The following is a 144,179-nucleotide window of genomic DNA, read 5'->3' on the forward strand; positions in this document are numbered from 1 at the left end:
TTTCCAAAGTGGTGTTGAGCGAGTTTCACAGATATCTCTTTTTCACAGGACATTTCTTCTGCAGTAGAATGCCAGAATGAGGGAAAGACTTAGAAGCTCCTGGGTAACCAATCTTGAACCCTCGGTCTGTTTACCATGCAGCCTGGTCCATTCTTTTTCTCAGTCTCTTTCCTTCATCCCTTACTAAACAACCTCAGTATGCTCTTCCATGGATGGCCCCTTACTGGGCCCCCACTGGGCATGTACAGCTCACTGGGATCAGTGGGTGCCCCAAAGGGGCTGCCTCAGTAGGTAAATGTGGTGTTTGTGTTCAACTGTCCGTGGGGTCACATGTGACATCTTGGCTTTTATGCCATTTTAATCTAACTATTGTCCTCACATTTTGTTCTTTTATTTGGGTAAAAAAGAACCACATACAAGTTGAAATATAAACCACTGTCATTAATCCTTGCAAGACTTGGATTTTGAAAGCTGCAAACAGCTTCTGTTTTCCAAAGGATAAGAAAAAACAAGCAAACAGAGTTGCTTCATTATTTAGTAGAATGGGTATGCAGTATTGACACACAGATTAAATTTTTAAAGAACCACAGATTTAAGAACCATGACCTAATTTATACCCACAGCTCTTGCAGTGAAAACATGTGAATCTGTTCTCTTTCTTCTTGGGAGCACTGTCTTCTTGCTCAGGGCATAACCATCTAGTTAATCTGGTCAATAATTCAAATGATTTTTTTTTTTTTATGAGAGGGCTGATTTATCTTTGATTTTTTTTTTAAACGCTTGTCAAATTAGCTGGATAATCACATAAATGATACTTTTCACTTCATGAGACCCAACTTGAGTGCAGAACAAATTAAAAAATGATTTCCCCTGCCAATTTAGAAAATAAAAACAGTTCTCACTCATATATTGCTAGATCCATCATCGTCTATAAGCAGTGATGGAGAAAACAGTTTTGGGTGGGGGGTAAGCAAACCCATTGTGAAAGTTCTACTGTCTTTACATTGGATATAAGATCATCTCCATTGAGACAGAGTGGTCTGTTTGACTCAACTACTATTAAAATTCCTTTAAAAAGTAATGATGAATACCCTCCAATGTCTATTTACACAGATTTCTGACTGAACTGAAAAGACATGGGAAACAAATTTTTTAAACTCGCAAGAGAAACCTCTTCCCCCCTTAAAGTCAAGCAAATCTGAGTTGACTTCTCTCATAAATTCAAGAACAAAAAGTTATAAATTGAACATATGAAGGACGTTGCTTTTTTTTTTAAAGTGATGTTTCCTTGCCTTAATGGATTTAGCTGTGGCAGAGAGTCAGAGTAAAGCTGTCTTAACTAAATCTTTGACTGATTATGCATTTTTTTCCTTATTCATACAAGATAGATTCATCATCCCAATTTGTCAAGCTGGCGAGGTTCCAATTAATTACACCCGGCAAACCTCAGCTTGTGCCCTGCTGGTGTCAGGCCTAATCTAGTGCCTCATTTGCTGGCGGCCCAATGAAGAGGCATCAGAGGTGTTGCTCCTTGGTACTTACCGTGATGGATGCCCCTGGCGGCACGGCCCGTGGAGGAGGCGGAGCTGCGAACGCCTCTCTCCTCCAGCCGGGGACTCGCAGCTCCTGCACTAATTTGAGGGCTCATCTGTATAGTGGATGTTGTCGGAGAGTCTATCCTTCACGGCCAGGCTGAAGGCTCTCCCTGACGCTTGGGCTGTTTAAATATCTATGCAGGTTCTACATTTCTGTCAGATTTGTCCTTGCAAAATGAAAAAAAAAAAAAAAAAGAAGGCGGCGTGTCCTCGAGCTGAGTTTTTGAGCTCTAAAACTTAGCGGCCTGTGTGTGTTGCAGGAGACAGAGGCACTGGAGAGGTGCACCGAGGTGCTCAGGAGGGTATCTGTTTGTGCTCGTGGGTCTCCAGGCCACGTATAGGCAACGTCAGACTCTTGTGATTATGGTGACTTTATTTCATGCTCTTAGTTTATCAGACAATGTTGTTTAGATACTAAATCGTGTCCGACTCTCTTGCAACACCATGGACTGTAGCCCACCAGGCTCCTCTGGCCATGGGATTCTCCAGGCAAGGATACTGCACTGGGTTGCCATTTCCTGCTCCAGAGGATCTTCCTGACCCAGGTACTGAACCCATGTCTCCTATGTCTCCTGCATTGGCAGAGGGATTCTTTACCACTGAGTCACCTGGGAAGCCCATCAGGCAATGACCTGATAACAGTTATCATTTATTAAGCAACGTGAGGTCCACAGGATTTTGATATGCATTCTCTAGCATAGTGTGCAGGAACTCACTTTTGATGGGTGACTAGAGCCATCTGCTATGTCGAGATCTATACCGGCATAAAATCTCTTTAGACCAATTGTTTCTATCCTTGTTTAAGAATGGGAAAGCTTAACTCAGAGAGCTAAGTGATTTGCACACAGTTACACAACTATTAAGTGCGGAGTTGGGATTTGAACCAAAGTTTATCTGATAATAAGATCTGAGCTCTTCCCAGGATGTGAGGTCATTTCTCTTAAGCACCTGCTTCTTCCTCTTCCTCCCTTCACGCTCTGCCTTGGCCTCTGACCCTTGCCTTTCTCATAGGCAAACCTTAGGGGGAAGCTGCAGCCTCTGTGCCTTGAGGGGTGCGTAATGGCTCTGCTCCTGGAGCTGTGTCTCCTCCACTGGACCCATGGAGACAGCAGGCACAGGGTGCAATGGGGCTAGAGTGTGGGCATGTTCCCAGATTGCCTTGATGGCTTCCTTCCTCTCCAAGTCACCCCCTCATCTCAGGCGCTCCTCCGTTCTCAGATCGGATGATCACTTCAAAGTTATTTGAACTGTGGTGCTGGAGAAGACTCTTGAGAGTCCCTTGGACTGCAAGGAAATCCAACTAGTCCATCCTAAAGGAGATCAGTCCTGAATGGTCGTTGGAAGGACTGATGTTGAAGCTGAAACTTCAATACTTTGGCCAACTGATGCAAAGAACTGACTCATTAGAAAAGATCCTGATGCTGGGAAAGATTGAAGGCAGGAGAAGTGGTGACAGAGGATGAGATGGTTGGATGGCATCACCGACTCAATGGACATGAGTTTGAGCAAGTTCTGGGAGTTGGTGATGGACAGGGAAGCCTGGAGTGCTGCAGTCCATGGGATTGCGGAGTCGAACATGACTTGAGTGACTAACAACTCAAAGTCATGAGGGCTGGATCCCAGAGCGGCCACTAGAGGGCCTCATGGTGCAGCCCACATGGGACAAGCCTTGACCCAGGGCAAGGGGAGATGGAAAGGAGCCAAGCTGATATCGACCCTCTCCTTTGTGCTTTCCTGGACCACCCAGGGAGCATGTCTGCTGAGTTATGGGCTGTGTTTCTGAGGCTCACAGTGAGTCAGCGGCTGGCCAGTAACACACTGCCCTGCTTGCGTTGTGTCTCGGCCTCATTTCTTCTTCTTTTAACCCAACTCAATTTTAAAACAAAGTGTTGGCGTCTTGATCCTTACCTCCAGACCCAAGACAGGGTTCCAGCAGCACGAGAAGCAGATCTGACTCTCCCTGTGCAGCCTCTGCGGACGAGACCCTGAGAGGGATTCTTATGTTTTGGGAAGAATCAAGTCACATCCAAGACCAACTTTTAATTTAAATAAGACCTCAAGTGCATTAATATTCAGCATTTACATTCCTTCTCGGTTCTTAAATATAATGTGTTTTACAGTTATCAAAAACATATGCTCCTTTTCCACAGCATTTTATATACAACTTGTTCAACAGAAGGTGCCGGCATCCCAATATGTTTTGCTTAGTTTTGGCTTTAACTATTGTGATGAAAGAATTCAAGTGCAGGAGAGTCATCTTTATGGAACTGTTGCCAAAGAGTGCCTCATGCATCCAGAAAAAAAAAGGGAATTATTTATTATTTGTTTCACTGAATTGATTTTTTATGATGTTTCTAATATGAGGAAGGCTTGGTACCAAGCCATGTGAACTACATGGATGAATCAACCTCAGGTCTTATTTTCAAGGAACTCTCAGTCTAATAAAATACCGTCCCGGAGAAGTTGGCAATGGCATTCTTCTTATTAAAGGAGTTAGAGCTGATCTATAGCTTCTGTACATGTGGAGTCATATTAATTGGCAAAATATTGAAATACTTTCATGCCTGTGTTTCAATGTGCATTCTCCTAACCCCTCCCACACTTGGCATAGTTGGTTCCTCTCCTTTGGTCCAGCGACTGAAGCAATAAACGCTTGGGAAGGCAGGGGATTCCGAGACTTTCCTCCAGAACTATGGCCAGTGTCTGTTCTGATGGCTCAGAACCCACGCCTCATTTGTTAAATTATTGTGATGTCCTTCGCAAAAAAAGAGATGTGGTGACAATTATATTCATGTGATCTTCACCCTGATTGTTACAGTCTCTAATAAGGATCGTGGATATGTCTCTGCCTCCTTTTAGATCTGTCAGTTTTTGCTTCCTGTATTTTGAGACTTTGTTATGAGATGCATATTCACTCAGAGTTGTTATACCTTCCCGATGAGCGGACTCATTTATCACCATGGAACGTCCCCCTTTAACTCCTTATCTTGAGGTTTATTTTCCCTGGTATAGTCAAATCACAGACCCTGAGTTTGCATAGTTTTTTCCCATCCTTTTATTTTTAACCATGTCTGTATCTTTATATTAAAAGTTCTTCTCTTATAGATGGCATGCAGGTGAGTCTTGGGTTTTTGTTGCTGCTGTTGTTTGTTTATTTTTCAATCCAGTATAACAATCTTTGCCTTTTAGTAAGAACTGTATGTCTGTTTACATTTAATGGATTTTGGGGTATGGCTGGGTCTAGCTGGCATTTTGTTGTTTGTTTCCTTCCTGTATATTGGTTTTTTGTTCCTCCTTTCTTGACTTCTTTAGGTGATCGAATCTATCTTTATTATTTCATTTTCATTTCTCTAAGGGACCTTACCTACTCCTCATAGTGTGTTTTTAGTTATTGTTCTAGGAATTATTTTGTATGAGATGCAGAGTGAAAGTACAGAGTTCTGACCACTGGACCAATCATAATAAGCATAATAATATGATTTTACATTCTGGAATTATTTTTCCTTTTTTTTTCTACTTTTCCATCAATTGATATGGCCATCTACTTTTATTGCAGCCTAGTATCCCATATCTGTTTGCCATATTTTTTTACACATTCATAATTTATAAGAACACTGACAGTGGCCTGGCTGCTTCCCTGATGGTTCAGTGGTAAAGAACCTGTCTGCCAATGCAGGAGACAGGGGTTTGATCCCTGGGTCGGGAAGATCCTCTGAACAAGGAAATGGTAAATCCCTCCAGCATTCTTGCCTGGAGAATCCCATGGACAGAGGAGTCTGGCAGGCTATAGTCCATGGGGTTGCAAAAGAGTCAGGCATAACTCAGTAACCAAACAACAACTATATATATATATATATTTCTTGTATTTCTGGTGACAAGTCATTTCTAAATGGCTGGCTCTTCTGCCAATGCACTGGGAACAAGATTATAAAACTGGGTGTCTCTAACTGGCTGTGTCTGCAGACAGACTTTACTGACCTGAACAGGGTTTAATGTATTTTAAACTTACTTTTAGATTTGGAAGATTTTACATAAAATTTGTAGATTTCTCACTTTTCCTGAATATAAAAAGTCCCATAAGTTTAAGCCCTAAATTCTGTCATTCCATTTGGCCCCATCAACCAAGGCAAATAGTATTCCTGCCCCAGCAAAACTTGTGCTTTTTAGTTTGCCCTAGTTTTCCACCCCAGTTCACGCACCAACATTGTCCTGCTGGTCCTCAGGTTCAAGAATAAGAATTAGAATTTCTTCATGCACCATCCAGGCTGTATCCTGGGATGATCTAGAAAGTGATTTGAGATAATTCACTGATTCACATCAGTTAAGAGATTAGGTAGGAAGCTTGGGCTTGTGCCTCGTTAAGACCAAATGAAATCTACAAAGGGAATGTGACTTTGGGGAACTCACCATGGCAAAAAGAAAAAAAAAAACCCTCGAATTTTTCAATGAGGACTCCAAGCCTGAATACATAGCACTAAATTTCTCTGGCTGGGTGAGTTGACGCATACTGGATAAAGGACTTCCACTTCTAAATCATAAAGGAGTCCACATTTTCTGAATGCATTTCACCTCTGAAAGTAAACCTTAATCATAAAAATTGGCTCAAGATTACAATCTTTTCAGAGGTGACAATGCTCCAGATTGTGCTGGGAAAGATACAGGTGACATGAAAAATAATCTCACTGCAACAGTGATTAAATGCACTGGGAAACACTTTTGTCTCTTTGCTCTCTTAGAATCATTTTTCCCCTCTTTTTTTTTCATTTTTATACTATTTCTATATATTTTAATTAATTAATTTAAATTGGTGGCTAATTACTTTACAATATTGTAGTGGGTTTTGCCATACATTGACATGACTCAGCCATGGATGTACATGTGTCCCCCGTCCTGAAATCTCTCCCACCTCCCTCCCCACCCCATCCCTCTGGGTTGTCCCCGTGCACCAGCTTTGAGTGCCCTGTTTCATGCATTGAACTTGGACTGGTGATCTATTTCACATATGGTAATATACATGTTTCAATGCTATTCTCCCAAATCATCCCACCCTCGCCTTCTCCCACAGAGTCCAAAAGTCTGTTCTTTATATCTGTGTCTTTTGCTGTCTCACATATAGGGTCATTGTTACCATCTTTCTAAATTCCATATATATGCATTAATATACTGTATTGGTGTTTTTCTTTCTGACTGACTTCACTCTGTGTAATAGGCTCCAGTTTCATCCACCTCATTAGAACTGATTCAAATGAATTCTTTTAAATAGCTGAGTAATATTCCATTGTGTATATGTACCACAGCTTTCTTATCCGTTTGTCTGCCAGTAACTTCAGATTTAGACACTTTGCTTCTGCAAGCTGCATTCCATAGTCCTGTCCAGGAGCCAGTGCTGTGGGGCTAAGCAAAAGGGTAGGAACCAAAGAGAACAAAGAAGAAGGTATCCTAAACAAGGAGCATGTTGGTGGTCATCAGCGAAGAGTGATATTCATGACCTAGTATGAGATGAGGTCGGAGAAGGCAATGGCACCCCACTCCAGTACTCTTGCCTGGAGAATCCCATGGATGGAGAAGCCTGGTAGGCTGCAGTCCATGGGGTCGCTGAGGGTCAGACACGACTGAGCGACTTCACTTTCACGTGTCACTTTCATGCATTGGAGAAGGAAATGGCAACCCACTCTAGTGCTCTTGCCTGGAGAATCCCAGGGACGGGGGAGCCTGGTGGGCTGCCATCTATGGGGTCACACAGAGTCGGACACGACTGAAGCGACTTAGCAGCAGCATGAGATGAGGTTAAGTCTGTGCTGTGCACTTGGCAATAAAAAAACTTCAAAGCCAGTTGGAGTGGTTTTGAAATTTCAAATAGCCATCTGTCAGTGTGGACAGGGAGACAAGCACTCTTCAGCCATTTTATCCTCTTTGGAGTTTCATAGAGGGGAAAAAGAAAACTTTCTCTGATGATAGAAAATTAGAAAAGACAAGAAGAATGGAATCTCTGCCCCAAATCCATCCTTTTAGATTAATGCTCACTAATGGATATTAAAACATGGTAGATTAATGAGAGCCTGATAGACCATGCAGCTGAAAAAACACATTTTATTTTGACAGCCAGGCAATCAAGAGCTACCCAGGGATTAAAGAGCAATTCAGATTAAATTACCCTCTCCATTAGGACATCCTTTCCTTGGTAAATCCTGAGCTGGAGGAGAGGGGCAAAGAGACACTGTGGCCACCAGAGGCATTTCTTCAACCTGAGGTTTGCAGGCACAGACTTAAAGGGCATACTTAGGTTTTATGCCCTGGTGGGTTAACCAAACACAGGCCAACAGGAGAAAGAGTGCTGGAATTTTGGATCAGCAGGGGTTGGAAGTCATGAGGAGCTTGGATGGCGGGGAGTGAAGGGGCCGCTGCGTGATCCAGTGGCCAGTATAGCAGTGAAGTGTATTTTCATCGTTGCGTTGTTATTTATTCTCTGGGGTAGTTATGTACTGCGTGAATTTAACTCAGCTGGGGCTACACTTCCCAGGTTCCCTTTTCTATCTGATTCCTGGTTGCAGGAGAAGTTTGTGAGAGATTTGGAAGGTGAACATGAAGCAGCAGCCAACTTGATGCTCTGAGGGTGGAAAGAACATAGTGGAGGCCGGCATGCACTGCCCCTCACGTGCCGTCTCACCTTCCAGGCTCAGCAAGACCCTGGACCGCCGGCTCCGCTGACTCCCATCGAGTCTCCCCCATGGGCACCTCTGTGGCAGAGGATGCCAGCTCTTCCTTCATGCCGCAGTGAATTTTCGGTGGTCATAGACAGATGTGGGAGGTCCAGGGTGTGTCTGTGGGTTCCAGCTTATGTGTGTGGGGTCCAGCCTTTCACTGTCCTCTCCCACATTGCACACGCTTCCCTGGAAGACCACCCGCCTGCTGACTTGATAGTGGTGACTTCAGGGACAACACCAGAGGGAATCACCCTGTATAGACTCTCCTCTAACCTCCAGGTCTAATTTTATCAACACTTATACTATTCTAAATGCCTCATAGTGGTCCTGCTTCTTGGGTCAGATTCCCAGTGACATCCAGATGATGTGCAGTAGATTAACGTCTGGGGCTGTTACCAAAGCAAACCTGGGTCTGTTTGCCTACATGCAGTAAAGCCAGTCTGCTGCTGCTGCTGCTGCTGCTAAGTCGCTTCAGTCGTGTCTGACTCTGTGCGACCCCATAGATGGCAGCCCACCAGGCTCCCCCGTCCCTGGGATTCTCCAGGCCAGAACACTGGATTGGGTTGCCATTTCCTTCTCCAAGGCATGAAAGTGAAAAGTGAGAGTGAAATAGCTCAGTCGTGTCCGACTCTTCTCGACCCCCGCCATGGACTGCAGCCCACCAGGCTTCTCCGTCCATGGGATTTTCCAGGCAAAAGTACTGGAGTGGGGTGCCATCGCCTTCTCTGAAAGCCAGTGTATTGACTCTGAATTGCGGTGAAGAAAACTGTGGTGTTCATTGGAGGGCACCAAGCTCAAAACCTTTCAAAAAAGAAAGGTTTTTTAAAAGACAGGATAAGGGAGAAGGTTACAGGGTATATGATCAACTCATGGACTTTCTTTTGATTGGTTGGTGGTGAGGTAGCTGGGAATCAATATCGTCAACCTTCTCGTTCGCACCTGTCTGGGTTCCCACCTGCTTGTGGTCAACATACAGTTAACTTCTTCCACCTTGTGGGGGAGTTTTAGTATCTTCAAAATAGCTCACAGGATATGGCTCAGGATATTTTATATATCCCTTGAGGATAAACTATAAGCCCTTGATTTTGTTTAATGTCTAAACTAGTATTATTTTGTCTCACTTGACTGTTTTCTTTTAATTATACATGTTATCACTTCTCTGATTAAATCTATTCTTTGGAACTAAGAGAGGCTAAAGTTTTTCTGCAAACAAGAGACAGGTGGAGGACATGGGAAATTTGTCCTAAGAAGGCTGCATAGAGTCCTGCTCTGTGACAGGGGGATTATTGCAAAGTTGTTGGGAGAGTCTCTGTCCTCATAAGTCTCCTTGTTAGCTTTAGGCTCTAGGGCAATCTAAGTTAAACTGTGATGAGCTATTTGTACATTCTGTACAGTGATGAAGGCTGCTGAGATGGAAAGATTTTTGCAAAATTATGCTGTATTGATGGGATACAGCCTGTCTGTCGTTTCTCCCTGTCACTGCCTTTGACATGCATCCTCCAGGGTAAATGCAATCACTGCATTTTGGCTCCCATTATAATTGAAAGTTGGGAGGTTGATCCATGTTTTTTGTCCTCTGCCTTTAAGAGTTAGCAGTGTAGTCACCTTCCCAATCAGAAAAACAGGGATTACTTTTAGTTTTATGGAGTTGTCATGTTCAACTCTTTGTGACCCCATAGACTACAGCATGCCAGGCTTCTCTGTCCTCCACTATCTCCCAGAGATTGCTGAAATTCGTGTCCATCAAGTTGGTGATGCTATCTAACCATCTTATCCTCTGCCACCCCCTTCCTCCTTTGGCTTTCCGTCTTTCCCAGCAGCAGAATCTTTTCCAGTGAGTTGGCTCTTTGCATCAGGCAGCCAAAGTATTGGAGCTTCAGCATCAGTCCTTCCAATGAATATTCAGGGTTGATTTCCTTTAGGATTGACTGGTTTGATCTCCTTGCTGTCCATGGGACTCTCAAGAGTCTTCTCCAGCACCACAATTTGAAAGTTCCTTCAGCACTCAGTCTTCTTTATGGTCCAGCTCTCCCATCCATACATGACTACAGGAAAAACCATAGCTTTGACTAGATGGACCTTTGTTGGCCACATAGAGATGTCTCCACTTTTTACTCCACTGTCCAGGTTTTATGAAGATTTAGCTATCATTCCTGGGTTGGAAACTCAGTGAGTGCAAGGCTTGAGGTGATTTTTTAATAAGCTACTTTAAATTGTGGGGCTGAGAGCCGCAGATCATTGCATCTGAGATCTTATGAGTGGAAGGAGAGGAAATAGCCTTTGCTGCCTTCTTGCTTTGTCCTCTGAGTTTCACATGCATATTCTGTGTTATCTCATCTAATCCTCATATTATGCAAGGAAATGGGTGTTAGTATTCCTACCTCACAGGTGAGAACATGGCATCTTGAAGAGGTTTAATTACTTGGCTAGGTTTTGTTAGTATGTGGGTAGTTGGTTTTGAATCTAGAGTTTTCTAGTTCAAAAGCTCTCGAATCTGCTTTATGTCACTTCACTTTTATGAAAGTCTACATTAATACTTGTGTATGCTAACCGAAAGGAATCTGAAGAAGATTTTCATTTTTACAGAAAGAGAGGTAGAAGGTGAAAATAGGGTTCAGCGCTTGTTTTGCGGCAGCAATTATAGAGGCATCGTATACCGCAAGCAGTAAGAGCAACCCCATCAGCCTCCTTCCCTGAGAACCACAGTTGGCAGCTCAGCATTAAGCCCCAAGGCTTTGAACTGTGTCTCCGACCATCTGGGCTGGCTCTCAATTCATTTTGTGCATCCTTTAGCAAGCTGAGATCTAAGGTACTTGCTTCTTTGCTTTACGTCATTGAGGCTTGCAAAAGGTTTCAAGGAACACTCTGCCTTCGAATAACAGGGGAGCCTGTGACGGCTAATTGGGAGTTTCAGTTTGTTTATTTCGTCCACAAATCCTTGTCCAGCAAATAATGTAAACTTTCCCCTGAAGTGTGAATGTATGCAACTCAAGTAGGACTAGTGACAGGAGGGAACTTCCACTGAAAATATCACTTCACCCCTCCCCTCCCCTTGTCAGGGACTTCCTTTCAGTCTATTTGCTCTCTCCAAGCTCCATCGTGTCATGAGGCTTTCCGTGGTTCTGTTGTATAAGCACCATCCTTTTGGCAATGTGCAGGGTCAGGGGCCACTACTCTGCAGTCATTTTTTCAGAACTGCGTGTTATCTACATTCACTTACCACTAACTTTGGAAGGAACTTGACTTGCTTATTTCACACTCTTAAGTATCTGCATGCCATAAACAATTCTGTTCAAAGATAAAGTTGTCTCATCATTCTTGTCTCACTGGGCTTGATAAGAGCTCCTTTTTACTAATTTGCATAAGGAAGAGTTATGTTGAATTAGAAATCCAGAATCTTGGGACTTTTTCCATAGTAAGTCAGCTATTCAATATCCTTCCTAAATGCAATGTTATTAGGGTATCTTTTCAATCCACATTCAACTCAATTTTCCTTGTTCTCACCATTATCACCCTCACTGTCACCACAAAAACTACCTCTTGAGTGTCTGTGTGTTGTGATGCTTGTCAAAGTGATATGAGCATTTAAGGTGAGACACTGCTGCTGCTAAGTCACTTCAGTCGTGTCCGACTCTGTGCAACCCCATAGACGGCAGCCCACCAGGCTCCGCCATCCCTGGGATTCTCCAGGCGAGAATACTGGAGTGGGTTGCCATTTCCTTCTCCAATGCATGAAAGTGAAAAGTGAAAGTGAAGTCGCTCAGTCGTGTCTGACTCTAGCGACCCCATGGACTGCAGCCTAACAGGCTCCTCCGTCCATGGGATTTTCCAGGCAAGAGTACTGGAGTGGGGTGCCATTGCCTTCTCAGGTGAGACATTAGTGCAGAGGAAAGAGGAAAGGGGCTGGGACATCAAGTTCTTATTCCAGTTTTCCAACTGAGCCAGTTCTGAGTCTTGGAGTACTCATAAAATGAGAACATGGATACCTTCTTTCATCTTTTCTTATCTCAAAAGATAAATGAAAATAAATTTTGTAATTCGTGGAAACCACTTTGGACAACTAGGAAAGAAAGAAAACACTAATCAAATCAAAGCTTAATTTTTATTGGGTTTCTTTATTTGTATGAGCTGTACATAGTTTATCTTAGGATGATGGCTTTTGAGCTGTGTGTGCCAGTGTGTGGTGTTGGCACCCTGGTGCTGGTGGAAGGACTCAGTTCCATTCTCATCAGAAAAACTCAATTTTTACCCTTTTTAATAATGATATTTTAAAAAATTAAGATTATTTTAAGAGCAGTTGAAGATTCACAGCAAAGTTGAGAGGTTACAAAGATTTCCCATACACCCTCTGTCCCCCTGAACACTTAGCTCCCCTCATAATCAACATCCCTCACCAGAGTAGCACATTGATACAACCGATGAACCTACACTGATACATCCCAGTCACCCAAATCCATAATTTACTTTAGAGTTTGCTCTTAGTGCAGTTCATTCCATGGGTTTGGACAAGTGTAAAGTGATATGTATCCATCATTACAGTGTCATAGTACAGAGTATTTTCACTGCCCTGAGAATCCTGTTCTCTGCCTATTCATCCCTCACCTCACTCCTCATAATGAGATTTGATATTCGAATAATGAATAAGTTTGATTAGAAGTAGAAAAGTAAGAACAAACTTCTGGTACTCAAGTTTGAAAGGCACTGGTGCTGGGTAAAATTCTTGATGACTTCATGTCTTTTCTACATGAGTTGAAAAGGAAAATATCTGTGTTGTGTCCAAAAGTTGATAAATCTGGAGTGGAAGGCAAGTCTAGGTGTATAATTAGGGTATACATTAGGGAAAGTAATTATGGAGAGTCCAGATTCAGTTCTGATTTTGTGTTTGGCAGGGGATGTATGCAGTTCTTCTCTGACTTTAGGAGGAGAGGCTAGCAGTGGCTCAGCTAACTAGGAATCAAAATGCTTAGTGACATAGGTCCAGGAAGAAACAGCAGTTGGGAAGACAGGAGACACAGGCCTGGTACAGCAATTGCATGCATATGTGGTAATTAGCAAATCACTTCCCTGCGCAGATGCTCATTTGAGCATTCACATAGATTAAGTGTCTTTTTTGTGTGCAGGTACTGAAGTCAAAGTAATGATATCGAGAGTCTCTAAAAATATTCTAATATTTTATGCTCAGTTGCTGCTGTTTATGTGGTGTGCAGATGAGCAGAGGAAGTGCGGAGTATTGTTCAGGGGGTGGGGAAGAAAAGAGTGAAGGAGGTGTGAAGTTGGGAAAGGGAACATTGCCTGATTTTTCCTCTCTTTTCATTGCTCTCTGCTCTCCCCTCACCCCTTCCCCAGGTATTCAGACAGATGATGGGGTTTTGGTGAAGTCCATTGCCGGAGAGTATTTGCTAATTCCATGCTCTAAACGTCCACAGGGGGCCATCCTTCACTTGAGTGATTCCAGCAGCCAAAAGAAGCCGTCTAGAGAACCCAGTCCTTCTACAGAGGTGACCCTTTTTGGAGGAGGAAAATTGGAACCCATCAAGCTGACCTTTGGTTTTGCCAACAAAGTGCGTCAGTACTGGCCAGCTCATTCTCAGACAGTCGTTTTGGGCAGCAGTCTTGAAGACAGCAGTGGTGGAGAGCTTTTTACGAGGATGCAGAGCATCCAAAGCCATAAAAGGCAAAAGAAACGCTTGTTAGTTATGGGGAAGGTGAACAGCTTAGAAAACTGATTAGCGTAGCAGTGTGGTCAGATGGAAATGAAAGCTCAGAAGCATAATCGTTAATTGGGTGCTTACCTACTAATTTGAGCTTGGATGTCAGCAGAACTGCAGTTCATTTCAAACTCAGGGTCAGACTTTAATGCTACATCATAAATTACATAAAGGCACAACACTAACAATTAGATAATTATGGAGACCCATGCTGTTGCAATTTAACTGGGCAAGTTCAGGGCAAACATGACAGATTACTGCTTAACCCTCAGACTGCTGGCAGGTTTTTCCCCAAAGAGACACATAAATATATAAGTTGATGTTGTTGGCTGGTTTTCAAAGCCTAGGGGTTAAATAATTTCTTTCCAGTAGCTAGATTCATCAGATGACCAAAGCAGACTCAGGAGAAATATTAGAGAAGTGTTAAATATTTCTTAGAAAAACCTCGTTCTTTAAATCCACACCAGTTAAAGCTTCTGGGTTGGGTTGGGTTCTAGCTGAATTTGAAGCTTAAGCTTAAAAGTCAAAGCTAGTTTTTACCATTTGAAGACTTTCTGTAGATTAAATGTGTGATCTTTCAATTCCAGGTCCTTCACATTACATGTGAATCAAAATAGAAGATTCAGGGTCCATATTTTATTCTCATTGCATTCTTGCTGGCAAACAAGTGGCTGACTCAACTGATGAAGATGTTTTCATGACCAGTGTGAGCTGACAAGGCTGTGGTGGTGCTTCTTTGATGTGCATCATTCATTCATTCATCTGCTGCTTTCTGACATCTTGAGCACCTCTGTATGCTGGGGGTGGGGGATATAGACATTGTTCAGTAGGCATTTAAACATCAGTGTGTTTTCCTGGTGGAGTCAGATGTGTGGAGGGTTGGCCCACATGCCAGCATTAAGGGTGTTTCTTAGACAGTTTTATTTTTACTGTCAGAATATGAGCTTGAGAAAGTCAATAGCCATACCTTGTTTTCCTTCCATTCCCACAGCCCCAGCACAAGGACCCAGGTACAGTCAGAGAAACAGGTTTAAGAGCTTTGCTGAAGGAATGAATAATTTTTATCTGGAAACGAAAAAGGAAAAAAATGGAGTTTCACCAAAGTTTAGGCTTTGGAAACTCAGGTTATTTGGCAGCTAAGACCATATTTTAACTTTTGAGAAGTTCAAATTGAATTCCATCATTAAATAACTTTGTTAAATACAGATCTGATATATTTGTTTCTTGTTCCAAAAAAGATACAATGTGATCCCCTCAGTGCATACAGTTGGGATGACAAAAGATCATAGAAACAGGACCATGGAATTTAAGGTTGTGGGATTCATGGGGAGTTGCATGTTGAGTGTCTTTTTAATGTGTAAGAAAATGAGTTTTTCTGAGCCTTGGCATGGGGGACCCTAGACTTTGATTCAGGGCTATGATGCGAAGATGGAGATGGGAAGGATCTGAGACTGGAAATCTCCCTTGCGCTCCCCAGCCTGGGGTTGAGGACATCCCAGGGGAACACTGCTATGTGTGTGTGTATGTGCATGCACACATATGTGCATATGTGTGTGTGTGTGTGTGTATCAACAACCGGCAGAGTAGTATAACTGAGTTTAAGAGTAGGGTGTGTTAGAACCAAGCCTGGAGAAGAGAGATGTCCTTTTCTATCCAATCTCTCCTCTTTCTGATGAGAGATGTTGCTTGGTGAGCTGTCCTCCACCTGCTCTCCTGGTTCATAGGGTGCATCGCAGAGTTCCGTGGCAGCACTCGGCAGGTCATCACCGAGCCTCCAGAGCGGACCAGAGTAGCGCTGACCAAAGAGAACGGGCCTCAGAGCTCTCATCTCTCTCATCAACAAGAGATGACTCAGAGCTCTCATCGTCTCTCATCTCATCTCATCATCAATGGGACTCAGAGCTCAGATTGTCAGAGTTCTCATCATCTCTCATCTCATCTCATCTCATCAACAGGACTCAGAGCTCAGATCGTCAGAGCTCTCTCTTCTGCAGGAATGTAGCTAGGACTAACCTTGCAAACCCAGAGGACACCCTGGATTTCTGAGATAAATCACAAGATAGTGAATACCGAGGAGGAGAGAAATATTCTCTTGTTCTAGGTAAGGCAGGATCTAGCACTCACCTTGTTTTTTGACCTCCATTTTATTTCCTCTCGGGTCTTTATTGTTTCCTTTCTTCTACTGACTTCAGGTTTTGTTTGTTCTCCATCTAATTCTTTTAGGTGGTAGGTTAGGTTGTTTGAGATGTTTCTTGTTTTTTAAGGAGGGCCTGTGCTACTATGAACTTCCCTCTCGGGGTTGCTTTTGCTGCATCCCAGAGATTAACATGGTTGTGTTTCATTGTCATTTGTCCCGAGGTATTTTCTGATTTCCTCTTTGATTTCATTGTTGACCCATTGGTTTTTTTTAGTAATGTGTTGTATGCTGCTGCTGCTGCTAAGTCGCTTCAGTCGTGTCCGACTCTGTGCAACCCCATAGACAGCCTCCTACCAGGCTCCCCTGTCCCTGGGATTCTCCAGGCAAGAACACTGGAGTGGGTTGCCATTTCCTTCTCCAATGCATGAAAGTGAAAAGTGAAAGTGAAGTCGCTCAGTTGTGTCCAACTCTTAGTGACCCCATGGACTACAGCCTACCAGGCTCCTCTGTCCATGGGATTTTCCAGGCAAGAGTACTGGAGTGGGGTGCCATTGCCTTCTCCGAATGTGTTGTATAGTCTCCATGTAATCATTTTTCATTTAAATTATACCTTAAGCTGCTTCCCAGGTGACGCTAGTGGTAAAGAACCCATCTGCCAATACAGGAGACTTAAGAGATGAGGGTTCAATCCCTGGGTTGGGAAAATCCCCCAGAGGAGGAAACCCTCCTCTGTAACCCACTACAGTACTCTCACCTGGAGAATCCCATGGACAGAGGAGCCTGGCAGGTTACAGTCCATGGGGTCGCAAAGAGTTGGACACAATTGAAGTGACTTAGTACACGTATCCCAAGATATTTAAGTGGGAATATTAGCTCCATATAGACAAGGAAACTGAGGGCCTGGTGATGATAAATAACAAAGCTGTTTCAGATTGTAGAAACTACAATTGAACCATCCCCTCAGCAAATGGTGGTCGTTTTTTGGTATGTGGTAGTGATACACCAAATGAGAAAGAACAGTTCTAAAACAATTCTTATGCAGGAAAAGAAAAGACACCGGTCAGAATGCCACCTCAGCACTTGCTTTGCTCAAAGTCTTTTTACCACCTTACCTTTTTGTCCTTCCACATTCTCCAATGGGAAAGCCTGAGTCATGATAAAAGTCATGATAAAAGTTCAATAAGCCTGACACATTTCATAAACTATCACTTTAGTTCAGTCATTCAGCCATGTCCGACTCTTTGTGACCCCATGGACTGCCGCACGCCAGGCTTCCCTGTCCATCACCAACTCCCAGAGCTTGCTCAAACTCATGTCCATTGAGTGATGCCATCCAACCATCTCTGTCGTCCTCTTCTCCTCCTGCCATAAACTATGTTCAGCCTCAAAGCCTGAAGTGTCTTCAGTGACCACCAATGCTGATAGATATGCTTTGTTCATAACAGATCTCTCCATAAAGGAACTCTTGGGAATTTTGCTAGTGATTGGGATTTGATACATTTTTTTCTCTTGTACACAAAGACATCTGATGGTCCAACTTTGAACATTAACGTATTTAAAGTTTAAGTGATGGCCCATTTTCTTCTTTTTTCTTTATTCTGGAAGTTTGTACCTTTTCACCACCTTCACCCATTTCCCCCACCTCCACCCTCTGCCTCTGGCAACAACCAATCTGTTCTGTTTCTATGAGTTTGATTTTGTTAGATTTCACATATTAGTGAGATTATACAGTATTTGTTTTTCCTCTGTATGACATTTCATTTAGCATAATGCCTTCAAAGTCAATCTATGTTCTTACAAATGGAAGCATTTCATTCTTTTTATGGTTATATATCATTTTATGTAAATATCTCACATTTTCTTTTTTAAAATTAATTTTTATTGGAGTATGAGATCAGTTCAGTTGCTCAGTTGTGTCCAACTCTTTGCGGCCCCATGGACTGCAGCACCCTAGGCCTCCCTGTCCATTGCCAGCTTCCGGAGTTTACTCAAACTCCTGTCCACTGAGTCAGTGATGCCATCCAGCATAGTTGCTTTACAGTGTTGGGTTAGTTTCTGCTGTATAACAAAACGAATCAGCCATAGGTGTATACATTCCCTCCCTTTTGGACTTCCTTCCATTTCAGGTCACCATGTGCATCAGGTTGAGTTCCTTATGCTATATAATATGTTCTCATTAGCCATCTATTTTATACATAGCACCAATGGTAAATATGTGTCAATCCCAACCTCATAATCCCTCCTACCACCTTCCTCCTTGGTGTGAGAGTGTATGCATGCTACGTTGCTTCAGTCACGTTTGACTCTTTGCGATCCTATGGATTGTAACCCTCCAGACTCCTCTATCCATGGGGATTCTCCAGGCAAGAATACTGGAGTGAGTTGCCATTCCTTTCTCTAGGGGATCTTCCTAACCCAGGAGTCAAACCTGTGTCTCTTATGTCTCCTGCATTCGCAGGCAGGTTCTTTTTACCTCTAGTGCCACCTGGGAACCCCATTCCTCCTTGGTATCTATACATTTGTTCTCTACATCTGTGTTTCTATTTCTGTTTTGCAAATAGTATCATTTATACCATTTTTTTCTGGATTTCACAAATACATGTTAATATACGATACTTAGGAGAAGGCAATGGCACCCCACTCCAGTACTCTTGCCTGGAAAATCCTATGAATGGAGGAGCCTGGTGGGCTGCAGTCCATGGGGTCGCTAAGAGTCGGACACGACTGAGCGACTTCACTTTCACTTTTCACTTTCATGCATTGGAGAAGGAAATGGCAACCCACTCCAGTGTTCTTGCCTGGGGAATCCCAGGGATGGCGGAGCCTGATGGGCTGCTGTCTATGGGGTCACACAGAGTCGGACACGACTGAAGTGACTTAGCATATACGATACTTGTTTTTCTCTTTCTGACTTATTTCACTCTGTATGACACCCTCTAGGTCCAGTCACGTGTCTACCGATGACCCAATTTCATTCCTTTTATGGCTGAGTAATATTCCTTTGTATATGTGTACCATATTTTCTTTATCACATTTTCTTTATCCATTCATTTGTCAATGGACACAGCTTTTTCCTTGTCTCAGATATGAAAATAATGGTGCAATGAGTATGGGGATACAGATATGTCTGCAAGTATATATGCATTTCCTTTGAATATATCAATTCTTGGGTCAGGAAGATCCCCTGGAGAAGGAAATGGCAATCCACTCCAGCACTCTTGCCTGGAAAATCCCATGGACGGAGAAGCCTGATAGGCTACAGTCCATGGGGTCGCAAAGAGTCAGCTACGACTGAGCGACTTCACTTGCATATATACTCAGAAGTAGAATTGCTGGATCATATGACTGTTCTATTTTTAATGTTTTGAGAAACATCCATACTGTTTCTCACAATGGCTTCACTGATTTAAATTCCTATCAACAATGCACAAGGGTTCAAAAGTAGATGTTTTTATGGAATTTCTTTGCTTTTTCTGTGATCCAATAGATGTTGACAATTTGATCTTTGGTTCCTCTGCCTCTTCTAAATCCAGCTTGTACATCTGGAAGTTCTCAGTTCCTGTACTGTTGAAGCCTAGCTTGAAGGATTTTGAGCATTATCTTGCTAGCATGTGAAATCAGTGCAGTTGTGTGGTAGTTTTACCCATCTGTATGCAGAGTTCCAAAGAATTATAAGAAGAGATAAGAAAGCCTTCTTAAGTGAACAATGGAAAGAACTAGAGGAAAACAACAGAATGGGAAAGACTAGAGGTCTCTTCAAGAAAATTAGAGATACCAACGGAACATTTCATGCAAAGATGGGCACAATAAAGGACAGAAATGGTATGGACCTAACAGAGGCAAAAGATATTAAGAAGAGGTGGCAGGAATACACAGGAGAGCTGCCCAATAAAGGTCTTAATGATCCAGATAACCATGATGGTGTGATTATTCACCTAGAGCCAGACATCCTGGAGTGTGAAGTCAAGTGGGCCTTAGGAAGCATTACTACAAACAAAGCTAGTGGAGGTGATGGAATTCCAGCTGAGTGATTTCAAATCCTAAAAGATGATGCTGTTAAAGTGCTGCACTCAATATGTCAGCAAATTTGGAAAACTTAGCAGCGGCCACAGGACTGGAAAATGTCAGTTTTCATTCCAATCCCAAAGAAAGGCAATGCCACAGATCAAAGGGCATGTGCATTTAAAATTTTGATGGATGTTACGACATTACTTTGCAAAGATTTGATGGTGATTTGGGATGCTGACAAGCTATGGGATGCTAACCAACTGTTCCAAAGGCATTTTTAGATAGAACTTGATCAAGTGAAATTTGTTCAGACAGTAAGAGAAACACTGAACTAGAGGCTATGGTAGCAGGAAGACTAGGGAAGGCTGATGGTCTTTCTATCAGGTATAAAGGGGAGGAGTTTGCCTTGTCCTGTAGGCCCCAAAGGCACTGAAACTCACAAGCGGATGAGACATACTAAGGCTTAATGTGAAGAAATAAATATTTTTAAATATTTAAAAACTTGTTAATGAATTATAGTTGAATTACAATGTTAATTACCACTGTAGAGTAAAGTGACTCATTTATACATACATTCCTTTTCAAATTATTTTCCATTATGGTTTATCACAAGATATTGAATGTAGTCCCCTGTCTCTGCAGTAGGATCCTGTTGTTTATCCATTCTATATATACCGATTTGCCTTTGCTAACCCCAAATTCCCAATCCATTTCTCTCCTACCTCCCACCCCAGCAATCATGTCTAATCTCTATGTCTGTGATTCAGTTTCTGATTTATAGATACGTTCATCCGTGTCATATCTGAGAGTCCACATATAAGTGGTATCAATGGTATTTGTCTTTCTCTTTCTGACAAAATTCACTTAGCATGATAATTTCTAGGTGCTTCCATGTTGCTGCAAATGGCATTATTTCATTTGTTTTTTTAGCTGAGTAGTATTCCATTGTACTGTTAGACCAAAATATTTGTTCATATTTTTCTATAACATCCCAAAACCCAAGTGAACTTTTTGGCCAATCTAATATGTATGTACCACATGTTCTTTATCCACTCATCTATGAATGGATATTTAGCTTGTTTCTCTGTTTCGGCTACTGTAAATAGTGCTGCTATGAACCTCGGGGTGCATGCACCTTTTTCAATTACAGTTTTGCCAGGATATGTGCCCAGGTATAGGAATGCTAGGTCATATGGCAGCTCTATTGTTAGTTTTCTGAGGAATCTCTCTACTGTTTTCCGTACTGGCTGCACTTAGATTTTCCATCAGTGATGGGCTTCCTTTTTTTCCACACCCTCTCCAATATTTATCTGTAGACTTTTTAATGATGGCCATTCTGACTGACATGGAGTGGTACCTCACTGTAGCTTTGATTTCATTTCTCTAATAATTAGCAATGTTGAGCATCTTTCCATGTGCCCATTGGCCATCTGTGAAGAAATACTTTCTAAGGGTGTTTTCAAATGTTAAACTGTCTCCAAGGAAGTCAGACTGCTCTTACTATATGTGTCCAAGTCAAGGCTGGTTGCCTCTGATCATGTGTGTATGTGAGTGTGCATGTGTGTTTGTGTGCACACAGGGCAGTTGTGTAGAGGGGGCATGGATATCAGATGAGAAGTTGCAGTGGATGAATTTAAAATCCTAAGTGTCTGAGACATTGATTTAATGAATGAGTCTAAGTATAGAAAGTTATTATTTACGCAAGATAGAAGTTTTTGTTTGGCTGAGTTGCTCCAGTCTAAATACCCAGAGACTAGTTTTACTGTAATATTATGCTATTTATTCATTATTTTCATGAGCATGTATTGAGTACCTTACTGAGAGGCAGAAAGAGGATAGAGTGGACAGTCAGACGAGGTCCGTGCCCACAGGGAGCATGCACAAGGCTGAATGACAACACACAGTCCAGGCAAAGGCTGGTAAAAATCTGTGTGTCTTGGGAGGGCACAGGTCATACTCTGTGTAGGATAGCGGGTGGGATTAAAATCTGAAGGCTGAGTACAGGAGAACTCCTTGGTGGGCATGGGCAGAAAATGCTGTCCAGAGACCCAGAAGTTCAGGGAAGTGAAAGACTCTGGTGTGGACATTTGAAGCGTGGCAGCTACAGGGAAGGTAGAGAAGAGTGTTTGCAGATGAGGCTGAGAAGGCTGGGGACAAAGGCTGAAGGACCTTGGGGACTTTGTTCTAGGAACAATGATATTTGAAGAGTTACATAGTAAGATTTATGTCTTATGACTCTGGCATCTTGGCAGGGAGATGTTTTAGGGCAGGTTTCTCAGTCTCACTGCTACTGACATTTTAGACTCCTTCTTTGCTGTGTGGGTTGTCCTGTGTGTTGTAATGATATTTAGCATCATCCTTGGCCTCTAACCATTGAATGTCAGTAGCATCATCCCAGCCTTCATCAGTGACAACCAGAAATGTCTCCAGACATTGCTAAATGTACCCTGGTGTGCATGTGTGTTGGGGGGAGGGGGGAGAAACATGAAATTGCTCCTGGCTGAGAACCTTTGTTGTAAAGACTAGATACCATGATGATCTGAATTGGAAGGAAGATCATGGCAGAAGTGTGGATCAGAAGGGAACAGGTAGCATCAGCAGATCTTGGGAATGGGTTGACACAGAGAAACAGGGAGAACTGAGAGATGAAGCCCAGGTTTGGGGATTTGGCAAATAAGTGATGGATGATGTGATTCCTGAGTTGTGGGACCCAAGACAAGTTTTCCAGAGAACATTATGAATCCTGTTTTGGAAATACTGTACTTAAAGTGCCCAGGGGACAGCCAAGTAGATAACTGATGGGGATGAGTCTATTTGGGGTTCAAGGGAGTCTTGCAAGGATTCTGAATTGGAGAAGACTTTTGAGAGCTGCTCTCCTATCGGTGGAGCTTCCCAGGTGGCGCTAGTGATAAAGAATCTGCCTGCCAATGCAGGAGATGTAAGTGACATGGGTTCCTCAGTTGGGTTGGGAAGATCCCCTGGAGGAGGGCTTGGCAACCCACTCCAGTATTCTTGCCTGGAGATTCTCATGGACAGAGGAGCCTGACAGGCTGCAGTTCATAGGGCCGCACAGAGTCAGGCACGATTGCAGCAGCTTAGCACACCTGCAAGTCCTATAGGGGGTGGTTGATATTTCATCATTACGCTCCTCCTGACTCCACTGATAACACTGTGCATGGTGCATGTTGGATGCCCAGGTGTTTGGGGTGCTTGCTGGGCCCTGTACGTAGGAGTGTGTGGCTAATTCCAGGTGCTCAGAGCTCCTGGCGATTCAGCAGGGCCACCCTGCAGGAAAGAGCTCCACATGACTTCCTGACTAAGGAGGGGCGGCCCTACCAGGTTGACCTTTCCCGCTCCAGGCAGCTGAAGTGCTTCTTAAGTGATGGCTGAACGGCTGAAGCTATTACTCTAACTGTAATTTGTAATGGCTCTCTAACGCTTTAGAGAAAGCTGGGTTTGTTGGGATGAAAGGTGACTTTTAAAAGTCAGTAATTATACTTCCAGTGAAAATGTGTCTTCGGCACGGTGCGTAACCATAGCATGCAGGGCAGCCAAGAATTCACTCCTGGACAGGGTTTATATTAATCATAGTTTCAATGCCCAGAGACCATGTTCTCAGTAGTTAACCATCCTCTTTCCCCCTCCTTTAGATGTGGGCCTTGTAATCAAAAGAAAGACACACCCTTAACTATAACAGGGCTGCTGTACTAAATAAAAAAAATTATAGTTATTATACAAGGACTTCATACTGAGCAGGGTCAAGTAATAACACATCTGGTAACCTCCATTAAAGAACTGAGTTATGTTCAGCTTGTGTTTTAATTAGCCTGTGATAAACAAAGAATCAAAGGCCATTCCGCTCTGGTGGTTTTTATATTTACAACTGACTTCACCTGCACTTAGATACAGGTTTATGAAGTATAAAAAAGCGAGGAGTTCCAGTCGCGCTGTCTAGACCATTTACTGTAATAGATCAGTTAGGAGGCTGTATTTCTGAACTAGCCAGATGTTTACAATGCCTGCAGAGCTGCTCAGCTGCTTGGTTTACAGAAACGTCTTGGACAAACATGGTGTCATCTCCCAAGAAAGGATTTGCTATCAATACTTTCAGATTCCTCAGAAGCCTTCTCAGTTTGTGAAAAGGTATCTGAACGATGGGGTTTAGGAAAAGAAGTTGTCATCTTATGAGCTGAGAACTAAGTCTTCCTCAAGACTGAGAAAGGTTAGAGGATCCAATGGAAAAACATTTTTATAGGGGTGGGGAGTTCAGCCAAAAAAGACAGCTGCCTGGCCCACCTTGCCAAGTTCCCAGCTGAGATAAATACTGAGATGGTTTACGGGGAAGGCTCTAAGAAAATTTGTTATAAGTTCTTCTTCTGAACTTTAATGATCTCCCTGGTATGTTCCAACTCTATAATTCTCATGTAAAAGATTAATACACGTGTTGTACTCTTCAGCTTATTTTACAGCTTCATGGGTTGCGCCTGTGAAATTGGCCTGAAATAAGCATCTGCAGTGACCCTGTTCCTCTCTGTCCCCTGGGAGAGCTCACCACCATCTTCCTGTCTGTTCCTGATGGGTATCTGGGTCAGCTCCCAGGACAAGGACTGCGATAGATTCAGCTCATAGATTCAGCTCAATGTCTGTTTTCTTCCTTTTAACCACTTAAAAAAAAAAAAACCAAAAAAAAAACAAAAATAGAAAACCCCTCTGTATTTTGAAGTATAATATACATGCAGAAAAGTGTGAAAAGGTCAGTAAGCATACTCTGCAGCTCCCACCTGGGTCAACAAGCAGAATATCAATAGTACCTCCAGAAACTCCCCTGAAGTGCCCTCACTTACTTTATTCCCCAGAGTAACTCTTCTGGCCTCCAAAAGAGATCTGTTCTGCCTCTCTTTGAAGTTGGTATAAACGGACTTTAACAGAACGTGCTCTTTCGTGTCTAACTTCTTTCACCAGCATTTGTGAGATTCATCAATGGTGTAGCATGTGGCTCTAGTTGTTCTTTTAAAAAAAATACTATATAATCTTTCTTTGCATGAATATATGCCTCAATATACTTATTCATTTTACTGTTGATGGACATTTGTCCAGTTTGGGATCATTAAGCATCAAAAAATGGGCATTTTGGTACATGTCATTTGGTGCTCACAGGCACACATTTCTCTTTTACCTTGTACCTGAGTCGACCTCTGACAAATCATTCACCTTCTTAAGATCTTTATCCTTCTCTTTGAAATAAGTTAGTGAAGTCAGCCTTGACAGACGCGCTCTGCCCCACTGTCTGCGGTATGTTTACAGGAAGCTTGTACTGTCCACAATCGCATCCTTCTTCCTGTTTCCTCCCTGTTGCATATGTGCGCAGTAGGCTCCCTGGAGTCAGGGGAGCCACATCAAGGTTGTTTCTTCAGGCCAGTAGTTCTCACGGTGCGGCCCCCGCCTCTGCAGCATCAGCATTACCAGGGAGCTTGTTATAGATGCGCATGCTCAGGCCTTTCGACCTACAGGATCAGAGGGTGGGTCTGGAGTCCAGCGCTCTGTGTGTTCACAAGCCCTCCAGGGAGTTCTGATGCCCACTCACATTTGACGACTGCTGTTTTAGTCAACTCTTCTTTCCCATTACCTTTTTACAGCTTTAACATAGTACAAAGCACTTGGTAGGAAATGCATTCATTTGCTATTCATTTATTTACTCAGTACTTGCTGGGGACCTGCTAAGTCCTGGGTAACACTGGGCTAAACACTGGAGTTGGGAAGGTGCATTCTAGACGGTCCTGGCTCTTAGGGAACCCAAGATCAGCCAGTGGATGTGATACTGTAGATAGATGCATGGAGATAAGAGAAAAAGGACTGATCAACTCTTCCGGGGAGGTCGAGGAACATTTCACTCAGGAGGTGAGACGTACACTCAGATAGGTGTAGAACTAAATCATTAAATGGCATGCCCTTAAGTGAGAACTAATTAATGCTGGCACACTGCTCAGTTCAGTTCAGTTCAGTTGCTCAGTCATGTCTGACTCTTTGTGACCCCATGAATCGCAGCACGCCAGGCCTCCCTGTCCATCACCAATTCCCAGAGTTCACTAAAACTCGCGTCCATCGAGTCGGTGATGCCATCCGGCCATCTCATCCTCTGTCATCCCCTTTTCCTCTTGCCCTCAATCCCTCCCAGCATCAGAGTCTTTTCCAATGAGTCAACTCTTCGCATGAGGTGGCCAAAGTACTGGAGTTTCAGCTTTAGCATCATTCCTTCCAAAGAACACCCAAGGCTGATCTCCTTCAGAATGGACTGCTTGGATCTCCTTGCAGTCCAAGGGACTCTCGAGTCTTCTCCAATACCACAGTTCAAAAGCATCAATTCTTCAGCGCTCAGCTTTCTTCACAGTCCAACTCTCACATCCATACATGACCACTGGAAAAACCATAGCCTTGACTAGACGGACCTTTGTTGGCAAAGTAATGTCTCTGCTTTTGAATATGCTATCTAGGTTGGTCATAACTTTCCTTCAAAGGAGTAAGCGTCTTTTAATTTCATGGCTGCAGTCACCATCTGCAGTGATTTTGGAGCCCAAAAAATAAAGCCAGCCACTGTTTCCACTGTTTCCCCATCTATTTCCCATGAAGTGATGGGACCAGATGCCATGATCTTCGTTTTCTGAATGTTGAGCTTTAAGCCAACTTTTTCACTCTCCACTTTCACCTTCATCAAGAGGCTTTTGAGTTCCTCTTCACTTTCTGCCATAAGGGTGGTGTCATCTGCATATCTGAGGTTATTGATATTTCTCCCGGCAATCTTGATTCCAGCTTGTGCTTCTTCCAGCCCAGCGTTTCTCATGATGTACTCTGCATATAAGTTAAATAAGCAGGGTGACAATATACAACCTTGATGTACTCCTTTTCCTATTTGGAACCAGTCTGTTGTTCCATGTCCAGTTCTAACTGTTGCTTCCTGACCTGCATACAGGTTTCTCAAGAGGCAGGTCAGGTGGTCTGGGATTCCCATCTCTTTCAGAATTTTCCACAGTTTATTGTGATCCACACAGTCAAAGGCTTTGGCATAGTCAAGAAAGCAGAAATAGATGTTTTTCTGGAACTCTCTTGCTTTTTCGATGATCCAGTGGATGTTGGCAATTTGATCTCTGGTTCCTCTGCCTTTTCTAAAACCAGCTTGAACATCTGGAAGTTCATGGTTCACGTATTGCTGAAGCCTGGCTTGGAGAATTTTGAGCATTACTTTACTAGCGTGTGAGATGAGTGCAATAGTGCAGTAGTTTGAGCATTCTTTGGCATTGCCTTTCTTTGGGATTGGAATGAAAACTGACCTTTTCCAGTCCTGTGGCCACTGCTAGCAGTCCCTTAGATATAGAAATGCAATGTCATCAGTTTTTAAACCCAGATGATTGGATCGTTTGTTGTTGTTCAGTTGCTCAGTTGTGTCTGACTCTTTGTGACCCTATGGACTGCAGCACTCCAGGCTTGTAGCCACCCATTAAATATGTGTTGGGTTTCTGAATGAACCGGTTATATTTGTCTATGCATTTTTGGTCCTGTGTTATATTCATTCAACATGCATTTATGGGGCACCTGCTGTATGATGGGAACTCTGCTGTATGCTGGATTAATGAGGTGAGTGGAAAGAGAGCTAATTAGCACAGCAGAAATAGACAGTCTTCATTTCCTGAGACCAGGAGTTGAGGCCATTAAGGTGAAGTGTTTGAACGGCGGGCAATGGTAGTGTTTACGCTGTGGTCTTGGCTGGTCCCAGAAAGCGAATTCAATGCATCTAAGTGGTCAGATCAGTCTAGATGGCTGTGGAGCTAGAAGAAGCCTGTGTTTAATCTTCTTGTATGAAAAAATGGATCTCCTTGGTCCTTCAGGCTGTTTTATAAAGTTTAAAAGTTCTTTTGATGGCATGACAGAACACATGGATGCTCACATAGATTCAGGGCACAACGCTTCATTATTTGTAGCTCAAGACAAGAGAAGGCTGCTAGTCAGGCCGTGCAGGGAGTTGGACCTGGGGGTGGGGTACGGCAAGGTGGGCTCTCGGGGCAGGCGTGGCGTGGCCAGTTGGGTGTGGTTAGCTTGGTTTCTCATGCTCCATGTAGACTAGCCAATTTGAATAATCTGTGGGCTCTGGGGTAGGGGGCTACTGCTAATCATCTGGTGCCTGAGTCTCCCCAGGGGAACAGGTGTACAGTGCCCTACTCAGCCAAAAAGGCCCAATCAGGGCAGTGATTGGTGTGTGCACTCAGCTGCTCACAAAAGGGATCCAACTGACTGGACTCTATCTAGCCAGGGTCTAAAAACTTAAAAGTCACAATAGATGTTAAAGAAAGAAATCAGGGGAAAGTTTGAGAATGACAAAATCCTATTTTACTGCAGCAGAACACTTGTTCAGCTTTGGGGTGGCTGTCCCCAGCATTTCCATCTGTCCTTGTCTATATAGTGGGGTTTTTTTTGGTTTGTTTTCATAAGGGAGTAGATTTGGGAATTCAGCATCAGGATGAGTGAGGCAACATTTTCACCTCCATGACAGGTAGTATGTCTAGCCTGGTGAGGGGAATGATGTGTTAACAATAAACCCTGCAGATCCTGTTTAGTTCTTCCAGTTGAAGTTACCAGTGATGGAAGATGGTTCTCAGAATAGGCGTGGCCAGACGCTCCTGACGTGTGTTGTCAGTAATCGGCACATTGCATAAGAAGTGTCTGTGATTATCTGATGGGACTCCTGCACAAAACTTGCAGGCCCTTTCTGGAGAATAGATTTATCAGAGGCGAGTAACCACTTAAGCTGTCTAAAAGATTCCAATTAATGTTACTGTGGCCTGTCAAGCAGTATGGTTTTTTTTTTTTCTGGAGTGAGCCAGAATAAAATCTAGTGAGGCCTAAGAGAGGAGTCAGGTCAGAGATGAACTTCTGCTATTTTGGAGCCCACTTTTTTCCCCCTGGAAGTCGTATGCATGGATTACAGCAGTGGGGGCTGGTCTCTGTTAGAAACCTGCGTTGTGAGCTCTGTCTTCAGAAGGCGACTTTTCGCTTGAGCTCTTTCTGAGCCAGGAGGATGTCTGAGTCTGCTGCTCTGAGTCTGAGTCTGAGCTGGCTGTGCGCAGGAGTGCACACAAACAAAGCTGGGCTGTTGGGCTAGACACCTGGGAAGAGCAATTAGGTCCATCCCAGCCTGCAGACAACCTCTTTTCCCAATAAAGCTTACATTCTGCCAGAGCTGTCCTGAGATGCAGACATGAAGTTCATTAAGAGAGACTGAAGAGCATCCATATTTAAAGCACTGGTTGTCCCAGGACGCACAGGTAAAGTGGTGGGCTGTTATTCTTGGCGGCTGTGCTATCTGAAACATCAAACAGTCCTTTCATATAATCTGGGCACAGTAATTCATTGTTTATTTTTTTTTAAAAATTCAACTTGCTTCTACATTAAAAAAAAAAAATACCACAACTACTGTGCTTATTTTAGCGAGCTTCTTTTTTAAAAAGACAAAAATCAATATTCTCCCTTGCACGGCTGATGTCCTGGGGGATGAACTACAGGAATCATTGTTAAATTGCTGCTAGTCAGTCTGTGTGAGAGAAAAGGTCAATATTTTTCTTTTCTAGAAAGAAAGCCCTCTGCTTTCCTCTTGGGGGACAAGAGAATGCAGCAGTGGTAAATTACTGGATTCTGTGCCCACATGATTGCTGGGGAGAATTCTACTCCTTGAATGAAAATACCCCTCCTCCGCTACGCGTCTTGCCTCTCCCTTCTCACGCTCTTAACCCAGAAAGCAGTCCCTTTGGCCCAGGTCACTTGCTTGTCCCTACAGAACTTCTCTGTGAGGACTTCCCCAGCCCCTCAACCGAATCCTGTAAGAGGTCAATTCTAGAGGTCGTCTCTGAAGAGTTCAGAACTAAAATGTCGTTGTGATCAGTAAGGATAGCCTGGGTTATGCGGAGGTAACAAAAAATCCAGTCTTGGTTACTTAAAACTGCTGAGTTTAATTCAATTTCTGCTCATACTCCTCATCCACTGCAGGCCAGCAAGCGCCTCTGCTCCTTGGAAGAGTTCAGAGATCCAAGTGGAAGGAGACCCTCTCCCAACACTGACCACCGAAGTGGTGGAGACGGAGCAGGATGAGCTGCATGCCAACCCTAACGCTTTGCCTTAAAAGACACACATCACATCTGGTTATGTTTCATCAGCCAAAACAAGGCATAAGGCACACCTACCTTCCAGATGCCCAAAAGGCAGAACAAACTTGAATGTCTGTGCAAAGCCTTGACGATCCCTGTGGTCACCAATCCAACACTCTGGAAAGTCGGAAAGGCTCTGAGAGGCCGTCTCCTCCAGATTTCCTCCTGAGGGAGACAGCTTTCCTGCAGTTCGTGGATTGCCCCCTGGTGCTCAGCCTCAGAGACTGCAGCGTCTCCGGAGAGGTGGACTCACAGCTGCTCTCACAGAGCCCATCATGCTCCGGGGGAGCCCTTGTCCAGCAAAAGCGGCTTAGAGCCTGAGCGTCTGGAGCTTGGTCTTGTTCTCTGGCCATGTTACCCTGCCTATGCAGCTCACCATGCTAAGTCTGTGTTTCTCCTTCTGTAAAATAGGAGTATTATTTTATTTAAATTTGAATTGACGATTCAATGAGATAAGTTCTATGAAGCCCCTCTATGGTTGTCACATAACCAAAGACAAAGGCTTGCTCCCTCCCTCTTGTTCCTGCTGTGGGATTGGATATATTAAAACTTCTCTGCTCATTGTAGATAGTTAAAAAAAAAAATTAACTTGACTCTAAGCACAATTAAAAAAATACCAATATTTGAGTAGAAGTGGCTGTGGAAAGTGTTTGAAGTCCAAGGGCGTAAATATTTATAAATTGTTCAATTACAACAGACATTTATTTATTTAAAAATAGATGGATTTTTACTTTTATCTTTTCTCTGCTTCCAATTTCTTGCCTGGAGTGTATCCATCTCCTTCTTTTACTCTGAATTGCTTTTCCTGTCTCCATCTCTCTTCAGTGTTCACGGACAAAAGTGGCCTGCATTTGCTCAGATTGTAGCATTTATCTGTGACATTGCAGACAATATGAGTGCCTGGGCATTGTGTTTGAAAACCACTGTGTCCGCCCTTGCTTTTTGGGATGAATGAGTGCATGGCATCTTCAAAGTGTCCATCAAGGTCTCTAGCACTTAGTAGGTCCTCAACGTATGGTCACTCTTCTCCCTTCCCCTTGGGTCACCTTGGAGGGCAGTTCTCATGGCTGGAGCTCAATATGCTAAATGAAATTCAGAAACAGGTTGCTTGTCAGTGCCCTTCATAAAATATTACCGTCATTTCGGACAAATGTCTCAGAGGACATCTGGCTATTCCCTGTGAGTTATGATGATCTAGCAAAGCAATGGCTATTTGAAGAATGGCTAAAGGCATTCAAGAACAGTGGGTAAGCAGAAACTACAACGGGGTTGAGAGAGTGCTAGGGAGGAAGGAGGCAAATAACTCTCTGACTTTAAAATACATAAGTTGATATAAATAGTACTTTCCTTCAGACATGCTTTGTTGAATGAATACAGTGTTTTACAACTTCACTACTTAATTGGACAGTGAATCTGGAGAGCTACTCTGAATTGCCACTTTAAAAAGAAACACGATACAATCTCACTTTGGTGAATTACCTTACACTCTATCTTCTGCACTGGGTGATACCTTTTGGTCTGAGTTCAGCCCTCTCATTTTCCAGTTGAGAAGGTGGGACCCCAGAGAAGACACAGAAATTCAAATTTGGAAATAGGCATCCACTCAGATTCTCTCTGTCCTTCCCTCTGAAGTCAGATGTAGACTCTGGGGCTGGCTGGGGAGTACACTGAACAGAGTTCCCACAGGTGAGACTTCCTTCCGTCTGGTTGTTGGGTCAGGATGGGAGGCTCCAAAATGCCTTTCCTGGGAAGATGGTGGGACAGAGATGAGACCTTCCTGAGATGACCTCCTGACCTTCCAGTTTTGCCCTTGGGATCTGCTTCAGCTCGGGGCGGCCTTGTTCCCTTCAGATGTATAAACATCCTAGATCTGAGATTTTGATCAAGAGGCAAAAGAGCATTGGATGTTTTTAATTCTTGGGCTGGTAGGTTTCAGGAGGAAGAAAAAAAACTCATGCTGAGTGTTCTTGTATGAAACTGAGGCCATAAAAATTGAATATGTTTGATGTTGAAACTCACATTCTGGATTGATATTCTTACTGTCAGAGACAAGGACGAATGTCTCTCGTTTGTTCCTCTGTTTTCCATTTGCTCCCCCTCCCCTCATCTTTTCTTTTTCTTTTTGGAAAAGGCGCTAGGATAGGACGCCTTCTGCTTATTGTAGGAATTTGCCTCGAACTTCAGGTGCAAACCTTCCTTGACTTCTTTCTCCGACCATATGGAAGGATAATGTCTCACTCTCAGCACTCAGAGGGCCTCGTATCAGTGTTTCCCTGTGAAAACCTGTCACCTTTAATTCTGCGTAATAGGTGAGGCTATTCAGGTAGCATTTCCCATTGTAGAATATGAACTCCTCCAAGGATGTGTCATCAACCGATTTATCCTTGAATCCCCCACAGTACAATGTGTCCCCTTAGCAGTAGCTTAAAAATGTGTTGAGAAGCATTTTGTCAGACACTATTTTTAGGTTGCCCCAGATTAACAGGTGGGCTGTGCTGAAGCCCATCCAAATCTCATCAGGTGGCCTTCACTCCAGGGAGATGAGGGTAACATGCTTTGGAGATAACAGACCTTTCTTCGGTGGTTCTGACCAATATGGCTGCTGTTCAGCAGAACAGTGTCCGGCACACGGCAAGACCTGCACTAAGTACCCGGCACATTTGGAAAAAATGTGCAGGAAACCAGTATCTCAAGGTGAACCTGGCTGAGGCATGGCAAGTTCGGACATCGGGAGGCCACATTAGAGACTGCCAGGGTGCAGGATGGTAAGTATTAATAGTAAGCTGCCTGTGGTGTGGAGGTGGCAGGGGGCCCTGATTTGTAGCATTTGCTGATTTCCACGGTGTGAGTGCTCTCACCGAGGCTGGCTTCAAGGTCAGTGGCTTCAGAGCTGAGAGGAGATGCAGGTAATATGAGTCTCCTCCAGCCCACCCCGGACTGACCTTATTCCTTTTCAGGCCCACAGACCCAGCAGGGTGGTGGGGCTGCCATGAAGTCAAGGCTGTGTGGGGTCTGGGGTTTCGGATGACCTCATTTTCTGTGGTTCCATCAGGCTATCCTTCTAGCAGGTAGAGCTAGTATTTCCAAGTTTATGATTTTCCCAGTCATGAGCCTTTCTTTGGACCATATTAATTCTGCTTGTTACTGATATGGTGCCTTGGATGTCAGAATTAACACCTAAACACTTGGAACTGAAAGCTGACTGCATTCTGAGCTCAAACAGCTGGTAGCAATGCAAAGAAAAAAAAATCAGTTGCATCATGGTTTTGATGTTATGTAGCTTTATAGAATTTGAATACTTCTAAAAGCCAAATTAAGTCCACCTGGTCTGGGTATGAGATGGCAATAATATGGGGATAGTTAAAACTGTGGAAATCCCCACCTAGAATGGTTGCTTATCTTCATTCACTTCCATGTACACTATCTGGATGAGCAAAACTGCTTGGGATTGTTAAATTAGAAATTAATCTCAGAGTATGAAATGTGGAGTCAGAGAGACCTAGATTCAAGATCTAGCATTGTGACCTTTGGCCTCTGTAAGCATTATTGTGCTTATCTACAAAGATGGGTATGATGATGATAACAATAATGATGATGATAATAAATTCTTAGAGCAATTATGAGGCTTACATAAGGGAACGCGTCCACGTTGTTCAGCACATACAGCGTCCTATATGTTGAACTGGTGATGACCGAGGAGCCTGAGATGCTTCAGTAACACCAGAAGCCTCGTGATACTTTCCTGGTTAGTACTGCTTTGGTGCTTTCTTTAATACAGATGTTCATCTTTGTGAAGCAAAGTATATTGTTTGAATTGATGCTTACAAAATCCTGAGATATAGACACTTACCTGATTTATTGCCGTCCACTAAACCAATGTGCTCACCGCGGGTTGTTTGAGTGTGAAGCTAGGATGTCCGCACAGTGTTCTTCACGCCCAGGACTGACCGCTGCTGCCCCAGAAGGTGGGAACTGTCACAGCACAGAGACCACTTGGCCCAAACTCTTCCAACCAAAGCAGCTGCTCTTCAGGGAAGGATTGTCATCTGAGGATGTTTGGGAGGTGAAAACTACAAGTTGACTCCGAGGGCGAATGAATAGTTATTATTGGTGATTGAGGGTGACTTAACGCTGCCTTATCCTTGAGCTGTATTTTTTCCTCCAGCTGTCCATCAGTGCCCACAGCATATAGTTGTGGGGTGTCTCTACAATTCTATTACTTTGATCACTGTGTTCTTTAATCGTATAAGGGGAAATTTGTACTGATATCTACTGATTGACAAGAAAATCAAATCAACCAAAAGCCAAATTAAAATGTAACTCATGTGGCACAGTGGCTTTTCTCCAAAGAGCACAGTGTAGAAACCTGATCCACATGACCTCAAGGTCAACATCAAGGTCAAGATGAACAATGATAAGTCATGTTGATAGTATATATCCTTGATATGATGTGATGAGAATGGCACTTTCCCGCTGTGATTTTCCTTCCAGAACACATAACTGTTCTCTAAACATGAGGAAAACAGCAGACATCACAATTTGGGTGTATTTTTAAAAAATATCTGGCCAGTATTTCTCAAAACTGACAAGGTCGTCAAAAACAAGGAGCGTCTGAAAAATTGTCCCAGGTAAGAGAAGCTTAAAGACACATAACGACTAAACGTAACATAAGATCCTGGATCAGAAAATGAGCATTAGGTAAAAAGTAAGGCAATTGGAAGGAATTTGGTTAATACTGTATATATTGGTTCATGAACTGTGACGAAATGTCACACTCATGGAAGATACTAGGAATAGGAGAAACTGGCTGAGGGAATATACAGACTCTAAACTTTGCAATTTTTATATGAATCTGAAGTTATTCTAAATTTTTAAAAAAATCCATTGAAAGTAGGCAGCTCAGCCTTGAGGCTTGTTTCACTTATTCACTTATTCATTTATCTATTTTTGAGAATAAAATTAAAAGTCATAATTGTGGCTATAAAGCTATTCAAAGAATTGGGAATTCTCTGATGGTCCAGTGGTTGAGACTCTCTGCTTTCACTGCCGAGGGACCAGGTTCAATCCCCGGCCAGGGAACTAAGATCCCGCAAGCCCCAGACAAAGAAACAAAAACTACTCAAAGAATAAAGAGGTGAAAATATAACTCTTGATCATATACTTTTGACCATCCAAGGGGAGAGATGAGAATGTGGAGGGTGAATGAAAATGCTGTGAAAGTGAAGAGATGTCTGGAGAGATGGCGGGAGTTGGGGCAGGAGATGGCCATAGACTGGAAATCTAGCCCGGTGCAGAGCAGAGGCTCAGGTACCAAATCCCACTTGAAAGAGAAACATAAAAAGCTACTGGGATAATGGAGACAGCAAGGTTTCCACCTTGCACCTAGTCTGTTCTGGCTGCTAAAGTAGAGACACATCCATTGCCTTTTTACAGCCATAGTCTATAGCTTTATTGGCTGTGGGACTGAGGACTGTTTGTCCCGGGGTCAGAAGTTCCACCTTGCTGCATCCCATAGGCTCTTTCAAAATAATACTTTATCAATATAATAATTTAAAAAATGACTTTGTGTAAATAAAACTTGCCACAACATTATGACAAAAATAATAATTGACTGGAAGTTCAGCTGTTGCCTAACAAAATTTACAGGAAGTGAGAAATGAGCATTTTAGTGCTTTCCAAATAGCCTACTTCAAACCCAAGCTTATGCACTTAGTAAATGAAGAGACCTTAGCCATAGATAATAATTAGTTTACATTCTTGATGGTGCTAGGAACATCTATGGGCCTGAGTTTTGCAATGCCTCTAAGCATCTTTCACCTTTCATTTGGGGACAAAATACCATATTGGTCATTGCCTGGCAGGACTTTAGCATGACAGCAAGAGCTGGTGAACAGACAAAAACGCCAGCAGAATTACACTTGAATTTGTGGCTCTGCTGCTGCTGCTGCTAAGTCGCTTCAGTCATGTCCAACTCTGTGTGACCCCATAGATGGCAGCCCACCAGGCTCCCCCGTCCCTGGGACTCTCCAGGCAAGAACGCTGGAGTGGGTTGCCATTTCCTTCTCCAATGCAGGAAAGTGAAAAATGAAAGTGAAGTCGCTCAGTCTAGGTCATGGTTTTGTGTGTTAGTCGCTGTACGTGACTTTTGCTTATCTATCATGAGTGCTTGCAAAATAATTTGTATCTGAGCACTTCCTTTCATGCATCATTTTTAGTTTACTGGAGTTTCTTGTTCTCTTTTCTCACTGAGAAAACAAACATATACCCTTTGTATCATGTTTCTTGACTTTCAGCTGCTGAATCATATTGTTGAATAAAATCACCTAAATTTTCTTACGTTTTTCCAAGCATGGTAGGACTTCCCTTGTCTTTGGATCAATTTCTAGCTTGTTACACAGCATGGATGCTAGGGGTTCATTTTGTTTCATCCAAAGTTAATTCCTCTGTTGTTTTAGATTCTAGTTTTCTTTCATCCTGCCTTTGTTTTCATTTTCCTGAAGTATCTCAAACAATTTTAAAAGATTTTATGTTTTTTTGGGTGGGGGGAGGTGTCTAAAAATTATTCATTTTATTACTCCTGATTGACAGTTTGGATAATATGGAATTCAAGTTTTGAAATAACTTCTTTTTATAACTCTTAAAGCATCTCTTCATTATCTCCTAGCAGTTAATTTTTCTGATGGTAAGTCTGATGCCAATCTGATTCTTATTCCTTTGCAAATAAACTATTTTTCCATCTCTCTAATAGTTTTTAAGACTTTTTTTTTAATCCTGGCATTCTGAGATTTGTTTACAATCTTTAATTCACTGCTTAGCATTCAATGGGATCTTTTAATCATAATCCTATTTCTTTGGTAATTTCTAATTGTTTTGATTAATTTTTTCTTCCCTATTTAAAAAAGTTGTATCTTTTGAACTTCCTGGGTTTACCTGTGTTGCTTTTTATTTTGCCTTAATTCCTCTTTTTGAATAATTTTATAGAGATGTCTTTGACTTTATATTTCAGTCCTTTTTTTCCTGTTTAAAATTCATGATATTTATAATTTCCAAAAACTCACTTAGTATTCCTACTTTTGTTTTTTGGATTTCATAATGGGACTTTTCCCTGGGATGCTAACAGCTCTCTTCTATTCCCTGACTTCTTCTTCCCCCTAAGGTTGAAAGTTATATTTCCTCATGTTGGTTTTTCTCATTCATGCTACTTTTTTTTCCCCCCTCAAATATCTACTGATGTTTGCTGTTCTCATTCATGCTACTTTTTTTCCCTTCAAATATCTACTGACTCTTGGCTGTTTACTCATATTTGTCAATGAAAAGGTATGTTGGTAAGTGTATCAGCTGGCTTGGCTTTCCTAGGTTGTTGATCACTTCTGTCTCTACACAAGGGCCAGGGTGACTACAACCCACCTTCCCGAGGGTAGGCAGGTTGACAGGCTGATGTCACCTTCTCTGTGCATCCCTCCATGCGACAACATGGGGGGCTTCAGTGTGGAGACACATCACCCACCAAAGAAGCCCTCATATTCTCCCGGCCAAGCCTTCATTTGCTTTAGAGTAGTCCCTAGGTTCATTCTGGAGGTAACAAACATTGCTTCCAATGGCCTAGAAATTGACCCGGAAAGTCACAGTGCTTAAGGGAGGGCTCCTATCCCCCAGACCTATTCTCCCATGCTCCCTTTTCCTCTTGTTCCCTAAGTTTCTTCCTCTCAGGAAAACTGGCTCTAACCTCTCCTCCAGTTGACTTTTGCACTTATTATGGCAGATGGGACCTTCTGAGATATATACACACACACACACACACACACGCACACGCACATATATAATCAATATCTAATTTTAACCAGCCTAATTTCTGTGTCTTAAAGTTTATGTTTTGGTGATTGCCTTACCTTTCAACCCTTAGTATCTTAACACAGTCCTGGATTTATTTCCTTTTTTCTACATCGGTTCTGTACTTTGAATGGGAGATTTTTGTGGAAGTGAATGTAAATGAGTGTGCTCTGTCTAAAATATGGAACCAGAAATCTTTTTAATTCATTTTTAATAGTACAGGTGGGACCAAAGCATCCAACTCTCCTTGGACTGTGAATAAGAAAATGGAAAGGGGCGTTCACTGAATACTTTAATCAAGAGAAAATTCTTATCATGCACGTGTGCTAAGTCACTTCAGTCCTGTCCAACTCTGCGACCCTATGGACTGTAGCCCCCCAGGCTCCCCTGCCCATGGGATTCCCCAGGCAAGAATACTGGAGTGGGTTACCATGCCCTCCTCCAGGGGACCTTCCCCACCCAGGAATTTGACCGACACCTCTTCTGTCTCTTGCATTGGCAGGTGGGTTCTTTACCACTAGCATCACCTGGAAAGCCCCCAATCCTTATACAGTGGTTAAATGAGGAAGTTTAATTCCAGGCCCACTACTCCCTAAGCTGAGGGCCTATGGGCTCATTTCTTAAAGGCTCCCTGACTCTCTTTCCTCATCCTTATAATCAGAGATAAAACCAGTATCTTACTTAAGGGATGGTATGAGGGTTGAGAAAAGGCCCCGTGCCTGACACGCAATGCACTATCAGCAAATGTGTACTCTATAATGTGTGCCTTCTCCGATGGCTGTCTGCAAAATTTTTGTTGAAAATGTGCAAGGTTAAGTCTGATATAGATATTGTTTGTATCTCCACTTCAACAAAGAATCGTACATATCTGGTCTGAAAAATGGCATCTTAAGTGACAAACCACAGGTTAACCATGAACAAGGCTGGAAGGGACTGTCAAGCCTAGCATATGCAATCAGCTGATTTCTCCAAAGAAGAAAACATGACCCAAGAAGTAGGAGTTGGTGACCATGTCTCAGAGCCCTCATCTGTATCTGTATCCAGGTCTCCCAGTTCTCCATGGAAAGGGGCAAAGGGCTCCTAGTTTTTGCCAGGCATTGCTCGAGTCTCCTTTAACCCTCCCAACCAAAAGCTACTTCTGCTATTTCTGTATTTTATTGAGAGAAAATTGAATGTAGTAGAGAAGCAGCTTATGTGGGGCTGAGTCTTAAAGTCAGCACGGAGAGTGAAAACTACATACTGTTGAGTCATCCTGAATCTCCTGCCGTGAATTGCTACAGTGGAGAACAATACATTAGACCACCCATAAATCCAGCAGATGTCCTCCATCCCACCTTGAATCAAACCACTATTTCTTCAACCAAACATCAGATAAAGCAGTGGACTTGCAGTTAACAAGGTGTGATGTATGGGGCAGAAAAGTGAACTTTATCACAGGAATCTCTTGGTTGGAAGAGCAGCCTGAGATCTCAGCTGAGGATGGCAGAGTTGTCTGGTCTGTGTTCCTGTTTCTCTGGGACAGTCACTTACTGAATGAAACAGTGGGCTTTTCATTAAACCTTTCATTAAAAGGGTTCTTACCTTTTAATTCTCTTTTTCATGGATTCCTGCAGTTGAACTGTGAATTTCAGCTAGTATAGGATGGAAGCCCCCCGCTATTTGAATAAGTTACACAGCTGGAGGACGGGAGGTTTGGGGATTTGTACTCGTCCTCCGAGGTCCAAGCTCTTTTCCTGGACTCCTCCCTATGGTCCCAACGGGGACTGCTGTTCTCTAGTTCACCATGCTGGGCTAATTTAGTTCAGTTTGACATTCAACACACATGGCTTCTGTTTTCTGCTATAAATCTCCAGACGTTTTATGGACCAATAATGTCCAATGTGTACATGGACTGTTCTGCTGCTTGGTAATTACCACTGACCTCTTTCCAAGACCCTTCTCCATAAAGAGGCCACCTCTTTGGGGCAGCTCTGCCATCCCCTTCTCTCCAAGGCTGTAGGTGGAACAACCAAGTTCTTAATTAGGCAGCCTGCACAGGGAAGCCTGGTGTCAGATTTCCAGGTCAGCCTTTGATAGAGGGGTAATCAGGGGAGGTGATGCATCGGCTTTGATTAAAGAGCTGTGATGAATCAAGATAAAATTGACATTTAATTTCTTTCGGACGAACTAATCTTGTAGACCAAACTTAAAGGTGAATTGTCTTCTGTTTTGGTCTGTGGGGCAGGGGCAGTTGCCCATGATGGAAAAGGTAACCCTGAAAAAAAATTGCTATAATTTCTTTCTTAAATCGCTGATATTTAATTGAACACGGGCTCATGGGGTGACTTAGTGGAGTTAGAATTCCTCCCAACATTTTTGTCCTAACAGAATTCCACCCAAATCTTTGTAGCACTCAAGAACAACTTAAGTGCGTGCCCCTGCTCTCCACTGGGGACCCTATCCATGAGGGACCCTCAGCACTTCTTGAGCATCTCATTTACTGCCATACACGCCTCACTCCTTAAGTCAGTGGGAAAATGATCTGTTGTAATTCAAAAGACAAAAACAAAACTAAATCAAACCAAAATAAAATCCTGGGTGTACAGCAGCACAGGTAGAGTAATGATGTGCTTTGAAAAAAACTACCACAAAATGTGATTTTTTTTCCTAATTGGACTGATATACGTTTTCAAAGAGGAAAGAACTTCAAGAGATAATTGTGCTGACTTTATTGTCAAATAAAAATAATAGGAAAACAGTAACTCACCAATCAATAAACTAGGATATTGTTAGATATTCTTAGCATGCACTAGCGCGCGCGCGCGCGTGCCCACACACACACACGCACACACACGCACACACACACATCAGTGCCCTGAAAACCTCCAAGGTGAAGTGACTTATGACAGCAGTGGGTTCTCAGGCTTTGGTTGGCTTAGACGTGGCGAGGGCAGGCAAGGAGCTCCCGGCGAAGTAGCAGCCTCTTATCAGTAGATGGGAGTAGAGCAACGCGGATGGACCGCCAGGCAGCCAGGCTGCAAATGTTGCCCGGATTTCAGCCTCCCCTGCTCTTTTGGCGATACTGCAGGGAACAAAATGAAGACAAGCGGAGCTGGTGAATCAGATAAGAGGACTTTTAAACCCTTGTCACACAGGACTTGGGAGATCGAGGCAGTAACGTAGGCAAATTCAGGAAACTGTATTTCCTGCTAAGATGTGCATTTCATTTTGCACTTTAATTTGCTTAGGAAATACAATGGTTGCTTTTTGCTTTAATTCTCACATTCTTATGGTGTGTCCTCTCTTTCTCTTCCCTCTCTTCTTGTCTTACTCTTTTCCTCTTTCCTTTATAGCTACAATTCCTTTCATAGTCATAACATCCTTTTTGGAGTGAAGTATAACTAAAAATTTTTAAATGGCTATCAATGTTTCTTGCGAAGTGTCTGATTATGAAACTTTTTCTCTGAAGTACGGAAGGAAATGAAGTCATAAAATTTCTAGTATAACTTTTCTATTTTCTTTGGGAGAAGATCAGGTAGGATTTAAAGTATTGTCCTGGTGTAGTTAAAATACCATACCCTAGCATAGATATTACATATATAGAACCAATAAAAATATATAATAAATTTGGATATAAACTTGTAAATGCTCCTCTGTTCTTGGCATATTTGTTAACATGAGTGAGTATGAAGATTTTCTTTTAATTAATTCATTCATTTTTCTTTATCCCCATTTCTTGCTTTCATGCCAGCCATCACCCTTGTTTCTTCACAGGCAACTATGCTCATGTAGTACGTATACCTACATATATATATATATATGTATATAGAGTATGTGTTCTTAGAAAATATGTATTGCTGCTTGCGAGCATGTTTTCTAATTTACATTCATGATATTGTGCTATGGACCTCATTCTATTTCTTTTTCCACTCAGTATTCTGATTTAAGAATCTATCCACATCGTCACGTGTACCTCCAGTCTCTTGCCCCCAGGGGCTACAGAGGATTCTAGCTATCAAATGATGCATTTCCATTCCCTCACGAGTGGACAACTAGATTGCTGATAATTATCCATGTTCCAAACAATACTGTGACGAACATTCTTACTCCTGCCTTCTTGTGGACTTGTGTGCCTCTCAAACATATGCCAAGAAACAGCATTGCTGTGTTGGTGGATATACCATAACTAATTTGACGGCTCCGTTTCATGTTCCTACCAGCAGCTCCCTATCAGACATCTCTGTATCCTTGACTACAAGTTGTCTAGAGAGCAGGGAAGTTCTCTCTGCTTATTCAGATATTCTTTTATATTCTTTGTTAGACTTGAAAAACATTATTCATAGAAATATTGTATATTCCTGAGTAGATTTCCAGATGTTTTATAATTTTTTCAATTATTGTGTCTTTTCTTTAAAGATATATTTTCTGGCTGTTTATTGCTGGTGTTGGCAAATTCTGTTAATCTGTAAACAATTTTGCATTTAGCAAATTTTCTGAACAACCTTAGTGATTCTGATAGCTTATGTGTTGATTCTATTGTATTTTATTGGTAAGGATTTGTATTTTATTGCCTGCAAATAACAATACTTTGCTTCTCTATCCTTACACAGTTTACTTATATATCATTTCTCAAAGTATTATGCTAAATAGTGACAGTAATAATGGGAATTCCTGTCTTGTTTCTAGTCTAAAGGCAATGTTTGCAATTTTCCCATTAATTTTAATGTTTGCTATAAGTTTCTAGTTTTATATATGTATATGCTGCTAAGTAGCTTTAGTCGTGTCCGACTCTATGCAACCCCAGAGACAGCAGCCCACCAGGCTCCCCTGTCCCTAGGATTCTCCAGGCAAGAACACTAGAGTGGGTTGCCATTTCCTTCTCCAATATATGTATATATGTGTATATATATATATATATATATATATATATATATATATATATATAACACACACACATAGTCAATTTAATGAAGTTCCTTTCTGTTTCTAGTGGGATAAGATACATTTCTGTATCTATTGACATGATCATATGATTTTTGGTCTATGGATTAAATTGATAGATTTCTCAAATATTGAAATATTCTTACATTTGGGGGAGGGATGTTTTGGTGATAGCAAAGTAGAATGACTCTAATAAGAAGTTCTCAGCAGTAAATTTCTCTCATACACTGTGCTAATTTATTTTGCAAGTTACATTTATTTATTTATGCCTTTAATCAGTTAATATAGCTTGTGATTTGTCTGTATCAGGCCTTCGATTGGATACTGGGGATATACTTTTCATCAATATCGAGTCTAGAAAGTGAGTGACTTGGCCCTACGGTATCTGGGGTTTCCACTGGCTCTCAAGTCCATTGGACGAGAAGCAGTAAAGGCTATGTTGACTTTTGTCTTGGCCATAAAAGGTAGGTTGTCAGTTCTTACTGCCATTTAAGAAGGTGAGGGTGGGGGGAGGGCTAAGATGAAAAGCAGGTAGCCGTGGGAAGTAGGAGCTGAAGAAACTACTTTGCATATGAGCTAGGCATCCATTCAGGTTCACGGCCAATAGTATATGGACCGGTTGCTGGATTCACCAAGACTTTAAATAAAAATACTGTGATCTCCTTGTTTATTGCTCAATTGCTTTGGTTACTTTGACACAGTTACAAACCAATGAGAATGATACGCAAGCCCATTGCAAAACAAGTGTTAAAAAAAAAATCCCAACTGAAAATTACTGAAACAATGAAAATAGAACTGATTCTTAGCCAAGTATTTTTTTTTTCTGAGAAAATATCTTAACTTAATGCATACTATGTCCTTGAAGGGAAAAAGGATGCGTTGTGAAAAAGATTCCAGCTTTGAATCTGAGCTGTGAACTGCAGATGCAAACTGCATGGTCACTGGAGGCCCACAAGGAGGAAGTATTAGGTGGCATGTGGTCAGGGTGCTCCTGTCACTGAAAATGGTTTGGGAAGAAATAACAACTTAGGATACCTGAGATGAGGTAATTGGGTTTTCGGCTCCCTCCTCTCACCTAATTGAATGTGTGAATAATCTGTCTGCACGATGAGCTCATGCCCACAGCTCTTCTCTCCGGCATTTGTATGCAGTGAGCATGTGCGTGTGTGTGAATTCACACCAAATCTCACAGGCTCTATTTTCCTGCAGTGAGATCTCTGTACCCCCAGAACAAAATGAAAAATGGCTTCTTAATCGTGATAATCTTCGCAACTTTACCATGCAGTCTCCGGTTGTTTTCTCTGACCTGTCATAAAAGCGGGGGATGAAGATGAGGCGGTGACCATTCAAGGGGATTGTTAAGGAGCGTCTGCTGCGTTGGTATATGTGTTGCGCTCAGCAGGGGCCACTTGATTATGTATAACTGTAATATTTGCCTGTGTGTCTCCTACCCCGACATTTGAGACATTGATTTTCTTTCAGCCACTCCCCTATTGTGAGGCTGCTAAGTATAGGCTAGACTCTGATCCTATGGGAAAATCTCTCCGTGGTCCGAAATCCTTTTAAGGATTAGCATCTCAACTAATGTCATTGCATATTTCCATATGAGCTGAACTAAACTACTGGATCAATTTGCCTTAATAATCTGTGATTTCCTCCCACTTTTCAACCTTACCATGTCTGCAGCTTTGAGCAGACTTAATATACCCTAGAGGGTGAACATGGGGGAAGTCAGGATGCATTTCCTGGAAAGGCACCTTTATATCGGAGTCTTAAAGAGGACTAATGAAGAGGGGGAAGGGTGCTGAAGGCAGGGGCATAGAAAGGGCAATGACTTAAAGATGCAAGGGCAATGGCCCATTTGGAGAGGTGAGGGAAACAGCTTGGTAAAAAGATGGGAAGCAGCAGAGTGTGGGGAAGATGGGGCGGGCAGACCATTCGTTTAATGTCAGCTATTGTCCTAGTTGACTCGGAAAGCCTCGGCAGTGTTTTAAGCCCTACCTTTGCACACACTTTGGCTCTTGCAGCTTTCTCGTCCTGTGAATCTGCCTGGTTAGCTTCTGTTTTTATCGGAGGTTAGCTTAAGATCAATTTCTCCAGAGTTAAAATATGTATATAAACTTGGGGCATTTGTCATTCTTTAGGTTAGAATCTTTCCTCCCTTATCACCTCTTATTTAGGCATACCCCTGAAATAGTGACTTTACCTAAAACTGATAAGTAAATAAATGCCCCTAAGGCAATGGCACCCCACTCCAGTACTCTTGCTTGGAAAATCCCATGGATGGAGGAGCCTGTTAGGCTGCAATCCATGGGGTCGCTAAGACTCGGACACAACTGAGCGACTTCACTTTCAGTTTTCACTTTCATGCATTGGAGAAGGAAATGGCAACCCACTCCAGTGTTCTTGCCTGGAGAATCCCAGGGACGGGGGAGCCTGGTGGGCTGCCGTCTATGGGGTCGCACAGAGTCGGACATGACTGAGGTGACTTAGCATAGGATTCTCATAACATTAAAAAAACTAAGATCATGGAATCCGGTACCACCACTTCCTGACATATAGATGGGGAAACAATGGAAACAGTGAGAGACTTTATTTTCTTGGGCTCCAAAAATCACTGCAGATGGTGACTGCAGCCATGAAATTAAAAGACATTTGCTCCTTGGAAGAAAAGCTATGGCCAACCTAGACAGCATCTTAAAAAACAGAGACATTACTTTGCCAACAAAGATCCATCTAGTCAAAGCTATGGTTTTTCCAGCAGTCATGTGTGGATGTGAGAGTTGGACCATCAAGAAGGCTGAGCACCGCAGATCTGATGCTTTCAAACTGTGGTGTTGGAGAAGACTCTTTAGAGTTCCTTGGACTGCAAGGAGATCCAACCAGTCCATCCTAAAGGAAATCAACCCAGAATATTCATTGGAAGCACTGATGCTAAAGCTGAAACTCTAATACTTTGGCCACCTGATGTGAAGAGTCAACTCATTGGAAAGACTCTGATGCTGGGCAAGACTGAAGGAAGGAAGAGAAGGGGACAACAGAGGATGAAATGGTTGGATGGCATCACTGACTCAATGGACATGAGTTTGAGCAGGCTCCGGGAATTGGTGAAGGACAGGAAGCCTGGCATACTGTAGTCCATGGGGTCACAAAGAGTCAGACACGACTGAGTGACTGAACTGAACTGAACTGAATTGATAATTCTCAAGTTATCAATTTGTTAAAAGTACAGGACTCCAACATCCTCAGACTGCTGTTTTTCAGTTGCATTCCTGAAATCCACAGTCATGAGTCATGGTGATGGTGTCATACCTCATGAAGGTCAAGAGAAGAGTTAGCTTTGGGGGAGAATGCTTCTTCTGGCCAAGATGGAATGACGTGGACTTGATTTTACCCTCTCACCCAAAGCTACTGAATTTACCTTTGAACTCTATGGTAATTCAATTATTCTCACCAAGGACTCAGAGTATGTGTGACTTAGACTCATGGTAACAAGATCAATCATGAATTTTGGATTGTATAACTTTTTATGGCTTATCAAGCATGATACTATAATGGAAGGGGGCTTCCCAGATGGCTCAGTGGTAAAGAATCTGCCTGCAAGGCAGGATATGTGGGTACTATCTCTGGGTCAAGAAGATTCCCCTGGAGGAAGAAATGGCAACCCACTCTAGTATTCTTGCTGGGAAAATCCCATGGTCAGAGGAGCCTAGTGGGCTACAGTCCAGGGGGTCACGATGAGTCAGACATGACTGAGCGACTAGCATGCATGCACTGTAATGGAAAGAGCATTGATTTACAAAGAACTCTAGGTTCTTGGGAAAGGCAGAGCATGGAAAGGAAAACCAATGTTTGCTGAATGCTTCTTATGTGCCAGGGATATGAGAAGCACCCCCCATGTATTATCTCATTCACTCCTTACTTAAATCTTGTGAGGAATGAGTTATTGTTTCTGGGCACGGAAACTGAGAATCAAGGGACTTGTTCAAAGTCAAACAATGATAAAGGCTCACATTGTGCCCACTATTCTACTGTACTAAGCTGAGTGACGGTGGTGCTTTTTATTTTCCTAATTTATTTCAGGCCAGTTTGTAAATAGACACACAGAGAATAAAACATTAAATGCTCATTGAAAGCCACGATCTTGTCTCATGCATTTTTGACTCCCTAGAGCCTATGTCAGGACCTGTCACCTAGTAGCTGGGAATCTGGAGAGAAAAAGAGAAAAGAGGAAAAAAGAATAGAAGGGTAAGACCCAAGCAAGAAAAGGGGTATAATTAACCAAAAAACAGGCCATAAGAAGACCACTGTAATTGAGCACACAGTTTCACGAGGCACTTCTTGCTGGTTAGTGGAACTGAGATCATGTTTGACTTCATCCATCAGTCAAGACCAGGATATCACGATTCCTGCTTCTGTCTGAGACGAAGTAACATGGACTGGATTTACCCTCTAGTTTGAAATAACAGAAAAAAAAAATCAGACAAAATATATGAAAAAGTGGTTTTCAAGATATTAGACATTAGGCCTGAAGGACAGTGATCCCCAAGAGAGGGAAACAAACCAGGTGGATCCTATAGTTGCTCCCAGCTTACTGTCTGGAGAGTTTCTGGGTTACTGCCCAGGGAGGAAAAATCCAGGTACTGCCGGGGTTCTTTCTGAGTTGAGGAGACGGAGAAGGGGACATAGAGGTCAAGAGTTTATGGGGTAGAGCACCAGGCAGGAGAGTATTCTGGTGAGTCCCTGCTGAGTCTTCAGCTGTGATTGATCTGCACGCGTGTGGGAGGAATCTACCCAAGGCTATGGAAACAGAAACCAAAAGGGATTCGTATGAATAATCCCCAGGACTCCCATAGGGCCCAGAACAGTTCCTTTTACCACCAGCCAGAGTGGAAAATCTCAATAGTATACTAGACATAATATATAGTATTCATAAGAATTCTGTCTTATTCAGTGCATCCTAAGTGGGGAAACTTAGCCCTGTACTAAATGTTTTATTTTGAAGTAACAGAGCTGGCTCAATACAGTAAAATTTATAATATCTGGAATCCACCTAAAAATTACCATGCATAAAAGAATCAGGAAGATATGAACATAATGAGGAAAAATAAAATCAATCAATCAAAACTGTTGCAGAAATAGCACAGACAACAGAATTACCGGACAAGGATATTTAAACAGTTGTAATTGTATTCCACATATTCAAGAAGCTAGAAGAAAGAGTGATCATATTAAGAAAAGATGCAGAATATACAGTAAGTCCCCTACATATAAATGAATTCCTCTTTGAATGCACTCATAAGTTCAGTTTGTTCATAAGTTCAACATTGCTTAGGTACCCAACTAACACAATTGACTATACAGTATTGTGTTGTAATAGATTTATAATACTTTTCATGTAAATAATACATAAAAAACACAAAAAATAGTGAAAAAATTAATCTTACAGTACCTCGAAAAGTAGAGTAGTCTAGTACAGCAGCTGGTAGCACTGAATTGCATTCTGAATGGCTACTGCAGTACCATTCTTTGTTCAGGTTTTGTGCCTCAAAAACTAACCATGCCTCTTCAAAGAGAATTCCCATGTTATTTCCTGCATTGTGAATCTCTTATTCTTATCTCTCTTCCTTTTTTCTCTGGGCTTCCAATTCCATCAGGTCTTCATTAGTAAGCTCATCGTATCATACAAGGAGAGTCCACTGGCGATGTCCTCTTGCAGATCTAGCTCTAGCTTCTTGCTGAGGGTTGCTAAGTTGCCACGTTTCTTCTTTAAGCCTTCATGAAACTCTTAGATTCCTCTTGAGTCAGAGTTACACTGAGTGGGACTTGAAGCTGATGTCGATCCTATATCCACACATTGAGGAACTTATCCATCTCTTCCATCACTTTTCCATGCTACTTTGATATTATTGTCAACAAAACTGGCACAGAAGACTTCACATATTCCATGATCTTGTCCTTGTTCTTTAGAATCATGCCGATGGTTGAACAGTTCATGTCATAAGAATGAGTGATGTCAACCATCTTTTCGCCTCACTCCACTTTCTCAATGATTTTCACTTTTGTTTCCATCGTTATCCCCTGGTACTTTTTAGCAGTACCAGCTACACTGCTTTTACACCACTGCTTTTACACTTGCTTTTGGACATCCTGGACTTGAAATAAAGATACTGTATTCTATACAGGACTGTAAAGTACACAAAAGCACAACCAGTTGTAAAAGATGCACACATGTGACAATGTGTGCCAAACACATGAGCTAACTTATGTAATAGGACATGTGAACACATGTTGCAACTTTGAAATGTCACAACTTGAGGAAGTTCAGGACTTACTGTATGAAAAGGCCTACAGTATATGAGATGAAGAAATACACTGGATGAAATAACAAACAGATTGGGCATCAAAGGAAATATCCATGAACTTCAGAACAAAGCAATAGTAAACTATTCAAAATGAACATAAAAAAGATTAAAAGAAAATGAACATCCGTTAGCCTTGGGACAAAATATAAATGTGAAATATATATATATATATACACACACACACACATGTGAAAATATAAATGATTGTAGGAGAGTGAGACAATAGGTATAGGAAGAAACAATGACTCCAAATTTTCCAAATATGATGAAAATTCTAAACTCACAGATCCAAGAATCTTAGCAAACCCAAAGCAAAAAAGCATGAACAAAATTACACCAAAGTACATCATAATCAAATTGTTCAAAAGCAGTGGTAAAGAGAAAATTCTAAAAATGATCAGAGGAAAAAAGACACACGACATACAGGAAAACGAAAGATAAGAACGACAGCAGATTTCTCATCAGGAGCAATGCAAGTCAGAAGACAGTATATCAACATATTCAAGGTACTGAAAGCAAAAACTGTCAAGCCAGCAAAATGGCTTTCAAAAACAAAGATGAGATGAAAGCTTTTTTAGACATAAAGCACAAAAACAACTCATAATTAGCATACTTTCCTACAAGAAATGTAAAAGAATATGTCTCAGGCAGAAGGCAAGTGATACTAGATGGAAGTCTCAATCTATACAAAGGAATGAAGACACTCAGAAATGCTGACTACATGGGCGAATATAAAAGGCCATCTTTTTCTTGTCATAGAAATATCTTTAAAGGATAACAGCTCAGGGGAAAAATAAAAATATGGCTTGGAGTTTTAACAAATGTAAAAATATAATGTAAAACAACAAATGATACAAATGAAATTATTTTGTTGTAAGTTCTTGGGGCTTCCCTGGTGACTCAGACAGTAAAGAAGCTGCCTGTAATTCAGGAGACCTGGTTCAAACCCAGGTCAGGAAGATCTCCTGGGGAAGGGAATGGCAACCCACTCCAGTATTCTTGCCTGGAGAATTCTGTGGACAGAGGAGCCTGGTGGGCTACGGTCCATGGGGTCTCAAAGAGTCAGATTGACTAAGAAGCTAACACTTTCACACTAATTAGTGAAGCCTAAGGATGGAAAAAGATGTATCATACTAACACTGATTAAACAAAAGCAGTGGAGTGGCTACAGTAACATCATATAAAGCATTTTTAGAGCAAACACATATTATCAGACTTAAAAGTTCATTTAATGATGGTGAAGTTAATTCATCAAAAGAACATTTCTAAATATGTACTTAATAACAGAGTTTCAAAATATTTGAAGAAAGCCATCAAAGGACTCCTTCCTTGGGCTATGGAAAGCATCATCCCTGCTGTGCTCTCTGACACCGCACAGCTCAGCCTTCTCTTAGGGCATCATGACAGACAACGCCTTGAACTTCACTGGTCAAGTTCCTGTAATCATGTTGTTGAGAACTTTGTACATCATCCAAAATACAGTTAATCCTTCTGGAAAGGACCTGAAAAGTACGTTTTCTCTAGCTTCAGTATCAGAAATACATGCATTAAAAAAAAATAACAGTAGCCAACCTTCCTTAAACACATATTATTTACATATTTAATAGAACTTCCTTATTGCTTTACATGTATTACTTCATTTAATTCTTTCAGAAATCTAAGAAGTAGATGTTACTGTTTTATCCATTTGATAGATGGTGTATTTCTTCTCCTTGACACTGATTGCTCTGACTTTTGAGACTCGACCATTTCAAGTGCATAGAATTTTGTTATTTATATTTTGCAAACTATACTCATGCTTATCCTCAACTTTTCTCATTTTCCCTTTCAGTCAGTTCAGTCGCTCAGTTGTGTTCATCTCTGTGCAACCCCATGGACTGCAGCATGCCAGGCTTTCCTGTCCATCACCAACTCCCTGAGCCTGCTCAAACTCATGTCCATCAAGTCCGTGATGCCATCCAACCATCTCATCCTCTGTCATCCCCTTTTCCTCCTGTGCCTTTAATCTTTCCCAGCATCAGGGTCTTTTCCAGTGAGTCAGTTCTTCACATCAGGTGGCCAAAGTATTGGAGCTTCAGCTTCAGCATCAGTCATTCAATGAATATTCATACTGATTTCCTTTAGGACTGACTGGTTTGATCTCCTTGCAGTCCAACGGACTCTCAGGAGTCTTCTCCAACACCACAGTTCAAAAGCATCAATTCTTTGGTGCTCATCTTTCTTTATGGTCAAACTCTCACATCCATACATGACTACTGGAGAAACTATAGCTTTGAATAGATGGACCTCTGTTGGCAAAGTAATATCTCTGCTTTTTAAGATGCCATCTATATGGATCATAGCTGTTCTTCCAAGGAGCAAATGTCTTTTAATTTCATAGCTACAGTCCCCATCTGCGGTGATTTTGGAGCCTAAGAAAATAAAGTCTGTCACGGTTTCCATTGTTTGCCCATCTAATTGCCATGAAGTGATAGGACTGGATGCCATGATCTTTGTTTTTTGAATGTTGAGTTTTAAACCAGCCTTTTCACTCTTCTCTTTTAGTTTCATAAAGAGGCTTTTTAGTTCCTCTTCACTTTCTGCCATAACGGTGGTGCCATCTGCCTATCTGAGGTTATTGATATTTCTCCCTGCAATCTTGATTCCAATGTGTGCTTCATCCAGCTTGGCATTTCACATGATGTACTCTGCATATAAGTTAAATAAACTGGGTGACAGTATACAGCCTTGACGTACTTCTTTCCCAATTTGGAGCCAGTCCATTGTTCCATGTCTGCTTCTAACTGTTTTCCCTTTACTTCATTTTCCTTTTACTTCACTGCTTTTATTCATTTAAAATTATTTTTATCTAGCTATATAGTATGAATTGAAGCAGTATTTGAGTCAATACCTAATAATCTTTATTAGTCTATTAAAAAAAGACACAAACTGAGGGACTAACTTTTTCTCCCATGGGAAGGTTATATATTTGCTAATGACTAGTGTTTGCTCAACATTCAGAAAATGAAGATTATGGCATCTTGTCCCATCACTTCATGGGAAATAGATGGGGAAACAGTGTCAGACTTTATTTTTCTGGGCTCCAAAATCACTGCAGATGGTGACTGCTGCCATGAAATTAAAAGATGCTTACTCCTTGGAAGGAAAGTTATGACCAACCTAGATAGCATATTCAAAAGCAGAGACATTACTTTGCCAACAAAGGTTCATCTAGTCAAGGCTATGGTTTTTCCTGTGGTCATGTATGGATGTGAGAGTTGGACTGTGAAGAAGGCTGAGTGCCAAAGAATTGATGCTTTTGAACTGTGGTGTTGGAGAAGACTCTTGAGAGTCCCTTGGACTGCAAGGAGATCCAACCAGTCCATTCTGAAGGAGATCAGCCCTGGGATTTCTTTGGAAGGAATGATGCTAAAGCTGAAACTCCAGTACTTTGGCCACCTCATGCGAAGGGTTGACTCATTGGAAAAGACTCTGATGCTGGGAGGGATTGGGGGCAGGAGGAGAAGGGGACGACAGAGGATGAGATGGCTGGATGGTATCACCGACTCGATGGACGTGAGTCTCAGTGAACTCCGGGAGTTGGTGATGGACAGGGAGGCCTGGCGTGCTGCGATTCATGGGGTCGCAAAGAGTCGAACACGACTGAGCGACTGATCTGATCTGATCTGAGTGTTTGCTGCAACAATGTGGGAGGCATATATCTGACCCTACTCCTGTGCCTTTGATAAATGCTGAGGGCATAGTCTAAAGTAGATATTTGGAAGGTGTGTTTGTCCGCCTGGAGTAGCTGACATCAGATGGAAGTTCCAGACAACCAGAGCCCAGGGGAAGGGTGAGTTTACTGGGGGTCACTCAGACTGCCTGGATGACAGCTTCATCCATAATCTGAGTGGTTGGTGCATACAGATCTTCAAACCATCACCACTGGGATAAATCAAGATCAATGCGAGAGGATCCAGGGTTCAGAATTCCAGTGGAAGAATCTGAATCCTGAGATGCAGAAAAAGATGGAATCTTTGGAAGTCAACATCAGGCACAAGTCAGGAAAAATAACTTGAAGTGGGATAAAGGAAGAAAATGGCTTAGGACATGGGCTATGTGCCAAACACAGGTATCTGTAGCTTGGTTTTTGTGTGTGTGTGTTAGGTAGAGATGAGTAATGGGAGGGGTGTTCGATTTGGGGGATGGTGTATGGAAAAGTTTACTTCTTTAAAGTGCAGAGTGAGGTACAGAGTGAGGTACCCCAGACACACAGCTACCTGGGGCCTGGGCTTCCCTGAATTATAGATGAAAGAGTCAGAGGAATGGGCACCAGTTCCTGGCAGGGCCTCCGGACTTGGTCTCTGCTCCTGTGATGTGAAATGGGGATACCAGTCTCTTTTTCTCACAGCCAGGAGGAGAGACTCATGCTCAAATGAGAGGATGCTCCTGAAATACTCTGAATACTGAAGAGGCTTTATTAGCAGCCAGCTTGTTTTGAGAGTGGGAACAAAGGAAAGGAGGATCTGGAGCTCTCAAGTGGTGAAGGAATTAGGTCAGTTTCAACAACTTTACTTCTGATTTGCTGAAATCAGACATCTTAGGTAGAGATACCTGGAAAGCCACTGAGAATGGATGAGATAGCCCAGGGCTTACTTAGTACCACTGCAAATCTTGTGAGGCTTCTCAGAGCGTCCTGGCATTGCCCAGGTTGGGGGCAGAAGGGCAGCGAGTGGGGAAGGAGGGAGGGGAAGGACTGTGTTGATTATAGCCCTTGGTACTTCTTCCTACAGAGCCCTATAGCCTGCATCTGCTTTACACACTATGTTTTATTTAAAGATTTCATCTGAGTGAAAAGTCCCAAGGCTTATTAAAAAAAAAAAAAGACTGAAAGCAATGCTTCTAGAGGAGTATTCTAAGACACAGCAGGGCAGAGCAGGTGGAAGAATGAAATGAATCCCCTCTGTTCATTCAGGAGCCCAGGTAAAAGTTACGGGAAAACTTGTAGGTTTTGGATAAACTATGAACTCTGTTTGCATGAGGATTAAGGATATTGTTTTGATAATCAATCAAAGTGTAGGTACTGAGTGCTTTCTATAGCATTTATCTTTCAGTTAACATAAGCCAATTAAGCAATATGAACAGTAATCAATACACAGTAAAGTTCTAGCCTCAGCTCTCAATCCCTCTTCCCTAGGGACTAAGGAAATGCTTAACGAGGACTTTTGTGTCCTGTCTGGATTTCCTTGTCTCATCTGTAGGAGTCCTACCACCGTCACTCTGCATATTGTGCAACCTCTCTACGGGGCAGGGAGTATTCAGCATTCAGGCTTTAACTGGGCGTCTTCACTGACTGCTTCTTCTGCCCATCTTGTGCTCTTCACTGCAGAGGATCCAGAAAGTTACAGCTGCCTCCCATGCATGCTGAAAGGCAATGGCACCCCACTCCAGTACTTTTGCCTGGAGAATCCCATGGATGGAGGAGCCTGGTAGGCTGCAGTCCATGGGGTCGATAGAGTCGGACACGACTGAGCGACTTCACTTTCACTTTTCACTTTCATGCATTGGAGAAGGAAATGGCAACCCACTCCAGTGTTCTTGCCTGGAGAATCCCAGGGACGGGGGAGCCTGGTGGGCTGCTGTCTATGGGGTCACACAGAGTCGGACACGACTGAAGTGACTTAGCAGCAGCAGCAGTGCCTGTTTATTGCTGCAGATAGGCGTTGGGTTTTCTCTAAGTGCTTCCCTGGTGGCTCAGACGGTAAAGAATCTGCCTGCAATGTGGGTGACCTAGGTCCAAACCCTGGGTTGAGACGATCCCCTGGAGAAGGAAATGACAACCCAGTCCCATATTCTTGCCTGGAGAATTCCATAGACAGAGGAGCCTGTGGGGCTAAAGTCCATGGGGTTGTAAAGAGTCAGACATGATTGAGTGACTAACACAAGCTGTCAAAGTGCTAGAGTTTCAACCCAGCCTCTTGCCCTTCCCTAGCTGCCCTCACATGAAGCCCACCATGACAGTGGGAGGTCTTTTTTGTCCCTGAAGTTTTGGTATCAAGAGTAGCTTCAAGAATGTGTCAGAATTGGAAAGGGAGAGACATCAATTGCACCAAAGTTAGTCATTCATTACTTTGATGTGTGTTTTGAACTTCTGGCTGATTCCAGACATTGTGCTGGGGATAAAGGGATGAATTCAACAGCAAGGTCGCTCCTGCAACAATGGGGCAAATGGAAGTATTAGTCAGGGAGTAGGTGGTTAGGAGCTCTAGATTGCTTCTTGTAGAAATCATCTCATGGTAGATTCAACTCTGGATGAAGCCTCCTAAGGAGTTTTCTATTAACCTATCTGCATTGACTTATTTGTATTGTAAGTTACAGATCACTTTGCAAAATACAAAAATTCTATACTGGTAGAAAGAATTCTTTATTATATTAAAACTTAACTCAGAGGTGATGATCTACCAAACCAGTGGGCTACATTGCCTATGGATCAAATTTGCTGCAGATTATTTCATTTGACTGACACAGTATTTAATTATTTTCTCATTAGAATGCTTTTAGACAGGCCATAAACTCTGTGCTTTGTCACAAGCCCCACCGTTCCTTATTGTTCTACCCCTAACTATATTTATTTGCCTTCCCTAACTGCAACCTGTAGATATTTGCATTTACAGCTTCTGGAAGACACTTTCCAAGTCATGAGACCAAGACAAGTAAAATTGTTGAAAAGCTGTAAAATTCTAAATAGATGATTTAATGATTTAATAAATATCTATTGAGTATCAGGTGTCAGGGTCTGTGCTGATGTACAACAGGGATTTAGAGAATAATAATATAGTATGGTAAGTGAAGTAAGCTACAAAAGTGTCATCAGGGGCCATGAATTCTTCAGTGAGTCTTATGGAAGGCTTCACAGAGGATGCTAGTGAGTTTGGGACTTGTTTGTACATATGCCTTACTGTAGCTATATCTGCAGCTCATCATAGGATTTTAAGCAGAAAAGTGACATCAGTAAGGTAAAAAAAGATAATATCAATAGGTGGGAGAATTAGAGGAGATTGAGACTAAAGGCAAAGTTATCCAGTAGGAAGTGTATTCTTGAATAATGTAGAATGAAAATAAAAGTTAGGGGGCCTTCTGGGGTGTCATAGGGTGTAGACATAAGCAAAAACCTTGAGATTGTAATGAACACAGTAAGTTCTCAGGGCTCTGAGGAAAGCAGCTTGTGAAATGGTTATGTCTAGAGAACTGGGAGACATTGTGGAGTGGGATTCAAGGTCCAGGAGCTGCACAGAGAATCTTGAGTCATTTTTAGTATTTCTCCATATTGCTCAATGTCTTATCACACTGGCTCTTTCTTGGAGGCTCAAACTCTCTTTGACTCTTCCATATCATCCCTCATACTCACCATGTTCAAGCTCATTCAAGGCCATTGACTCTACTTTCAAAATAAATCCAGAATCTGGCTTCTCTTCCCCATGTCCACCATGATCACCATCACCACGACCTACTCTCTATTGTCCGAAGCAAGTTCCCTCAGGGCTGAATCTCTGTTCCTTTAACTCCCCAGGCTGTGCACACAGCGGATCCTGGGTGCATAGCACATTCTCACTCAAGACTTGCATCTGATAGGTGCACCAAGGGCCTTGGGAAATGCAAGTGTAATAGGAAAAGTGATAACTAAATTGAGCTAGTTAAGCTCCTAGTCTAAAAGCTCTGATACTGGAGAGTAAGTTTGCTGGGGCTGAGAGAGGGCAAGGAAAAGTAACTACTATGTTTAGAGACCTGCCCTGGAGTCTCCAAATGTACAAACTCCAGAACTGTGTTGTCTGGTTTGGTAGTCACTGGCTACTTGTAACTATTTAAATCAGATAGAATTAAATACAATTATAAATTCAGCCCCTTGGTCATGCTAGTCACATATCGAGTCCTCAGCGTGGCTAGTGGCTACCATGCTGGATAGCACGTATATCGACAATTTCTGTCATAGTAGAAGGACTTCTTGGACATCACAGACCTAGAGTCAAGAGACAAGGTTAAAACTGTCTTGATCTATGGTAAAGAAAATGCCTAGAGGAAGGGGTGTCTCCGCAGTGGTTATCCAGATTACCATTACCACTCTTACCATAGTTGTGTAAGAGCTGATTATTATGGTGAATAGCAGCCAGATACCAGAATCAGGTCTGCCTTTGATGAAGGCAGGTGATGACACTGATCACAGGCTGAGCTCTTGAAATGGGAGGCAGAAACCAGGGGAGCTAGTTGGTCACCTAAGGGGCCCCGGTCTCACTTAGGCCTGCAGGTAGACATATACCAGCCTTAGGAGAAGGAGACTCCCATTGGGAAATGAGGATGACAGCACCATCGGTGCAGGGCCGCTGTGAATGGTCATCTTTACGGGACTGCAGGGGGCAGGTGCCCGCGCGAAGTTTCCCCAGCTGTTACGGCGCTCCCCTCCTCATCTCTGCAGAGCCTCTCACTATTTGGGGGCGAGACATGCACTATCATCTCCCATGTTACTTCCCTGTAGATACAACATGGGAGTTCTACCAGGACACCCAAAGGTCCCTTGTGGTTTTCTGATGGTCTGCCCAGTTCCTCTTCTGGCTCCTCCTCACGCACTGACAGGGTCCTGGTCAACCTGACATGGAGAGGTAGACTTTCTTTCCCTTAGCTGGGGAATGTGACACCCGGAAGGGTGAGTGACTGGCCTGAGGCCACAGAGCAGGGATGTGCTGGGAGCTGGGCGTCACTCTGCTGATGCTAAGTCCAGGGTTGACTCCACTCGGTGGTGGTTTCCCTGTTTTCATGCCCATAAAATTCATACGCTAAAAGTAACCTCTAATGTTGGTATTCGGAGGTGGGGCCTTTGGGTGGGAATTAAGGACTTAATAAAGGAGACCCCAGAGACCTCCGTTCCTCCATGTGAGGGCCTGAGAGAACTAAAGCAGGAACTGAGCTCTCACCAGACACCGAGTCTCCTGGCATCCAGAGATGTGAAAAATAAACGTCTGTTGTTCATAAGCCAGCCAGTCTACGGTACTCTGCCAGAGCACAGCAGCCCAAACAGAACACCTCCTGTGGTAGGTTTGAGGATTCCAGGGTTGACCAAGGAAGAGAAAGGACACAATGCATTTCAGTGGGTGAGACCTGCACAGGGTTGCGTAAGAGGGGAGATTTCTTCCGGAGGCTGTTCTGGGGTCACCACCCTGAAGGAGAATAGGCAAGGAAACTCAGGGGAGAGGGGAACAGGAGAGTCGTCTTCTGTGTTCAGGTGATGCTGAGCAGCAGCAAGGTGGGAAGTCTGTGAGTCGGAGAACTTTGAAAGGAAGCAGTGGTTTGGGGTCTTGTATAGTTACGGAGCCTGTCTTATCTGTGGTTGGAAGATGGTTCCATATGGTGTAGTTTCACAGGGTGTGTGGAGTAGATGGGCTCTAAATAGCTAAAGATATGTTTATCTGAACTATGTTTAAAATAATCTAATATGTATGATCTCGAATATAGTCCATGCGATTCTCCAGGCAAGAATACTGGAGTGGGTTGCCATGCCCTTCTCCGGGGGATCTTCCCAACCCAGGGATTGAACTCACATCTTTTAAGCCTCCTGCATTGGCAGGTAGGTTCTTTACCACTAGCACCACCTGGGAAGCTCACCCAGTACTAACCTGATTTGAAGAAGTAAACGGTCTGGGGGCAGTTTTAGGATGATACCCAGAGACTGTCTGTCACTGGCCCATTTAAAAGTACTCTCCTAGATATCAAGATCACTATTTGTGGCCCAATTTCTGTATCTGCAATTTTTAAAAACATAGATTTCATTTTAGTTACTATTCTTTCTTTTTAGAATAACTTTCCTAATGAGGATGGGCTTCCGTTTGCTGCTGCTGCTAAGTCACTTCAGTCGTGTCCAACTCTGTGTGACCGCACAGACGGCAGCCCACCAGGCCTCCCCATCCCTGGGATTCTCCAGGCAAGAACACTGGAGTGGGTTGCCATTTCCATCTTCAATACATGAAGTGAAAAGTGAAAGTGATTTCGCTCAGTCGTGTCCGACTCCAGCGACCCCATGGACTGCAGCCTACCAGGCTCCTCCATCCATGGGGTTCTCCAGGCAAAGTACTGGAGTGGGCTGCCATTGCCTTCTCCAGGGCTTCCATTTACCTTTTCAAAAAGACCTCTAATACAATAAAGATTAGGATTATACTAAAATCTCTTCACTGGTAGCACAACTGGTAAAGAATCCCCCTGCAGTTCAGGAGACATGGGTTGAACCCTGGTTTGGAAAATTCCCCTGGAGGAGGGCATGGCAACCTACTCCAGTATTCTTGTGTGGAGAATCTCATGAACAGAGGGGCCTGGCAGACTATAGTCCATGGGGTCGCAAAGAGTCTGACACGACTGAGTGACTAAGCACAGCATAGCACAAAATCTCTTCCTGAAACTTGGCTGGCAACTCCTGTAGCGTGTGGGCTTCTCTCCTAGCTCAGTCGGTAAGAATCTGCCTATAATGCAGGAGTCTGCCTGCAATTCAGGAGACCTGGGTTTGATTCCTAGGTCCAGAAGATCTCCTGGAGAAGGAATGGCAATCCACTCCAGTATCCTTGCCTGGAAAATCCCATGGACAGGGGAGCCTGGCTGGCTACAATCCATAGGGTCGCAAGAGGTGGACATGACTTAAGTGACTAAACCATTTAAACCACCACCACCTGTCACATGTTTCTCATTTTCTATTTTAAACTAGGGATATTTTTCCTGCAGCTCTTATTTCTGCTTCTGGACTTAAGGACAGACGCTGTGATTTCAGTATTTCTGATTTCCTGCAGGGCCTAACATCATGTTATTTGAAGAAAAGTAAAGAGGGAAGCTGCTGGCCGCCTGTCAGTATCCAAAACCTCCCTTCCATGGAGGCGGGTGCGTAAGATGGTCCGTGAAGCCCTCGTATACTCACGGATTTCAGTAAACACAGAACAACCCACCTCCTTCTTCTTCAGAGGATGCTCTAAGTGGAACACTCCTAGGCACCTACGTTGTTTCCGCCTGTCACACTGGACTCAGCCAAAGGATTCAATGTGGCAGCTGACGTGATCTCAATGACCTGCCCACAAGCAGGCCGTGGGCCCACATATCTGGATCATCGTTGGCATTCCCCCTGCCAGTCTCACGTTTCAATCTTTCACTTAGACATGCTTCCAATAGTAAAGTTTATGGCTCTGATGGCCATTCAATACCTCACACGTGCCAGGTACCTGGTAAAACCCTGAAGCACACATTACTGATGCCAAACCCCTGCAGAGCGCATGGGTGTGGAAGCCTTTCCATCCCGTTTCTTGCAGGAAACAGACTCTAGCCTCCACGGCTTTCCCTGAGCCCCAGGGGGCAGAGATGCAAACAGCTGCTAATTTGGGAAGGGAGGGGTTGCAAAGGCAAGGGAGGAGCAGCCAGGAAATGACAGTGCAGCCTTGGGGCAGGGTCCTGGTTCCACCTCAAGGATACATTTAAGCTTTAAAACACAACAAACGGAAGATGTCTGCATTCTTCATTCAAAAGAAACTCATCAGGATTACCCGAGACCAGATTAGAGGAGTGCAGGCCCTGCACACACGGCGATCTTACCAGCAACTCTACCCTTGTACCCTTCTTGCTATTAAACTCCTCATCAAATTCTCCTAGGTTGGGACACACAGCTTTTTGAGAGCAGGCATCCACCGTGTCCACCTTTGCCTGGCAAAGTAATAAATCTGTCCTTTTCTACTTCACACAAAACTCTTCGAGATTTGACTCAGCACTGGTGCACAGAGGCTGAAGTTTTGGCATTATTACTCCATTTTAACTCTGGGAGATCCATTATTATACCTGTTTTTTAAAAAGTAGAAACTGAGGTCAGAGGGCTAATGAGTGGTAGAATAGGGACACAGATCCAGGGGTTTTGACTTTAATATTCTAGTTTTGGCTATTTAGTTTTTCAAGTACACTGTAAGTACAAGTGCTCTGTTGCTCAGTCATGTCCAATTCTTTGGACCCCATGGACTATAGCCCACCGGGCTTCTCTGTCCATGGGATTCCCCAGGCAAGAATACTGGAGTGGGTAAGCCATTTCCTCCTCCAGGGACTCTTCCCAACCCAGGGATCAAACCTGTGTCTCTTAAGGTCTGCCTACATTGGCAGGTGGGCTCTTTACCATTAGCGCCACTTGAAAGTCCTTCAAGCACACTCTGTACAGACAATGAAGTCTGCTTGCATTTGTCCCCATGGCAGGTATGGTATTATTACCTGTGTTCTACAGGTGAGCACCCTGAGGCTGGGTCAGGGAGGCCTGCTGATATTCCCAAGGTCAAGAGCTAGAATGGAGTGTTTCCTGGATAAGAACTTTCATCTCTCTGAATGTAATTCCTTTTTTTGTTCTACTCCGCTACTCTAAGTGTGAATAAGCCCTGTAATCAAAGATAGCCTTCTGAAGAAAGTGTTTGAAGAGATCAGTGGCTTTTTAGTAGCTGGGGTTGTTCCGTGGTAACTTTCAGTTTTGTGTGCTGCTCCCTGACGTGCTGCTACCCTGGTCCAAGCCTTTGGTGAGTTTCTCAGAGATGCTTCACTCCTGCTTATAGGTGGTCCCATAGGTGACACATTGGCTCTGGGGGCTCTGGGGGCTCTGGGGCATGGTTGACAGGACCTTGATGTGGTCCCGTTGGTGCCCTGGGGAATCTTAGTTTCTGCCTCCTAAGAACAGAATGACCTGGTGAATTTCTTTTACCTGGTAGCTGTTATTATTATTTTTTTTTCACCTATAAATCCAGGGACCATGGGCCATGACTTTGAAAGTTTTCTCCTGCTTGGAAACAATTTATAGTAGTATTTACCAGTGCCTCCCACACGCCATGTGAGTGCTCTCTGCATACCAAACTACCATTTTTCTTTATTATCTGACTTCTTCTCGTGATCTCAGTTGTATGATCTCAATATCAGCTATTACTTTAAGAGCAGTAGTAAAATCTCTGTGCAAAGCACTATTTGAAGGAGCCCCAATGATGAGAGATTTATATTTTAAACCAATTGCTCATCCCATTTAAAAAGAAAAAGGTGTTGGCCATCCCCACATAAGATACTGATGAGTCGGTTTAACTGTCCTAAAGTGCTTCACCAATTCACTTCCATGTAATCGTGAAGCAGAGAATGGAACTGCTGTAGCATTTACAAAGCTGACACCAGGCATATTTGAACACGGTGAGATATGGTATCACTGGGGACAGAAAGTGAGTTTAGTTAATAATGAATGGCATATCCCATAAAATACCATTACACAGTGTTCAAGGCCCAAGAATGATGACATAATTATTAGGAGACTGGGAGATTAAGATATAATTTAAAAAAACATGACAGGGGAGGGTGTAATTGGGGAGACAAAATACACAGGAAGTTTGTAATTTACATGTCAAAATACCTTTTTCATGTTTTGATTGGATTAGACGCTGCCTTTCCACTCCATTTATCCCGGCTTCAATTAGAGGCAGCCGAAATGACATCTCACGTTCATATTCTTGACACACGCTGCTCACAGGCACTTTCTAATTCTAACCGACAGGAAGGGGGAAAGGGAAACTCAGTTTTGCCTCCGTCATGCACTTCTTACTTAACCTCTCATTTGTTTCCAAATGAGCCTGTCACTGCGGTTCACATGGCTTTGCGCGTGGGCTGCACCCCCTGCTCTGGTGGAGACTCCCGTCATCAGTTGATGTGCTCTGACCCCCAGGCGTGCGGGGAGACTAAACCCAAGCAGGGGTGGATGGCAGAGGACCGCTGATTCCTTTTTGAACAGGACAGGGTGAGGACATATGTTGAGAAGCCATGGAGATGTTATTAGCATTATTTTTTTTTCACAGCATCAAGCATAATCTCTCCAAACCAGAGGACACGGGGTAGCTAGCAAGCTCCTTTTTTCCCCTTTGTTCCCTTCTTACTGGGTTTTACCTGGAGACATCCATGCATTCAGCGGGGGATAAATCCTGAGATTTTCATTTGCCTTGGATCCCTGGCACCTCCTCTCAGAGATCTAACAGCACAAAGCCCACCTGAAAACCATCAGTGAGATATTCAGGCTAACTGTCTTGCACTTCAGAGATCCTGCATCTACCAAGCTGAAGGCATCAGGTACCCAGAGGCATTATAATTACGTGCAAGATGGAAGTTATTATTAATTTCTCATCTGTTTGATGGAAGCACCTATGCTTTGCTTTTATAATCTTGATGTTTTTCTTTATAGTGGCAGCAATGACGCTGCTATATCTAGTTATGTTTTAGTATATATGGTAAAAAGTAGCCTATTAGGACCTTACATATCTCAGGTGACTGATGAACATAGCCTACTGATCCTCCTCCTCAAGTGTTTGGCTTCTGCTTTGAGGAACAGACTTGCCTAAAATAAACGCCAGGCCAAATAAATGCCATCTGGTAGAAGCAAGAGTTTCTTTTCTACCAGCTGCTCCCTTGGTTCCCATTGCCACTCATACTTTCTGATCCTTGATCAACAGTTTTAAATTGCACATTATTGGGGGGAGGAGCCAAGATGGCGGAGGAGTAGGACGGGGAGAACACTTTCTCCCCCACAAATTCATCAAAAGAGCATTTAAACATCGAGTAAATTCCACAAAACAACTTCTGAATGCCGGCAGAGGACATCAGGCACCCAGAAAAGCAACCCAACTCTTCGAAAGGAGGTAGGAAAAAATATTAAAAACAAAAAAAAAGAGACAAAGAGGGAGGGACGGAGTTCCGTCCCGGGAAGGGAATCTTAAAAAGAGAGAAGTTTCCAAACATCAGGAAACCTTCTCACTGCCGAATCTGTGCCGAGCTTTGGAAGCACAGAGGGCAACATAACAGGGAGAAAAAATAAATAAACAATTTAAAACTCGCAGATTGCGAGCCCTACGGTAACTCCCCCAGCAGAGAAGCAGCGCAGACGCCTGCATCCGCCATTAGCGAATCGGGGCTGGGCAGGGAGGCGCGGCGTGGGCTGCATCGCTGAGAGTAAGAATCTGGCCGGAATACCCTGAGCGCTATCTGAGCGAAATAATTTGGGCTAGCAAACCAGACTGTGGGATACCAACCACGCGAAAAGCCAGCCCTAACCTAAGACCGCCAGGCCCGCGCACGGAACAAAGGACTGAACAGAGATAGCCGGCTGCAGATCTTCCCCCTCCGGTGACAGGCAGCCAGAGCCGGAAGGGGGCAATCGCAGCCCCAGAGAGACATTATCTATAAAATTGTAAGCAGGCTTCTTTGCTAACTAAAACTTCTTGGGGGTCTGGACGGTCAACATCTGCCTGAGAAGGTGCGCCGGTTTTACATCCAGATAACCGAGTGGCGGGGAGGCGATAAGTCGCAGCATTGGCGCTCGCCTGGGAAGAGCAAATTGGCGCTCGGACCTGGGAAGAGTACAAAACGCAGGCCCAACTGAGTCTGCGCCTCTGAGGACTACCCGAGTGCCTGAACCTGAGCGGCTTGGACCTGGGAGGTGCATGCAGCCCAGGGCCAGCCTCGGATTGTTCCCGGCGGAACAACCTAGAGTCCGAGCAGTGTGGACAGGGAGGCTACACGCGCCGTGAGCGGGGGCAGACCCAGGGTGGCCGAGGCACTGCGAGCCCACGCCAGTATTATTTGTTTGCACCCTCCCTCCCTCCCTCCCCACAGCGCGACTGAACAAGTAAGCCTAAAAAAAAAAAAAAAAAAGTGTCCTCCACCGTGCCCTTTGAGTCAGGGCGGAAACCAGATACTGAAGAGACTAGCAAACAGAAGAAGATATAACAGAGGGAAACGCCTTGGAAGCTACAGGCAATAGATCAAAACCCTGTGGTTACTACGGACTACATAGGAAGGGGCCTATAGATCTTGAGAAATATAAATCTGACCAAGGAACTAGCCAAAAATGAACTGAACCCACAACACCCACAAAAAAAGAAACAAAAAAGTCCTAGATATATTTTTATTATTTTTACGATCATTCTTTCTTTCTTTCTTTTTTTTTTTAATTAAAAAAAAAAAAAATTTAAGTCCTCTATTGTTCCTTTAATTTTCACTTTTATAACCTATTACTCTGCAAAAAAAAAAAAAAAAAAAGACCCTATTTTTTTTCTTCTTCAGCAAACTTCATATATATATATATTCTATAATTTTTTGACCTTGTTGTTTTTTTTTGTTGTTGTTGGTTTTTGTTTTTTTCTTCTTTTCTTTAACATTGTATTTTTGAAATTCCAAACTCTACTCTAGATTTTTAATTTTCGCTTTTTGGTATATGTTATCAATTTTGTACCTATAGTTTTTTTTTATATAATTTCTGTGATTTTTTTTTTTTCTTCTTCTTCTTCTCTGTTTCTTTCTCTTCTTCTTTTATATAACATTGTATATCTGAAATTCCAAACTTTACTCTAGATTTTCAATTTATGCTTTTTGGTATTTGATATCAATTTTGTACCTGTATTTTCTTTATAATTTTTGTGACATTGTTCGTATTTGTTTGTTTGTTTTCTCTCTTTATTTTTCTTCTTCTTTTTTTTTTTTTTTTTAACATTGTATTTTTGAAATTCCAAACTCTACTCTAGATTTTTAATTTTTGCTTTCTGATATTAGTTACCAATTTTGTACCTGTACTTTCTTTATAATTTTCGCGACCTTGTTTGTTTTTGTTTGTTCATTTTTTCTCTCTTTCTTTTCCTTCTTCTTTTCTTTAACATCGTATTTTTGAAATTCCAAACTCTACTCTAGATTTTTAATTTTCGCTCTCTGGTATTAGTTATCAATTTTGTACCTGTACTTTCTTTATAATTATCGCGACCTTGTTTGTTTTTGTTTGTTCGTTCTTTCTCTCTTTCTTTTCCTTCTTCTTTTCTTTAACATCGTATTTTTGAAATTCCAAACTCTACTCTAGATTTTTAATTTTCGCTTTCTGGTATTAGTTATCAATTTTGTACCTGTACTTTCTTTATAATTTTCGCGACCTTGTTTGTTCGTTCTTTCTCTCTTTCTTTTCCTTCTTCTTTTCTTCAACATCGTATTTTTGAAATTCCAAACTCTACTCTAGATTTTTAATTTTTGCTTTTATGTATTTGTTACCAATTTTGTACCTTTAAGGACCCAATCTTCAGGACCCATTTTTCACTAGGGAGTGAGATTACTGGCTTGACTGCTCTCTCTCCCTTTGGACCCTCCTTTTTCTCCACCAGGTCGCCTGTGTCTCCTCCCTAACCCCTCTCTACTCTACCCAACTCTGTGAATTTCTGTGTGTTCCAGATGGTGGAGAACACTTAGGGAACTGACTACTGGCTGGAGCTGTCTCCCTCCTTTTCATTCCCCCTTTTATCCTTCTGGCCACCTCTGTTACCTTCCTCCTTCTTCTCTTCTCTGTATAACCCCGTGAACATCTCTGAGTGGTCCAGTTGTGGAGTGCACATAAGGAAGTGACTACTGGCTAGCCCACTCTCTCCACTATTGATTCACCTCATCTCATTTGGGTCACCTCTAACTCCCTCCTCCCTCTTCTCTTCTCCATGTAACCCTGTGAACCTCTCTGAGTGACCCTCACTGTAGAGAAACTTATCATCTTTAATGTAGATGTTTTATCAATGGTGCTGTATAGAAGGAGAAGTTTTGAAACTACTGTAAAAATAAGACCGATAATCGGAAGCAGGAGACTTAAGTCCAAACCCTGACTCCAGGGAACTCCTGACTCCAAGGAACATTCATTGACAGGAGCTCATCAAATGCCTCCATACCGACACTGAAACCAAGCACCACACAAGGGCCAATAAGTTCCAGGGCAAGACATACCAAGCAAATTCTCCAGCAACAAAGGAACACAGTCCTGAGCTTCAAGATACAGGCTGCCCAAAGTCACCCCAAAACTATAGACATCTCATAACTCATTACTGGACATTTCATTGCACTCCAGAGAGAAGAAATACAGCTCCACCCACCAGAACACCGACACAAGCTTCCCTAACCAGGAAACCTTGACAAGCCACCTGTACAAACCCACACATAGTGAGGAAACGCCATAATAAAGAGAACTCCACAAACTGCCAGAATACAGAAAGGACACCCCAAACTCAGCAATTTAAACAAGATGAAGAGACAGAGGAATACTCAGCAGATAAAGGAACAGGATAAATGCCCACCAAACCAAACAAAAGAGGAAGAGATAGGGAATCTACCTGATAAAGAATTCCGAATAATGATAGTGAAATTGATCCAAAATCTTGAAACTAAAATGGAATCACAGATAAATAGCCTGGAGACAAGGATTGAGAAGATGCAAGAAAGGTTTAACAAGGACCTAGAAGAAATAAAAAAGAGTCAATATATAATGAATAATGCAATAAGTGAAATTAAAAACACTCTGGAGGCAACAAATAGTAGAATAACAGAGGCAGAAGACAGGATTAGTGAATTAGAAGATAGAATGGTAGAAATAAATGAATCAGAGAGGATAAAAGAAAAACGAATTAAAAGAAATGAGGACAATCTCAGAGACCTCCAGGACAATATTAAACGCTACAACATTCGAATCATAGGGGTTCCAGAAGAAGAAGACAAAAAGAAAGACCATGAGAAAATACTTGAGGAGATAATAGTGGAAAACTTCCCTAAAATGGGGAAGGAAATAATCACCCAAGTCCAAGAAACCCAGAGAGTACCAAACAGGATAAACCCAAGGAGAAACACCCCAAGACACATATTAATCAAATTAACAAAGATCAAACACAAAGAACAAATATTAAAAGCAGCAAGGGAAAAACAACAAATAACACACAAGGGAATTCCCATAAGGATAACAGCTGATCTTTCAATAGAAACTCTTCAAGCCAGGAGGGAATGGCAAGACATACTTAAAATGATGAAAGAAAATAACCTACAGCCCAGATTATTGTACCCAGCAAGGATCTCATTCAAGTATGAAGGAGAAATCAAAAGCTTTTCAGACAAGCAAAAGCTGAGAGAATTCTGCACCACCAAACCAGCTCTCCAACAAATACTAAAGGATATTCTCTAGACAGGAAACACAAAAACGGTGTATAAACTCGAACCCAAAACAATAAAGTAAATGGCAACGGGAACATACTTATCAGTAATTACCTTAAATGTAAATGGGTTGAATGCCCCAACCAAAAGACAAAGACTGGCTGAATGGATACAAAAACAAGACCCCTACATATGTTGTCTACAAGAGACCCACCTCAAAACAGGGGACACATACAGACTGAAAGTGAAGGGCTGGAAAAAGATTTTCCATGCAAATAGGGACCAAAAGAAAGCAGGAGTAGCAATACTCATATCAGATAAAATAGACTTTAAAACAAAGGCGGTGAAAAGAGATAAAGAAGGTCACTACATAATGATCAAAGGATCAATCCAAGAAGAAGATATAACAATTATAAACATATATGCACCCAACACGGGAGCACCACAGTACGTAAGACAAATGCTAACAAGTATGAAAGGAGAAATTAACAATAACACAATAATAGTGGGAGACTTTAATACCCCACTCACACCTATGGATAGATCAACTAAACAGAAAATTAACAAGGAAACACAAACTTTAAACGATACAATAGACCAGTTAGACCTAATTGATATCTATAGGTCATTTCATCCCAAAACAATGAATTTCACCTTTTTCTCAAGCGCACATGGAACCTTCTCCAGGATAGATCACATCCTGGGTCATAAAGCTAGCCTTGGTAAATTCAAAAAAATAGAAATCATTCCAAGCATTTTTTCTGACCACAATGCAGTAAGATTAGATCTCAATTACAGGAGAAAAACTATTAAAAATTCCAACATATGGAGGCTGAACAACACGCTGCTGAATAACCAACAAATCACAGAAGAAATCAAAAAAGAAATCAAAATTTGCATAGAAACGAATGAAAATGAAAACACAACAACCCAAAACCTGTGGGACACGGTAAAAGCAGTCCTAAGGGGAAAGTTCATAGCAATACAGGCACACCTCAAGAAACAAGAAAAAAGTCAAATAAATAACCTAACTCTACACCTAAAGCAACTAGAAAAGGAAGAAATGAAGAACCCCAGGGTTAGTAGAAGGAAAGAAATCTTAAAAATTAGAGCAGAAATAAATGCAAAAGAAACAAAAGAGACCATAGCAAAAATCAACAAAACCAAAAGCTGGTTCTTTGAAAGGATAAATAAAATTGACAAACCATTAGCCAGACTCATCAAGAAACAAAGGGAGAAAAATCAAATCAACAAAATTAGAAACGAAAATGGAGAGATCACAACAGACAACACAGAAATACAAAGGATCATAAGAGACTACTATCAACAATTATATGCCAATAAAATGGACAACGTGGAAGAAATGGACAAATTCTTAGAAAAGTACAACTTTCCAAAACTGGACCAGGAAGAAATAGAAAATCTTAACAGACCCATCACAAGCATGGAAATTGAAACTGTAATCAAAAATCTTCCAGCAAACAAAAGCCCCGGTCCAGACGGCTTCACAGCTGAATTCTACCAAAAATTTAGAGAAGAGCTAACACCTATCCTGCTCAAACTCTTCCAGAAAATTGCAGAGGAAGGTAAACTTCCAAACTCATTCTATGAGGCCACCATCACCCTAATACCGAAACCTGACAAAGATCCCACAAAAAAAGAAAACTACAGGCCAATATCACTGATGAACATAGATGCAAAAATCCTTAACAAAATTCTAGCAATCAGAATCCAACAACACATTAAAAAGATCATACACCATGATCAAGTGGGCTTTATCCCAGGGATGCAAGGATTCTTCAATATCCGCAAATCAATCAATGTAATACACCACATTAACAAATTGAAAAATAAAAACCATATGATTATCTCAATAGATGCAGAGAAAGCCTTTGACAAAATTCAACATCCATTTATGATAAAAACTCTCCAGAAAGCAGGAATAGAAGGAACATACCTCAACATAATAAAAGCTATATATGACAAACCCACTGCAAACATTATCCTCAATGGTGAAAAATTGAAAGCATTTCCTCTAAAGTCAGGAACAAGACAAGGGTGCCCACTTTCACCATTACTATTCAACATAGTTTTGGAAGTTTTGGCCACAGCAATCAGAGCAGAAAAAGAAATAAAAGGAATCCAAATTGGAAAAGAAGAAGTAAAACTCTCACTATTTGCAGATGACATGATCCTCTACATAGAAAACCCTAAAGAGTCCACCAGAAAATTACTAGAAATAATCAATGACTACAGTAAAGTTGCAGGATATAAAATCAACACACAGAAATCCCTTGCATTCCTATACACTAATAATGAGAAAACAGAAAGAGAAATTAAGGAAACAATTCCATTCACCATTGCAACGGAAAGAATAAAATACTTAGGAATATATCTACCTAAAGAAACTAAAGACCTATATATAGAAAACTATAAAACACTGGTGAAAGAAATCAAAGAGGACACTAATAGATGGAGAAATATACCATGTTCATGGATTGGAAGAATCAATATAGTGAAAATGAGTATACTCCCCAAAGCAATTTATAGATTCAACGCAATCCCTATCAAGCTACCAACAGTATTCTTCACAGAGCTAGAACAAATAATTTCACAATTTGTATGGAAATACAAAAAACCTCGAATAGCCAAAGCGATCTTGAGAAAGAAGAATGGAACTGGAGGAATCAACCTACCTGACTTCAGGCTCTACTACAAAGCCACAGTTATCAAGACAGTATGGTACTGGCACAAAGACAGAAATATTGATCAATGGAATAAAATAGAAAGCCCAGAGATAAATCCACGCACATATGGACACCTTATCTTCGACAAAGGAGGCAAGAATATACAATGGATTAAAGACAATCTCTTTAACAAGTGGTGCTGGGAAATCTGGTCAACCACTTGTAAAAGAATGAAACTGGACCACTTTCTAACACCATACACAAAAATAAACTCAAAATGGATTAAAGATCTAAACGTAAGACCAGAAACTATAAAACTCCTAGAGGAGAACATAGGCAAAACACTCTCCGACATACATCACAGCAGGATCCTCTATGACCCACCTCCCAGAATATTGGAAATAAAAGCAAAAATAAACAAATGGGACCTAATTAACCTTAAAAGCTTCTGCACATCAAAGGAAACTATTAGCAAGGTGAAAAGACAGCCTTCAGAATGGGAGAAAATAATAGCAAATGAAGCAACCGACAAACAACTAATCTCAAAAATATACAAGCAACTCCTACAGCTCAACTCCAGAAAAATAAACGACCCAATCAAAAAATGGGCCAAAGAACTAAATAGACATTTCTCCAAAAAAGACATACAGATGGCTAACAAACACATGAAAAGATGCTCAACATCACTCATTATCAGAGAAATGCAAATCAAAACCACTATGAGGTACCATTTCACACCAGTCAGAATGGCTGCGATCCAAAAGTCTACAAATAATAAATGCTGGAGAGGGTGTGGAGAAAAGGGAACCCTCTTACACTGTTGGTGGGAATGCAAACTAGTACAGCCACTATGGAGAACAGTGTGGAGATTCCTTAAAAAACTGGAAATAGAACTGCCTTATGATCCAGCAATCCCACTGCTGGGCATACACACTGAGGAAACCAGAAGGGAAAGAGACACGTGTACCCCAATGTTCATCGCAGCACTGTTTATAATAGCTAAGACGTGGAAGCAACCTAGATGTCCATCAGCAGATGAATGGATAAGAAAGCTGTGGTACATATACACAATGGAGTATTACTCAGCCATTAAAAAGAATACATTTGAATCAGTTCTAATGAGGTGGATGAAACTGGAGCCTATTATACAGAGTGAAGTAAGCCAGAAGGAAAAACATAAATACAGTATACTAACGCATATATATGGAATTTAGAAAGATGGTAACAATAACCCGGTGTACGAGACAGCAAAAGAGACACTGATGTATAGAACAGTCTTATGGACTCTGTGGGAGAGGGAGAGGGTGGGAAGATGTGGGAGAATGGCAATGAAACATGTAAAATATCATGTAGGAAACGAGTTGCCAGTCCAGGTTCGATGCATGAGGCTAGTTGCTTGGGGCTGGTGCACTGGGACGGCCCAGAGGGATGGTATGGGGAGGGAGGAGGGAGGAGGGTTCGGGATGGGGAACACATGTATACCTGTGGCGGATTCATTTTGATATTTGGCAAAACTAATACAATTATGTAAAGTTTAAAAATAAAATAAAATTGGAAGAAAAAAAAAAAAAAAAAATAAATTGCACATTATTTATTTGGGTCACTGAGAAAATGCTTAAGATGACCAAAATAAATGAGCCTTGTAATAAGGAGGCGATATCCTGGGAAGGCAGCAGAGTGAGTAGAGGTTCAGATCCCTGGCTGCAAATCCTCTGCTGCCATTGGTGCCATGTTGGACTAGATACACCCACCCTGAGCCTCAGTTTCCCCATCTGTAAATTGGACACTGTAGAGTACCTGCCTCACACTGTCTAAATGAGGGTTAAATGAAATAGATCATGTTAATGCTTATCAGGGAGCTTGGTATAGTGAAGTACTGGTGAAGGTTAGCAGTTACTTGTTATTTGGCTCCAGTCACATTTTCTGACCATTCCTGCTCAGTCCTTCTGCTCTCTGAGCCCTGGTATTGGGTCCTGGCTTCATCCTGAGTCCAGTGGCCAGCCTCCAACAGATGGCTGCTGTTCCTGTAAGAGAACTTTTCTCTTTTTCTGGCTCAAGTTCCCCATTTTATGGCTTCTGGTCCTGTTGGGAGACCCATGTCATGTGATAATAGAAGTAGATCCCCAGAGAAAATGGTGTCCATTCAGCACTCTGTAGCAATGTTACATTAAATCAGGCTTGGGAGAGTTTCTGACCTCTGACCTCAGTTTCTACATTTTAAAAAACAGGTATAATCATGGATCTCCCAGAGTTAAAATGGAGTAACTCTTTGAGATTTCTCTGCCTAGTTAAGGAGGTGCAGGGTTTGCTGTTCTTGGGATGCACAGATACCCAACTGTCTCCAGAGTTCACATACCTCCTACAGCTAGAGTGAAGAAAGAGACAACTCAAAAACTTGGTCCTGAAAGCAAACCTTCTACCCCTTAGACTGAGAGCTGGTCCCAAGCTCCCTACCATCTCCCTATCCTGCTTTAGACATCATGGGAAAAAGTCTAATACTTGAGCTAGATAAGATCTCAGATCTCACTACTTCCCCGGGCAGTGAAACAGTCAGTCTTAACCATCAGGTAGGGCATGACCAGAAAGGGAATTTTTTTTTTCTGGAATTCTGTGCAGTGTGTGACGAATAAGGAGCAAGGAATCCCTTTCTGGAACTTTTGCTAAGATGAAACCACTAAGCCTTATACACAGTGTCATCATGTAATATACAGCTCATATTAGTAAAATGCAGCACAAAGCACTTACACTTATTTGATTAAAAAAAAAAAAAAACAACTGTGAAGATGGTGACATGGAGGCTATTAATCCATTTTAAAGATAAAAAAAATTGAGGTTGAGGTGATTGCCTTTCTTGAAGCCATGTAGCTAAAAGGTGGAAGGGGCCACCTAGGATTCCTGATTCCAAATTCAGTGTCCTTTCTGTTAAATCTCTGCCTTACCACCTAAGTCATCAGACTCTTTGTACTTCTCCAAACTCCTACCTAGGCAACAGAGAATTCCTTAAACCTGAGACCATCTAGCTCCAGATTTGGCCCAAAGAAAAAAGTCCCCTGAAGCCTGAACATGTGTTTTGTGTGGGTGTGAATCTCTTTGAACAAAGGCTTAAGACTGCATTATTTAATTTTTTGTGAGTTTACTTTTTCTTTCTTGTTTTTTTTTTTTTTTAAATTGAAGGAGATAGTGTGTGTGTGCTAAGGCACTTCAGTAATGTCCAACTGTTTGAAACTTTATGCACCGTAGCCCACCAGTCTCCTCTGTCCTGGGGATTTTCCAGACAAGAAGACTGGAGTGGGCTGCTGTGCCCTCCTCCACAGGATCTTCCTGACCCAGGGATCGAATCCACATCTGTTGTGTCTCCCGCATTGGCAGGTGGGTTTGTTACCACTAGTGCCACCTGGGAAGCCCTCAAAAGAGATCAACCAACTATAACATGTTGTTTATTCTAATAAAGTTCGAATTCTCTACAGAAAAGGGATGTGTTTTAATCTCATGTAAAAATGTGAATATGGTGAGTATTGCGAGCCATTTGGTTGATTGTATTAGAAAATGAATGACAGGAAAAACTTGGTTAAGGAAACATTGTGCAAAAGTTGAGGGGCCACCCCCTCCTTCTCCCTTAGACACTTTCTTGGGATGATTTACTTAAATCTATTTACCTTGATATTGCAGATAGCACTGGAGAAAAAGCTCTTGGATTCTTGAAGAGCATTCACATGCTGATCTTGAAAACCACTTTGAGCTCAGAAGTGGAGTCCATGTCCAGCCCTTACCTGTCCAATCAATGAAGCTCAGAGTTCGTATCACTTGTCCACATGATTCTGAAGAGCTGGAGTCAAAATTGCCTGGGGTCACAGCGCATCTCCTTTACTCCTCAGCCTCCAGCACAAAGCCGTCTACAAGGGCTGCAGGTTGTCACTTTGCATTTATCTGGGCAGATGTGGTGAAAAGGCTGGAGAAAGAGAGGAGGAAATTTTATTAGACATGATTCCCCAGAGAAATAGAACCAATAGGAGGTGGGTCTGCTTCTATCATCTGTTATCTATCTACATCTTCTGTCTTCCATGGTTACCTATGGTTATCATAACTATCTATCTACCTATCACCTATTTGTCTACTGAGACTGGTTGATTTTCAGGATTTGGTTCACATAGATGGACAAGCTGGAAGTTCAGGGAAGAGTCGATGCTGCAGTCTTGACTCTGAAATCTGCAGGCAGGACACTCAGGCAGGGTGTCTATGTTGCAGTCTTGAAGCAGAACTGCTGCTGCTTCTGGAATCCTGAGCCTTTGTTTTTAAGGCCTTCAACCAATTGAATTACCTGTATTATGGAGGGTAATTTGATTAAAATGTTAGCATCTAGACTAGAGTTTGACCAAACAACTGGACCATAGCCTAGCCTAGTTGCCACGTGATATAAATATGGCAGGGAAATTCCCAAAGTGATCAGTGAAGGACCTCAACAGTGCTTCTTTCATCCAGCCAAGTTTTTCTCCCTTTTGAGAAGGGAGAAAACAGAGAAGAAAACAGAAAGAAAGGACAAACTAATGGGGAATGGGAGGCCAAGCTGGATGAAAGTTTTTCACAATCTCCAGCTCTTTTTCTCTCCCCCTTCAATTTGAAGCTCAATCACTAGAGAAATGCATCCGTCATTAACTGTTGGGAGCTGCCTACTCATACTCTGCCCAAATTGCAATTGAAGGCTTTGCTTACACTGGAGAAATTAAATTCGAGCAGATGACACATATGAGCAGCATTCCTGATGGGCCCATAGTTCTGTCAGTGATATCCTGTGTGTTCAGTGCTAAGTTATGCTCAAAGGTTTGGAAGCACCAAATATCCCACAATGAAAATGACTTGATGCCTCATCAATGATAGCGGAGGCGTGTGATAAGGTGCCTGGAAGAAAAGGCACAGCTCATTTTCTAGAATTAGGAAGATGACTGAGGGCTGCCAGTCTGGTGAAACACACTAATCAAATTAGATTGGCTTTTTTTCATTTATAATGGGCATCAGTGAATTTTCAGAGAGCAAAGAACAAATGTTAAACTCACTTCTATCATTTTAATTTATATTTCTGACTTTATTTAATTCAGTGAAAGCTAGGGTGCTCACTGCTTGGTTCACAATCCTGCCCCTTTTTAGTCTCCATTCTCTCCATATAGAATCTTATTCAATCCCACTGTTCAAATGTCACCTCAGTGCTGGTGACTCAGCCGTTTGTATCTCCAGATCTGGGAGCACTAAACTCTTACTGAACTATCTATTAGACATTTCTACTGGGTCTATGTTTATAGTCACCTTAGACAAAATAGTGCAAACAGAACTCTTTTTTTAAGCTTTATTGAGGTATGCTGCTGCTGCTGCTGCGTCACTTCAGTCATGTCTGACTCTGTGCGACCAATAAAATTGTAAGATATTTAACATGTACAGTATGATGACTTGATACACATATACATTGTGAAAGGATTTGCTGTATTAAGGTAATTAAGAGAAGGGAATCCTGTCACATACAACAGCAAGGTTGAATCTGGAGGGCATTATGCCAAGTGTAACAGTTCAGACAAAAAAAGATGAATACTGCACGGTATCACTTATATGCAGAATCTAAAATCAAACATCAAACTCATAGAAACAGAATAGAATGGTGGTTGCTAAGAACTGAGTAATGGGGGGAATAGGGAGACGCTGGTAAATAGGTACACACTTTCGGTTACAAGATGAATAAACTCTAAGGATCTAATGTATAACTCTAATGTATAACATTACGTTATAGTTGATAACCCTATATGATATTGACCTTTGAACAACATGCAGGTTAGGGAGGCCAGTTCTTCTTGAAGTAAAATGTCTGCCCATATTCCATATCTGTGGTTCCACATCTGCAGATTCAACCAACCTTGAATCATGTAGCACTGTGGTATAGACTGAAAAAATCCCATGTATAAGTAAGCCTGTGCAGTTTAAACTTGGGTTGCTCAGGGGTCAAGTATGATTGAAATATGCTAAGAGAGTAGAATTTAAATACTCACATGAAAAACAAAAGTTAAATATTTGATGTGATTGATGGCTGAATAATATTCCATTGTATGTATACACCGTATTTTTGTTGATCCATTCTTCTGTTGACTGACATTTTATTTGTTTCCATACCTTGGCTATCAAATAGAACTCTTTTCTCTTCCCCATTACCTATATCTCCTCTTGCAAGTTGTGTTACTGAGTTCAAGCTCATACTGCTTGCCTCATGACAGACCAAATACATTGAGAGAGATGAGCTGTTGAGGCAAGGAATAGCCACTTTATTCAGAAAGCCAGCAGACTGAGAAGATGCTGGACTACTGTCCCAAAGAACCATCTTTCCAAGGTTAGAATTCAGGATTCTTTTATACTAAAAGGGGAGGAGGTGTGGCTGGTTGTTGCAAACTTCTTAGAGAAGGAATCCTTTGTTTTTGCAACTGTAGGTCTGGTCACAATATTCCTGTAAACCTCCAACAAGACAATTGTTGTTTTCTGTTCTGCAACTTTTATCTTACGTAAATGGAAAAGTGTTATGCTTTGAAAGGTCAGAGCCTTGAGAATGGGCTATTATGTATATTTCAGGCTATGGCAACTTTCTTTTACAAAGCTGCAGAGCCAGCATGACTGAGCACAGGCAACCAAGCACAAGGGGGTAGAGCTAAAGAAGCAGATCTAAAATGGAGTCAGGTTTGTTCTTCTTTGTAACAGTTGTATTGTGGGAGAAGGTCAAGGCAAACACTTTTCATTCTCCATTTATGTCTGAGCTGAATTTTGTTAAATGAGTAAATATTCCTGAATTGTTTTTGTATAGGGAAAAACATTCTCACATGCGATGCTAGTCAGGTTGTATATCTCTTAGATGAGCATTCTCAGTTAGTTGAAATTGCCCCAGTCACTTCAGTTGCGTCCGACTCTGTGTGACCCCATAGACGGCAGCCCACCAGGCTCCCCCGTCCCTGGGATTCTCCAGGCAAGAACACTGGAGTGGGTTGCCATTTCCTTCTCCAGTGCATAAAAGTGAAAAGTGAAAGTGAAGTCGCTCAGTCGTGTCAGACTCTTAGCAACCCCATGGACTGCAGCCTTCCAGGCTCCTCCATCCATGGGATTTTCCAGGCAAGAGTACTGGAGTGGGGTGCCATTGCCTTCTCCGTCAGTTGTTGCTACTTTTTACTTTTTATGGTAATTTGCTAATGTTTTCACTTTTTAAATTTAGTTCGTTGTGTGTTTTGTTTAACTCCATGATGTATGGTGATGTTTATTTGTAACAATAGCGTTTTTTTCCACTGTAAAGTGGGCTTGGTAATGTCAGAAGGTTATCAGCATTTTCCTTACTTAAGGTGGCTTTAAACATCTTAGAGTCTGCTCAGTCATCTTCCATGTCTTGGGGAATTGTCTTTGGCATGGACCACACCCTTTATGTTGGCATTAAAGTTTTCTTTGAGAATATTTTAACTTACAGATATAGGACTGGAGTCCTAGGCAAAATACAAGGTACCATCTCATTTAAAATAATTTTGAAGCATTTTCTTAACTTTTAGATTAAAAATTTTGGTCTAATTTTATCACAATGATGTGTTTAATGAAGTAAGAATGTATATAACTGTTTAAAGGTGTCCTTGGCTTTGTTCATACATTTTATTTATGTGTGCACACACATACAGAGCATACAACATATCTCAAGAGACTTGCTTGGATGCTGACCCTTCTTTTTTTCCCCAGTCTATGAGAAATCTCATAATTACTCCTTCACTTTCTTCTCCAGAATTAGGCTCACTGCTTGTATTTCTTTGATATTAAGGAGTTCAAATTCTTTTTCATATATTCATTGGCCATTTGTATCTCTTTTCTGGTGAAGCATGTCCATATTCTTTGTGCTTTCGTGACTTCTTTTTCTCATTTATAGGTAAGAAATTTTTTTGTATTCATGTCAGAAACCCTTTGTTAATCATCATACCACACACATTCTGTTGTTGATCAGTTGCTCAGTCATGTCTGACTCTTTGCAACCCCACGAACCTTTTAGCATGCCAAACACCCCTGTCCTTCACTATATCCCTGAGTTTGCTCAAACTCATGTCCTTTGAATCAGTGATACCATCTGACCATCTCATCCTCTATCACCCCCTTTTCTTCCTGCCCTCAATCTTCCCCAGCATCAGTGTCTTCCAGTCAATTCTTTGCATCATGTAGCCAAAGTATTGGAGCTTCAACTTCAGCATCAGTCCTTCCAATGAACATTCAGAGTTGATTTCCTATAGGATTGACTGATTTGATCTCCTTGCAGTCCAAGGGACTCTTAAGAATCTTCTCCAGCACAATTTGAAAGCATCAGTTCTTCAGTGCTCAGTCTTCTTTATGGTTCAACTCTCATATCCGTACATGACTACTGGAAGAACCATAACTTTGACTATGTGGACCTTTGTCAGCAAAGTGATGTCTCTGCTTTTTAATACACTGTCTAGGTTTGTCACAGCTTTTTTTCCAAGGAGCAAGTGTATTTTAATTTTTTGGCTGCAGACACCATCTGCAGTGATTTCGGAGCCGAAGAAAATAAAATCTGTCACTGTTTCCACTTTTTCCCCATCTATTTGCCATGAAGTGATGGAACTGGATACCATTATCTTAGTTTTTTGAATGTTGGGTTTTAAGCCAGCTTTTTTACTCTCCTCTTTCTCCTTCAGCAAGAGGCTCTTTAGTTTCTCTTCACGTTCTGCCATTAGAGTGGTATCATCTGCATATATGAGGTTCTTGGTATTTTTCCCTGTAATCTTGATTCCAGCTTATCATTCATCCAGCCTGGCATTTCACATGATGTACTCTGCAGAGAAGTTAAATAAACAGGGTGACAATATAATACACAGCCTTAATATACTCCTTTCCCAATTTGGAACCAGTCCATTGTTCCATGTCCAATTCTAACTGTTGCTTCTTGACCTGCATACAGGTTTCTCAGCAGAGAGGTAAGGTAGTCTGATATTCCCATCTCTTTGAGAATTTTCCACAGTTTGTTGTGATCCACACAGTAATTTACCATTTTATTTGGGGCAAAAACTTTAAAAATTTCTCTTGTGAGAAAATTTCAAAAAATATAAAAGTAAGGAGAATAATTTGCAAATCCTATGTGGCCATCACTGGCTTCCACAATTATTGACAGATGACCAGTCTTGCTCAATCTTATCCCCATATCCACCCATTTCCAGCTCCCTGAGTTATTTTGAAGCAAATCCTAGACATCAGTCTATTTTATTGGTGGCATTTGAACATATACATCTAAAAGATGAAGCTTTTTTTTTAATATACACAATTACTTTATCACTATCTCACCTACAACCTAACAATATTATGAAATATCTATGTTCAGATGTCCCAGATGGTCTCATAATTTTTTACAGTGTCTTCATTTGAATTAGGATTAGAATCATACCCTCATTACTACTGATTTTATGCCTTTAAGTCTCTTTTACTCTGTAGACCTTCTCTCTCTTGCAGTTATTTAATGAAGAAACCAGGTTGTTTGTTCTACAGAATTTTTTATTGTCTGGATTTCTGTGGTTGTGCCCTCAAAGTATTTTTCAGGTATTGTTCTAGATGTATATCCTGTAAACTCATAGTCAGATCTAATGATCTGAGGATATCCAGGTTATGTCTGAGTGTTTTTGCAAGGCTAATTCACGTATCTTGTTGGTGCTTCTGTCATGAGGCCCCTTTCTTATAAGAAAGGCAAGAAAGGTGTTTGATTCTTTCCTTTTACTTGCCTGTTTCCAAAATGAGGTAGTTCCCTACCATTCTCATAAGGCAGTCAATAAGTATTTTTTAAAACTTGACATCAATATGAACTCATGAATTTAAGCATATTTGAAGGGTTTGAATGCATTGTAATTATTATTCTTTTTGGACATAAGCATGACAGTTGAGGATAATCATCCAATCTACAAACCACAGCTGTTTATACCATTTGTTATACATGTCTACATGGTGGTTTTTGAGAATTTCTTGAAGTAACAGTTATAATTCTTCTATCTCATCATTTAAAATCAAAATTTGGAGACAGAGTGTGTGTGTGTGGGAGGGGGCACTGATTTTTTAAAAGTGCAAAATGAAAGAATTCCATATATCAGGTTATAAAAGCAGCTTATTTCTTTTTAAAGTCTATTTTGATGATACAACGTAAATTTTAAAGCTTGTATTCATTTGACTCTCAAAGCAAACAATATATAATTCGGCATTAAACAATTTTTTTGCCCTGAAAAATCATGCTTTAAAGATGCATCCCTATACTCTTCCCCATTTTTCAGGATTTTTAAAAATGAACCTTTTATTCTAATTCACATTCTATAATAAGGCCATGAGGTTTTATAATTCCATATTTTTACAGATATAATAGAAGTGAATGTATAAAGCAGTAACATAAGCACCCATAGGTCCATCATTAAGGTAAAGAACTAGAACTTTGTCAGCGCCTCGGGAGACTCCTGGTACCCTTTCCCTGCCCATTCCTTTTACTCCATCCATCCCCAACTTTGTGTCAATTATTCCTTTATATTTTAATTCCCTCATAATGTACCCAGAAACAATGTACTGCTTTGTTTTGAGTATCTCTGTGGCCAGCACAAAACAAGTTATGCAAAGAAAAGGCAGCATTGCTGTTTCAGAAGAAGATGGGAGATACAGAATAGTAAGACACATAGCTCCTGATTTCAGTCTGGATTCACTGACTCTAGGGGTTTGCAGGACCCTCTTCTGGGAAAGTCAGCAGGCAGGGTCTTGAAAGCCCTGAGAATCAGAGATCATTGGTCTGGGGATCTGGAAGAGCAGGCACATGTGTCTCACACTGGTGTCTGCTGGGAATACAGCCATGGGGAGTGGGTGGCTCTGGGCTCTTCAGTGGGGTGAAAGAAGGATGTTTTCAGTAACTCCATGGGCATGGGGCACTGAGCAGGTATTCTGGATGAGTAAATGAGAGGTGACGATCTAAGCCAGGTTCTTTTGTCTTAGGGTTGCAAAGCATTGTGACAGCAGTGATTTTACTAATGCTAACCCTCACCTTGCCTAACTCTTGAGTTGCCCACCACTTAGAACTGGACATGGAACAACAGACTGGTTCCAAATAGGAAAAGGAGTACGTCAAGACCGACCTCCTGCCGAGCTGGTCTCTGAAGTGATTCACACAGAATTAGCCTGCATCTTTGCATTAGTGGGCAGGTAACTGCTTTCTGAAATTCAGGCAGCATTCAGTAAGTTGGAGGAAGATATGAAATGTGAAAAAGACGTCCAGGGTCAGGGGTTTGGTGACTTGACAGGTAAGATCGTAACACACCAAGAGGAACTGAGGACAGTGAGACCTGTGTGAAGCTTTTAGCAGTCACTCCCAGCAGGTTCCTGAACAACCCATTCGTGACTTAGGAGTGCATTCTAGACAGCACTGGGGGGCTGCTCTGAAAGATGCTGACCCCGCTGTGGGCTGGGCCAAAGGAGAAGCTGAAAAAACATCCCGCGTTTGTCTGAATCCTAGTAAGCTTCCCACGAATGATTTCCTGAGGTTTGGCTTATACACCGGGAAGGATGCCAAAGCTGGAGAAGGGGAGTAGTGAGAACCTTGGTTCTGCTGTACTGTGGAGGGACGGGCTAAAGGGGGAAGTAGTTGAAGTCCCTAGAATCATGCTCCCCAATTCCATACTTCTGTAGCCACATTTCTCGAAGTGGAGAAGGAGCTTTCCTCTGCCAATCATGTAGCAGACCTAGAGTCCCTGACCTCGGAAGGTGACACTACTGGCCAAAAGTGTAGAAGGATCCACAGGGCTTTAGCTGAGTTCTTGGGTGACAGGTACGTGCTGATGCCCTGTGAAAGCAGTCTTTGTGTGAAGATGAGGTCGCTGATGGAGGAAGACCTGTCCTCGGCTCCAGCGCTGGGACAGTCCTGGTCTGGATGGGGTATCGAGCTGAGCTGCTGTGACAGTTCTATTTTCCATTAGCCAAAACAATTAAATAAAAACAGATTTTGGATTGCTTCAAAAAAAAAAAAAATTTTGTCACCCTGCTTATTTAACTTATATGCAGAGTACATATTGTCACCCTGCTTATTTAACTGATATGCAGAGTACATCATGAGAAACGCTGGGCTGGAAGAAGCACAAGCTGGAATCAAGATTGCCGGGAAAAATATCAACAACCTCAGATATGCAGATGACACCACCCTTAAGGCAGAAAATGAAGAGGAACTAAAAAGCCTCTTGATGAAAGTGAAAGAGGAGTGAAAAAGTTGGCTTAAAGCTCAACATTCAGAAAACGAAGGTCATGGCATCTGGTCCCATCACTTCATGGGAAATAGATGGGGAAACAGTGGAAACAGTGGCTGGCTTTATTTTGGGGGGCTCCAAAATCACTGCAGATGGTGATTGCAGCCATGAAATTAAAAGATGCTTAATCCTTGGAAGGAAAGTTATGACCAACTTAGATAGCATATTCAAAAGCAGACATTACTTTGCCAACAAAGGTCCGTCTAGTCAAGGCTATGGTTTTTCCAGTGGTCATGTATGGATGTGAGAGTTGGACCATAAAGAAAGCTGAGCACTGAAGAATTGTTGCTTTTTAACTGTGGTGTTGGAGAAGACTCTTGAGAGTCCCTTGGACTGCAAGGAGATCCAACCAGTCCATCCTAAAGGAGATCAGCCCTGGGTGTTCATTGGAAGGACTGATGGTGAAGCTGAAACTCCAATAGTTTGGCCACCTCATGTGAAGAGTTGACTCATTGGAAAAGACTGTGATGCTGGGAGGGATTGGGGACAGAAGGAGAAGGGGATGACAGAGGATGAGATGGCTGGATGGCATCACCGACTCAATGGACATGAGTTTGGGTGAACTCCAGGAGTTGGTGATGGATAGGGAGGCCTGGCGTGCTGTGATTCATGGGGTCGCAAAGAGTCAGACACGACTGAGTGAATGATCTGATCTGATCTGATAAGTGAGGAAGAGAAATAAAGGAATTTTACAGGCTTTCCAGGTACCCTACTCCTTGTGTGGCCTACGCATTTTTTCAAGGTCTCCTCCTCTGGGGAATTCTTCCCAACTCTCCTAGTGTAAATTAGTTGTTTCTTAACTGCTACAGCAGAAACACATGTTATAGATCCAAGAACTCTAAGTAAGAAATTGCTGATTTGGTGTGGGGAGTAGGAGGACGGGGTCAGGGAGAGGAGGAATGTCAGAGAAGACTTGATTAGGGAGCTCACACTCGAGCTCCTCTTTTCCACCATCTGTTCACCCAGCCAGCCATCTAGGGCCCATTGCCAGGAAGGATTCTGGAGCATCTTCCTAAGTGATCCTGAGATAACTTTAGCTGAACAAGTGCTGGAGAAACTGTTCTCTCTGGAGCTGACCGTTGTCCGTGCTCTGTCTTCTGGTTATCACTGGAACACTTGCCATCGCTGAGCTATCTCATCCCCTGAGACTCAGTTCAGGAGTTCCTCCTCCAGGAAGTCTTTGCTTACTGGGGCCCCACAGCACCATTCTTTGGCTGGATTTAACGCTAGTATCAACCAGTATGGGTTAGGGTATGCTGTAATAACAAACACTGCCAGCATCTCAGAGACTTCAAGCAACAAGACATTTCTTGCTCAAGCTTATGGTGCACAGCCATGGCCAACGGGCTGGAGGTGCTGCTCTGAATCTTTCTGGCTCAGCCCAGCTGGCAGGGCTTTATCTCTGTGCCTTAAGAATTGCCAAGGCGGGCACTGCTTTTACAGCTTCAGCTGCAAGTGACACGTGGCACTTCTACTCACATTTCTTTGCAAAGCAAGTTATAAGATCACCACTGTCTTAGGAGAGAGGGAAGAAGTTGTGCCCTGAAGGGGAACAACTGGAAATCTTTGGTGTGCTGTCAGATGACCCAGAATGGCCCTTTTCTGTGCTTTGAATGTCCTGTGCCTGTAACTACCCCAGGCCTTGCACATTAAATATATATATATATATATATATATATATATATATATATCTTCCTATACATTCATCTCCTCCCATAGCCCTAAGTCTACTTAGGGCAGGATTTGTGGTGTTGTCATATCTGTAGTAGTAGTCCAGAGGGTGAGGGAAGCTTGCTCAAGTCTGATGGTCCTTTGGACACATTCAACACCATATTTAACACCTCTTCCCCAAGTGGCCTCTCTAGACTTTCCCAAGGGCTTCTAAGTTACCTGGCTCATTCTTCCTATGCCCTGGGTGAGAGCAGTTGGGTGATCTGAATGCTGCAGGTCAAGAGCACCTTGTCTCTTCTGTTCTGAGTGAAGCTGTGTTTTCATCTGAACCCCAGGACCTTGTTCTCAAGTTCCTCAGAGGATAGGAGGGCAACTGAGAGCCAGTCCTTGAGCAGTGCAGGCTCTACGGGTGCCTAATATCCACACACCCATCAATCTGGGCTCAGGATGCTGGTATCTGCCTCCTACTCCCAGGGTTGTAGCCCACACCCCAGAGATCAGAGCTGCCTGATGGCAAATAAAGCTCTATCCATATGTGGATAGAACTGTCTCAGAGCTTGGCCTCACAAGGTCCCTGCCCATCTCACACAGGGAATGCTGGGAAGTCAGCCATTGGTTCTGCCAGGAGATCACACGCTGATGGGACAGCCTGTCAGCTTTCCCCCTCTGGACCCCAAAGGCAATGAATGGGGGCAGCTGGAAGCCCCCACCAAGCCCATAAGCTTGGCTTTGGAGCTTCTCCAGCAGATGTTCGGCCTAGGGTGGAGACCCTCCCTGAACATGGTTCTCCTTTGCTTCTCAGGAACAAACGCCAGGGGAATCTGGGTCAAGACTCCCAGGTCCCAATCTGTGTCAGGAATGCTGACCTAGGCGCTGAATCCTGTCTGTCAACCAGTGCCTCTGAAGAAAGAAAAATCGAGGTTCACGATCTGAAAGAAAGAAAATGAAATGGGCCAAAGAAATTTTGTTCATAAGTCAGATTCCTCATAGATGAAATAGCCCAGAGAAAAGATTCCTGTCCGTTAAAAGATGCAGTGTGAGGTTTTTTTTGATGTCAGTGATAGAGATTTGATTTCTCTTTATTTCTGTCTTCCTGTTGCTGCTGGCTCTCCCCTTATTGTCTTAAATATGGGTTGCCAGAGTCAACTAAATATGCAAGAGGAAGAGTATACATTTTGGGGAAAGTAATGATTGTTACACCTTAGAGCAGCTTAATGAATACATTAATAAACAATCCTTCACCATGATTCTCCCCTAATAGCCGTCAAAATCTTTGTAAACCTACAGCACAATACATAACATCTTGTTCCAAGATTTGCTTTAAAAAAATCAATGCATACCTAAGTTATTTGTGTCAAAACTCATTTATTTTCACAATAACACGGACTGTCAAACCTGACATCCTGCTAATAACATCCAGCGCATTTCCATATTATTCAAACATTTCCTTTTATGAGATGAGGACTTACACATGCGCAGCGCCCTGCTCGCCATGCACCAGGCGTCTGCATATGGGCTCAGTTCATGCAGGCAGAGTGGGGTTACCTGTGGCAACTAATTATGCCACCATCTATGCATATTAATGAGTCTGTGAGCAGCCATCCTCTGTTCTGCAGAGAAGAAAAACAATTCCAGCATAAATGGGAAACCGATTACAGGCAGAATACCAGGGTGTCAGTGATTTTTGATAATTTTCCATTTTTGATGTCCATAAGTGTATTCATTCTCTATTACTGCTGTAACAAATGATCACAAACTTTGTGGCTTAAAACAGAAAAAATATTATTTTACAAAACTCGAGGTCAGAAGTCCTGCTAAATTTAAGATGGCTTCAGAGCTGTGCTCCTTTCTGAAGGTTCCAGGGATAAATCTGTTTCCTTGCCTTTTCCAGCTTCTAGAGGCCTCTCTGGTCTTTACACACATTTCAGAACCAGAAAGTGGTGTTGAATTCTTCCTTTGCTGCCATCTCTCTCAGATTACAGCTTGGGAAAAAACTACTTTTAAGGACTTGTGTGATTAGATATGGCCTGCCTGGATAATTCTGGGTCGTCTCCCCATCTCAACGTCCTTAACTTTAGTCACATCTGTAAACCCGCCTCTGCCATGTAAATACTGACAAATGGACAAGTTCTGGGATTACGATGTGGGCATCTTTACTGGCGGCTGGGGTGCTCATCCTGCCTCTCACCCCCTGCCTCTTTCACATCCAGCTGTGATTATATGCACCTGGCTTCCCAGGCGGCACTAGTGGCAAAGTACCCAACTGCCAGTGCTGGAGACCTAAGAGACACGGGTTTGATCTCTGGGTTGGGAAAACCCCATGGAGGAGGGCATGGCAACCCACTTCAGCATTCTTGACTGGAGAATTCCATGGACAGAGAAACCTGGTGGGCTACAGTCCATGGGGTCGCAAAGAGTTGGACATGACTGAAGTGACTTAGCATGCAAGCACATTCTTGAAGAGGCCTCCATGCAAAAAAAGTCTTGAGTGGAATTGAAAATTTCCTCCCAGGTTAATTACTCATTTCTCATTTACTACTTCCCTTCATTCATCTTTCGTCTGCTTTATTCTTTTACTGACAGATCCATTCTTTTATTTTCCACTCACCTCCCACATCCATTTCCTCACTCTCTTTCTGCCACAGTTTCTCCTGTTTGCTGTTCAGTCACTCAGTCGTGTCTGACTCTATGTGACCCCATGGACTGTAGCACATGAGGCTTCCATGTCCTTCATCATCTCCAGGAGCTTGTTCAAACTCGTGTCCATTGAGTCAGTGATGCCATCCAACCATCTCATCCTCTGTTGTCCTCCTCCTGCCTTCAATCTTTCCCAGCATCAGGGTCTTTTCCAATGAGTCAGCTCTTCGCATCAGGTGGCCAAAGTATTGGAATTTCAGCTTCACCATCAGTCCTTCCAATGAATATCCAGGATCGATTTCTTTTAGGATGGACTGGTTGGATCTCCTTGCAGTCCAAGGGATTCTCGAGAGTCTTCTCCAACAGTATAGTTCAAAAGCATCAATTCTTCGGCACTCAGCTTTCTTCACAGTCCAACTCTCACATCCATACATGACTACTGGAAAAACCATAGCTTTGACTAGATGGACATTTGTTGGCAAAGTAATGTCTCTGCTTTTTAATACGCTAAGTTGGTCATAGCTTTTCTTCCAAGGAGCAAGTGTCTTTAAATTTCATGGCTGCAGTCACCATCTGCAGTGATTTGGGAGTCCCCCCAAAATAAAATCTCTCACTGTTTCCATTGTTTCCCCATCTATTTGCCATGAAGTGATGGGAATGAATGCCACGATCTTAATTTTTTGAATGTTGAGTTTCAAGCCAGCTTTTTCACTCTCCTCTTTCACTTCCATCAAGAGGCTCTTTAGTTCCTCTTCACTTTCTGCCATAAGGGTGGTGTCATCTGTGTATCTGAGGTTATTGTTATTTCTCCCAGCAATCTTGATTCCAGCTTGTGCTTCATTCAGCCTGGTATTTTGCATGATGTACTCTGCATATACGTTAAATAAACAGGGTGACAGTATACAGCCTTGATGCATTCCTTTCCCAATCTGGAACCAGTCTATTGTTCCATGTCCAGTTCTAACTGTTACTTCTTGATCTGAATACATGTTTCCCAGGAGGCAGGTAAGGTGGTCTGGTATTCCCATCTCTTTAAGAATTTTCCACAGTTTGCTGTGATCCACATAGTCAAAGGCTTTTGCATGGTCAATGAAGCAGAAGTAGATATTTTCTGTAGTTCTCTTGCTTTTTCTATGATCCAACAAATGTTTGCAATTTGACCTCTGGTTCCTTTGCCTTTTCTAAATGAAGCTTGTACATCCGGAAGTTCTCAGTTCATGTACTGTTGAAGCCTAGCTTGGAGGATTTTGCACATCACCTTGCTGGCATGTGAAATGAGTGCAATTGTGCAGTAGTTTGAACAATCTTTGGCATTGCCTTTCTTTGGAATTGGAATGAAAACTGACGTTTACCAGTCCTGTGGCCACTTCCGAGTTTTCCAAATATGCTGGCATATTGAGTGCAGCATTTTAACAGCACCATCTTTTTAGGATTTGAAATAGCTCAGCTGGAATTCCAGCTTTGTACATAGTAATGCTTCCTAAGTCCCACTTTACACTGCAGGATGTCTGGCGCTAGGTGAGTGATCATCATGGTTATCTGGGTTGTTGAGATCTTTCTTGTATAGTTCTTCTGTGTATTCTTGTCACCTCTTCTTAATATCTCTTGCTTTTCTTATGTCCATACTGTGTATGTCCTTTATTGCACATATCTTTGCATGAAATCTTCCCTTGGTATGTCTAATTTTCTTGAAGAGATCTCTAATCTTTCCCATTCTATTGTTTTCCTCTATTTCTTTGCACTGATCACTTAGGAGGTCTTTCTTATCTCTCCTTGCTATTCTTTAGCTCAGTTCAGTCACTCAATCATGTCCAACTCTTTGAGACCCCAAGGACTGTAGCATGCCAGACCTCCCTGTCCATTACCAACTCCCAGAGTTTACTCAAATTCATGTCCATTGAGTCGGTGATGCCATCCAACCATCTCATCCTCTGTCGTCCCCTTCTCCGACCTTCAATCTTCCCCAGCATCAGGGTCTTTTCAAATGAGTCAGATCTTCGCATCAGGTGGCCAAAGTATTGGAGTTTTAGCTTCAACATCAGTCCTTCCAGTGAATATACAGGACTGATTTCCTTTAGGATGGACTGGTTGGGTCTCCTTGCAGTCCAAGGGATTTTCAAGAGTCTTCTCCAACACCACAGTTCAAAAACATCAATTTTTTGGTGCTCAGCTTTCTTTATGGTCCAACTCTCACATCCATACATGACCACTGGAAAAACCATAGCTTTGACTAGACGGACCTTTATTGACAATATAATGTCCCTGCTTTTTAATATGCTGTCTAGGTTGGTCATAACTCCGCTTTGGAACTCTGCATTCAGATGGGTATATCCTTCCTTTTCTCCTTAGGCTTTGCCTGAGAGGCATGGCATCTTGGCATAAGTCCTTTGGAGTAGGTCACCATTACCCCTACCGTAGTTTGGCCTCAGACCAAGCTACAGGGAGGGAACTCAGCACCACCTATCAGCAGCAAATTGGATTAAAGATTTACTAAGCATGTCCTTGCCCACCAAAGCAAGACCCAGTTCTCCCCACAGCAAGTCCCTCCCATCAGGAAGCTTTCACAAACTTCTTCTCCTGTTTAGTTTGGCTGATTGTTCAAAGAATTGATGAAATCCCCTTTAAGTAACCACTCACTGAGCATCTACCCTGTTTCCATGCTCATCCTTTTACATTTCAGTGGCCACATCCATGGCCCCTCTTCATTCAACCTAAACCTATTGACCACTGGTATATAACAGGCTTCCCCCAAGGCAAGAACACTACAGACACAGGGAATGGAACAGAAACCTCCGTGTCCTGCCCACAGACCCTGGAAATATGCCTGGTCACCTGAAGCTGTTGCTGGACGGGGGACCCCTTCCAGGGCCCAAGAGTCGGGTCTTGTCTAAGCTTTGGAAATGAATTGTCCAAGAAAACATATGAGCTGACAAGACTTTATTGGGAAGGGGCACACAGGTGGAGACCACCAGGGTAAGGGAACCCAGGAGGAGTGCACTGCCATGTGGTTTGCAGTCTCAAGGGAAGTGTCTCTATGGGGGGAAGCACACTGACTGAAACTGCCCTCCCTGACAATACACCATAGTAACCATTTGCATGAGTTATTTTACAATAGGAGATCTTGGTAAGGAACACAGAACTAACACATACCAACCAGAAGAGTCTGGGAAAGGTCAAAGGACACATCACGTGTCTGACCACCTCCCAGAATCCTTCTCACTGGTATTCATCTTGGCTGAGTGATGCACGCAACTGAAAGGACCCTAAGTCAGAATGAATGACCACAGACAACCTGGAAACTAATTCCATCTCCATAAACTTGACACCCTTTATGAAACCCCAGAAGCTTCCCGAGATACACGTCCCCACTCGAGAGGAACGCAGAGTTTCCCGCCACAACTCAAGAACGGCCCTGTTTTCCCTGGCGATTCCTCTGCTTCGTCAGTAAAGGAATCCCGATGTTGCCGTCGCCCCTCAAGAGGAGGCTGGTCTCACCTTGAAACTCGAGTGCATCTCTGAGAGTCGTGCCTCAATTCGAAAAGACCCCAATTTCCCCATCCATTCCAGATAAGCCTGATTCCCCTGCACTGACTCGACTGGAACCGCATGTATAGACTCAAAACATGAAGGGAGATGTGACAGCCCCATGGAACCTCGAGAAAAAGCCCCAGATCCCTATGCCAACTTGAACTCAACAGGAAGCCTGATAACCCTTTTACACCTCGAGAGGGAAGCAGAGTGCCATATCTCCACATGAGTTGAGGCCTGACTCCCCTGTTGAAACTCCATAGGGACCCAGAGATCCATGTCAGAACTGGAGAGGAACCCTGAGGTTCTGGCCTCAACTCAAGATGAGGCCCTATGCCCCTGCACCAACTGAAGAGGAATTCCGAGAGTCCCCTCACAACTCGAATGGAGAATGACTTTCCTGAGGCAACACGAGTGGGTCCCTGAGTTCCCCATCACAACTCAAGAGGAACCCCAAGTTTCCTGCTGCAACTCGAGAAAACCCAGGAGATTCTCCCCTCAATGCGAGATGAGGCCCCTTTCCACTGCAGAGTCTTGAGAGAAATCCCACATTCCCTCTTGAGCCTCTCAAGGGTACTTGACACCCTTTAGGCAACTCAAGAAGTTCCCTGACATACCCGTCTCCACTCGAGAGGAACACCAAGTTTCCCGCCACAACTCAAGAAGAGCCCAATTTTCCCCTCCTCATCTCAAGATGACGGTCCATTCCCCTGCTTCATCTGCAAAGGAATGCCCACGTTCCTGTCGCACCTCAGGAGGCCGATCTCACCTTGAAACTCGAGAGGAACTCCAAGAGTCGGGCCACCGGTCGAAAAGACCCATATGTCACTATCCACTGGAGATAATCCCTCATTCCCCTGCAACTACTTGAGTGTCACCCCAAGTATCAACTCACAACATGAAAGGAAGACTGAGAGCCCCATGGCGCCTCTAGAAATAGACCCAGAACCCTACCTCAACTCAACAGGAGGCCTGACACCCCTTTTCCACCTCGAGAGGGAAGCGCAGTTCCATGGCCCAACACAAGACGACGTCTGACTCCCAAGGGGAATTTCCACAGGAACCCTGAGATCCCTGTCAGAGCTGGAGAGGAACCCTGAGTTTCCCACCTCAACTCAAGAGGAGGCCCACGTCCCCTGCACCAGCTTGAGAGGAATCCCGAGAGGCCCCTCACAACACGAAAGGATTCCTGACTTCCCAGAGACAACATGAGAGGCTCCCTCAGGTCCCCATGGCAACTCGAGGAAACAGAAACTTCCTGCCGCAACTCGAGAAACACCTTGAGATTCCCCCTTCCATGCGAATTGAGGCCTGATTCCCCTGCCGTGATTCCAGAGCACTCGCGCACTCGCCCTTACAACTCGGCAGGAGACTTGGCTTCTCTGAGGCAACAGGAGAGGCTCCCTGAGTTCCCCGTGGTACCTGGAGAGGAATCTCAAGCCCCCAGCCGCAACTCGAGACAAACCACGAGATTCCCCCATCAATGTGAGATGAGGCCCTTTTCTCCTGCGTCACCTAGAGAGCTGAGTTCCCTCTCAAAACTCGAGAGGATGCTTGACTCCCTTCATGCAACTCAAGGGGGCCCAGAGATCCCTGTCACAACTCGAGATGAAAGCCAAGTTTCCCGCCACACCTCGAGAAGAGCCCCGTGTGTCCAACCTCATCTAGAGATGAGGTCCCATTCCCTGCTTCAACTCAAGAGGAATCCCAACTTCCCCTTGCACCACAAGAGGAGGCCTGTGTCATCGCTTGAATCTCGAGTGGAACCCTACGGATCTTGCTGCAAAGAAAAAGGACGCCAAGTTCCCCCTCCCCTCCAAATAAGTCCTGATGCCCCTGCACCGGCTCCAATGGAACACTGAGTATCCCCTCACAACAGGATGGGAGGCCTGTCGGCCCTGCCTATCCTCTTGAAAAAGCCCCATTTCCCCACCTGAACTTGACCGGAGGCCTTACACCCCTTTGACAACTCGAGAGGAACGCAGAGTTCCATGCCTCAACACCAGGCGAGACCTGACTCCCTTGTTGAACCTTGATAGGAAGCCCGAGATCCCTGATGCCACCAGAGAGGAACATTGGGTTTCACGACTAAACTCTAGACACGGCCCTATTTGCAGGCAGCGACTTGAGAGGAATCCTGACAAGCCCATCACAACTCAAAAAGAGACCTGACTTCTCTGAGGCAACACGAGCCGGTCCCTGAGATCCCCGTTGCAACTCGAGAGGAACCCCAAGCTTCCCGCCGCAACTCGAGAAAAACCACGAGTTTCTCCCTCAACGCGAGATGAGGCCCTTTTCCAGAGCAGTGTCTCAAGAGAAACCCCACATTCCCTCTTGAAACGCGAAAGGGTACTTGACACCCTTGATGCAACTCAGGAAGGTCCCCGAGATACCTGTCCACTGGAGAGGAACACCGAGTTTCCCACCACAACTCAAGAACAGCCTTGGTTTCCCATCCTCAACTCGAGATGAGGGTCCATTCCCCTGCTTCCTCTGCAAAGGAATTCCGATGTTCCTGTCACACCTCAGGAGGAGGCTGGTCTCACCTTGAAACTCGAGAGGAATTCCTCATGTCGTGCCACCGTTCAAAAAGACCCCGATGTCCCCGTCCACTCGAGATAAGGTCTCATTCCCCTGCGACAACTGGAATGTCACCCCGAGTATCAACTCACGACACGAAGGGAGGCCTGAGAGCCCCATGGAGCCTCTAGAAATAGCCCCTGATCCCTACCTCAACTCGACAGGAGTTCTGACACCCTTTTTCCACCTCAAGAGGAAAGTGCAGTTTCATGGCCCAACATGAGACGACGTCTGACTCCTCAGGGGAATCTCCATAGGGACCCCAAGATCCCTGTCAGAGCTGGAGAGGAACCCTGAGTTTCCTGCCTCAACTCAAGATGAGGCCCTAGTCACCCACACCAACTCAAGAGGAATCCCAAGAGGCCCCTCACAACTCGAAAGGATTCCTGACTTCCCAGAGACAATATGAGAGGCTCCCTCAGGTCCCCGTGGCAACTCGAGGGAACCCACACTTTCTGCCGCAACTCGAGAAACACCTTAAGATTCCCCCTTCCATGTGAATCAAGTCCTGATTCCCCTGCCGTGACTCCAGAGTACTGCCGCGCCTGCCCTCGCAACTCGAATAGAGACGACTTCCCTGAGGAAACAAGAGAGGCTCCCTGAGCTCCCGTTGGTACCTGCAGAGGACCCCAAGCCTCCAGCTGCAACTCGAGACAAACCACGAGATTCCCCCGTCAATGCCACATGAGGGCCTTTTCTCCTGCAGCGCCTCGAGAGCATTCCCGAGTTCCCGCTCAAAACTCGAGAGGAGGCTTGACTCCTTTTAGGCAACTCAAGGGGGCCCAGAGAACCCCGTCACAACTCGTGATGAAAGCCGAGTTTCCCGCCACAGCTCAAGAAGAGCTCCGTGTGTCCCACCTCATCCAGAGATGAGGTCCCATTCCCTACTTCAACTCAAGAGGAATCCCAACTTCCCCTCGCACCACAAGAGGAGGCCTGTGTCATCGCTTGAATCTCTAGTGGAACCCCGCGGATCCTGCTGCAAGGAAAAAGGATGCCGAGTTCCCCCTCCGCTCCAGATAAGTCCTGATTCCCCTGCACTGGCTCCAATGGAACACTGAGTATCCCCTCACAACAGGATGGGAGGCCTGTCGGCCCTGCCTATCCTCTTGAAAAAGCCCCATTTCCCCACCTGAATTGGACCGGAGGCCTAACAGCCCTTTGACAACTCGAGAGAAATGCAGAGTTCCATGCCTCAACACCAGATGAGGCCTGACTCTCTTGTTGAACCTTGATAGGAAGCCTGAGATCCCTGTTGCCGCTGGAGAGGAACACTGAGTTTCCCAACTGAACTCTAGACATGGCCCTATTCTCGGGCAGCGACTCGAGAGGAATCCCCATGGGCCCCTCGCAACTCAAAAAGAGATTTGACTTCTCTGAGGCAACACAAGCTGGTCCCTGAGATCCCCGTTGCAACTCGAGAGGAACCCCACCCCAACCAGCACCCTCCCACAACCCTCCCACGACCCTCCCACCATCCTCCCACCACCTTCCCACCATCCTCCCACCACCCTCCATTCCACCCTCCCATTCATCTTCCCCCTACCCTCCCACCTTCCTCCCACCACCCTCCCAACCACTTTCCCATCCATCCACTCACATCCTCTCACATCCTCTCATTCATCCACCCCCATCCACCCTCCCACCATTCTCTCACCCATCCTCCCATCTGTCCTCCTATCCACCAACACTCTCATCATCCCTCTCATCTACTTTGCTTCCCTCCGTTCTTGTCTTTCCTTCCATATAGTATTTATTGAGGGTCTACTGTGGGATGCATTCTACCCTGGTGAAGCAATAATGAACATGGCACAGTGACCCTTTTTCCAGAGGGGTGCAGATAGGGAAGGCACATGGTGTCCCTCTATCTTTCTTTGGATGAAATCTCACCCAGAATCACAACACAGAAAGCCAATAAATCCTAGATACCCTAGAGCTCCAAAAGGTCAAGTTTATAAACCACAGATGGAGCTGTATCCTCCTATTTTATGTATAAGAAAACAGGTTCATCCTACTCCATCCTACTCCACAGCAGTGGGGGCGGGGGGGGGAGATAAATGGGAGGGTGGATTGGAGGGTGGTGGGAGGGTGATAGGAGGGTGGTAGGAGGGAGGTGGGTGGGTGGTGGGTGGGTGGTGGGAGGGTGGTGGGCGTGTGGTGGGCAGGTGCTGGGAGGGTGCTGGGCAGGTGGTGAGAGGGTGGTGGGCGGGTGGTGGGAGGGTGCTGGGAGGGTGGTGGAAGGTGGTGGGAGGGTGATGGGAGGGTGCTGGGAGGGTGGTAGGAGGGAGGTGGGTGGGTGGTGGGTGGGTGGTGGGAGGGTGGTGGGCGTGTGGTGGGCAGGTGCTGGGAGGGTGCTGGGAGGGTGGTGGGAGGGTGCTGAGAGGGTGGTGGGCAGATGGTGGGAGGGTGCTGGGAGGGTGGTGGAAAGGTTGATGGAGGATGGATGTAGAGTGTATGCAGGTATATCTTTAGTGAGCGCCTGGTCTGGAACAAGGAGGACCCCAGAACTGCACAGTACACAATGAATTGGCCCAGGCAGCACAGCTCTGTAGTATTAGCATCTGGCTGACCACCACTGGGATTCCTGCCTGGCCAGCTGGAGGTGGGGTTTTTGAAAGAGGGAGGAGGGGATTTGAACCTGGGGGCCCATAAACACATCCCTTCATGGCCTGTGTCTGTTTCCCCATTCCTAGCAGCCCCTTCTCTGGAGCCCAGTTCATGGCTTGAGGGCTGAAGATGACGGACCCACCAAGAGGCGTGCCTCCTCCTGCTTCCGCCAATTCTCTTCCTCAGCCTTGATCGCCTCCTGCCTCTTCATCTGTTCCTGCTCAAACCTGTTGGTCAGGTCCCTGGGCAGTTTGATGGTATACTTCTTCAGTTCAGTTCAGTTCAGTCGCTCAGTCGTGACCGACTCTTTGCGACCCCATGAATTGCAGCACGCCAGGCCTTCCTGTCCATCACCAACTCCCGGAGTTCACTCAGACTCATGTCCATCGAGTCAGTGATGCCATCCAGCAATCTCATCCTCTGTCATCCCCTTCTCCTCCTGCCCCCAATCCCTCCCAGCATCAGGCGTTCTTCTTAGGGGGTGACTTTTCCTTCTCCTTGACACTCTGTCACGAGACAAGAGGAAAAGGATCGGCAGCCACCCACACTCTTGCTCCTGGAGTCTGCAGGCTTTCTGACCCCAAACACAGAAAGAGCCTCAGCTCCAGACCTGTGACTGTGGGCATGTCCTCCCATTTCTCTAACCGCAGCATCTTCTGCAAAATTCAGTGAGAACCTTTTCCCCAGGCTTGATCTGCCAAATGCAGACAGGCCATGCCTGTATGAGTTGCCCATCCAGGCCAGAGCACAGGAGGTGTGACTTCAGTTCTTCATCCCCCATGACCTAGAATAGCTACGATCTGGATCTGATTTAGAAAATGGGGCAAATTGTCAGGAATCAGATTTTCCAGGTTTTACCACTGCAGGGCTTCACATGTTGATTTGAAGTGAGAGTTTCCTGGGCTCGGAAAAAGAACAAAGCCTCTGTGTGTGTGTGTGTGTGTGTGTGTGTGAGCATGTGTGCATGAGCATGCGTACAAAATATGTGCTAGGTGGCCAGAAAATTGTCCAGGAGAAGACACCACAGAAGCTGCAGAATGGGGAGAATCTCCTGGGTTTGCTTCTCCTGGGTTTGAATCTCCTTGGTTGCTTCCCGCCGCAACCCGTGAACAACCACGAATTTCTCCCCTCAACGCGAGATGAGGCCCTTTTCCAGAGCAGTGTCTCAAGAGAAACCCCACGGTCCCTCTTGAAATGCAAACGGGTACTTGACACCCTTGATGCAACTCAGGAAGATCCCCGAGATACCCATCCCCACTAGAGAGGAACCCCTAGTTTCACGCCACAACTCAAGAAGAGCCCCGTTTTCCCCTTCCTCTAATCAAGATGAGGGTCGATTCCCCTGCTTTGTCGGGAAAGGAATCCCGACATTGCCGTCGGCCCTCAGGAGGAGGCCGGTCTCCCCTTGAAACTCAAGCACATCCCCAGGAGTCATGCCTCAATTTGAAAAGACCCTTATTTCCCCATCCACTCCAGATAAGCCTGATTCCCCTGCACGGACTCGACTGGAACCATGAGAATCGACTCAAAACACGAAGGGAGGGGTGAGAGCCCCGGGGCACCTTGAGAAAAAGCCCCAGAACCCTGTGTCCACTCAACAGGAAGCCGGACACCTCTTTTACACCTCAAGAAGGAAGCTGAGTTCCATGTCTCCACACGAGACGAGGCCTGACTCCCCTGTTGAAACTCCACAGGAACCCCGAGATCCATGTCAGAACTGGAGAGGAACCCTGAGGTTCCGGCCTCAACTTGAGATGAGGCCCTATGCCCCTGCACTGACTGGAGAGGAATCCCGAGAGGCCCCTCACAAATCGAACGGAGACTTGACTTTCCTGAGGCAACATGAGCGGGTAACTGAGGTCCCTGTAGCAACTCAAGAGGAACCCCAAGTTTCCTGCCACGACTCAAGAAACCCAGGAGATTCTCCCCTCCATGTGATATGAGGCCCCTTTCCACTGCAGCATCTCAAGAGAAATCCCACCTTCCCTCTTGAGCCTCTCAAGGGTACTTGACACCCTTTAGGCAACTCAAGAAGTTCCCTGACATACCTGTCTCCACTCGAGAGGAACCCCAAATTTCCTGCCACAACTCAAGAAGAGCCCCGGTTTCCCCTCCTCATCTTGAGATGAGGGTCCATTCCCCTGCTTCATCTGAAAATGAATCCCGGCGTTCCCGTCACACCTCAGGAGGAGGCTAGTCTCGCCTTGAAACTCGAGGGGAACTCCAGGGGTCATGCCACCATTCGAAAAGACCCCGATGTCCCCGTCCACTTGAGATAAGGCCCCATTCCCCTCCAACGACTCAAATGTCACCCCGAGGATCAACTCACGACACGAAGGGAGGCATGAGAGACCCATGGCACTCTAGAAATAGGCCCTGATCCCTACCTCAACTCGACAGGAGGCCTGACACCCCTTTTCCACCTCGAGAGGGAAGCGCAGTTCCATGGCCCAACACAAGATGACATCTGACTCCCCAGGGGAATCTCCATAGGGACCCCGAGATCCCTGCCAGAGTTGGAGAGGAACCCTGAGTTTCCTGCCTCAACTGGAGATGAGGCCCTAGTCGCCTGCACCAACTCAAGAGGAATCCCGAGAGGCCCCTCACAACACGAAAGGATTCCTGACTTCCCAGAGACAACATGAGAGGCTCCCTCAGGTCCCCGTGGCAACTCAAGGGAACCCACACTTTCTGCCGCAACTCGAGAAACACCTTGAGATTCCCCCTTCCATGCGAATTGAGGCCTGATTCCCCTGCCGTGACTCTAGAGCACTCGGGCGCTCGCCCTTGCAACTCGAATGGAGACTTGACTTCCCTGAGGCAACACGAGAGGCTCTCTGAGTTCCCCATGGTAACTGAGGAGAAACCCCAAGCCTCCCGCCACAACTCGAGACAAACCACGAGATGCCCCCGTCAACGCGAGATGAAGCCCTTTTCTCCTGCGGCACCTCGAGAACAATCCCAGCTTCCCTCTCAAAACTCGAGAGAAAGCTTGACTCCTTTTAGGCAACTCAAGGGGGCCCAGAGAACCCCGTCACAACTCGTGATGAAAGCTGAGTTTCCCGCCCCAACTCGACTAGAACCCAGTGTGTCCCACCTCATCCGGAGATGAGGGCCCGTTCCCTGCTTCAACTCAAGAGGAATCCCAACTTCCCCTCGCACCACAAGAGGAGGCCTGTGTCACCGCTTGAATCTCTAGTGGAACCCCGCGGATCCTGCTGCAAGGAAAAAGGATGCCGAGTTCCCCCTCCGCTCCAGATAAGTCCTGATTCCCCTGCACCGGCTCCAATGGAACACTGAGTATCCCCTCACAACAAGGATGGGAGGCCTGTCGGCCCTGCCTATCCTCTTGAAAAAGCCCCAATTCCCCACCTGAACTCGACCGGAGGCCTGACAGCCCTTTGACAATTCGAGAGGAATGCAGAGTTCCATGCCTCAACACCAAACGAGGCCTGACTCCCTAGTTGAACCTTGATAGGAAGCCTGAGATCCCGGTCGCTGCCGGAGAGGAACACTGAGTTTCCCAACTGAACTCTAGACATGGCCCTATTCGCAGGCAGAGACTGGAGAGGAATCCCGATGGGCCCCTCCCAACTCGAAAAGAGACCTGACTTCTCTGAGGCAACACGAGCCGGTCGATGAGATCCCCCTCACAACTCGAGATGAACCCCAAGGTTCCCGCCCCAACTGGAGAAAAACCACGAGATTCTCCCCTCAATGCAAGATGAGGCCCTTTTCCAGTGCAGCGTCTCGAGAGAAACCCTACGTTCCCTCTTGAAACGCGAAAGGGTACTTGACACCCTTGATGCAACTCAGGAAGGTCCCCGAGATACCCATCCCCACTGGAGAGGAACCCCAAGTTTCACACCACAATTCAAGAAGAGCCCCGTTTTCCCCCTCCTCAACTTGAGATGAGGGTCGATTCCCTGCTTTGTCGGGAAAGGAATCCTGATGTTGCTGTCGGCCCTCAGGAGGAGGCCGGTCTCCCCCTGAAACTGGAGCGCATACCCAGGAGTCGTGCCTCAATTCAAAAAGATCCCGATTTCCCCATCCACTCCAGATAAACCTGATTCCCCTGCACTGACTCGACTGGAACCCCGAGGATCAACTCAAAGCACGGAGGTGTGACAGCCCCGTGGCACCTCGAGAAAAAGCCCCAGACCCCTATGCCAACTCGACAGGAAGCCTGACACCTCTTTTACACCTCGAGAGAGAAGCTGAGTTCCATGTCTCCACACGAGAAGAGGCATGACTCCCCTGTTGAAACTCCATAGGAACCCTGAGATCCGTGTCAGAACTGGAGAGGAACCCTGAGGTTCTGGCCTCAACTTGAGATGAGGCCCTATGCCCCTGCACTGACTGGAGAGGAAGCCCGAGATGCCCCTTGCAACTCGAATGGAGACTTGACTTTCCTGAGGGAATACGAGCGGGTCCCTGAGGTCCCTGTCACAACTCGAGAGGAGCTCCAAGTGTCCTGCCGCAACTCAAGAAACCCAGGAGATTCTCCCCTCAACACGAGATGAGGCCCCTCTCTGCTGCAGTGTCTCGAGAGAAATCCCACCTTCCCTCTTGAGCCTCTCAAGGTTACTTGACACCCTTTAGGCAACTCAAGAAGTTCCCTGACATACCCGTCTCCACTCGAGAGGAACACCGAGTTTCCCGCCACAAGTCAAGATAACCCCGGTTTCCCCTTCTCAACTCGAGATGAGGGTCCATTCCCCCGCTTCCTCTAAAAGAAATACTGATGTTCCTGTCGCACCTCAGGAAGAGGCTGGTCTCACTTTGAAACTCGAGAGGAACTCCGCGTGTTGTGCCACTTTTCAAAAAGACCCCAATGTCTCCGTCCACTCGAGATAAGGCCTCATTCCCCTGCAACGACTGGAATTTCACCCCGAGGATCAATTCACGACACGAAGGGAGGCCTGAGAGCCCCGTGGAGCCTCTAGAAATAGCCCCTGATCCCTACCTCAACTCGACAGGAGGCCTGACACCCCTTTTCCACCTCGAGAGGGAAGCGCAGTTCCATGGCCCAACACAAGACGACATCTGACTCCCCAGGGGAATCTCCATAGGGACCCTGAGATCCCTGTCAGAGCTGGAGAGGAACCCTGAGTTTCCTGCCTCAACTGGAGATGAGGCCCTAGTCGCCCGCACCAACTCAAGAGGAATCCCAAGAGGCCCCTCACAACTCGAAAGGATTCCTGACTTCCCAGAGACAACATGAGAGGCTCCCTCAGGTCCCCGTGGCAACTCGAGGGAACCCACACTTTCTGCCGCAACTCAAGAAACACCTTGAGATTCTCCCTTCCATGCAAATCGAGTCCTGATTCCCCTGCCGTGACTCCAAAGTACTCCCGCGCCTGCCCTCGCAACTCGAATAGAGACTTGACTTCCCTGAGGAAACAAGAGAGGCTCCCTGAGCTCCCGTTGGTACCTGCAGAGGACCCCAAGCCTCCAGCTGCAACTCGAGACAAACCACGAGATTCCCCCGTCAATGCCACATGAGGCCCTTTTCTCCTGCAGCGCCTCGAGAGCATTCCCGAGTTCCCGCTCAAAACTCGAGAGGAGACTTGACTCCCTTTAGGCAACTCAAGGGGGCCCAGAGAACCCCGTCACAACTCGTGATGAAAGCCGAGTTTCCCGCCACAGCTCAAGAAGAGCCCCGTGTGTCCCACCTCATCCGGCGATGAGGGCCCATTCCCTGCTTCAACTCAAGAGGAATCCCAACTTCCCCTCGCACCACAAGAGGAGGCCTATGTCACTAATTCAATCTCAAGTGGAACCCCGCGGATCCTGCTGCAAGGAAAAAGGAGGCTGAGTTCCCTCTCCGCTCCAGATAAGTCCCCATTCCCCTGCACCGGCTCCAATGGAACACTGAGTATCCCCTTACAACAGGATGGGAGGCCTGTCGGCCCTGCCTATCCTCTTAAAAAAGCCCCAGTTCCCCGCCTGAACTCGACCGGTGGCCTGACAGCACTTTGACAACTCGAGAGAAATGCAGAGTTCCATGCCTCAACACTAGGCGAGGCCTGACTCCCTTGTTGAACCTTGATAGGAAGCCCGAGATCCCTGTCGCCGCTGGAGAGGAACACTGAGTTTCCCAACTGAACTCTAGACACGGCCCTATGACACACGGCAGTGACTCGAGAGGAATCCTGACACGCCTCTCGCAACTCGAAAAGAGACCTGACTTCTCTGAGGCAACACGAGCCGGTCCCTGAGATCCCCGTTGCAACTCGAGAGGAACCCCACCCCAACCAGCACCCTCCCACGACCCTCCCACCACCCTCCCATCACCTTCCCACTATCCTCCCAGCACCCTCCATTCCACCCTCCCACCATCTTCCCACTACCCTCCCACCTTCCTCCCACCACCCTCCCAACCACTTTCCATCTATCCTCCCATCCATCCATTCACATCCTCTCACATCCTCTCATTCATCCTTCCATCTACATTCCCACCATCCTTCCACCATCCTTCCACCAACCTCCCACCATCCTCCCACCATCCTCCCATCCACCCTCCCATCCACCCCCCATCCACCTTCCCACCATCCTCTCACCCATCCTCCCATCTCTCCTCCTATCCACCAACACTCTCATCATCCCTCTCATCTACTTTGCTTCCCTCCGTTCTTGTCTTTCCTTCCATATAGTATTTATTGAGGGTCTACTGTGGGATGCATTCTACCCTGGTGAAGCAATAATGAACATGGCACAGTGACCCTTTTTCCAGAGGGGTGCAGATAGGGAAGGCACATGGTGTCCCTCTATCTTTCTTTGGATGAAATCTCACCCAGAGTCACAACACAGAAAGCCAATAAATCCTAGATACCCTAGAGCTCCAAAAGGTCAAGTTTATAAACCACAGATTGAGCTGTATCCTCTCATTTTATGTATAAGAAAACAGGTCCATTCTACTCCATCCTACTCCACAGGGGTGGGAAGATAAATGGGAGGCTCTTCAGAGGGTGGTGGGAGGGTGGTGGGTGGGCGGTGGGAGGGTATCCCCTCTTGAGTGGGGTCGTGTATCTCGGGAAGCTTCTGGGGTTTCATAAAGGGTGTCAAGTTTATGGTGATGGAATTAGTTTCCAGGTTGTCTGTGGCCATTGGTTCTGACTTAGGGTCCTTTCAGGCACGTGCATCACTCAGCCAAGATGGATGCCAGCGAGAAGGATTCTGGGAGGTGGTCAGACATGTGATGTGTCCTTTGACCTTTCCCAGACTCTTCTGGTTGGTGTGTGTTAGTTCTGTGTTCCTTACCAAGATGTCCTATTGTAAAATAACTTATGCAAATGGTTACTACGGTGTATTGCCAGGGAGGGCAGTTTCAGTCAGTGTGCTTCCCCCCACAGAGACACTTCCCAACTGTGGTTTTCTTTTCAAGCCAGAGAGCTTACTCTGGCCTGGATGGAGAAGAGGGGCAGTGCCTGGGCTCTGACGACCCAGGAGCTCCCCTCAGCTGGCCAGCATAGGGGCTAGTGAACAAACGCTCCAGCTCCCTCTGTCCTCAATGACACAACACCGGGGCCTGTCTATACTGGCTCTCAGTGGTGAGAGTGGTTTGAGTCCCATTACCTGCAGTGCAATCCACTTTCTTCCCTCCTGTCTTACTCCCCTATATCCTCCTGGGATTACCTTCCTCACAAAACACTCACCCCATTCCTTGTTTCTGGGTCTGCTTTGGGGAGAACCTCAGATCCAACAGAAGACTGATTCCTGTGCTGGGAGAGATAAGGGTGGTGCTGTTCACACCACAAAGTACATCATGCGAAATTCCAGGCTGGATGAAGCACAACGTGAACGCTGTTCACGTTGGGGACCCAGAAAATTGTGCCCTGTCTTGGACATTGACACCTAGTAGGGCCCTGTGGGACTTCTGGGCACAAAAGTTTTCCTGTGTCCCTCATTGCTTGATTACAGGAAATAGACTTTATTCAACCTCCATGAACTTCCCTGAGTTCCAGTGAGCAGGTTCAAGCAGATGCTAATTAGGGAAGGGAAGGGCTGGAGACAAGAGAGAAAGAGTCAAAAGAAACAAAAGAAAATCTTGGGGCAGGGTCCTTTGGTTCCTCCTCAAGGGATACACAAAACAATATCTATGAGCTGTTTTGCGGATACTGAAAAAAGTTAATGGTATCTACCCACAAGCACATGGGCCCCAGACCTGTTGGAACCAGAGGCTGATATTGCTGACTCTCACCTCACCGCCAACCAATCAGAAGAATGTCCACGACCCTCTTTGAATCATTACTATAAAGCTTCTCACTACCTCTGCCAGGCTTGGACACACAGTTTTGAGGGCATTAGCCCATGGTGGCCCCCTTTACCCAGCAAAGCAACAAAACTATGTTCTATTTCACCCAAAACCCTGTCTCCAAGATTTAACTGTGTTGAGGTACAGAAGCTAATTCAGCTTCAACCTCTACACTTTTAGTAAACCTTCCTCACAAAGGAAACAGTATGTTTCCTTTCCCTTTACTATTAAAATTTTTTTTTTGTATATTGGAACTATTGGTTGGGGGAGGGATGAATTACAAGTTTGGGGTTAGCCGATACAAATTACTTTAAATAAAGTAGACAACCAGCAAGGTTCTACTCTATAGCATAAGCTGCTATATCCAATATCCTGTAACAAATTTAATGGAAAAGACTATGAAAAAGAATATATATATATATATATATATATATATATATATATATATGCACGAATCACTTTGTTATACATTAGAAACTAGCATAACATTGTAAATCAGCTATACTTAAACAGAACTGAGAACTCTTGGTTGACATGGAGCTGGTTGCCTGCATCATAAAGGCAGAAGGTCCAGTTCCTCACCTTCTGGAAACAGGAAATGAGGAAGGCAGGGAGGTCTGATCCATGGCTGGCCCATTGTCACTCCGGGAAGTAAAAACTAGAGGGGCTAAAGCAGGGCCAGGTTTTGTGCAGGAAAATTTAGTGAAGAGTATCCCAGGCAGAAATCCTATACCTTCTCTCACTGACAGTCTCTTGGGCTGGTTCCAGGTGTCCAGCCCAGGTGCAGATTCTAGCTGTGACGTAGCTCCGTGACCTGGTGGAAGAAATTCAGACTGCCTGCTCTTCCCCAGGGGTACATTCCTGAACTCCACCTACAGCAGGGAGCCTTTATTTTAGGAAACCACAGCTGCCTTTGAAGACACCATGGCCATATCAAATTGGAAAGCTAATCTGATTTCAGAAGTGTGGCTAATTCTCTGCTTAAAATTCCCTCACAATTGTCAGGGCCTTGAATCTACAGCAATCATCTCAGACTAAAGGAGAATATATGACCCAGAGAGTCATTAATACAGGTTCTCTGTACTGGCACAGACACCTAACTAGAAAAGTGAAAGTGAAAGTCGCTCAGCCATGTCCAACTCTTTGCGACCTCATTGACTATAGAGTCCATGGAATTCTCCAGGCCAGAATACTGGAGTGGGTAGCCTTTCCCTTCTCCATGGGATCTTCCCAACCCAGGGATGGAACCCAGGTCTCCCACATTGCAGGCAGATTCTTTACCAGCTGAGCCACATGTGCCGGGAGCCAGCATATTGCATTCTGAGTGCATATTGCATATTGAGTGCAGCAGTTTCCACATCATCATCTTTCAGGATCTGGAATAGCTCAACTGGAATTCTGTCACTGCCAGGAGCCAGCATGAGGAGCTCTACCCATGACAAAGGTCATGAGGAAGGAGGCTTGGCATACGCAAAGGCGGGATCGAGCCTCAGGAGTCCCCCTGGAAATTCTCGAGCATCTACCCCCAAAACCAGAGTCTGCCTACTTTCTGCTTTGTGCTTTCACCTACACCTCTGACTTTACGGGGGCTGTCCCCCACTACCTCTCTCTGAAAAAAGAGTTAGCTTACAGCTCCAGTTAACAATTCCTGGGTGTGACAGTGTTTCAACCTACAAACTCCTTTGGAAGTCCTCTAGCCTGCCTGAATAGGTTTTTCCAGCCACATGTGATTGCTCAGAGCCTCCCAACTGTGAGAGGCATGAGATGTTCTAAACTGTCTAAATACAGATTCCTTTGAGCAGTTAAAAGATTGATTAGAAATTGTATTGGTGAAGGGATTTTCACTTGTTGGGCCAATGTTTGCTGCTAAGTTTCCATATCCCTTCACCTGCTGTGTCTCTGGCAGTGTATTGATTAATATAATTGGTGTAAGTAGTAGCTTTAATGTTTGTAACCTGGGACCCTTGAGTTAATTCTTTTTCTTGTTATAGCCCACCACACCTTTGCTCTGTAGGAATGCAACTTTATCTAATGCTTTTTGGAGGCTGGCGCCTGACTTTAGAATAATCACCTTTAGAGAAAAATAAGTTTCTTAAAATGTTAACAGGCCTCCTGGCCAGAAGATGATGTAAATCACCTAAACTTTTGCATATGATAAGTTTGAAAGCCTGGCTTCGATAAGGATCAGGAACTGCTGTCTTTGCATGACTCTACCCCTTCCCCCATTATCCTCTATGCACAACTTAAGGTATAAAACTACTTTGGAAAATAAAGTATGCCTTTTTGTTCACCGAAAATTGGTCTCCCCACGTCGTTCTTTCTTTCACCTTCTAGCTGAACTTTTCCTCTGAGGCAAGGAAGCTCGTCAAGCCTACTAATTTTGCCTGGGCTTCTAAGATCTGACCGGGGAGGCCTTAGTGTCTCCTCTCCTTCGGGAGAACGGGAGGACGCCTGCGGCCTTCGTAGGTGACGTAAATTCCCTGCTTTGGAATTTTATTCAGCCTCTTTTCTTCACTGAATTTCTTCGCTGAGCTATCGTTATTTCACCACTCTTTATATCCTTAATAAACATTTAATTAAGCAGTTGTTTCCTGATCCTCGCCGACGCCATCCCCGCTTCGAATTCCCTGGATCAGCTGGGGCTGGTCCCTGGCACATAGGGAAGCCCTAACTAGGTCAGATCTTAAAGGTGACCATCATGCTCTGGATGGAGGTACAGTTACATGTGACTGCAAGGATTCCATGTTTTTAGAAGGAGGTATAAAACTAATACATTCTGGTGGACTTTGACTATATGGACCTTTGTTGGCAAAGTGATGTCTCTGATTTTTAATGCTGTTTGTCTAGGTTTGTTGTAACTTTACTTTCAAGGAGCAAGAGTCTTTTTAATTTCATGGCTGCAGTCACGGCCTTAGTGATGATTCTGGAGCCCAAGAAAATAAAGACTGCCACTCTTTCCATTTTTTCCCCATCTACTTGCCATGAAGTGATGGGAATGGATGCCATGATCTTAGTTTTTTGAATATTGAGTTTTAAGCCAGGTTTTTCACTCCCCTCTTTCACCTTCATCAAGAGGCTCTTTAGTTCCTCTTCATTTTCTGCCAAAGGGTGGTGGTGTCATCGGCATACCTAAGGTTATTTCTCCTGACAATCTTGATTTCCAGCTTGTGCTTCATCCAGCCTGGAATTTCGCATGATGTACTTTGCATAGAAGCTAAATAAACAGGGTGACAATATATGGCCTTGATGTTCTCCTTTCCCAATTTTGAACCAGTCCGTTGTTCCATGTCTGGTTCTGTTATTTCTTCACCTGCATACAGGTTTCTCAACAGGTAGGTAAGGTATTCCTATCTCATTAAGAATTTCCCACAGTTTGTTGTGATCCATACAGTCAAAGGTTTTAGCATACTCAGTGAAGCAGAAGAAGATATTTTCCTGGAATTCCCTTGCTTTCTCTATGATCCAACGAAAGTTGGCAATTTGATCTCTGGTCCTTCTGCCTTTCCTAAATCCAGCTTGTCTATATGAAAGTTCTTGGTTCGTGTACTGTTGAAGCGTAGCTGGAAGAATTTTGAGCATTACCTTGCTAGTGTGTGAAATGAGCACAGTGATTATTCCTGTTTTACAGATAACAAAACTAAGCTTCAAAGAAGGTATGTGATTTGACTAAATTCACATGAGTATTATGTGGTACAGACAGAATTTGTTTGCAGGTCTGTGTGTAGAAGTTAATTCTCTATATGTTCTCCTAGATTAGTCTTCTTTAAGAAGTCTGCTCAGTGCAATAGTAGGGCAAAGCTGAGAGCAGAGAGCATTGAGGGCTTACATGGCAACCCTGCCAGGAGCTGAAGAGGGTGTGTCTGATGAGTGGGCCTGGAGAAGAGGGCTAAACTGAGACCTATTCAGGAAGCGGAAAGAACAGGAAGATAGACCAAGAATGCTTTTCTTTCACAATATATTTTTGAGGTTACTTTATAATTTTTAATAATAGTATGTTATAGGAACATGCCAAATTGTATATCCATTTATTCTGCTGACATTTAGGTTATTTTGCTGTTATGAAAAATGCTCCTGGCACAGGAGCTAGAAATAGATCCCAAACTGTGCATTTTTCTTTTGAGTTTCTACCATGCAATTATGCACTGTTCCATATATTTTAACATTTGCATATGAGTAAAGGCAATGAAGCAGTACTCCTATGAACTGACTATTGTTTCAAAATGTGGTATTCTTCTCTAAGTATTTTTTCTCATTAAATTATTTTTCTGTTATAATAGTTTTTTTTTTTCCATTGAAATTTATATTGGTAATGGTGCAACTGGATAAGCCACAGAATCCATGGCTAAAAAATGTTCAAATATTGTTTTAAGGAGAGATATAGAATTTGGAGTTGGAAAAAATACAGATAAAAGGAACATGGGCAAAACATGACTAACATATTCCTTGTCTAATCAATGGGTATAATCATGCCTACCACCAAGGACTGGAGTTATCATTATATGAGGAAATGTAAATGAAAATTTCTTTATAGTTACTATGTGCTAGGAATTCCCTGGCAGTCCATTGTTTAGGACTCTGCAGTCTCATTGCTCGGAGAAGGCAATGGCACCCCACTCCAGTACTCTTGCCTGGAGAATCCCATGGATGGAGGAGCCTGGTAGGCTACAGTTCATGGGGTCACTAGAGTCGGACACGACTGAGCGACTTCACTTTCATGCATTGAAGGACATGGCAACCCACTCCAGTGTTCTTGCCTGGAGTTTCCCAGGGACAGAGCAGCCTGGTGGGCTGCCATCTATGGGGTCGCACAGGGTCGGACACGACTGAAGTGATTTAGCAGCAGCAGCAGCAGCTCATTTAGTCTTCTTTATTGTTGCCAATTATCAGTTCTAAAATGTAAATAATGAAAACTTATCTCACTCCTTTGATTAAAACATTTCAATCACTCCTTAATACCTTTGCAGAACATTTTCCAATACGTATTCTGGGTCTCTCTTTAAGATTTGCAAAGAAAATATAAAGTTTCTATGGTCAGATACCTTCTTTCTAAGAGTTTGGAATATGTTGGTGCAAACAACCTCACTCAGGGTTTTTACCATAAGCTTCCTAAGGACCTCTGGTGTACAATGTGCATTTTGGGGAGAGTTGTAGAAGAGTGTTCCCCAAATCTGTTTGACCATAGATTTCTTTTCTTGACGAGCATCTCAAAATAACTACTCTTTCAGGGAACACTCTAGGAAGTGATGCTTTAGATATTAACAAAAAGGACGTCCTCTTCTACTTTCCAGCCTCACCTCTGGGCTCCTCCTTCCCCAAAACACACTCCAGCCCACTGGAACTTCTCATACTTCTCTGCACCCTCTGTGAAATGTTTTGTTCCTTGGCTGATGGCTGGAATGTTTTCTCCTGCTTCTTGGCCTGATTAACTCATACTTAGCCTCCATGGTAAGGTCTCATCTTCTCCAGGGAACTTCTTTGACTCCTGGGCCTGTGAAGTCCCTTCTCTGATCTTTCAGAGAAGCCCTTGATGATTCCTTCTCACGGTACTGATATAACAGCATAGAATTGTCTACCTCCTCCCCTGCTTCCTTCGGCTTCCCTTGTGACTGAGCCATAAAGAATCCATCTGAGAGACATGGATTCAATCCCTGGGTCAAGAAGAACCCCTGGAGGAAATGGCAACCCACTCCAGGATTCTTGGAGAATACCATGGACAGAGGAGCCTGGCAGTCTATAGTCCATGAGGTCGTAAAACAGTTGGACATGACTTAGCAACTCTGGGGCTTCCAGGAGAATAGGAGTAGCCCATCCTTCGTCTAGATCCTTTGTGCTTCAGTGAAAGTGAAGTGTTAGTCGCTCAGTTGTATCTGACTCTGTGTGACCTCACGGACTATATCCCTTCAGGTTCCTCTGTCCATGGGATTCTCCAGGCAAGATTACTGGAGTGGGTAGCCATTTCCTTCTCCAGGGATCTTCCCAACACAGGAATCAAACCCAGGTCTCCCACATTGCAGGCAGACTCTTACATTGAGACAATTACAATGGTCCCAATCATTCATTTACCTAGCCTAAAAACATTCACTGAGTATCTCAGGCTAGGCTTCATGCTAAGAGCAGAGAAGTGACAAAGTCAACTTGGATTTCACATTCTCATAGATGAAGGTACTCTCTTGACATGTCAGCACTGAAAACATGGGACAAGACACCTTTGATTTACATGAGCCCTGACCCAAACTCAAGGAACTGTGGGGCTACCTCTAGATGCTGTCAGATCTTTATCAAGGGAGCTTATAGCTTGTCTGCAGTCAAGGAGGAGCTGGAAACTGGAGACCATTGGGGCCTATAATATTATATAATCTGAAGATTCTTAATGGAATTTGAGATCTACCAGTGTTCACTCATATACAGGGTCCTGTTGTGGTAGGATAATGGCTTGCTGTTTCATTAAACAAATAATCTTCTGTCTTCACATGAGAGGAGATGTTCCAACAGGGCCCAGCTTTGGGCAACTGCTCATGCTGAGATCATCTTTCTCCTTATCTTAGTCTTCACTTCTGGTGCAAGTGAAAGCTTGAGTACTCTGTGTTATTTACTATGCCTGGTAAGATAGTACTAATTATTACTATTATTATTAAAGAATAGTAGTATAACAATGATGGCTACCATTGATTGAATGTCTCACATGTTCTAGTCAACAGTCAATAAATGCCCTGTTGAGGATAGAATCCAAACACTAACCAACGTGTTAAGGAAAAAATATGGCTCAGTGGAAAGCATGTGCCATGGAGTCAGACAGACCATGGTTCGACTTCCAGCATTGTCACATATGAGTTGGGTGACTCAGGCAAGTGTCCCACTTTTCTGAACTTCAAGGTCCTCTCCTGTAAAATGATCATCTCAGGCTCACAGAGTTCTTGAGGAGAATGAAGTCTAATGTATGGATTGCACCTTGCTTAGCACCTGGCACATGGTTGGTGTTCAAAGCTTTGTTGCTTTTCTCTGTGGCACACTGGACACTTCTCTCTGGCTATCTTGGACTTGTGCACAAGGAAGAGGGGTGGGTCCTGGACCCCATACCTGGGGTCCCTATCTGGGGCTCCTCTTTTCCCAGGGCCACGAACACTGCAGGGCTGTGCATTTCAGGTTGGGGAAAGTTTCTGCTGCCTGCTGACTCTACTATAACTCTATCGGGTTTTTATTATGGAGTCTGACCTCAAACAACCCTGAGCTCTTAAATGTTGAGATCCTTTTCTTTGCTTGAGTTGAGGAGAAACATGGGTTTTACAAAATGTTCCAATATCCCATGGAAGTCCAATCAGTGAGTGAGAAGAGGGCCACTGATTACTCTGTGGAGCAGCAGTGTGGATAACGGAAGTCCTGCTTAGAGCCCTCCAGCGGGAGGTGGCTCAGACCAGCTCTGGGGGCCACCTGCTTATGGGCTGGGAACACAGGGAACACAGCTTGTTCATGGAATGATATGCCCTCTGTGTTGTAGTAGACTAATTTCCACTACCTGCCAGGTTTGGCTCCAAAAGCCCTCAGCTCATTATCTCTAATCCTTCTCCAGTTATCTTCTGAGGTGAGGGGTGAGTGGGCTTGAAGTTTTGTGAGGACTAAAAAGCTGGTGTGAAAAGACCCTGGTACCATTTCTGGTGTATCATTGGCCCCCAATAGGTGGGGAAAATTACTTTAGAAGGTCGGGTTTAGAGATGTTAAATGACTTACCCAGGGACCAGACTCGATCCCCTGAAAGTCTGTCTCTCATTTTTATACCAAGACTTTCCTGCAGGTAGAAAGGGTAGCTATATTTTATGGGGACTTAAACACTAAAATATTTTATTGAATATTTATTGAATAAAGGAGATAAATATTTACTGAATGAACACATGAATGAGTGAATGAATGTATGGATGCATGTATGAAATATGACCTTTCTTCTGTAGAAAGCATGAACTATAGAGCTTTCCAGAAGAACTGGATAAACCCCTCCTCTCCATTCCCACAAACACACCCAGCTTCTGCCCCAGGACACCTTATAACTCAGTCAAGAAATAAAGTATGGGAAGGGGACTAATTTAATCTGGAGGCTCTTGGAAGTATCAACCAAGGTTCCTAAATGAAATATATTTTTGCCTCATTTTCTTGGATAAAGCCAATATCTTCATGTATTTATATATTCATACATACATTTATTCAGTATGTATTTAGAGATTAACCATATGCTAGATAGTCTTCTATATGCTGGAAATAAAAAGATGATTAAGAAAGGTCAAAGAAGGCTCTAAAAGAGTTCATGTAGTTGATGATAGTAATCTCTTATGATTCTTTGTATTTCTGTGTTGTCTATTGTGATTTCTCCATTTTCATTTCTAATTTATTCCATTTATGATAAAAACCCTTAAGAAAGCAGGAATAGAAGGAACATACCTCAACATAATAAAAGCTATGTATGACAAATCTACAGCGAACATTATCCTCAATAGTGAAAAACTGAAAGCATTTCCCCTAAAGTCAGGAACAAGACCAAGGTTGCCCACTCTCACCACTACTATTCAACATAGTTTTGGAAGTTTTAGCCACAGCAATCAGAGAAGAAAAAGAAATAAAAGGAATCCAGATTGGAAAAGAAGAAGTAAAACTCTCACTGTTTGCAGATGACATGATCCTTTACAAAGAAAACCCTAAAGACTCCACCAGAAAATTACTAGAGCTAATGAATGAGTATAGTAAAGTTGCAGGATGTAAAATTAACACACAGAAATCCCTTGCATTCCTATACACCAACAATGAGAAAACAGAAAGAAAAATTAAGGAAAAAATTCCATTCATCATTGCAATGAAAAGAATAAAATACTTAGGAATAAATCTACCTAAAGAAACAAAAGACTTATAAATAGAAAACTATAAAACTCTGATGAAAGAAATCAAAGATGACACAAATAGATGGAGAAATACACCATGTTCATGGATTGGAAGAATCAATATAGTGAAAATGAGTATACTAACCAAAGCAATCTATAGATTCAATGCAATCCCTATCAAGCTACCAAAGGTATTTTTCACAGAGCTAGAACAAATAAGTTCACAATCTGTATGGAAATACAAAAATCCTCGAATAGCCAAAGCAATCTTGAGAAAGAAGAATGGAACTGGAGGAATCAACCTGCTTAACTTAAGGCTCTACTACAAAGCCACAGTCATCAAGACAGTATGGTACTGGTACAAAGACAGAAATATAGATCAATGGAACAAGATAGAAAGCCCAGAGATAAATCCAGACACCTACGGGACACCTTATCTTTGACAAAGGAGGCAATGGACACCTTATCTTTGACAAAGGAGGCAAGAATATACAATGGAGAAAAGACAATCTCTTTAACAAGTGGTGCTGGGAGAACTGGTCAACCAGTTGTAAAAGAATGAAACTAGAACACTTTCTAACACCATACATAAAAAATAAATTCAAGATGGATTAAAGATCTAAACATAAGACCAGAAATGATAAAACTCCTAGAGGAAAACATAGGCAAAACACTCTCCAACATAAATCACAGCAGGATCCTCTATGACCCACCTCCCAGAGTAATGGAAATAAAAGCAAAAATAAACAAATAGGACCTAATTAAACTTAAAAGCTTTTGCACAACGAAGGAAACTATAAGCAAGGTGAAAAGAGAGCCTTCAGAACGGGAGAAAATAATTGCAAACGAAGTAACTGACAAAGAATTAATCTCAAAAATATACAAGCAACCCCTGCAGCTCAATTCCAGAAAAATAAACGACCCAATCAAAAAATGGGCCAAAGAACTAAACAGACATTTCTCCAAAGAAGACATACATATGGCAAACAAACACATGAAAAGATGCTCAACATCACTCATTATCAGAGAAATGCAAATCAAAACCACAATATGGTACTATCTCACACCAGTCAGAATGGCTGCTATCCAAAAGTCTACAAACTGTAAGTGCTGGAGTAGGTGTGGAGAAAAGGGAACCCTCTTACACTCTTGGTGGGAATGCAAACTAATATAGCTATGATGGAGAACAGTGTGAAGATTCCTTAAAAAAATGGAAATAGAACTGCCATATGACACAGCAATCCCACTGCTGGGCATACACACCAAGGAAACCAGAATTGAAAGAGACACATGTATCCCAATGTTCATCGCAGCACTGTTTATAATAGCCAGGACATGGAAGCAACCTAGATGTCCATTGGCAGATGAATGGATAAGAAAGCTGTGGTACATATACACAATGGAATGTTACTCCGCCATTAAAAAGAATACATTTGAATCAGTTCTAATGAGGTGGATGAAACTGGAGCCTATTATACAGAGTGAAGTAAGTCAGAAAGAAAAACACCAATACAGTATGCTAACGCATGTATATGGAATTTAGAAAGATGGTAACGATGGCCCTACATGAGAGACAGCAAAAGAGACACAGATGTATAGAACAGTCTTTTGGACTCTGCAGAAGAAGGTGAGGGTGGGATGATTTGAGAGAATAGCATTAAAACATGCATATTATCATATGTGAAACAGATCGCCAGTCCAGGTTCAATGCATGAGACAGGGTGCTCAGGGCTGGTGCACTGGGATGACCCAGAGGGATAGGATGGGGAGGGAGGTGGGAGGGGGTTCAGGATGGGGAACACATGTATACCCATGGCTGATTCATGTCAATGTATGGCAAAAACCACTACAATATTGTAAAGTAATTAGCCTCCAATATAAATAAATAAAGAGTTCATAATCTTGTAACCCATAAGATACCATAGTTCTGTGGGGACACAGAAAAGTTGAGTTTAAAAGGATCAACAGGTGTTTGCAGACAGAGGGAATAGCATATGCAAAGGTGCAGAGTATTGCACCTGGAAAACTATTGCATTTGTGGGAGCTCTGAGTTCAGTTACAGTTGGAGGGGCAATGCAACAGACAGGTGCAAGCATGAGATTGACTCCTGTTCTGATACAGCTATTGGATCTTGAACAAATTATTCAGTTCTCTACACATCCAGGGCTTCTCTGGTGGCTCAGATGGTAAAGAATCTGCCTGCAATGCAGGAGACCCAGGTTCGATCCCTGGGTTGGGAAGATCCCTTGGAGGAGGGCACGGCAACCCACTCCAGTATTCTTGCCTGGAGATTCCCAGGGACAGAGGAGCCTGGTGGGCTACAGTCCATGGGGTCACAAAGAGTCAGTCATGACTGAGTGACTAAGCACACAGCTCTGTGTCATTTCCCTTCTTTTTAAGCATAAAATATTGATGATGATGGCAAATATAATGATGAAGAAAAGATAAGCTTCAGCCCTTATGTGCCTGGTGTTGTTCTGTTTGACATATATTAAATCATTTTTTCCTTAAAATACCCTAATGAGGTGGATACTATTATTTCCCCCATTTTAGAAACAACAAAACCGAGGCAAGCACCTCAATGAGTTACTGAGACAATTCCATGAAAAGCAATGTGCATGTATGCGTGTGCGTCCATACATCCACATGTAGAATCTACTAGCAGGATCCTTACATCAGAACCACAGTTCTATGCCTTCTGAGGTAAGAGAAAGAAAGAAAACTTGACTGATTACAAGGTCTTAGAGTGTTTTTGTTGATATTATGAAGTCTGCCACATTCTGGGAGCAAGGGGTAGATCCTTCCTGCCAGGGTTTTCAAGAAATGGTAGGAGAAACAACCCTCACTCAACTGAAGTTTACAATTCTCTCTGAAGGTCAGATTTCTCCTCCTACCATGACCTCTTTTGACATTATCAGGGGTAAGTTTTGATAGCCTGCTTCTGTGAACTTTGCCCCCTGTTGAGAAAGGCTTATCTTGTGACATTCTTTCTGATTTTCTTCATGGGGACTCTCAGCATCTTGCATTCTGGAGCTGAATCCTCCCCTAGGTTTAGCACCAAAAGATCAAACAAGTGCTCTACATTCCATAAAACCTTCATGACAACAGGAAAGATAAAGCTTTCAAAAACAAATTCAAGAGGACAGCATGCTCCCTGTTTGCTTTTAATGGATAAAGACCAATGGGGTCATGAAGAAGTATCAATAGGAGGAAAATGAAGTTTTTGGCAGAGGAACTCTGACCCCAGAACTCTGTGTATGAGCATGTTATGGACTGGATATGAAGGATATGGCCAAATCAAAGGGGAGAGGTCTTATAGGTTAGACTATAAGTCTGAAAGTATTTCTCTTTAGTATTTCTCTATTTCAGACTAATACTTTAGTCTGAAAGTATTTCTCTAGTCAATAGGAAATTTTTGAAGGATTAAATCAATGACATGATGAGATTTGACGTTTACAGAGAAGACTGCAGCAGGGGAGGAAAGAAATGGAAAGGGGCCATAGAGAAAGAGAGGAAAATGAGTTAAAGAGCTATTTCTATGTCACATTGGGAAAGGATGAGGCTTTGAACAATGTGTAGAGAAGTGAATGTAGTCATGAGATAATTGGGAAGCCAAAACTGTAGGGCTGGGAATGATCTAAAATTAATGAGATTATATACAATAGAATACTCCTCAGCCATAAACAAGAATGAAATAATGCCACTTACAGCAAAATGGATGAACTTAGAGATTATCAAACTAAATCAAGTAAGCCAGAAAGAGAAAGACAAATACCATATGATATTGCTCATATGTGAAATCTAAAAAAGATGCAAATAAACTTATATACAAAACAGAAAGAGATCTGCAGACAAAAAGACAAACTTATGGTTACCAAAAGGGAAAGTGGGTGAGGGATAAATTAGGAGGTTGGGATTAACATATATACACTATTATATACAAAATAGATACCAACAAGGACCTACTGCATAGCACAGGAAACTATACTCAATACTTAGTGATAACCTATAAAGGAATTGAATCTGTAAAAGAATATATATATATCTGTGTGTGTGTGTGCATGTGTATAACTGAAGCAGTTTGCTGTGTACCTGAAACTAACACAACACTAAATAAACTATACTTAAATTAAAAATTAACGTTAATGAGAAGTTATTTATAGCTCTAGTCTCTGATTCAGATTATCTCGAAGACCCTGAGACAAGGATTTGGATGTTAAGTTGTTTATTTAAGGAAGACATCTCAGGAAGCAAAGATATTTCCTTAAACAGAAACATAGGTCCTAATGAAAGGCAGGGAAGAGAAGTAAGTTGATATAGGATGCCTTAATAAGTAAATGACCACTGTGGGCAGCTGGGATTCCTTCTATTATGGCCCTCGGGGAGTCTGTGTAGAACATGCCTCAGTGGGCTGGGTTATTTTTCCTCCATCTCCCATCCATCACTGTTGAGAGCTGCTCACAGGGACAGGCATTAACTCTCTGACTTCCATCCTTTCCTAGAGCTGGAATCATTCCCCGCTCCCCCAAATAGGCTCTACTAATAAGCAGAAGATTGAAAGCAATCAGGTGGCAAGCTCCTTTGGCCAGAGAAAGCCCTAAGCAGGGGATAGAAGGTGCTTACAGAAAGAATCCCTGGACATATACTAGAGGGTGAGTGCTAAGGGGATAGGAATGGGTACTAATGGCATCTACTACAGCTCCCTCAAATTTTCCTTTTAAGATGAGATAATGGGGAAAGTTTGGCCACAAGTCTGCATCTCAGAACGATAAGGTCACCCGGGATGGCAGTTGAGTATAGCCTCTACTTGGGGTTCATCTATGACAGGTTGGGTCCTGCTAGCTTGGAGATGAGTCTGGGGCATACTGTCCAGCTGAGAGCCTGTCCTGCCCAGGTCTGCTCTGGGTCTAGAGACCCCCGCCTCATGGGTCTGCCAATGCTTACTGACTTAAAGAAATACAAAGGTGATATCAGAAAAGGGTTTATTACTCCTGGCAGAAATAATGAAAGTGAGGAAACCATGTCTCACAGAAAGCTACCAAACAGTGATAAATACAGGCTGATGGGCTTAGGGCAATCCATTAGAAAACAGTAGATGAGGAACACAGTCTTGGATGGGATAAATGCTAACATGGTGACCCAGCTGAGGGAACCCCTTCCCCCTTCTGGCAGAGCACTCACCAGCAATGCAGCCCTGATGACCCTCTGCCTCTCGCATTCCCAGCCACCCATTGGGGATGTAATAGAGATGTGTAAGCTGGCAAAGTGCTGATTAGTTTAGAAAAGCTGGAAAATGGAGAAGAGAGTTGATTGCATGATAATCGGATTTAGTTCTCCAAAAGGTAAAAAAAAAAAAAAAAAAAATTTTTTTTTTCCTTTTAGATTGCACTTTTAAAAGTCAACATGATTTATTCAGACTGAACTGCAGAAATTGTTAATTGTCTTTATGCTTTGGGCACATACACAGACCATGGCTCCAGGAAAGAGGGCACCATGAATTAATACATCATAAGTGCCTCTGTTGAGAGGATCGCCACATTTCATCTTCCATTGTCATTGATTCGAAGTTCTAGGTACCTGTGGAACCTGTCTCCTTTATTCTCCACGCCCATCACCACTGCCCCAGTTCATTCTCTGTCATCTCTTATCCCAGTGATTCCATAGCACCCTCTTCATCCATCTCTTTCTACCTTTGTTGTTGTTGCTGCTGTTCAGTCGCTCAGTGCTCAGTCATGGATGAGCACTGTCTTTGCAACCACCTGAACTACAGCACACCAGGCTTCCCTGTCCTTCACTATCTCCTTGAGTTTGCTCAAACTCATGTCCATTGAGTCAATGATGCCATCCAGCCATCTTATCCTCTGTCACCCCCTTCTTCTCTTGCCTTCAATCTTTCCCAGCTTCAGGGTCTAATTCAAAGATCAGCTCTTTGCATCAGGTTGCCAAAGTATTGGCACTTCAGCTTCACACGTCAGTCCTTCTAATGAATATTCAGGGTTGATTTCCTTTACAATTGACTGGTTTGATCTCCTTGCTGTCCAAGGGACTCTCGAGAGTCTTCTCCAACTCCATAGTTCACAAACATCAATTTTTCGGCACTCAGCCTTCCTTATGGTCCAACTGTCATATTTGCACATGCTACTGGAAAAACCATAGCTTTGACTAGACAGACCTTTTTGGAAAAGTGATGTCTCCGCTTTCTAATACACTGCCTCGGTTTGTCATAGCTTTCTTCCAAGGAGCATGCCTCTTTTAATTTCATATCTGCAGTCACTGTCTGCCTTGATTTTGGGGTTTGGGAAAATAAAGTCTGTCACTGTTTCCATTTTCACCCCATCTATTTGCCACGTAGTTTTGGGACCAGATGCCATGACCTTAGTTTTTTGAAAGTTAAGTTTTAAGCCAGCTTTTTCACTCTCCTCTTTCACCTTCATCAAGAGGCTCTTTAGTTCTTCACTTTCTGCCATTACCCCACCCTAATTCTGCCTTACTCCTAGAAACTCCTGCCAGGGCAATCTTCTCCAAATCCCAACTGATCACATGATTCTTTCAATACTCCCCATCATCTAAACTGGTGTCCTGCAGATAGAATCTGACCTGAAGATATCTTTTATTTCACCAGATCAATACCCATTTGTAATACTAACTTTGGAAGTTTTTTTCTCTGGGACAGGAACTCTAAGGAGGACCAGCCCTTGCCTCTCTTTTCTATATTCTGCATACATTTTGGTTGCTTGTCTGACCCCTTTTAGCATGTGAGATTGCAATGCCTACCTGTGATGATGAAAGGGTTCATATTATCTGCCTTCTTCTTATTTTTCTGCATCATCTTTGTCACCTCCACCTAACAAACCACAGAAAATTCTGGAATTTGCTGTGCTTTCTCATACCTCCAAACCATTCCAATATGCTATTCTTGATGCCTGCATGTTTTTTCCACAGATGCTTTCAGACTCATTCAAATGTCACTTACTTGGCAAGGGTTTCTCTGAACTCTTCAAACTGCATTGGCTACTCTTGTCTTTGGGTCCTCAGTATATTATTCATTAATTCACTTATTAATCCATCTATTCCACAGTGTATTGCATTTATAGAACGTATCCAGTGCTGTGAGAGGTATTATGAATATAAAGATATTCAAGGCATGGGCTTTGCCCAAAAGACCATCATAGGAAAACTGCAGAAGATTGGCTTGACTAAAATGAAGGGTGTGAATGTAGTGGGGAGGAGATAAAATTGGAAAATAGAGCAGGGACCAAACCACAGAGCACCTTGTCATCTGTGCCAAGTATAGCATTATGAACTTTCCATGAAGGATTTTCACAAGAGAGTGAAATGGTCAGACTTATGTTCAGACACTTCTCTTCTGGAAAAGGGGAGGCTGAATTAGAGCTAAGTTAGCCTAGAGTCAAATAGACAAAGTTAGGATTCTGTAGCCATGAATCTGGTGTCAGATGCTGAGGGGCTGAACCAAGACCCACACAGTGGGAAGGACAGGAGGGAGGATACTGCTGCAGGAGGAATTTTCACTCAGTGAATAGCTGATTGGGTGTGTAAGGTGAAGGTAAATGTGGCACAAAGGACAAATACCAGTTTGTCTGTTGATGACTGGTGATGGTACAACCACAGAAATGAGAAATATGAGAGAAGGTGGAACAGATTTCAGGCAAAGACCAGAAGTTGGGTTTTGAACTTATCAACTTGGTTTAAAAAAAATTAAATGAAAATTGTGTATAGTTAAGATGTACAAGATGATGTGATATTCATGTACAGAGTGACATGGTGATTACAGTCAAAATTATTCACCTATACATCTCCTCACATAGTTGCTGTGTGTGTGTGTGTGTGAAAGTACCTGAAATTTGCTATCCTAGCAAGTTTCCAGTATTTAATACCTGTCGATGTGTTGAGCTGCTGACTTTGGTCTCCCCATGGAACAGCAAAGTACTGGAGAGAGCTCAGGGTGGGTGTGCCCTGGGGTGTGGGGACATGGCCGGCTGGGACTGTAACCTGAAGCGACGTTGGGTGAGCATGGGAGAGAGTAAGGAGAAATGAGGTGGGGACAAAGCTTTGGAGAACAGCAACAATGGCAAAAAAAGAGATCCCTCCCCTCACCATCAGAGAGGTAAAAAGAAACCCAGGATGACACAGTGCTATAGAACCCAGCTCCCTGGTGAGAATCACAATGGTCATTTAGGGAACCCAAATTCCACGAACAAACTTATTTTTGACTCTCCTATGGGTTGCTGTGCCCAGGCCACCTGTCTCCCTTTCAGCATTTCTTTGATTATTTCTCGGGGCGGGTATATCTTTGCTAAACTTCATCTAAAGGGGCTCGCCCCATCGCCCCATCGTTTTAGTCTGTCAGTGCCTGTGGGGGATCTGTCAGCAGTTCTCCACAGCCCACCCTCCAAATTCCTTCCAGCTTTAGTCATCTGCACATATGGAGAGCATATGTCACAAGCAAAAAATAAAATAAGTGAAGTGATGTAAATAAGAGTAAACTAAGACTATCCTGGAAGCCCCACAGTGGCCTGATAGAAAGTTCCCTTGATATGGCCTGCACGCCATCACCCCCAGCTGGGTAGAGCTGTTCGTCTGGCTACTGAGCCACCTATTTGCCCTTGAATCCAGCCATTGTTTTCTCCAATGTATGTTCCAAAAGAGTGGGTATACTTCCCTAGTTCCACTGCCTAGCACACTGCATGGCACACTGTAGGTACTTTCAATCTTTGTAGAATGAGTGAGTGAATTAAAGACCATTCCTCCCCCGCCAAAATACATGTTGCTCAATCTATGATGTCGAAATGAAATGATGCCTACGTGTCCATCAACAGATGAATTAATAAAGAAGGTGTAGCGTGAATATATATGGACCTCTCAGGTGACTCAGTGTTAAAAGAATCCACCCACCAAGGCAGGAGTCTTAGGGGTGCCAGTTTGATCCCTGAGCTGAGAAGAGCCTCTAGAGAAGGAAATGGCAACCCACTCCAGTATTTGTGCCTGAAAAGTCCCATGGACAGAGAAGCCTGATGAGCTATAATAGCCCATAAGGTCAGAAAGAGTTGGATACCACTGAGTGACTAACAATTTCACTTTTTTTTCATACAAATATATATACGTATATATGTATATAGAGAGATATTGGTAGATAAGTAGACACAGACACAATGGAATATCACTCAGCCATGAAAAAGAATGAAAATTTGCCATTTGCAGCAGCATGGACGGACGTGGAGGTTATTATGCTAAGTGAAATAAGTGAGAAAGATAGAGACAAATACTGTATGATATCACTTATATAGAAAATCTAAAAAGTACAATGAGCTAGTGAATATAACCAAAAAAAAAAAAAAAAAGAGATTCACAGATACAGAGAACAAGCTAATGATTACCAGAGGGAAGAGGGAAGGGGGGGAAGGGATGGGGGTAGGAGACCAAAAGGCACAAACTCCAGGGAACATAGCCAATATTTTAAATAACTACAAATGCGGTATAACATTTAAAAGTTCTGAATCACTATATGGTACACTTAAAATTTATATAATCTTATATATCAACTATCAGTTCAGTTCAGTTCAGTCACTCAGTCGTGTCCGACTCTTTATGACCCCATGAATCGCATCATGTCAGGCCTCCCTGTCCGTCACCAACTCCCGGAGTTCACTGAGACTCACATCCATCGAGTCAGTGATGCCATCCAGCCATCTCATCCTCTGTCGTCCCCTTCTCCTCATGCCCCCAACCCCTCTCAGCATCAGAGTCTTTTCCAATGAGTCAACTCTTCGCATGAGGTGGCCAAAGTACTGGAGTTTCAGCTTTAGCATCATTCCTTCCAAAGAAATCCCAGGGCTGATCTCCTTCAGAATGGACTGGTTGGATCTCCTTGAAGTCCAAGGGACTCTCAAGAATCTTCTCCAACACCACAGTTCAAAAGCATCAATTCTTCGGCGCTCAGCCTTCTTCACAGTCCAACTCTCACATCCATACATGACCACAAGAAAAACCATAGCCTTGACTAGACGAACCTTTGTTGGCAAAGTAATGTCTCTGCTTTTGAATATGCTATCTAGCTTGGTCTTAACTTTCCTTTCAAGGAGTAAGCGTCTTTTAATTTCATGGCTGCAGTCACCATCTGCAGTGATTTTGGGCCCAAAAAGATAAAGTCTGACACTGTTTCCACTGTTTCCCCACCTATTTCCCATGAAGTGATGGGACCGGATGCCATGATCTTCGTTTTCTTAATGTGGAGCTTTAAGCCAACTTTTTCACTCTCCTCTTTCACTTTCATCAAGAGGCTTTTTAGTTCCTCTTCACTTTCTGCCATAAGGGTGGTTTCATCTGCATATCTGAGGTTATTGATATTTCTCCCAGCAATCTTGAGTCCAGCTTGTGTTTCTTCCAGTCCAGCGTTTCTCATGATGTACTCTGCATAGAAGTTAAATAAGCAGGGTGACAATATACGCCATGCCCAAGGTAAGAGAAACCCAAGCAGCCAAAGATGGAGATGCTCTATACAGTCAAAAAAAACAAGACCAGGAGCTGACTGTGGCTCAAATCATGAACTCCTTATTACCAAATTCAGACTGAAATTGAAGAAAGTAGGGAAAACCACTAGACCATTCAGGTATGACCTAAATCAAATCCCTTATGATTATACAGTGGAAGTGAGAAATAGATTTAAGGGACTAGATCTGATAGACAGAGTGCCTGATGAACTATGGAATGAGGTTCGTGACATTGTACAGGAGACAGGGATCAAGACCATCCCCATGGAAAAGAAATGCAAAAAAGCAAAATGGCTGTCTGGGGAGGCCTTACAAATAGCTGTGAAAAGAAGAGAAGTTAAAAGCAAAGGAGAAAAGGAAAGATATAAACATCTGAATGCAGAGTTCCAAAGAATAGCAAGAAGAGATAAGAAAGCCTTCTTCAGCAATCAATGCAAAGAAATAGAGGAAAACAACAGAATGGGAAAGACTAGAGATCTCTTCAAGAAAATTAGAGATACCAAGGGAATATTTCATGCAAAGATGGGCTCAATAAAGGACAGAAATGGTATGGACCTAACAGAAGCAGAAGATATTAAGAAGAGATGGCAAGAATACACAGAAGAACTGTACAAAAAAGATCTTCATGACCCAGATAATCATGATGGTGTGATCACTGACCTAGAGCCAGACATCCTGGAATGTGAAGTCAAGTGGGCCTTAGAAAGCATCACTTTGAACAAAGCTAGTGGAGGTGATGGAATTCCAGTTGAGCTATTTCAAATCCTGAAAGATGATGCTGTGAAAGTGCTGCACTCAATATGCCAGCAAACTTGGAAAACTCAGTAGTGGCCACAGGACTGGAAAAGGTCAGTTTTCATTCCAATCCCAAAGAAAGGCAATGCCAAAGAATGCTCAAACTACCGCACAATTGCACTCATCTCACACACTAGTAAAGTAATGCTCAAAATTCTCCAAGCCAGGCTTCAGCAATATGTGAACTGTGAATTTCCTGATGTTCAAGCTGGTTTTAGAAAAGGCAGAGGAACCAGAGATCAAATTGCCAACATCTGCTTGATCATGGAAAAGGCAAGAGAGTTCCAGAAAAACATCTATTTCTTCTTTATTGATTATGCCAAAGCCTTTGACTGTGTGGATCACAATAAACTGTGAAAAATTCTGAAAAAGATGGGAATACCAGACCACCTGACCTGCCTCTTGAGAAATCTGTATGCAGGTCAGGAAGCAACAGTTAGAACTGGACATGGAACAACAGACTGGTTCCCAATTAGGAAAAGGAGTACGTCAAGGCTGTATATTGTCACCCTGTTTATTTAACTTATATGCAGAGTACATCATGAGAAATGCTGGACTGGAAGAAACACAAGCTGGACTCAAGATTGCTGGGAGAAATATCAATAACCTCAGATATGCAGATGACACCACTCTTATGGCAGAAAGTGAAGAGGAATGAAAAAGCCTCTTGATGAAAGTGAAAGTGGAGAGTGAAAAAGTTGGCTTAAAGCTCAACATTCAGAAGACGAAGATCATGGCATCTGGTCCCATCACTTCATGGGAAATAGGTGGGGAAACAGTGGAAACAGTGTCAGACTTTATTTTTTTGGGCTCCAAAATCACTGGAGATGGTGACTGCAGCCATGAAATTAAAAGACGCTTACTCCTTGAAAGGAAAGTTAAGACCAACCTAGATAGCATACTCAAAACCAGAGACATTACTTTGCCAACAAAGGTCCGTCTAGTCAAGGCTATGGTTTTTCCTGTGGTCATGTATGGATGTGAGAGTTGGACTGTGAAGAAGGCTGAGCACCAAAGAATTGATGCTTTTGAACTGTGGTGTTGGAGAAGACTCTTGAGAGTCCCTTGGACTGCAAGGAGATCCAACCCTGGGATTTCTTTGGAAGGAATGATGCTAAAGCTGAAACTCCAGTACTTTGGCCACCTCATGTGAAGAGTTGACTCATTGGAAAAGACTCTGATGCTGAGAGGGGTTGGGGGCATGAGGAGAAGGGGACGACAGAGGATGAGATGGCTGGATGGCATCACTGACTCTATGGACGTGAGTCTGGGTGAACTCCGGGAGTTGGTGATGGACAGGGAGGCCTGACGTGATGTGATTCATGGGGTCGCAAAGAGTCAGACACAACTGAGCGACTGAACTGAACTGAACTGAACTGAACTTGCATCTCAAATGAAAGAGCAATGTGTCCCAGAGTCTCTTGGATTTGCTGCTGGTTCCCCTGAGTGAAGTGAAGTGAAGCGAAGTACAGTGAAAGTCACTCAGTCGTGTCTGACTCTTTGCAACTCCATGGACTATACAGTCTATGGAATTCTCCAGGCCCAAATATTGGAGGGGGTAACCTTTCCCTTCTCCAGGGGATCTTCCCAACCCAGGAATTGAATCCAGGTCTCCAGTATTGCAGGCAGATTCTTTACCAGCTGAGCCACAGTTTCCCCTGAGAAGGTAGTGTATTTCCTAATTCTAAGCCAAGGTTTATTTTCCTGGCCTGCCTTTGATACATGTGTATAGGAGTGTGTGTGCATAACACACACACACACAGAAAGAAAGAAAAGTAGTGGATAGAAATGATATTTTCCACCTAATCTAGAACAATTGTATTTTCCTACTCTCTTGTTTACAATTTTAAGCACAGGACATAATCTCCTAAACTTGAGACAGCTGCTGAAGAACCCATCTTAAACCAGTGCCTGCCTTGAAGAGGAATCCACTTCTATCCCCTATTTTCCTGACATAACACATCTGTACTGTGTGGTTCCTATGATGGAAAAGTCAACACTTTAGGGTTGTTAGCTTTCACCGTGCCCTGGCATGAATTCATCCCCCCATTGTTTTTTTGACACTACCGATTAGCAAGTTTTTTCTTCTCAACTCCAAATTCACCTTTGAGGCCCCATTTTCTCCTTTACTCTGACAGCAGTGTTAGAAAAATACCTTTACAAGGGCTTTTCTCCTTTACGCTGACCGCAGTGTTAGGCTTTGCCAGTAGAGGGCGCCGGTGGGCCATCGCAGGAGGAAGCAGCTCCGCTTGGCGTCTCCAGTTGCCGTAGTCCCACATGTGGCTGTGGAGGACGTCTGTGGGTCTCTGTACCAGCCCTGCGCCTAGACTGCACACACCCTGGCCTGTTGGCCACCTTTCTGGAGCCGTCCCAGTGCAGACACACACCCAGGCCTGGCATTAGCTCACCTGTGAGTGGACTCTGGGCACTGTGACCCCTCTGTGCCCGCTGTCAGCTTGCACCCTGAAGGCGGCTTCCCGCTTGCCTTTCGCTAGTGTACCAGCTACGCCTGGGCATCCAGGTGAACCTCTCCATCATCCAGTCGTCCGACACCACACCTTCTCCAATGAGGTCTGAATCCCAGCCTCGGGGAGGCGTGTCCTTCCTTGAGCTCCCTTTGGGTGCCCTTCAAGTCCTTGTTACCTATATACAAGGGCATAACCATTCTTTATATTAACCCTGTTAATATTAACTTTATATTAACTCTGTTCTGGGGCAGGCAATTCTTTCCCCAATTTGCCATCTCTCATCAGATTTCTGTCTCCCGATTGTGCCCAGATTGGTGTCTTGAGTTTCAAAGTTAAAAGGTACTTGGGATAAGACTTTATGATGCAAGTTGGAGTACGGTTATCTGCCTGAGGGGGTTAGGCCTGTTGCCTGTAAGCGGAAGTCCCTTGGGGACTGAGTTGGCAATGCCAGGGTGCGACTGTGTGTGTCGAGGCCTGAGGGGCACTGTAGGCAGGTGGTTACTGATTTCTTCAGAAGCAAACAGGCACTGCCAAGAGTGGGTGCTACAGAGGATCCTCCTCTCATTGTGGCTTCCTGGCCGAGAGCCTGGGAACTGCCAGTTGAGTTGGATAAAAATGCTAGGAAAGAGTCTAAACCGTCTCTATCAGCATTCCTAAGGAGTGTGCCTAGGAATCTGCACTTACATGCACAATAGAGTGTGCCCACAATAAATTTAATACCCACATAGAGTGTGCCCTAGGAATCTGAAATTAAAAGCCCTCCTAAGGGGATCTTCGGGCTTTCCTGGTGGCTCAGATCGCAAAGAATTTGCCTGCAATGCAGGAGACCCCAGTTCGATCCCTAGGTTAGGAATACCCTCTGGAGAAGGGATGGCAACCTATTCCAGCATTCTTGCCTGGGAAATCACGTGGACAGAGAAGCCTGGTGGGCTAGAGTCCATGGGGTCATGAAGAATTGGGCACGACTGAGCAACTAACACACAAGGGGATCTTTAGGCCCAGGAAAAGCACATGTCCCCCTGCCAGGGGAAGTGCCTCTACCAAAGGCCCTTTCAAGAGAGGAGGAAGCACCTGGAGAAGATGCTGAGATGTCAGCTGGGCCCTGTGCGGCCCTGGGCCCTGGGGATGTGCTTTCACAAAGATGGGCATCCTATGTCAGGGATTAAAGATCCAGCTGTGAACACTACTCAGAGACCTTGGACATGGAACATCCCCTGGTCCTTCAGTAAATGAAGGATGCTGTGACCATTAAGCCCTCAGCCACAGCAGCACCCCCTCCCCTCCAACTATGGGGATTCAGGTTGGGAAAGAACAAACTCTAGGCTCACTGAAATCCTTCCTTCCATGTGGCCCTTAGCTATCTAGGTCTAGTATCCTGTTTCTCCATCCTGAATCCCTTCAGGGTGCACAGTCGGGCATCAGTGGCTGAAGGTTTGATGGCTGTTTACTGATATGGCAGGTGGCATTCTTTGTCCACATTTTTGTAAGTTAAAATGAGGCCGTGAGTGCAGACCTAATCCTGTGTGACAGTGTCCTTAAGAAGAGGAAACTTAGGACAGGGACAGAAATAGAGTAAATGTGAAGAGAGGGAGAGACAGTAAGTGTGAAGATGGCCAGGTACAAGCCAAGGAGAGAGGCTTCCCTCACGGTCCTCAAGGGGAACCAAGCCTGCAGACAGCTTGATCCTGAACTTCTGGACTACAGACTGTGAGACAGTGCCTTCCTGCGTCTAAACCCCCTGGTCTGTGGGAATAGGGTCAGGCTGGAAGACTGACACAGGTTTATCTCCAAATCTGTCTCGCCCTTGTTGAATAAAGGAAATAGGCACAACCTAAAAGCTGAGAGCTGTGTTTTATTTAGCGGGAATTTTTAGGACTTTAGTAACTTCCCTGGTGACTCAGATGGTAAAGTGTCCGGCTGCAATGCGGGAGACTCCGGTTCGATCGCTAGGTCAGGAAGATCCCCTGGAGAAGGAAATGGCAACCCACTCCAGTATTCTTGCCTGGAAAATCCCATGGATGGAGGAGCCTGGTAGGCTACAGTCCACAGGGTTGCAAAGAGTCGGACACAACTGAGAGACTTGACTCTCTCTTTCTCACTCTTTTAGGACCTCAAGCCCTGGAAACAGCATCGCAAATACCCTGAGAGAACTCCAAGGAGGTGAGGGGAGGAGCCAGGCTATATGGAAGCTTGCAACAAGGGGTGGGTAGTCTGAATATCAAATGATTATTGTTAATTAAGGAAAATCAGATATCTCAAATTAAGGAATTTAGCACTCATCTATGTATGGGAAGATGTAAGAGTCTGGGCTTACTGAAACCATTCCTTTCATATGCATCTCAGCTGTCTGGGGCCAGTAGCCTTTATCTTTTCAGATACCCCACCTCCCCACCGCCCTACCCCCAGATCCTCAGTGCTAGCACAGGGAGTGGTGGCAGCCCCATGGCTGCCAGGGAGCAGGCCTTGTTCTTCCTGGGTACCCTCAGGGCTCAGAAATCCACATTTAGAGGGCCGGAATCACTGATGGCTGTGACATCCTTCTTTACAGATATGGCAGGAAATGCTTCATTCCTTGAGACTTGGACTCATGGTCTGCTAAGATAAGAACCCAAACCGTGAAGACCAGCTGTCCTTTCATCCCCACAACAAATGTGGAGGCGGGCTTTGTAGTTATCATCTTTGTTAACAGGTCAGCGAAGTGAAGCCCACAAAGATAAGGGGAGGGGCACGTGGCATTCAGTTTTGTATAAATCCTACCCCATGCTCTTTCCCATGCTGCCCCTGCCCAAAGTCTGTGGCTGATCTCATTCAGGGACACTTTCTGTTCCCTTTGCACTTGGAACTTGTGACTGGTCTCAGTGAGACTTTAGCCTGGGGATTGCTTTTCTGTCACCTCCATGGATCAAGAAAGGCTTGGGCTTGTCTCCCAGGGAGAGCATGGTAGAACTGCTGAGGCTCCGCTTTCCTCTCCAGTGCTGGTTATGTGGCTCCAATTTAAGCCACATTTAAGCCTCTCATCTGAGAGGAAAATGTTCCCAGTTTCACCACTTATGCTTTGACTCTTGGAAATGGTCAGAGACCTTCAAAAGGGGAAAAAAAATAAACTTGGAATGCAGTAAAATATGGGGAGATTAACGCCTGGCCTCCCCAAACTGGAAAAGACTGTGGGTATGTCGATGACCTGCGGGGAAAGGAAGCAGGACTGAGTCCCCAAGGGAAGAGGGGGACAGGGGTCCCAAGATGGCGGGGGCCAGTGGGGTGGCTGGAGCCGTTGTGAGTGTCCCTGTGTGGGAAAGGAAGCTGGAAACACGGGCCATTATGAGGAGGTGGCCCAGGAGCCCAGTGCCTTGTCATTTCTGGGACACGGAGATTTATCCCAGTAAATGGCTCATGGTTCTTGGAGACAGATGTGGCCCTCGTTCAACACCGCAGCCAGATCATCTGTTTTGCTTTTTTTTTTTTTCCCCCATAAATATGTTTCTCTCAATGCTGACAGGGGAAGATTTGGAAATAAAACACAAAATCGTTTTCTATGAGCATGAAAGGCTTAATTTATTACCAACCTTTCAACCAGATGAAAATGATTTGCTTTTTTTTAGAGACTGTTTGCTGAACAAATGTTTTAAAAATGCAACAGATTATTGCAATTATTGTACCTACTTTTTAAAAAATTTACCAACGGATAGACAGGTGCTCTGAGAATGTTTTCATACATTTCTCTCTGAGAAGGTGGAACTTGAGATGAAATTGCCTGGGAAGAGTTTCGTGTACAGACTTTTAATTTTTTGGTCCTGCTGCTCTTCAGTGCTGTGCCTGAGATAAGCCTCGAGGTGGGCAGTGAGCAGTTGTCGTGAAACACTCGCTGTTACTCTGCCCATAGGGGTGCTATTGGCCTTCTCATCCAGTTTATGGAGTCCATGATCTATCAGGATCAAGAGGAGAAATATGTTTTAGAGTTCACCCACAAGAAAAACAGTAATGCTCTTGAGCGTGTGGGCTTCCCTGATAACTCAGTTGCTAAAGAATCTGCCTGCAATGCAGGAGACCCTGATTTGATTCCTGGGTTGGGAAGATCCCCTGGAGAAAGGAAAGGCTACCCACTCCACTATTCTGGCCTGGAGAATTCCATGGACTGGATAGTCCATGAGGTCACAAAGAGTCAGACATGACTGAGCGACTTTCACGTTCTAGAGGGTGTAGGACACGTTTGTCGTATAGATTGTGTGAATCTTGAAGACAATCACCTTTCCTCTTGTTACCATCTCTGAGAAGCTTACAACCAAGTTTGTGGCTCCTGTTTAATAGATGTGTGGCATCTTTGGGGCAAATTTTTGTTGCTGATCCAAATGGGTCCACTTGCCCATAAGCAATAAAGTCAATTTACTGACACTGGGTTGTGGTGAAGGAAAATCCGGCGTTTATCACAGTGCTCTGTGTAAGGAGTCTGAGAAGGCCCGTGCTCAGAAAGCCTTTACTTCTAGATGGATTTGAGAAAAGCCTTTTTAAAGACAAGGTGGGGTTTCCCAAGTGGCACTAGTGGTAAAGAACCTGCCTGCCAATGCAGGAGACTTAGGAAGTGAGGATTCAATCCCTGGGTCGGGAAGATCCCCTGGAGGAGGGCATGGCAACCCACTCCAGTATTCTTGCCTGGAGAATCTCACTGATGGAGGGTCCTGGTGGGTTAAAGTCCATAGGGTTGCAAGGAGTTGGACACGATTGAAGCGACTTAACACTCACGCACCAGGGAAGGGGGTCACAAGGATTGTGATTAGCTTGTGCACAGTTCTCTGACTGGTTGATAGTGAGATAACAAGGTGGTGTCTCAGGGGTTAACATGATCAACTCTTAGGCAGGGGAAGGTCTGGGGGCTACCACTCATGGTCATCAAGTAAATTTCTTCTGCTTGGTGCCTTGAGCATCTGTAAAGCAACTCAGGAAATGTGTATCAGATACTGTTATCTAGGCATTTTCAGAGAGGGGTGATGGCAGAGGATATGGGGTGGGGTCTGTCTTGAGGAGGCTCCTTCAGATCCTGCTTGGTTCCTTTTTGTGTGCTTTTCTCTTTTATTCTTCTTTCCTCACCTCTGTGTTATGGTTTCTACAAGTTTCTTTGATTTATTTAGACTAAGATGCTCTAGTGGGTGCTGGCAATGGTGCCTGAGTCTCCCTTTAAGACCAAGGCCCTTGTTCCCTTTATTTCTGGGGGTGCTGCCTGCTGACCACTGGAATCATGTCCCTCTCCAGGCATTGTCCTCTCTGGGTCTTACGGGATGTATCTCACCCATGGCTGCATCCCTTCTCTGGAGGCAGTCTGCATCCAAGGACTGGTTGATGGGGACTGAAGGCCAGGCAAACTTGCCTCAGTTAGAGACACCTCAGTTTCAGGGCCATCACAGCCTGTTTTCTGGGGAGCTTGACCAACAGCTGTTGGTGCTAACAGTGATCTGAGGAAGCAGATTCAAAAATAGGATTTGGGGGCTGGGTCACTACTGGCCAAGGAACAGTGAAAGCACCCTCCCCTGTGATAGGCGGAGTCTGATGGTCCTGGCCTGGGCACTGCTGTACTGCACAGGCTGGGCTGGGATGGCCAGATGAAGGTGGACACAACATCTAAGAAGTCTGGTAAAGCTTGAAAAGTTAGAAATTATAAGGCTATTAATGGGGCTACCAAGGCATCAGAGAATGACAATGAGAGGCGGAGGGTGATTAATCAACAATGTAAAGCAAAGTGTGAAAACACGAGGGCCTCCTTGGCAACTGATGAGCAAGAAGATGCGTGGAAGTCCTTGGTAAGACACATGAACTCCAGAGAGTAAGATAGACCCTATAGAAATTCAGGAGGCTGCCACACCAGTAAAGTTTGCAGGGGTCTAGTGGTCTTATATTGGAGAAGGAAATGGCATCCCACTCCAGTGTTCTTGCCTGGAGAATCCCAGGGACGGGGGAGCCTGGTGGGCTGCCGTCTATGGGGTCGCACAGAGTCAGACACGACTGAAGTGACTTAGCAGCAGCAGTGGTCTTTTGCGTACTGTGACAGCTCTTTCAAAGAATAGAACAAATGATTGCTTCTTGCAGAGCAGGAAAGGGCTGTAGCAGTTTCAGGCTGTGGTTCAAGCTACTGAGCAGCCCCTATCGTAACTGTGATGGAAGAGCTCCCAGGCAGTGTGAGAACCAGATAGATATCTGTCTATCATGTAGATGGATACCTAGGGTTCTAGGGCAAGGCCACGGGTATATACCCATGTACATACCTAGGGTTCTAGGGCATCTGCATCAGGAATTATCAACCACTTGAGACAAAGATCCCGACATGCAATTGGCCCTAGCAGAGGCAGTGTGTTAGTTTCTCAGTCATGTCTGACTCTGTGACCCCATGGACTGTAGCCCACCAGACTCCTCTGTCCATGGAATTCTTCAGGCAAGAATACTGGAGAGGCTTCAGTTCAGTTCAGTTCAGTTGCTCAGTCGTGTCTGACTCTTTGTGACCCCATGAATCTCAGCACGCCAGGCCTCCTGTCCATCACCAACTGCCAGAGTCTACCCAAACCCATGTCCATTGAGTCAGTGATGCCGTCCAACCATCTTGTCCTCTGCCATCCCCTTCTCCTTCTGTCCTCAATCTTTCTCAGCATCAGGGTCTTTTCAAATGAGTCAGCTGTTCGCATCAAGTGGCCAAAGTACTGGAGTTTCAGCTTCACCATCAGTCCTTCCAATGAACACCCAGGACTAATCTCCTTTAGGATACACTGGTTGGATCTCCTTGCAGTCCATGGGACTCTCAAAAGTCTTCTCCAACACCACAGTTCAAAAGCATCAATTCTTCGTTGCTCAGCTTTCTTCACAGTCCAACTCTCACATCCATACATGACCACTGGAAAAACCATAGCCTTGACTAGATGGACCTTTGTTGGCAAAGTAATGTCTCTGCTTTTTAATATGCTGTCTAGGTTGGTCATAACTTTTCTTCCAAGGAGTAAGCATCTTTTAATTTCATGGCTGCAATCACCATCTCCAGTGATTTTGGAGCCCAAAAAAATAAAGTCTGACACTGTTTCCACTGTTTCCCCATCTATTTCCCATGAAGTGATGGGACCAGATGCCATGATCTTTGTTTTCTGAATATTGAGTTTTAAGCCAACTTTTTCACTCTCCTCTTTCACCTTCATCAAGAGGCATTTTAGTTCCTCTTCACTTTCTGCCATAAGGGTGGTGTCATCTGCATATCTGAGGTTATTGATATTTCTCCCAGCAATCTTGATTCCAGCTTGTGCTTCCTCCAGCCCAGCATTTCTCATGATGTACTCTGCATATAAGTTAAATAAACAGGGTGACAATATACAGCCTCAACATACTCCTTTTCCTATTTGGAACCAGTCTGTTGTTCCATGTCCAGTTCTAACTGTTGCTTCCTGACCCACATACAGGTTTCTCAAGAGGCAGGTCAGGTGGTCTGGGATTCCCATCTCTTTTGGAATTTTCCACAGTTTATTGTGATCCACATAGTCAAAGGCTTTGGCATAGTCAATCAACCAGAAATAGATGTTTTTTCTGGAACTCTCCTGCTTTTTCGATGATCCAGCAGATGCTGGCAATTTGGTTCCTCTGCCTTTTCTAAAACCAGCTTGAACATCTGGAAGTTCATGGTTCATGTATTGCTGAAGCGTGGCTTGGAGAATTTTGAGCATTACTTTACTAGCGTGTGATATGAGTGCAACTGTGCGGTAGTTTGAGCATTCTTTGGCATTGCCTTTATTTGGGATTGGAATGAAAACTGACCTTTTCCAGTCCTGTGTCCACTGCTGAGTTTTCCACATTTGCTGGCATATTGAGTGCAGCACTTTCACAGCATCATCTTTCAGGATTTGAAATAGCTCCACTGGAATTCCATCACCTTCACTAGCTTTGTTTGTAGTGATGCTTCCTAAGGCCCACTTGACTTCACATTCCAGCATGTCTGACTCTAGGTGAGTGTGAATAATCACACCATCATGATTATCTTGGTCGTGAAGATCTTTTTTGTATGGTTCTTCTGTGTGATCTTCACCAAACAGGAATCAAAACCAGGTCTCCCACATTGCAGGCAGATTCTTTACTGTCTGAGCCACCAGAAAACCCAGCAGAGGCAGAGCAGCTGACATTGGATATCACCAGGTGACCACATCTTCCCAGAGTGAGTTTGGTTCCATCTGGATCACCAAGGCATAAGGTGACAGTGGTGCGTCTGGGAGCAGGACCAAGAAAGCTTCATGAGCAGGTGACCCACGTTCTCAGAGCAACTGGCACCACCAGTCCTCTGCATCTCCATCAGCTCAGACTCATGGCTGCAAGGGGGATCCTCAGGACCAGCTAATGGAAGAAGTAGATGTTGAGTTCAGTTCTCCAATAGCCGGGCTTGCTATGAGCGTGCAATATGAGGCATCCCACTTCGGGATGAGCCTGCAAGACAGCAGTGAGGGAGGTCCATCCAGTGGGCAAGTCTTGTGCCCCTGAAGCTTCCTAACTAGAGGATTTCCCCATAAAACCTTATAGGTAAGAACTGAATCATATGGGCCCTCCACTCTAACTACAGTGGAGGTTGAGAATCTGGTTGTCTGACAAAGGAGAATGGTGTTGCCATCCTAAGCAGAATCTACATGACTCATGACATTGGTAGAGCACACAGTCCCGATACAAAGCCAGAATTCAGATGGCACAGAGTGAGGTGAAGGGGGAACAGCTGTTAGGCAGGCAAGCACCAGGGTCTGCTGCAGAGGCACTCATGGGATACTCAAAGAATGGATGATAATTATTTTATGAGTTTCCTCTTCTTTTCTCCTGCTCCCAAGCTTCCTGATTCCACTTCCAAAATACTGTGTCATTCATAATGTTGTATTGTGTTAATTACATCCTTAAATAGTGGACAGTGCATTACTGAGTTCCTATTATCTCTTGAAAACATGTGACTCAGATGGTAAAGCAAGCACCTACAATGCAGGAGAGCTGGGTTCAGTCCCCGGGTTGGGAAAATTCCCTGGAGAAGGGAATGGCAACCCACTCCAGTATTCTTTCCAGGGAAGGCCCATGAGCAGAGGAGCCTGGTGGGCTATAATCCATGGGGTTGCAAAGAGTCAAACACAACTAAGCAGTTAACACACACACATATCATCTCTTGCAGAAGCAGGAATCCTGAGAGACTATGGCTGTGTGTGCATGTGTAGGTAGGTGTTTTATCAAAGTGAACATCAACATTTTAGGAATCAGTGAACTAAAATGGACTGGAATGGGTGAATTTAACTCAGATGACCATTGTATCTACTACTGCAGGCAAGAATCCCTTAGAAAATGGAGTAGCCATTATAGTTAACAAAACAGTCCAAAATGCAGTACTTGGATGCCATCTCAAAAACAACAGAAGGATCTCTGTTTGTTTCCAAGGCAAACCATTCAAAATCACAGTAATCCAAATCTATGCCCTGACCAGTAATGCTGAAGAAGCTGAAGTTGAACAGCTCTATGAAGACCTACAAGACCTTCTAGGACTAACACCTGAAAAAGATATCCTTTACATTATAGGGGACTGGAATGCAAAAGTAGGAAGTGAAGAAACACCTGGAGTAACAGACACATTTAGTCTTTGAGTACAGAATGAAGCAAGGCAAAGGCTAATAGACTTTTGCCAAAACAACACACTGGTCAGAGCAAACACCCTCTTCGAACAACACAATAGAAGACTCTACACATGGACATCGTCAGATGGTCAATACTTAAATCAGATTAATTACATTCTTTGCAGGCAAAGATGGAGAAGCTCTATACAGTCAGCAAAAACAAGACTGGGAGCTGACTGTGGCTCAGATCATGAACTCCTTATTGCCAAATTCAGACTTAAATTGAAGAAAGTAGGGAAAACTACTAGACCAATTCAGGTTTGACTTAAATCAAATCCCTTATGATTATACAGTGCAAGTGACAAGTAGCTTCAAGGAATTAGATCTGATAGACAGAGTGCCTGAAGAACAATAGATGGAGGTTCATGACATTGTACAGGAGGCAGTGATCAAGACCATCCCCAAGAAAAAGAAATGCAAGAAGGCAAAATGGTTGTGTGAAGAGGCCTTACAAATAGCTGTGAAAAGAAGAGAAGTGAAAGGCAAAGGAGAAAAGGAAAGATATACCCATTTGAATGCAGAGTTCCAAAGAATAACAAGGAGAGATAAGAAAGTCTTCCTCAGTAATCAATGCAAATAAATAGAGAAAAACAATAGAATGGAAAAGACTAGAGATCTCTTCAAGAAAATTAGAGATACCAAGGGAACATTTCATTTAAAGATGGGCTCAATAAAGGACAGAAATGGTATGGACATGACAAAAGCAGAAAATATTAAGGAGAGGTGGCAAGAATACACAGAAGAACTGTACAAAAAAGATCTTCACAACTCAGATAATCATGATGATGTGATCACTCACACTCACCTAGAACCAGACATCCTGGAATGTGAAGTCAAGTGGGCATTAGGAAACATCACTTCGAACAAAGCTAGTGGAGGTAATGGAATTCCAGTTGAGCTATTTCAAATCCTAAAAGATGATGCTGTGAAAGTGCTGCACTCAATACGTCAGCAAAATTGGAAAACTCAGCAGTGGCCACAGGACTGGAAAAGGTCAGTTTTCATTCCAATCCTAAAGAAAGGTGATGCCAAAGAATGTTTAAGCTACAGCATAATTGCACTCATCTCACACACTAGTAAAGTAATGCTCAAAATTCTCCAAGCCAGCCTTCAGCAATATGCGAACTGTGAACTTCCTGATGTTCAAGCTGGTTTTAGAAAAGGCAGAGGAACCAGAGATCAAATTGCCAACATCTGCTGGATCATCAAAAAAGCAGGAGAGTTCCAGAAAAAAAACATCTATTTCTGGTTTATTGACTGTGCCAAAGCCTTTGACTGTGTGGATCACAATAAACTGTGGAAAATTCCAAAAGAGATGGGAATCCCAGATTACCTGACCTGCCTCTTGAGAAACCTGTATGCAGGTCAGGAAGCAACAGTTAGAACTGGACATGGAACAACAGACTGGTTCCAAATAGGAAAAGGAGTAAGTCAAGGCTGTATATTGTCACCCTGCTTATTTAACTTATATGCAGAGTACATCATGAGAAATGCTGGGCTGGAAGAAGCACAAGCTGGTATTAAGATTGCTGGGAGAAATATCAACAACCACAGATATGCAGATGACACCACCCTTATGGCAGAAAGTGAAGAGGAACTAAAAAGCCTCTTGATGAAGGTGAAAGAGGAGAGTGAAAAAGTTGGCTTAAAGCTCAACATTCAGAAAACTAAGATTATGGCATCTGGTCCCATCGCTTCACAGGAAATGAATGGGGAAAGAGTGGAAATAGTGTCAGACTTTAATTTTTTGGGCTCCAAAATCGCTGGAGATGGTGATTGCAGCCATGAAATTAAAAGACGCTTATTCCTTGGACGGAGAAGGCACTGGCACCCCACTCCAGTACTCTTGCCTGGAAAATCTCATGGACAGAGGAGCCAGCAGAAACATTACATTGAAAAGCAGACATTACTTTGCCAATAAAGGTCCATCTAGTCAAGGCTATGGTTTTTCCAGTGGTCATGTACAGATGTGAGAGTTGGACTGTGAAGAAACCTGAGCACCGAAGAATTGATGCTTTTGAACTGTGGTGTTGGAGAAGACTCTTGAGAGTCCCTTGGACTGCAAGGAGATCCAACCAGTCCACCCTAAAGGAAATCAGTCCTGAACATTCATTGGAAGGACTGATACTGAGGCTGAAACTCCAATACTTTGGCCACCTGATGCCAAGAGCTGACTCATTTGAAAAGACCCTGATGCTGGGAAAGATTGAAGGCAGGAAGAAAAGGGGACAACAGAGGATGAGATAGCTGGATGGCATCACCAACTCAATGGACATGAATTTGAGTATACTCTAGGAGTTGGTGATGGACAGGGAAGCCTGGCATGCTGCGATTCATGGGGTTGCAAAGAGTCAGACATGACTGAGTGACTAAACTGAACTGAACTGAACTATTGGGCTGCATCGTGACTGATTACTTGAAAGGCATATTGATACTGATATACTCTAATATGTGTGGGGCAGGAAAATAATAATTTCATGGATGAGACTGTCCTACCTCTTTGCCCCAGATCAGTGCAATCATTTTTTTTCTAGTTGTTTTCCTCCCCAGAGCCATCCTGCTCCACTGCATAGAATCTGTTCTGCTCTGTCTGAGGTCACACGTCCTCAGGACTGGCATCCATACTGCGTTCTTACCATTTGCAGCCTGATGCACTGGCTGCTGCAGACACCCCTGGGCTGCGAGTCAAAGACCCCACAACCAAAGTCATTTCACCTTTCTGGGCCACAGTTGCGTCCTCACACCCTGAAAAACAGGTTGGAGGTGAGTAGGTGGACCAGTTGTGGATGCTGTGATATCTCATAACTACCTAGTATCCATAACTACCCTGTCTGATTCTCCTTAGGATCCTAGTCACTTTGGTCAGACGTCTTGACCATAAACCTCTGTAGCATCTCATGTGCAGTAGGTCCTCAGTCAATGCTGGTTGGCTGATTACTGTTAGTTTCTCTTCAGCTAGCTAAGAGGAGTGCTGTACTATGCTTAGTCGCTCAGTCATGCCTGAGACTTTGCGACCCCATGGACTGTAGCCACCAGGCTCCTCTGTACATGGGATTCTCCAGGCCCTCCTCCAGGGGATCTTCCCCACCCAGGGATCGAACTGGAGTCTCTTGTGTCTCCTGCATTGCAGGCAGATTCCTTACCCATTTGGGAAGCCCCAGATAAGAGGAGATGATCCTTTAAATGGATAAAATGGGATGATTTTAGAGCTGCTTTCTCAAATTCATCCTGGCTGTGTTGCTCAGTGATTTTGCAACCGTGGGCAGGAAACTTCACTTCAGAGAACTCCAGATCAGATGACAAATACCTCCCAGATTGCATGGGAATATGCTCGCTCAGAGGAAGGTGGGCGCTCATCATCTGTGAGTCCACAGCTCCTGTCTCTGACCTCGTCTGGACACTTCTCACACGACAAAGTTGAACTCACCCAGATCCCTTGAGGGCAGGCACCAGGGCTTACTTGTCCCTGGTGGCTGTATCCACCTGGGTCAGCTGGTCGACCTTAGTTGTCCCATAGAGCATTTGGCCTCTTTTCCTTTCTTCTTCCCCATGGTACTCTAGTGCTCCCTCCAAAGCCCATTCTCTGACCAGGTTGAGAATTCCCACGTCTCCTTCACCCTCTTTATCTAGAATTGTAGACTCAGCAAGTCTGTGTGTTCATTTCACTTGATGAAAGTCCAAAACAGGGACCAATACATGGGAGAGAGATCTTTCGTGAGGCAAATATCTGTGCTTGATTTAGACTCAGCTGGGTTAACACACCATCACCTGGATGAAAATTTTTTTTTAAAAAATTGAGGTTTAAAAGAAGTTATTTCAAGATACCAAGACATTATTTCCACTGGAGGCAGCCAGGGCGTGAGTGAGTTTTCCAGGGCTCAGATGCTTTCGACCTTTAGCTCAAAGACTATGGTTAGAGTCACTCATGGCCTTGTTTCCTCCAACCTCAAATTCTCCACTCACCTTTTCTAAGACCTACTTCCCTGCCCTTTAATCATTTTTATTGCTTTTCCCTGGATCATCTCTAGGTCTTGACATCTCTCTTAAGATGCAGAGGCCTCGAACTGGGTAAAGAATGCTAATGAGGAAGTGAGCAATGTGGAATCCATTAGGAGGATTAGTTCCTGGGCTTCCACGTGCTGCTCATTCATCTCAACTTTGAAAGTCGTGTCCAGGAGGCTCACTCGCCTCCAGATCTGTGGTCCTCAATGACCCAGAGCTTTCACTGCTGCTCTGCTCCTGCGTCTTCTGAAGCTCAGCCCTCCTGGGTTTAAGGCTCTTGCTCCTGATCAGTCTGCCTTGTATTGTGTGCATCTGCTTTGGGTAAAGACTCTTTTTAAAAGATTTGCCTGGAATTTAATCTCACTTAATCTGCAAACTTCCCATTGCTTCATCAGACCCAGCAGGAAAAGTACTCGCAGAAGCCCTGTGCCTGGTGTGGTGGCCTGAAGACACAGCACATGCTGCTGGGAGCTCCTGGCTCTGAAAAGGCTGTGCGGCTATTGGGCTGACCTGGAACCGTGCCGGGTGAGGTGCCTCACCCCACACATACTCTGAGTTGCTGTTGCAGGAATGGTGTTTCATCAGTTCAGGCAGTAAAACCCAGCGATTTCCGTGACCACATGGCTGGTCTGGAATTGGCTACCGTGGATTTGTGAAAAATAAATGGTAAAAGGCTGCCCTTGGTACTTTCTTATTCTAGCCTTGGATGAAAGTTGAAAACATGGTTTTAAGTTGTAAATAAGGGAAGGCCTGTGTGTGTGGGTGAGGTGGGAATGCTGCTTCATCTAATATACAGAGTTCTTTGGCATGTAAGCCAAAGATGCTGCTTAGGGAAAGCAGACACTGACTGAGGTGGGAGCCCTCCTGAACGGTTCTCTCAGGGGCTGGGGAACGATCATGTCAAGGATGAGTCTTACCAAGTCAAGCTGATTGGAGGCAGAGACTGAGCTTAGGCTCAGGGCATGACAACTCAGTCCTGAACAACACCTCTGGCTTCCTGCCACCTATGGGCCTTACAGTCTTTTCATCTATTTTTTTTTTTAAAGGATAGGATATGCTTTACCTGCATATCTCTCAAGGTTGTTATGAGGATAAGGCAAGACAGGGATCTTATAGGGCTGTGTCCATGCCAAAGAATTCTACACTAGGAAGCAAAGCTTATATACCCATTCACATTAAGTTTGGTGGCACAAAACCTCTAAATAAAAAGGGCTTAAATATAATGCAAATGTCTCCTTCTCATGTAAAAGTGCATAGGTGTGTGTTCCTGGACAGGTTAAGCTTCCCAGACTACTTCCAGTTTGGCTACATGTGGCTTCATCCTCATTGTCCAAGGTGGCTCCTGGGGCTCCAGCCATCACATCATGATTCCAGATGGTAAGATGATGGGAGGAGAGAAAGGAGAGAGTGGGTCTTTCTCATGAAAAGACTTCTTGGGAGTTTCACAGAAAACCTGTTTTCATCTTGTTGATTAGGACTTGGTCATCTGTCACACCTCGTAGTGAGAATGACAAGAGAGGGGCATTTTGTCTGGACAGCATTGTGTCCAACTAGACATTGTGGTCCAGGGAGAAGAGGAGGATGGAGAAGCTAGTAGGATCTACCACAGATTATGTCTTCTTAATAAAAGTTAAAGCCTAATTAATACCCTTCATCTGGGTCTTTCAGGCCCATTTCATCTCCATGGGTAGAGCACATGACCCCCTCTGACTAGGTTTTCTCATCTCTGAAACAAGGGAATTCCCACACTTCAACCATTCATAGAACACTTGCATGGTGTGGCTGTGCTCCTGTCTGGACACGTATCCCTTGCCAGGGCTGGTGTCTACAGACCACCCCCTGATTTGTTCTCTTCCAGTGGACTTGTTTTGAATTTCTGTTTATTTTGGAAAGAAAACTTTGTATCATTCCCACAACTGGAAAACTATTGTTATTTGCCATGAAGAGAAAATGCTAAGTCATTTCAGTCGTGTCCGACTCTGTGTGACCCCATAGACGGCAGTCCACCAGGCTCCCCCGTCCCTGGGATTCTCCAGGCAAGAACACTGGAGTGGGTTGCCATTTCCTTCTCCAATGCATGAAAGTGAAAAGTGAAAGGGAAGAGAAAATAAGTATTTTAAAAAACAAGTAAGATAAAAACAAGGAAATATGACAGCTCCCAAGGCTCAGACCTGAGGCCCTGTCCCTACTGGTTGAAGAGAACCATCAGTATGTGGTGGGGAGTGTTAGAGAAACTGTACCTCCAAGCTGGAACTTTCTTCTTGCCCTAATGAGAAGGATTGAAAACTTCTTCTCTGTGTGATTTAATTTCTCTTGATGTCACCTGAGATCATCTCACTTTCCCTAGTAATATGGGCTCCATCCTTTAGCAGACATTCTATTCTATGATTCCTAAGTTTTTTTCTCTTGCACTGAGAGTTTTTAAAAGACATGTACCCTCAAGCCAATGGGTCCAAGTACTGCTGTGCAGCCTCGAGGATTTTCCAAGGGAACTCAGGTCTCTGGGGTTGACCTAAGGTTCAGAGACCTAGGCGATGCCTTGAAGTTATCCTAACGTGACATTCGATGCCATCAGAGGCCAGGTGGGGCCTGGGCTCAGCCCAGGGCAGCCAGGAGGCCAGGTGTGGAGGGGTTCTGCTAACTGCATGACCTGTTTGCATCGGACTTGTAGCCTAAAGGACAGGAAGGAAGAGGGCTCAGTCTGAAGGATAGGGGCTTCCTCTGAAGGTGGAAGACCCCAATGGCTGCTACTGCTGCGGCAAAACACCATGCAGACCCTGGACTGCTGCCCCATTCCAGTGACTTTCCCTGTGTGGCCCCTGACAGAAGTCTCCAAACCTTGAAAAAACTGGAGTAAAGATGAGAAACGTGTAAAGGAAGCTGGCTCTGTTTTTCTCACAGCACATTTCAAAGAGCCCTGGGAGCCGGGGAAGATCTTAATGGAGAGTCTAATTGGACAGTTTTCTTAAATTTTATCTCCTGAGGCTTCTTTTAACTTGTGCTGGGGAAATGGCTTGATCTTTTATAGTAAAGGTAGCTGGTGGTCCCTGTCAAATTCAGTAGAATGGGAGGGTCCCAAAGGCCTTGGGCAAGGCTGTCTACCGCTGGTTAAAACTTGAGCTACCAACAAACCCAGATGCAGATCCAAGAGTCCTTTGAACTTGGGACCTAGTGTG

Source organism: Bos javanicus, chromosome 21 (genome assembly GCF_032452875.1).
Source record: "Bos javanicus breed banteng chromosome 21, ARS-OSU_banteng_1.0, whole genome shotgun sequence".
Taxonomy (NCBI): domain Eukaryota; kingdom Metazoa; phylum Chordata; class Mammalia; order Artiodactyla; family Bovidae; genus Bos; species Bos javanicus.